We start from the raw sequence: 121,896 nt of genomic DNA on the forward strand, positions 1-121,896 counted from the left end.
AGGCACAGCTGGTTTCCAAACCAAGATGAGGTTCATCGCCACACGCTTATAAAATGTGTACTTGCTTGGACTAAAAAAGATGGGTTTGTGATTTGAAGAAGTGTAATGAAAAAAATTCAAGAACTCAGGACTTTTACCTGCTACTGCTGCATTGTCTTTGGAAGTCATTTCACTTGTTTATGCCTGTAAAACTGAAATACTTATACATTCCTGTGTATACATCACAGTGTTTTAACAGATCGGATATCTGGGTGATTACAGCATCAGTCAGAAAGAAAAGAAAAAAATCTTGGGATTAAATCTATTGGAGGGACAGGGGAAAGGGAAGAAGGGTCAAGTACTGGTATAATTCTCCAGAGTTGTGGCAGAAACAAGAACGGCACACTAGTGATGTTCAAAATCAATCCATTTTGAGCACCGCCAGGAAACAATGTGAGAAACTGAACAGGAAAGCAAAGAACAGAATTATCAGGGCATTTTTACATAGGAAGTTTTCCAAAGCCTTCATTTCAAGTATCAGATAAATATCATGTTTTGCTAAGTAGCAAAAAAATATTTAAATTCATGTAATGCCTCTACAGTAGCAAATCAAAACTCTTCATCATACACCCTTGTTTTACAAGGCCACTAAAATGAAGCCACCTCCAGGATGAAGTGCAGCACTCGTAACGCTGCTCATACTAACACTCTATTGAAGGGCAGCAGCAGAAGACACTAATTTATTTAATTTTTTACAAGCCAAAGCCATGTACAACCCCTGGTTATCAACCAGTGCTCTGCAGAGCAGGCAGAGCAGCCTGATCAGAGCGTGCCTTTCCCTTCCATGGGCCAGCAGAGATTCCTACCTTTGCAAGGACATAAAAATTTCTACTTACTTACTGCGTGACGCATAGGAGAACGGTGCAAAGCTCTTTAATTTGAAAGGAAAAGGGCAGGAAAGCCCTGCAGATTATCTTCTCCTTTGGGAGTGCTAGGATCCATCAGGCCTTGAAGAGCAGAGAGGGGGTCCTTGAGGAGTAGCCCAAGGGGCGATGGGTGGGTTCACTGGCTGTAGAAAGCAGAAAGACATATCCAGAGGGGTAAGCACTCGTCACCTCCTATGTCTCTCTGGGTGACAGAGCTTTCCCACCCCTTGATGCAATCCACAACTCTGCGGTCAGATGTGCTGAATACAGCTGTTGGAGAGTCACTGGGCATTTGGTGCTTTAATAATTGCTGACTCACTCTAACTCCTTGCTTTCTGCCACATCCTTTCCTCTTTTTATCACAAAGAAAGAAGAATGGCATTCAAATACACCCAAAGTTGAGAAAACACAAAGCACAAAATCAAAGTCCTTTTTGACACCTTTGGAAAAACACCTTGGTGTAATTTAGGGTAACACTGATGACTCCAAACAGGTTATTTGATATTTACTGACATCCTGAGCTCTGGGGAAGACTTATTGTGGCATTTTAATATGTAAAGAAGGCTTATAAGAAAGATGAACAGACTTTTTGCCAAGTACTGTAATGACGGTATAAGGGACAATGATGGAGGGAAAGTTTGGATTGTACACAAGGAAGACATTTTTTATGATGAAGGTGGCGAGACACTGGAAGAGATTGCCCAGAGAAGTTGTGGATGTCCCATCCTTGGGAGGGTTGAAGGTCAGGCTGGATGAGATATTGAACAACCTGTTCTAGTGAAAGATGTCTCTGTCCATGCCAGAGGGGTTGGACGAGATGATCTTCAAAGGACCTTTCTAACCTAAACAATACTATGATTCTATGATACTAGGACATGGAAAAGCCATCATTTGTGACAGCTGGATCACACTGTTACATAAAATCATGATGGTCACTCATGATGGCCATTGTCTTCACCCAGATATGTTACAGACTGAGCTATTAAGTTTCTCTCATCCTTTTGTAGACAGAACCCAACAGTGTATTTAGTACTAATGTGACAGTGAAATGTAGTTGTCATCCAGGTACTCAAACATCCCACTACTCAAGTAATACACATTTCAATGCCTTTGGTAGAGTTAATTAATGATTCACAGACCCTAGCACAGGTTCCCACCTCAGCTTCATAGGTCAGTGTGAAAAGGTCATTCACACAGCTGTTACACAGACAAATACTCATCAAAAGTGTAAAACACAATGCCATGGTGTGGCTCCCTGAAGATACTTTCACGTAAAACCTTCCTCACTAGTGCTCATGATTCAGGGGTCATTTGGGTCCACCATCATTTCATTTTCTATATGCAAGGAGAAAAGGGCTAGTAGCTAGGCATCCCTAACTCTCTCCACCTTCTGTTTTGAATTGCTGTCATCTTGTGGTTAAAGAACAGCAGCTTCCGATCTTTCCATCCAGCCTCTTAGCTCTCTGTCATTTCTTATTCAGTGTTTGGACAGTCTGGGTCAGCTGAAGGACAGGGAGTGCTGTCTAAGGAATGGCAAGCAATGCTCAGAAAATAGAGGGATCAGGCTGTACCTGGCCCAGATGTGGCCAGTGTGTACCTCAGCTGTGTTCAAAATGGGGAGAAACACTGCCTTTCGCAGTTATCAGATTTAAGCATGGTTCAAGATCCTCATGACTAGATATGATGAAGTGTAACACACTTTTTTCCTAAATTCAAAATCTTTTCCCTTAACAGCCAGCTAGGCATGATAGCAATTAAAAAGCAAGCAGATGGGTCACTAGTTCTTTCCAGAGCCCACCCAGCTCTGTAATACATAGACTCATCACAGTCTACAGATTTACACCCCATTACCTACAGCACCAATAAGCATTTTTCAAACCCAAGCAGATGAAGTTTGATCACATCAGTTAAAACCGTCAGCAAAACCGGCATCAAGAAGTAACAAAAAGCTCTTCACTGTGGATAACAGTGATGAGAAAGCTTTTGATTTGATCTTATACCAGCTTTACCCTTTCCCAAAGTACAACACATAACACACAGTTTTTTGGAGGCAGCATGCAGATTCCCTACGTCTACCATCAAAACATTTATTAACATTCTATAATTCTGTGAAGTAATAGTAAGGATACTGTGTGCTATCAACATCTATTAGGCATTAGCCTGGCAGTACAGGGCAATGCAGAGCTCATGCTATCAAGCTGGAGAGCTCGAGACGGTGGGACCCTGGAAAGGCGCTTTGCTTTCCATCTCCCTGCCTGGAGCAGGTCGGCTGCTCTACTCTCCTGGGGCAGCACAAGTACAGGACAGTCCCAAAGTGCTGGAAGTCTCCTGAAGGGAAAGGTGGCTCCTCCACCTTCTCACACAGGGCAGATGCAATGGCGACAAGAGCTTAGAGCTACACCCTCTGCAGCTGCCTCAGTCTGGTCAGATGCATTAAATGGCTGTTTTTCTTAATCAGTCATTACAGAGATAAATAATTACTCAAGTGAGGTGTAAAAATCTGAAACAGAAGCTGCAACATTGCAGCTATGAGTGTGCTGAGATACAATCATATGGTCAAATAAATTAAATTTTTAATGTTCTAAGGCAGCTAGTTACAGGTATTACCTCAGGTATGTGGTGGTGATCTCAACCTTGGACATATCCCTCAGCCTGAGCAGAGACTCACCTGGTACCTGATAAGCCAGGTGCACCTCCCCAAGCCTGGCTGTTCCTGCACATCAGTTTCCCAAGCTCTGCCTTGCTAACTCACATGGTGCTGGGTGCCTGTGTCTGGCCCTCCTTCACCCTCCAGACATGGAGTGCACACAGAGACCCACGGCAGCACTTTCAGGTCTCATCAGCTCTGGCTCTGCATGGGGCACACACAGCTCACCTGCTTCCCAGACTGGCTCAGGTCAGCAAACACCATCTCCAAGCACACACAGCGCTGCTCCTAACATTAATGAGCTCTGTCAGGCCTGTGTCTCTGGTCTGGTTAACCACAACACACCATGAATGATGGAGAGGGAATGGTGTTGCACTCCCTGAGCTAGCCCGTCTGCCTCAGCGCTTTGGATGCCAAAGATGCTTCCCTACCAGGCAGGCAGATAGACCTCTTGTAATTAAGTAATGAGCCTCAGCACCTCTCATTACCTCACACTCACATATTTTATGCTGACTCTCCTTACCCTTAACTTTCATGTGAGAACTGCTCAGATGCTTAATTCTGAAAATGATGGATGATCTACAAACGGGCAAATAATCTTGATTTCCTCACTTGCAATTAGTATTATCTGGCCTAGGCAGACCTGTGCTGCATATCTGAGAGCTTTACACGCAAAGTTCTCCTTTCCTACAGCCCACTGAAATTCAAAAGCCATCTCAACATGTCCAAAACCTAAAAGACACAATTGAGCATTTTTTCACAATGTTTTATGGTTTTTATGGCATCCAAAGCAAATATTTTAATAAAGGAATTGGTGTGATTTGCAATTATTTGTGTCAGGCAAACTCTGAACTCACAGCTGTTGCTAGGTTATCTGCATGTCTGCATGGCCATGTCCACCCATTTCTATAGAGTATGCATAAGAATTTGCATTATTAGGACGGTGGAATGCTTGCACTCTCACAAATAGTCCAGTGAAATATTATTTCGTTTTGCACAAAAAGAATTGAGTTTCATCTGCTGAAAAAAAGGAAAGTCTTTGGCCCTCCATCCAATTTACAGACAAAAACATTTGGGCCTTTAGTTATCATGAACCAAACAGAAATAATTATTTGGCTTTTACACTGTTGTGTTTGTTTGGTTTTTTCAATACAAACAGGAATTTTCCACATCAGTTTCTATTTTAACAATGAAGTTGTTTATTTTCAAGCAGTATTTCCAAAGGAATATTCCAACTGGCTTTAGCTGCTCACATTTTTGTGCAATAAAGAAAGGGAAAATGTCAGTGCAAGAGACAAAAGCTGCGGAGTCAAACAAGGATTGCATTTTACTTGGCTATTTCCAAAAATCTGTTCCTCAGTAAGTAATAATTCTGAGTTCTTGTTCATCTACAGATCTCAAATAACATTTTCTAAGAGATGTCTTTATTCTTAAAAATTCACTTCTTTCACGTGCTTTTCAGAAAAGGGATGTACATACATTTCACATGCAAAATTGTTTCTAGCCACCCACACTAACTTCAGTAACCACATATTCCAATTTCCATAACCCATTTTCTTCCCCACACTTTCTCCTCACTGAACTGTCAAATCCTTCCTTGCACTGTAATCTCCTTTTCCATACAATTACCTTTCAAGAACCTCATTTATTTTCAGGTGCTATCAGATAAATAATCATTTCCAAAATTGATCATCAAAGCTAAAATCTGGGTTTATTGCTGCTGTCATTCTACATGTAGTTCACAGTCACATATACACCAGAGCACAAACATGAAGAAGAGAAATGTGGCAAGAAGATAAGAAACTCATGGGATTTAAGGATCTAGAGTCTTGGATTTTATACACTCCTAAGGCTATTTTAGTGCTTGAAGCAGTAGGTATTCACTATATTTCACAAAAAGAAGCAGCCAAGATGTATGCTTCCATTTCACAGTTTCAGCCTACCCAAAACACCACATTTGGCAGAGTCCTGACGATGTTCATCCAGGTGACTTAAATCCCCATTTTTCTGTCTCCCAGGCTCATCCCGGGTCCTGACATGCAGATTGAGGTGGATGGTACTAAACTCCGTGTAAGAAGTTATACAGACCAAGCATCATGCAACATCATAATAGACACAGCACACTCCACTAGAAGCTGAATTATCCATTTCCTTATTTAACTTTCCTATCTCCATCCTTCAATATAAATGAAGTCGCTATAGAATCCCTATTCCACTGCAGCCATATAAATTGGTCTATAGAATCACAGAATCATTTCAGTTGGAAGAGACCCTCAGGATTATTAAGTTAAACCATAACCTAACTTACTGTAACACTAAACCATGTCCCTAAGAACCTCATCTAAACACCTTTTAAACACCTCCAGGGATGGTGACTCAACCACTCCCCTGGGCAGCCTGTTCCAGTGCCTGACAACCCTTTCCTTGAAATAATTTTTCCTAATATCCAATCTAAACCTCCCCTGGAACAACTTGAGGTCATTTCCGCTCATCCTATCACTTGTTACCTGGGAGAAGAGCCTAACACCCTCCATGCTACAACCTCCTTTCAGGTAGTTGTAGACAGCGATAAGGTCTCCCCTCAGCCTCCTTTTCTCCAGGCTGAACAGCCCCAGTTCCCTCAGCTGCTCCTCATCACACTTGTGCTCCAGGCCCCTCACCAGCTTTGTTGCCCTTCTCTGAACTCTCTCTTGTGAGAACAGCAGTTCCAGCTAAAGGGCCTTGGACAGATTATATAGAAGTATGGTTTTTATGAGTGTAAGAAGAGATAGCCCAGGCCAGTGAGAATGATATCTCACGTCGGAAAACCGTTCCCGTATGTATGATGTGTGAATGTCCTTGGGCCTGGTCTGTGAATGAGTGGGAACGTAACTGAAACAAAGATAACACCAGTGTGGTGTGTTTTTAATAACAATTATTGGAAAACATCTGATGTAACATCTTAGTCCAGGTCCATATCTGTAAATCCTATAAATTGTCACTGGCTAATAAAGAAGGCCTCAGCCTAGCTTAGCTCTCTGCTCTGCTTGGCTCGGCACTCCTTCCTGAACCAGATCTCTGTGCGTGCACTGTGCGTGCACCTCTGTCTGCGTCCCAGTGTGCGTCGTTTCTAATCACCACACTCTCTAGTACTTCAGTGTCCTTATGATGAGGGCTCCAGTAAGTTACAAGAGGGAATTTGAGGATAACAATTTCCAAAAGCAAAAATAGAAAAAGAGGATCCGACCTTCACAGCAGATGAATCCCCTTTAAAACACTGGGGTTTTTCCAAGGTATCCTGATCTGATGTAACTCTGCTAGGCACCGAACTCTTCTCTTTAGTGACGACCGACAGAACCCGAGGGAATGTCAGGAAGATGAGCCAGGGAGGTTCAGGTTGGACATTAGAAAAGGTTCTTCACCCAGAGGGTGCTGGACACTGGAACAGGCTCCCCAGGGAGGTATCACGGCGCCAAGCCTGACAGTGTTCAAGAAGAGAATGGACAACACCCTCAGACACATGGTGTGAACTGTGGCGTTGTCCTGTGCAGGGACAGGAGTTGGACTCGATGATCCTTGTGTGTCCTTTCCAACTCAGGACATTTTGTGATTCTACTGTTCGCTTGCTTTGGCTCCAGGATTAGACTCTCCAGGTGCATTTGACAAGCTCATTCCAGAAGATCTGCCTGGATGTTCAGTCCAAGGGTGCAGTTACAATTGCAGCTGGTTGGCAAGATTTTGAAGTATTTGGGAGCCCAAAACGAGATTTTTTGTTCATAATTTATGCATTTTAAAAGATCTGTTCATTCTCATAGCATTTGCCCTATAAAGAAATTGAACGACACATTGTAAAGTTCATGTATCTTACGTTGTCCTTTTGGAATGGCAGTTTTGATTTTCTTTCTCCTGAAATGGACTTCCAAAACAAAATTCAGTTACAAAAGTTACAAAATATTGAAATTAAGACCAAACATTTTTTTTGCATTTATCTGCTTTCCTGGAATTTCACTTACTTGGAAAGGGTAGTTTTTCCTTTCCAGTTGAGAATGGAAAATCAGAGTTTCCTAGAAACAGAAGATCTAGTCTCCACCCATACTATTTGCCATCAAATGCTTAAATGCTAGGAAAGGATCTTCAAATAATCAAAACCATATCTAAATTGCTCAAAATTTCATATTTCGTATTATAAAGAGAAAATAGCACTGTGGTCAGTGTGATCAGGCCAAGTCCCACAGTGGAGCATGTGGATCCAAATGGTAGGTTTTCCCCAGTGCCTTGCTCCACTAGAAGACCCCCCAAATCAACCACCATGCCAGAATGTAAGACACTGCTTTCACAGAGTTAGGCACCAAAAGATCGATCACATCCAACAGTGGCAGAAGGAGACAGCAACTTATACCAATAGTTAGTCGTGAGCTTTAACAAAGGTTTGAACCAGAACCCTAAAGAATCTCTCAAAGCAGAATGACTGGATTGTCCCTGCATCAGGAAACACTGGTCCGATTTGCCTTTTGTGTGATGAAACTCTGGCTTGTCTCAGAAGTACACACTTCCAAATTGTACTTTTACCAGAATCCTGAAAGTGTCATTACTAGAGATATCACTTCTAAAACCAGATATGATAGAAGGTTGGACGCATTACACTAATAAGTCAATGAGCTCATGGACAATGAGACTTCAGACCACACAGTGCCAAAGCTCTGTGGTTTCAATCTTCCCTTTACTCAGTTAGTAAGGGGTTGTCCTGCTAGGTGACGTATCTGGAATTTTTTGTTTCCATACCCAAATAATTACAAGGAAGATGGAAATTATCCACTGGGAGAAGATAAATGAGTGTGTAAGCACACAGGGAATAGAGAGGGTTGTTACCACACCCGGAACAAATGAATCATGGGACAACACTTTGAAGAACGTCATGTTATAGGAAATATTATTCCTGCATTATTCTAGAGTGTTTTAGGACAAGAAAAAAAAAATACTTGTGTCATCACCAGGACTGTTAGGTACTTCCAATCTAGGCTTGTGCTGCCAAGTATTCCCAGAGCGGTGATTTAATTTTGGCTGTGTCACTACTGCTATGTCAGCTGTACTGCTGCGAATGCAGCTCTTGTGTCATTCCAGCTAGGCTGTTGCTGTCTTTCAAAATCCTTGTCATGTGTGACACTACAAATGGACAAGTCACCAAGGCAGTAGTTGCAATAATAAATTCTAATTGTGCATATGGTTAAGATTGATAATGCGTTACTACAGGTAAGGTTTGTTGCGGGGCCAAGTCTGGGACTAACGAAACTAAACAGCAGACCAAATAAAATGAGCTTTTAGGAGATTCGTGCTAACTAGGTGTGTAAATGTTTGACTGTTCCCAGTCTCGGTGGAGTGGCTGGATGAGGAAAGGCTCTTAGTGGGTACTTTGCCTGGGAGAATGGGACTTCTGTCCTGGCATGGATCCTCCACTTCAGCAGTTAAAAAACAGACCAAACAGGACCTCTTGTCATGTGTTGTACATGGAAATGCTAAAGTTTTCCAGCTCTTCATTTAAGATGGAGGGCACTAGTTGTCCCTTGCTAGTTCCAGTAGATGGAGCAGCTCCTATCCTGCTGCAGATGTCTCCCTTGTTCTGGACTTCTCCAGAGCTTCACAGGCACACTGTGACAGCCCCTCAGGCCTTCAACTGCATTTTGGAAGAAAAATTAGGAACAAACAGGTAGCATTCATCCTGAAGACAAATATATATTGAGTCAGGCATAAAATTACAAATAGAGAAGTAGAACCAGCTCTGGAGAGAAAGTAGTCTGCCAATGAAACCAAAGAGAAGCAATGTGGATGGATGCACAACCATCCCTTTCATCTACTTAATAGCTCTTTCCCTGCAGGGATATGTGAACACTTAACCACTGGCCATGCAGTAAGCTGACACCCATTTTTTAGCTCACACAAATCATCTGACACCATTCCACACCCTGGCGGGTGAAATGGAGCTGGGGTGCAAATCCCACAGAGACAGGACCCCAAGACCCCATCCTAGTAGCTCACATTGCAGCCTGTCATTGATACAGGGGCCTGGGCCAGCCAGACCAGCACTAAGGCAGGACCTGCTGCCCCACCTCCATGCCACGGTGCAGTCATGGTCCCCTGCGGACAAACCCCCACCTTCCCCAGGCTCCAGAATATGGACCGTTTAATGACAGATTGCACGTTGCCATGCCCAGGTGAGCAGATCAAAGTGCCTGTGTGCACAACCCACAGATAGTGCTGTACACGGTTCAAGTTTGCTTTGCTTTCATTAATCTTTTCCAGCAGCAGGTGGACTCCTAAGCAGCATAAAACTGCTGTATCAAACACAGGTCTCTTCCGGTTTCTCACTGTATCAGGGAAATTGGTGTCCAGAAAGAAGATACCAGAGCCAGCAGCCTCCAGCGCGTTCCTTCTCTCCAGTTCATGGAAACAGAAGGCAGCACAAGGCAGAAGCCACCACTTGATAAGTCAAGAGCAAGAAAATCAGTCATGCTGTCTTCATGAGGAAAAGGTGGAAGATTTCACTAAGAGCAAAAATATCAAATTCATACCCACCAAAGCACACTGAGAATCAATCCTCCGCTTATACATTGACCTCACACAAGTAAAGTCAAGAAGTATTTCTCCATTGACTAAAATGTCAATATGAACTCTTTCCAGCCTAAAGTGACCCACTTAAGTGGCAGTAGTAGAGACAAATCTAAGACTGTTAATGTATCTATTAACAAAATGCAAAGACAGGAAAGTTACGCTCTGGCTATCTTCTGATGACTATGGGGCACAAATGTCATATATTGGCCCATTTTGGGTGACATACACAACACAGAACTGGGAAAGCTCTGAAAAGCAGGCAAGAAGATAAACCAGTTGAATAAATTGTGATAGACCCATAATAAAGTACAGGTAACCACAAGATGATAGTGAAAACCATCCAATGTACATACATATAAATATATGTATTTACATATATAGCGGTCAGACCACTATATAGCATGTTTTATTGACAAGATGGCTTGTTACTGACTGTGTTTCCTAAAAATTTGAACTAGAAAGGCAAATCCAGCTGAGGCTAGAGACAAAGACAACAAAGTGAGGCAGTGTGCCCTGGTTATGGGTGACAATGACTGTCAAATGATCAATATTAACAGAGAAAGAATAAGTCCTGGCATAGTCAAAAGCTTATTACTATCACTGACTGTTGGATCTCTCTTCTGCAGCCAGTGATTTCTCTGATTAGACTGGAGGGACACTGGTTTTCTCTCTGGGCAATTTCAAGAATATTTTCCCTGTCCTAGAATTTTTGTAAATTAAAATTCATGTACTTGGAGACACATCCAGAAAGTTTCGGAGCTACATGATGGCAAATTCCCTCACTACTACAGCCTGCTTCTGACTGACGCTGGGTGATGGGACTTTCCTCTTGCTCTTTGCGAGTGCCCAAAGAATCTCACAGTCAGAAATCAGGACAACTCACCAATTTCAGTTCTTGAGGAGAGTAAGCTGGATCACCATTTTTAATCAGTCGAAGATTTTAGGGCAAATAAAGTAGTTTCAAATGATTCAGAGCAAAATCCATCATCCTCTCAGAACTGTGCATATTTCTCTCTACTCTGTAATTTCACCCTTGGAAATTCCAGCAATGTCAATCAGAGCAAACTGATTCCAAATGAATAATGAAGCAAACCAATAAAATCAGTGTTAGATCCACCACAACTTAGGAACGATTTAAGAACTAAAGTGGAACTTCTACAAAACCCTGAGCCCTGAGGAAGTTTTACATTTTGTAGCATCAGCAAAGCTGCAGTAACAATCCTTCCCTCCACAGAAATTCACAAAGAGCTATAAACACCTACAGTAAGTCTAAGACTTATGACCACTTCTTAAATTGAATGTGTTGGAGGGTTTTTGTTGCAAATCCCAAGGTACTCTTAGTATTGTTATGTTTTATTATACTACTTAAATAAGCTTTAAAATTTATATACTAAACTAGGTACATTAACTACCATAGTAGCTGTAATCTAGTAAAGAGTTTACAAAAGAGCAAACCTTTGTAATTTTTTTATATGCTGTTTTATATTTCAATATAAAAGCCAATATTTATTCTTTAAGCCTTGGTATTACATGTTAGACTTGAAAGTCTGTGAAAACAATTCCCTGAATTTCTAGGAATTGTAAGAAAAAAGCTAGGCTCTTTTATGTGAATGGGTAGCTGGAACAATAGGCAGCTCCAGCCTAAACATGGCACATCATCACCCAAAGGAGAAGCATGTGCAAAAGGCAAAAGGGTTTTACTTGTTATTCTTCTGTGAACTTACATATTTTAAGCAGATAAACAGGGAGATCAAAGGAAACAGAAATGCAAAGGATACAACTTGAAAAAAACATCACCAGCATGACAAGGTAGAAGGCAAAGCAGAAGTGCCAGGGAAAGGGCTTGCAGAGAAAAGTCATGGCCTCTTGTCACCCAGGTCTTTCAAGGTTCAGAAAAAATTGATTTTGTATGTTGCTTAAAAGCACCCTTGCCTGAGAAGGGGACTAGATTCTTTCCTCAGTTTCTCCTCTTCACAAGAGCCCACTGCTGCTGCCCAGCACGTGCCTGGAGATTCCCACATCCAGGCAGGTCCCAGTGAAGTCACTGTGTCCCCAGAGGCAGAAGAATCCACAAGCAAAGCTCAGACCATGAGGTCAAAGTGCTTGCAGGCTCAGCACGCAATTCCTGCCAGCTCCCACTGTGCTTAATGTTAAACAGTCCGGATGAAATCAATGGGTCTGCTCACATTTGCACACTTACTCACGGCTCCCCTACATGTTGCATGCTAAGTTCCTAATTGTAAAAGCCAAAAACAATATCATCAATGTGGGGTTTTGATTATGGAAGTGTAACGTGAAGGAGAAAGTGGTGTAAGAAGAGAGAATTAGAGGAGTATACTGAAATGTTAGTACAAGGAGCTATTGAAAAAAGAAAACAGCGTGTTGCTGTAAAACTTCAAGGCCAATGGCAGTAAGATAAAATAAATTTTAAAGTTTAAGTCAATTATCATTCATTAAACATTGAGCCTGCGATAGGACTTAGAAACCTGTGTTGGCTTTCACTGGGTTATCAGTCTGGGGGCTCCACCACCACAGAATAACCCAATTCAAAGAAACACCACAGTTCAGAAACTGTTTTGCAGTCTACACAGAGTAGCTCTCTCAGAGAGGCTTTGGGAACCCAGGGGACACAATGCTGAAGCAGAAGCAATCCTGCCTGAGAAGCCTCCCAGCTCATCTTTCTCTGACCTATTTGTGAAAATTCCCCACTGAAGGAAGCTCCACAAGCTGTTTCCTTGTCCTTACAGGAGTGACCCATCCAAACCAATTAACACCGCAGGTTTCCCAGCATCCCACATCAGCTGTAGTGTGCCATGACTTTGTTAAAGATGGATTCTGTCTGGTGTATGAGGCTTTATTTTTAATGTTTTAAAAGTTAGTATGAAAATTTATGAGGGGAAACTCAGTAAATATGCTGATTACATTAGTTTTATTCTCCACTCCCTTTTATTGAAGAAGTCATTGTTTATTGGCATATTAATGACAGCATCTGTTAATTTAGAAGGTTTGTCTGGAGAGTAAGAGTTAATTCACTAACTTGTTCTGTTATTTCCATCTCTAGTGTCTGGAGTCACTGGAGTCACCATGGTGCCTCTCCTTTAACCCACACCTTGCTTTGAGGGGTCATCCAGAACCATGCAAACTGATGTGAATTAAATGTAGAGGGTCTTTTCAAACTGCCCTGTGTCAACCAAATTGACAAACAGACTACAGAGCCACATTTTTGTATTATGTTGTAATTGTGATATACAATGAAGTTGAGTGGACTGGTCAAAATCTGCTGTCTTGAATCAGAGCTGTGATCCATCTAGTTCACCATCCTGTTTTTTTTAGCAGAGCAAGTCCCATGTACTTCAGAATAAACCTTTTAAAATATCACACAATAGTCAGATACAGATTGAACTAAGCTCTGCATTAAATCTCAGCGTTAAATCTAATTTTTTAACACTGGATTATCCCAAAAGAGCAAGATTTAGTAATAAACTGCTAAAATCTCAGAGAGAAAAAAAAAATAAAGTAAAAATAGCTTTAATGTAGAAACTAATTTAGTAGCAATGGATAAAGACAGTATTAGCAGGAGATAGGTATGCTCCAGCTGTCATCCTTTCTGATCTCAGACCCAGATCCAAAGTAGCATTTGCATTACTAACTGCTCTGTAGATACAGAACTCTCAGCAGAATCAGCAGGATTTCTGTACCCAAATGAAAGCCAGGCTTGGCCTTGCTTCTTCTACCTCAGTTTGTGGCAGCCTTGTGTTCCACTTCAGCCAGGCTTAGGTGCATCCTGATTTGGAAAAAATTCTTGCAGGTACCTAGTTCATACAGGTACCTAACCCCAGCTGTAGAGACCCCACAGAGTCCAATTCTGTATAACCATAGGATCCCAGAGATCCCAGAATCACAGCATGGCTCAGGCTGAAAGGGACCTCTGGGCATCATCTGTCCAATCTTCCTGCTCTCAAGAGGGACTACCTGGACTACAGTCCACTGTCTTCAGCAAGACCATTCCCAAGGGATGAAACTAACTACTCATGTGTACCTTTGCACGTAAGAACCTCCAGCAGATCCTAAGGGAAGATTTCTGTTCTTACTGCAAGACGTTTAATTCCAAATCTTCACATTAGAACAGACAAATAATCTCAACTGTGGCAATTCAGAGTTTCTCAATGAGTCACCACCCAATAATGACTGTAGGCATGTCTCCTGCGGAAAGGGCATGTCAGCAACACTATGTTGAACTACTAGCAAAGAGACACTTTCTGAAACCAGATCAATGAGAAGATCTCATTCATACCTGTCCCTAAATTTAAGGTATTTAAAAGACATATAGGTGAGGTTCTTCAGGACATGGTTTAGTGCCAAAGTTAGGTTAGTGAATGGCCTTGATGACCTTAAGGGTCTCTTCCAACAAAAATGATTCTATGATTCTATGATAAATATTAACCAGCTGTGTCAAAGATTGCAAATCAGAGGTACTTAATATCTGGGATAGAATTCAGATCCATGTGCAGAAACTTGGCTGTCCACACATGCACTAGTAGTGTAAATTCACATTGAGGTCAATGAGGTCAGGACTTGACTTTGTTGAACAAATATAACTGTCTGTTGTTGTTTGATATGCTCCAGGGGACTGAGGAGATCTACACAGAGCTGAATGACATGGTGCTGGATTCATGAGATGTCCAGTTCCTCGCTGAGCAGCATAAGAGATCAAGCATGATCTCCTAAGCTGATACCCCAGAACAACTTGGACCATTTTTATGCAGGCTGTCCTGATTCTGCCACTTAACACAGGCACCTAGTGCCACCTGAGATGCTTGCCTCCAGCTACACTTCCAGAAGGGGACAGATCTTTAGGTCTTATACAGTATCTTCCAGGCCCATGCAGGCGTGTCAAACACACTACAGCATCTCGAATGGCATGTGATGCACATTTGTGGACAAACAGTATCCCTTTACGGTTGTTGGAGAGAAAATAGCAGTTCACACCAACAACTTTAGAAAGCTTCTTTACGATGACATGAATCACATAAAGGACATGTCTATTGCTATTTATTGAGTATAAAGAGGTTCTATGTGACGAGCTCAGGTACAGACATTAATGCTGTGTACATCTTCATCTGATCAGATGAGAAGTGCTTCGAAGAACACAATTCACCGTCTTACAGGGTTTTTCCTGGGAAATTTTATTTTTCCCATATAAAACAAATAAAGAAACAAACAAACAACAACAACAACAACAAAAGGTAATTTTTGCACAGCTGGCTTAAACTTTAATATTCTTTATCATAAAAAACTTGTGAATACCTTTCATTTGGCAGAATGCTTTCTTAACAGTAGAAAACAGAGCAGCCCATTTCAGGAGTGCAAGTCTTCAAATTTTTCACAAAATATAGCATGAGATTTTTCTAAATTAAGTTACAATCAAGGGTGAAAAAGAGTTGGAATTATTACATCCCTTAAACCATACAAATAGATTAAAGGATGAACATAAATAGAATTACATGCTGCTTCGCAGTCTCTGCCAATGAATATTCTATCCAATCAAAGTGAATACATGCCTGATAGGATCAACCAAAAATGTTATGAGTGTGGTGGCTAATTATTGAATGAAAGGTTGGCAGTGGAACAAATAATGACATCTCATCACTAGCTCATCAAAATAAGCATTTGAATGTTGAACTAAAATCTGTAAATAAATAATTTAAGACACTTTAACAAATTCTATATTCCAGGAAGTGAATCCAACTTAAGTATGTAACACTTACTGCAAGACCCACTTTTTATGTTTGTGTGAGTGGGAGGTGTTTTAAGAGGAACAGTCCTTCAGTCATTAAGAGTATCACAAAAGCAGCTCACACTACACTTTTCTTCATTTACTTCTCTAAGTTTGGCATGAGCCTTTATATGTTACAAACGTTGTGTGTGTTTCTGTACTCCTAAGGGATGAGAAATAATTACTGAGGAGAACGGCAAGTTAACCATTGTTTAAATGTAATGAATAGCATTAACTTTACTGAGCAGAACAACAAAGAAATAGAGAGAGGTTTGGGTTTTTTAATTTCAAAATGAGGATCATGCAGACTTATCACACCAAATTAAGCCAAACACAATTCCATAAAAAGTTGGAATCAAATAGCACTTTTGCTTCCAGTTTTCATACGAGATCATAATCCACAAATTTGGCTCCTATCTAATGTATGGGAGTAAAAAAGGTTTCTCACTACATAGAAACTTATTGGTTTTAGCCATGGCTATTTGGCCAACAGCATCCTGGCTTGTATGAGAAACAGTGTGGCCAGCAGGACCAAGGCAATGATTGTCCCCTTGTACTCAGCACTGGTCAGAAGCACTGCACCTCAAATCCTGTGTTCAGTTTTGGGCCCCTCATCATAAGAAAGACATTGAGGTGCTGGAGAGAGTCCAGAGAAGGCAACGAAGCTGGTGAGGGGTCTGGGGCACAAGTCTGATGAGGAGCAGCTGAGGGAACTGGGGCTGTTCAGCCTGGAGAAAAGGAGGTTGAGGGGAGACCTTATCGCTGTCTACAACAACCTGAAAGGAGGTTGTAACATGGAGGGTGTCGGGCTCTTCTCCCAGGTAACAAGTGATAGGACAAGAGGAAATGGCCTCAAGTTGTTCCAGGTGAGGTTTAGATTAAATATTAGGAAAAATTCTTTCACAGAAAGGGTTGTCAGGCACTGGAACAGGCTGCCCAGGGAAGTGGTTGAGTCACCATCCCTGGAGGTGTTTAAAAGATGTGTAGATGTGGTGCTTGGGGACACGGCTTAGTGGTGGACCTGGCAGTGCCAGCCTAATGATTGTACTCATTGATCTTAAAGGTCTTTTCTGACCTAAACTATTCCATGATTCTATGTTCCTGTAGAAAAAGGGGAATTAATTTCGTCCTTCCTGGAGCCTGAAGAGAGCAGACATCCCATCACAGGAATCTAGAAAGTTCATGGTGTCTGGTTTATTTCTTTGGCTTTCAGGTGGGCTTTATCCTTCCTGCAAAGAAACCCCAAAATGCATTAAATACAATGACTCTACCTTTGATTTCTGTTAAAACTCTGGACCAGCTTAGACACAGACAGATGGAAACATCTTAGACCACTGCAGCAGGTTTTACAGAACCACAGAAAGCTTTGAGTTGTAAGAGACCTAGAAAGATCATCCCATCCAACCCTCCTGCCATGGGGGTTTCCCTCAGAGTCCCAGCAGCACGCACACAACTGATTGCCACAGTTTAACTAAAAGATAGGCAATTTCCAGTTTCCATGTTGTGACCAATTCCATCATCAACTGGGCAGTGATGGGACCCTGCTGAAAAGAACCTGAGGGTTACGGTGGACACCATCCGACTATGAAACAGTGATGTATTCGCATAGGGAAAAATGGTAAACTGCAATTTGAGTTATATTTGGAGCTGCAGGGCTCCAAATCAAGGGAAGTAATTACCCTTCTCTACTTGGTATTGGATTGCTGGTTCTGGTTTTTGGTTTCCCTCTGTACTGGGAAAGATGGTAACAACTTTCTTCGCATTGACAGCTTCTCTAACTAGCACACACAGAAATGAAAGCAATACCACCCTTCATAAGTCATTTGTCTCATTGGTTGCAAGTAATAGGAGCTTGTAATGTTTGTGTTTATTTTTTTCAGAAAGAAAAGGCAGGGGAAGGACTGGCAATCAGAGAAACAGCTGTTCTGGCATCCGTGGGAAGGCACCATATAGCTTCAGTCTTTTCAGTAAATTGGCTTTCCTAGGAAAGTGTACCTAGTGACAGCTTGAAGTTAGGTCTTTGAAAGGGAAAAGTAACTTTAAGTATGTAACATGAGGACAAGAACAATTAAACACTGTTCTTGCCTCATTCACACCTGCAAAGTGCTCACAGAAACGCACTTTGCTCTTTCCCTTTCCTCATGTGAAATGTCTCCTGATGCATATTAAAGCACAGCGTTCTCATGTTCCTGCTGCCAGGACTCGAAGCAGAGAGCAAAGACAGTTTTCAGTGCTCAGAAAACCTCACACTTTGGGTTTTTGGCCCTTCTGACTCAGTGCCCCCTTCACCGATGCTCAAAAGTCAATAGAAATTGAAAAGAGAGGTACATATTACACGCAGAGCACCATCCAAAACTGTTCAGGGTTCACTCTGGTTATTTTGTTGGTGCACAGATTTCAGACTTGAGGTGATGACAAAAATCATCCAATCTGTCTTGCAGCACTGCAGAAAATCAGGAATCTCCTTGTCATTCCTGCAACACATCTGCTAATCCATGGTGCAGCTCTATGATAGCCTCTGCTTTCTTTTTACTATAGAAAGAGAAGGGACCAGCAATGCACAATTGCTGGAGAGTAGTAAGTGCTCTGTTCTTAATGTCCCCCACATGTATGAGAAAGTAAATGAAAGCCGAGTAAAGAAAATGGGACACAGAGGACCATATTTTCAAAGTGCAGCTCTTAAGCTGTCACCCATTACAAGCCCCATGCACATTAGACCCATTTATGTCACATTTGCACTTGCAGATTGAAGGCCTCTGGTGCAATAACTCTTCATTTTACACCAGCAGAGCATTGACGCCTGAGGCCAACGTGGCCCTGCGAGGAGTAGAGGCAGCTCTGCAAAAGCCGGGTTTGCTTTCATACGAATTAAACCAGGCCCCGTTGTTTATCAGACAGGTTCTCCTTGTTGTGTGTGAGATGTTTGTCCCTGCATAGGAAAAACAGTCCCTGCAGCTCTGTTGGGTCAGGTCTCTGCTGGGTCATCAGGCTTTTCCCCTCCTGAGCTCTGGCACATGAAGTGCAAGAGGTGGGGAAGAAGCAGGACCACCTCTCCTGGTGGCAAACCACGGTCCAACATGAAACTCCAGCAGCTGCTTCACAAGATTTTGAGAATTAATTGCCAACATTTGCAACACAGGGTATTACAGTAAAATGGCTTCAATTTCAGGATTTTTTAGTACATCAGGCTGTAATTCATGGCAGTTCAGCTGCTGCTGCATGGATGCCTGAGTCGTCTCTGCAAAAAGTAGTGGGAGTCATTCCAACTGTATGAATAAAAACCTGGACACCAGAAAGACCAACTCTGGCTTATCCCAGAAAGTCATGGTGAAATATCTTCCTGCACAAATTCACATTGCAGACCACAGAAAGTGACTGGGGAAAAAAATCAGAGGTTTATATTGACGTAAACAAAGGAAAATAAGTAACAACCACAATCAGACTTACCAGGTCTGCACAAGTCCCAGATGGCAGAAGGCACAGCCTATCTGTGTTACGGGAAAAAGTGCTTGGAGTACAGATATTTTTAGTTGAAAATGTAGACTATGGAAAGAATAGTCTTGGCCATATTTTGCCCATTAAGCTCAGTGAAGTGCTTTGGGATAAGGAAATGAGTGAGAGAATCCCTGGCCAGATTCCACTTTGGCTTCTATCTACCGCAACCAACTTCGCAGCTAATCCTTGCACACCCCTCGCTCCATCAGAGCATTTACTAAATAACTTTAAGTACATAATTATCCCCCTCACATTTAGGCATTAAACAAACACTCAAGTTTTGCTGGAGCAGGGCCCCCAGTGAGTAAGGATAATCATGGATATAGCAGTAGCCAACAAAATCAATACCTAATTTCTTGCAGCAGGGCCCCTCGCATGAAGGACTTTTGTTCAGAATGAGACCAGGAGTAGAATTTGCTCAGACCTCACCAAGATCTCAGGCACAATTGTGGGATTCAGTTCACCTAATGGCAGATATTTCCTATACAGATGTTGATATCTGCTCATAACCTTCAACTCCTTTTATAGAAAGTGGAGAGAAATAATGTGCTCTTGAACTGCTCTTCATCTGATCTCTGTAGAGTTCTGTCTAGGGAATTCATGATACAACCCTTTTAGTAGTATCCAGTCGACTATATAGGGGCCAGCTGAGTGTGGACACATCATTTTTAGAGGGTGAATCCTTCCACCTATCTGCAAAAGGCAGAGACTCTCTGTCCCCGCCTGCCCTTACAGAGGAGCTGAGACCAAACCCATCTGTGAGGGTCAATGAGGAACCCTGGCCTGGCCCAGGAAAACTGGGGCTGTCACATTACTTTCTAGGCAGTAACCTGAGCAAAAATCCCTGCCTTTCAATAAAAGCCAGTCTGAAGCTCAAGAGAAGCCAGTGAGCCTTGTCCCAAACGGGAAGTAATCCCGTCCCTGGATGTGCAAGATAACTGCTCCGCAAGAAGGCTTCCAGACAACAGCAGAGCCTGGGAGACACCTCTGCCCCTTGTAATGCCCACCCAGCACTGAGATGGACCTTGGCCTTGTGGCAGTCACAGGAGCCGCCTCCCCAAGTCCCATCTCACAAAGAAACAATAAGCGATATCACCATGTGTCACAGCTCTTCATTTTGGTGTCCACATCTTGAGAACACGCTGAGCTGGCCTTGTATAACTAACTTCCCATGGAGGAGACAGGGAAAAGACATCCTTAGAGCACTGAGTCAGTGAGGCAAAAGTAGTGACTTACTCCAGAGGATGTCCATACCTCAAACTAGCCCCACCAGACACGTTCATTAGTGGGGATGCAGCGCCCAGTGCAATTTCAGTGTCCCAAGAGATGATGCAAAAAAATAGGTAAGAAAATAAAAAATTATCCATGGTTTTCCTACAGCACATGGATTGCCTCTGTGATTGCCAGGGCTCCTGGCTGGAGACAAATGAGCCGGACATGCATATCTACAGCTTCAGTGGCAGTTTCACTGAAGCAGATATCCCAACAGGATTTGCTTGATAACCCTAAAAAGATATATATTTAACATTGGCGATGCTGTCGTTTTAGTCCATCAAAAGCTTGCTGAGTTCCTGCTTTCAGGTGAGTTTACTCTTTCTAACTCTTGTATTTATCTTTCTCTACTGAAGTCGTTTTATTAAAACCTGGCTTAATTCACTTGCAGCTTCCATCTCCAGAGTAAGACTTAGATCTCCTTGGGTATGGTAACACGCCTACTGTAAAAGTCAAAGTGCAATTAGCTAAGGCAGATGGCACTATTCCTCTCTTATTGCTGGAGAGCTGAAGTCCAAAGAGACCAGGTAGACAGTGTCACACATGAAATGTTTGGCAGCAGATAAACCCATTCCTCCAGAGCTTTATCCTCACATCCTAACTAGAGCAAGGGCTGCCACCCACTTGGTTTCTACCTGGCTTGCAAGGTTTTGTGGTTGCTGCTGAAAGAGCTGAACCTCCTGCTGGGAGCTGCGATGACAGTTTGGGCTGTGTTGCAGTTATGGAGCTTTAATCAGATGTGGACATGTCTATGCTGTGTCCACTAAAAACTCTCCCTGCCCAGTTGCAAGGTTCTTCGTCAAGCCACACTGAACACCCTCAGTGCAGATTATTTAATAGTTGCTGGTGTTAGATGTAATCTATCTCAGAAGCTGCAGAGATGCTGTGCAAGAAGTTCACAAAGCTCATGGGAAGAAGCAGATACTGACTTTTCCTCAGGTCAGTGCAGAATTCACTCCATGTCCCAAGCAGCTGCAAACAGAGGTGGTGAAAGACTTCTGGAGAGCAAGCACTCTGCTGATGACTTCCAGGTATCTCCCCAGAAAGCAAGGAGGCCCATATCAAGCATCAAGAGCACATGTGAACAGCTGCCATGGGAGGAAACCGCTCAAGTTATGAGGTTTGTTTTCGGTTCTTTCCCCAAACTCAGCTCCATATGTTGCTACATTTTTCCAGCCTGCAAAGTGATTTATGTGGCATGTTGCCTAACATTGCAGTAAGTGTGCCCATACGAGGCCTCGCAAGTGCACACAAAGAGCTCTGCACTGAGGCAGGTCCCACCTCTGCAAGGGCAGGCAGGACCAACATCACTGCCTGGAATGCTCCTGCCCTTCTCCAGCTAAGTACAGAAACCCCTAGGAGCCCATGCATTTCCCAGCCCGCAGTGCCTCAGGGAAACCCTGTTTGAAGTTCCCGTCCCTGCTGCAGCTCTGGTCGTGCTGTTGCATCCAGTTGAGGGAAGACACTGTAACTCTGGCAGCAAACTCTGTCCTCTTGGCCATAAACATCCTGCAAATAACCCTCTGGTGTCTTTGGCGCAGCACCGTGCCTGATGCTCCCACATAGATTTCTTTGTCCAAGATTAACAGAGCAACATGATGCAAACAGCATCTTCTATCTAGCAATGTAATTGCGAGCTCTCAATTGATTTTGTGCCAAAAAAGATATACCATAAAGCTCAAGCGGGCTATTAATGAGAAAGACGTTAGCAATAAAAACCCATATAAGTTTGCCCATAAACATGAGCAAGCATTATGAGACTGGGAAACAGACGTGCAAACCCGGCATGTTGTTTACTTGGGGTGATTTTGCTAACATTTGGAGCTCTGGTGTAATAACCCTTCACATAAATGCTGCAAGACTCCACTACATAATTATTCCATCTTGAATGTCATCATCTGTACTTTCTCCCAGAATACAAGTGGTTTGGATAGTTGGAGGGAATATTTGTGACTCGATCACTCAGTACCAGGTTCAATTGCTTTTGCAGCAGCATGAGCACATGTTGAAGGTATGTCAGCTCCAGGGGAGGCAAAGAGACTGGACGAATTTGATCCCCACTAACACCACATCCTGGAGGGTGGAGGGAGTGCAGTGCAAAGTTGGCTGAACTTGCATCCAAGTTAAACCATGCCTGAGCTTGTACAAATCTGCTTTCCTTGACATGATGACTGGCACCCTGGGCAAGGAGAGGGCAGTGGATGTTATAGGCCTTAACTTTTGCAAGGCTTTGCGTGCAGTCTGCCATAGTGTCCTTATCATCAGATTTGTGCAATGTGGGCTGGATAAGAGGACAATAAGTTGGGTGGAAAATTGGCCGTGCCACCAGGCTGAAGGAGGTGTGACCAGCAGTGCAAAATCCAGCTGGCAGCCAGGAACTGGCGTTGTCCCTCAGACCAGCCCTGGGACCAGTACTGCTTCTTCTTTCCTCTAATGGACTGAGGGATGTTTCTGCAGACACCAAACCAGGGAGTGGGATATACTGGAGGGCAGACTGCTGTTCAAAGGGACCTGGAGAGGCTGGAAATTGGGCTGAGCAGCTGTGGGACTCATAGATGAGGAGCCCTTCACCAAACTGAAGGTTTCTACATGATCTGCAAAGATCCTGCCAAGCGCTTAAATTCCCCTCATCCAAAGTTTTAACTGCAAAAGCCCTTCCTTCCCAAACACAATATCACTGATAAGGTGTCATCCTTCATCTTGGGCCTTGGGAGTCTAAATGACTTAGAGGGTGTCAAGTTGAGATCCTTGGCCTGAGGCCGTTTAGCTTTAGCTGGAAGGTTCAAGAAGAAAAGAACCCACTAAAGACCATGCATTAAGAATAATGAAGTCTGAAAAGAGAATTTTCCCAAAACTGCAATTCAGTCCAAATGGGGTTGCTTTGCTTCAGCTTTACATTCACCTTTCATCAAACCTGCCTGGCAACCTGCAGAAAAGCACAGAAGGGCAACCATGCAGATGTGTTTGCTTTGTCTGGAATGCAGGAACTCTTGAACGGGCTCCCTGGTGCATACTGAAGTCAGTACAGCTCTCCATGGGGCAGCTGGAAGGGTCAAGCCCCCACTGAACAGTCACAGAAAAAAAAAAGATGAGTGAGATGAACAGCAGAAAGAGGGAAATCAAGACGCTGTTCTGCATCTGCAAGCAACCCCAACCCTGGCTAGTTTCTTGCTCACCTTGAGAAGTAAGTTTGGTTATAAATTTGTAGGAAACAAGAGCTTTTCACCTATGCCTTTTAGCAGCAATGTCTAACATTCAGGCACTCCTAGCACCTGTTCATCCTTTGCCTCAGCTGAAGCACTCAGACCCTAAATAGACCCAGAATGGGGATGTAACTCTAGAGGAGACTTCCAGACCAGAAGTTTTTTGCATTTACAAGGGGCGTTTTGGCAGGAAACGAAACGCCATGTGCAGGCAGGAGGAGGTCAAGGAGCCATCCAGCTCCAGCAGCAGAATCAAGGCAACCCCGAGTCTGCCCTGCAGCCTCACTGGTCAGTGTCTACCTTGGGGATGGGATTGGGGCAGACAAGAAGAAACAAGGACCAGAGTCTTCATGCATCAGAGGAGCATCCTGCACATGCCAGGAGAAAGGGCTGGGCCCTTCCCCAGTCATGGTTAGGGGCTGCTGAAAGAAAGATGCTCTCCACAAGAGCACGATTCAAGAGTCAACACCTTAGCCTTTCCCACCACCTGGGCAAGAAGTCTGCGAATCCCGGCCTTGGGCTCCCACACCCACCGTGAATTCCCAAATGGGAGGTGCGAGCTCACAGAACAGCAGGTCACCTAAAAACAAGGCTCACAGGTACACAGTGATGCAGCATTTGATTTGTGGTGTTGAGCCTGAGGATTTCTGCCAATGCCTTCATCTGCAAAGGGGAACTATGGTATTCACTCCTCTCCTTAAAGCTCCTGAGAGAACATGGGGCTTGAGGTCAGGGAAATCTGCTCACATCATCCTCACACATAAGACAGCAGGTCCTGCTAAGGGAATGGGGGAGTTTTAAGTGCTGAATCAATATTAGGTGGAAGAAAGTAAGGTCTCCCCCTCTGTCCTCTCCAAAATAAAACATTTATTTTGTTTTTTTCAGGGGTGAATTCTCAAAGAAACTACTCATTTAATGCAAAAAGCTGAGGCATTTAATCACAGCAATGCCATTCATAACATGACAGTTAAGCATCTGTTGGTTTTTACATTATAATCTTGGGTAAATTTGGGTAAAGATCCCTGACCCCAGAGCCCAGGAACAGCAAATCCCTCTCTCCAGCAACTCAGATTTATCCTCCCTTCATCACATGCAATTTGCATGATTATCTGCAGCTTTGCAAGTGATGTAGGCTAAGTCAAACACAAAGGAAGCCCTCATGACATATCCCTGTTCTCATATCTGGTGATTTAGGCCATATCCTAGTGACAGCCTAATCCAACCTTTTCCAAACGTTCTCTACTACTTGACATTCAAGTTGCTTCACTTAACCCCACCCATTGCGTACTCTGCCACTGGCTTTTTCATCTCGACTTTTCTCAGGCTTTCAATGGAAAATGGCTTAAAGTTATGTGGTTCTGCAGATTAGCTGGATCCCTTCCAATGGTCTTACAGAAGGATCCAGGCAAAGTTTAGGAACATTAAATGGATACTGAGAACAAATTGTATGGACAACCACAATTCTCAAATGTTCCCTCATTTCCACTGTGCTTTCCTATCCCTGTTAAATACCTTCAGAAAGAAACTCTGGGATGATAACAGTTGCAAGAGACACCCAGTGTCTTGCACTATGAGACTGCATTGATAATGTTTTAATGAAGTGTCAAAACCTGGAGAAATCAGCTGCTTCACTGTGCATGCAAAACAAGTTGCAAACTATGCAGAGAGCTAGCAGACCCCTCCATCGAGTGTCCTCAGCAGACCACACAGATACCCAGTTCTGGCCACCAGCTATCGAGCTCTGCCTTAGAAGCTGCCTGGGAAATGCTCACAGCCCCTCACTCCTGCAGACTGGTGGGACCTGGGCAATTGCAGGCTCCAGGGCAGGGTGGCACAGCACTCCCAGAGGCACCAGTGACAGCCCAGGATGGCAACCCCTTGTCTGCAGTCACTTTACAGACAAGAATTCAGGTAGCAAGAGACTATGAGTGATTTTCTCCCCCAAAAAATATGCGGTATGGTTATTTTCTGAGCCCAGTTCTTATGCCAATGCCTTATTTTCACTGTTAAGCTGCAAAGGAAGCTACAAAGCCACTAACCTAAAGCAGCTCTACCCCTGCACCACCACCACTCTGACATACCTCTAAAGAGAGTATTTGTCCTTTAATAACCTTTTTTTTCCTTACCCAATTAAAAATACCTATTTGTGAGATGCATCTTCAAAACCAGGTATTTTTACATGCTTCCTGGAGGGATGTGTTCAAGCTATAGTGTGAAAATTTATAGAGGTATAAGTAAAAAAGTATATAAGGTCCACTCCTTAAAATCAAGCAGCAAAAAGCAACTGGGTTGGCCACTATTCCCTGGGACTGTGCATGGCTCACAGGGGCCACAATTTCACCCTCAGCAGCAGAACAGCTTAGTGAACACATACTCTGGGAAACATGCACTGAAAAGGCCAAGTCAAAGTTCAGCTATTTTGGAATTGTTAATGTGAAAAATAATACTTTGTTATAGGAAAAAAAAATCCTAGGAGATTTCCTCAGACACATTCACCACTCTGAGCAACTATAAGGAGCTTATTCAAACTTTCCATCCTCATATTAATTGTAGCAGCACCTTGGAGTCCCAGAAAGAAGGAAAACCAGACTGTTGCAGGCTTTTTGCAGGCATACAATAAAGGAGACAGTGTGTTCTTTGGGAGTTTACAATGAAGCAGATAACAGAAATAAATAGATCAGTTTTGGAAGAGCAAGAAGTGTGGAAAGCATCAGGCAAAATTGTAAGTCTTTGAATAAGCTGTGAATGCATGGAAATTGCTTTCTAATTGACATTTTTCTGAAACCCGAACTATATCACTTGCCTTCAAGTGGACAGAGCAGTATCACAAAAACCTTCAGTACATTCAGCACAAGCTTGACAGTCACCAATGAAACCAACTGTTTCCTGAACAGTTCAGGGGAAAAAAAGGGGCCAGAGCATCATGATACTCAATATTACTGTGCTGATTAAAGTCTCTCCGTAAATTATGGATGGGTCACCTGTAACAGGCTTCTTGCCTCTTGTTTAAAGTTTCTTTGCTGTTTTCCAGTTCAAAGAGAAAAACCTTCTGATTGTGTTAGAATTTAAAAAAAGAAATCATCCTCCTTCAGTAACACAGAGGAGGCTCTCCAGTTCACAAGTAACAGCAAAACAAAGCGGGTTTGGAGAACAGAAGCCTGCTTTTATGTCATTTGCTCTACTGAGATGAGGCTTGTATTCATCCTCTGAGGTCAACAAGAGCTCTCTGATGGGTCTCACTGTACAAGGCTTTATAAAACAATCACATCCTCAGTCTTAGGTTTGAAAAATCTGTGTTGCTGAGTCCGGATTCACTTTGTCGCACTGATTTCTAGATCCATGTGCAAAGCCTTGCATGCAAGTTCTCCAGTTCATGAACAGCAGTATTGAAGATCTGGTAGCAGACTGCACTTGCATTTTCAACAGGAGAAGGTATCATAAGAAAGAAGAAGAAAGAAGAGAAGATGGGGGAGGAATTCACATTATTTTATTATGCAGAACTACAGGAAACAGAGGAAGAGAACCAAATTGAAAGGAAAAAGATCAATTTCAGAAGAAGGGGGTGTTTCTCAGAGGAAATCCAAAGGTACTCGGAACAGCAGAAGGGAGTAAGAAGCAGACATGCAGCATAGAGGACCTGGGTACATCTCCTCAATCAAATGCCCATTCCACAACAGGTCTGCAAGGTAGCACATGGGAGCACATGCTCCCAGGTGTTCCCCGTGGGCACCAGTTGGGTCTCCTGAGAATGAGTCCCAGCAGTAGAGTCCAGACCCAACACATTTCTTCTCAACACTCACTCTTTTCTACTTTGTGAATATATCCAGACATGCCAGAAAAAAGGTCAGAGCCTCTCAACCACTTCAAGTTCCACAAAATGAACGTAACACACCCCAGGACTGCTCAGCAAGATGGTGAATGCAACACTGCCAGCTTGATTCATTGGGAGAAAACCATAAAACACCGGAGAGGCAAGTGGTGTTGGGAGCTTATGGATTACCATCCATGACTTTATTTCTAGAAATACTACACGTTTACCACCAGCACCAGATTTCAAAGTGAACCGACAGCTCTGAGTGCTTTCTAAAAAACACAATATAGGATTGTAATATGTTTTTCCTGATTCAGGCAAATGTGAGTATCTTTCATCATTACATGGATGGGGAAGAGATTGCTGGTCTTCTAACATTTTGGCAGAAAAACATAACTCTAGATTAAAATATATATAAATCAAGACTTTGTTAGAAAATAAATTCTTCAGTAAAAAAACCCTGAAACTGTATCATTTCAGAGAAGCTGTTCGGTAGGAAAGGGCATCGTTTTCTTTCTTTCTTTCTAATACGCACATTAAAAATGGATTAAAATGAGCACACAACCCTCCAGCAGCTCCCAGCCTGCCCACCCTCTGGGGTTCAGTTGGAAAACTGTGCTTGGAAAACATCTACAAAAATGTTGGCAACTCTCTATCAGCTTTTCCCCAAAAGACCTAATCAGCTTTTATTATCCAAACAGATCAGATGGCTCGGAAAATCCACATCTGTACTGAGCTGCCGAATGGGAAATGAGATCAAAATGTGAAACTAAGAACTTCCGATAGTTTCTTCTTAAGTGACATTAAAATCAGACGGAGAAGGAGGTTTGGCTTCTCCATTCCCCCGCTTTCCCCCAGCTCCTGAAGCCCCAGCAGAAGAAGACTTAGTGATGGAGAAATATCCCAGCGGGACCAGTGAGCCCCTTCCCAGACGATTACATGGGGGAGGAACAAAGAGCTTTGGTTTTGAGGGGCCAGCCCTTGTAATGGTCTCAGCTACCAGCATCGTGCTCAAACAGACAAATCAATCCTTGCAGCCCAGAGATCTGCAAGAACAAGAGCACTTTCCACTGGTGTTTTTTAAAGCAGAGACAATACTTTTAATATAAGGCCTGTTTTCACCAATTTAGAGATTCCTTTTTAAATGCAACATCAGGGCTTATTAGAAGAAACATTAATCTTAAACTCAGCACACAAGTTTCTCTGCTCATAGTCTTTCCTCCTCTGGAAAATACCAAAAAGATTGCACACCTTTTTTTGCTTTGGCAGTGACTGCTGTTGTTATTATTTTCCTCTCTCTCTGCTGATGCTGCCAGCTGAGCATGGAAAGACTCCTGAATGGAGAAAATTGACAGGAGAAAAGGCTCTTGGAGTGAAGGTCACCTTACATCACTTAAACTTGGTAGGATTAGGTCATTGGAACTCATATGGAGCTAGGAGATGTGGTGTTTGGAGGTAGACTCAGCTTTTTCTTCAGTGTTCTGCTTCATTCACCATAAAAACATTTCCACTAGGATGAATTTGAGTTTAGCTTTAGTCTTCCTAGTTTCTGTGGTTGTGTTATAGTATAGAGGGCTCTCTGCAAACCAGTTCATTCCCTCCACACTAAAGAAAGAAGATCATAACTCATGCTGAATGCCCCAAAATATAACCAGAGAAACCATCTCTGGGACACAAAAATGAATCAGACACATGCAGCCCAAGGCAATGAAAATAATGTGAAGTGGGAGGAGTTTTTCTGTGCGAACAACTGACTGTTCAGATGGAAAAGCCTCATTAAAGGAATATAAAACTTATGACTAAGCACATCCACATAACTATTCAGACCTGCAAAAGCCAAGATAGTCCTGAGATAAGCTTTCTGTAGAGTTCTCCTCTGATGAGTGGCTGTGATAAAGCACTTAGACCGAATCATTGCTTTATTCCCAGAGCCAGATAGCAGGACATGCCATTGCACAAATATTTATTTTCACCCAGCTATCAGCAACAGAACCAATAAACACTTGATGCATTCCTCATCCCTGTCTCCTGGAGTCTGGCTTTTGTAGGGAATATTAGTAGCAACGGGCAGGCTTGTAGCCCAGCTATAGAAACAGCACAAATGTCACGTTTGTACCTCATCCCAATGCCATGGAGTATTTTGGCATAAAAAGGAAAAACTTGTAGTTGTAACACCTGTCTACCAAAGTCCAGACAGACACATCCAAATCACATTGTGGAGATAACAGACAACATTTAATCAGGCCAGACTTGAACTTGTATCTGGACTGAGCTACACAAGGCTCCCCAGCCTTATCCATTCCCTTAGTGATCTAAAGTAAAGTTGCATCAGCCTACAAATTGTCCTGTGCTTTCTACAGAAAATCTGGATTTCCCACAACCTCGGTATTATATTTATGTGACTTTTGGGTGTGTAGAGTATAGACAGTGCACAGGGCTAGTATGTCATTCTATCTGAGAATTAGGTCCCACTGGAGCCAATGATACATCTGCCATTTTACTTCACTGGGACCAGGATTCCAGGCAAAGTGCTGATGAAAAGTAGGCAGTAGGTTGGAAGAAAGGGAAAAAAGTGTCATCTGGACAGCCCAGGGCCTACCTGTTTACTCACAATAAAGGAGAGCTGTAGCTGTCATGTTACAAACATAGTTGAAACTACTAAGCTCTGTGGCTAGAAACTGTGCTGTCCTCCACCTCATGAAACCTGAAGGTTTCCCCCTTCCTCCTGTGCCCTATGGAGGTGCTGCAGGTTTCACATGGTGACTGCTACACTTTGCTGACACAGTCACCAGATGGACCACACTTGCAGTGATCCTCAGATGCAAACATCGCTCGAATTTCCGGTGGGATTCAGGTCACCTGTAGCTGTAGTGGTGACACCCACTACATGTGACACCCATCTACATGTGTTTCCAGCACCAGGCACAATCAGATCCACTTTCCCCAAATCTCCAAGGTGAGCACCTACTAGTGGTGAGCAAGTCAGGACGGGGCAGGAGCACTGCCAGGGGCCCTCCTCAAACTTCTCACAGACATCCATGCCCAGAAAACGTATCTTCTAACATTGGCACACACTGCTAGCTAAACCAACAGGAAATTACCTCTTAACTGTCCCATTGTTTCTTATCTTCAGTATTTGCTCCATCATCTTCTCCAGCTAACTTCTCTCCAGCAATTAATTAATGAAAATCCACTGTGACATCAGCTTTGGTGTTTTAATTGTCCAAAATTTAGAAGAAATTCAGGAGCACCTTCTCAGCCTGCAAGGTCCACTGCTGCACTCTCAGCATTTTCCCTGTTCCTATTGCATCAGATGAAGAAACCCAAGAGCCTCACTATCACTTGTATTTCTTACCAGCTGGTTCATTGGGTTTTTTTTCTGTAGTCTGAGTTTCTCATCATGGTTTGTTACCTCAAGTGCAGCCTGACACTGATGTGGCTGCACATTTTTCAAATGACGGTGAATGACACCAGTTTGGTGCCCAGGTAGAGGGAGCTGGTAGACACCCACAAGCTGCTGAGTCAGCATTGTTGCATCCTAAAGAAGCCTCTCACTGAACTCAGCTCTGATTTCAGCTGGGGCTTCTGAGCCCTTTCATAGGACAAACATTTCTCCATGTAAGATCTGCAGGGACCACAGATGAAGGTGGACTGGCTGCATTAGGCATCTGTTTTCCATTGCAATCAAGCCCTTTCAAAATCACTTGTCTTTATTGCTGAAGCGTTAATGTTTTACCACCAGCTTCAATGGGAATAGCTATGCCAGAGAAGCAGATGAGGCAGTCCAGCACCCTGCCCTCTTTTCCTTTATTTTTTTTTTAATTTTACAGTACACACAAATATTAACATATCATTCTGATAAAGCTTTGTTTACTGGCGCAACTCCAGCCCCTCTGCAGTGCCTCCTGCTCGGCAGCCTAATCTCTTGAAGTCTGAGGGATGCAGTCCAAATCTCTTAGCAACATTAAATCTCATTCAATTAACTTTGTTGGGGGACAAAGTTAGTTTATTACCACCGTTTGCCAGTCTGCCTTTATAATATGCCATCCAGCAGCTAGGCCATTCAGCCTTTAGATATGGCCAGGAGACACAGCACACTCCAGCACGGGACTCTGTGTAGGAAAGTACAGCAAAGACATGGACCTGTTGGAGAGAGTCCAGAGGAGGCCACAAAAATGATCAGAGGGCTGGAACAGCTCTGCTGTGAGGACAGGCTGAGAGAGTTGGGCTTGTTCAGCCTGGAGAAGAGAAGGCTCCAGGGAGACCTTTTTGTGGCCTTTCAGTACTTAAAAGGAGCCTGTGAGAAAGATGGGGACAGACTTTTTGGTAGGACCTGTAGCGATAGGACAATGGGTAATGGTTTTAAACTAAAAGAAGGAAAATTCCTGCTAGACATGAGGAAGAGATTTATTACAATGAGGATGGTGAAACACTGGCCCAGGTTGCCTAGAGAGGTGGTTGATACCCCATCCTTGGAGACATTCAGGGCCAGGCTGAATGGGGCTCTGAGCAACATGATCTAGTTGAAGATGTTCCTGCTCATTGCAAGGGGTTGGACTAGGTGAGCTTTGAAGGCCCCTTCCAACACAAACTGTTCAATGATTCCACCTAGAGTGGGCATCCTGAGCCACAAAATAATCCATTAGCCAAAAACCCCAAAAAGTCCTCAGAAAGGTCCATAATGGCAAGAGGTCCAAGCCACTGCCTGGATTTTAGTGCCTTCTGTTGATGCCTCTTGTGGTCTGCACCCAGCAGAGACACCTGCTCCAAGGCATAACCGCTCCCTCTTTGGGTTCATATGAACTCCTCAGCTTGAGAGCCACTGGTACAGCAACCACCAAACAGCTTAACCAACACAGCATGGTCCTGAATCCGGGCAGGCCAAATGCCCTGCCCACTCATGTGAACATACATCTCTGTCTGGCACTGCTCTATAAATAAAAGGTCATTATTGCCTCCAAGGGAATCTCTTTTGTACCTGTAACAAAGCAGGAAATCATATGGGAGTATCTTCCAGATGAAGAAAAGGAAACTAGTACTGAACTCCACTAGAAGATGTTGGGTGCTGTACCCTCTGGGAAGCAGTGGGTTAACGTTGTAGACCTCTCCTGTGTGTGATTTTACCCAGTATTTATGCTTGGTTGCAACATATAAATCTTTAATTACACTTATAAGATATTAAGGGGAAATCAGTTTAGTCCAAATTAATTTTTTTAATAGAACTAGTCAAAAACAATGAAAGAAGCAGTAATTTGTTTTTACCACACAGCAGGTGGCATTACATCCTTCATTAAATTGTGCAGATATGATTAATATTAATCTGCATTTGTATCACTATCCATCAAATTCAGTATACATCACACCATGCTTAGCATAGCATTTATTTTTAAATGTATTTCACTAAAGTGTTAAGACATAAGTAAAAGAGGTGAATAGGGCCTGGACATGGAGCAACCCTTTCCCCACCTCCCCCTGACAGAGTAGATCCCAGCACCTCTCTGAAAGATCTGCACTGACATTATGGCTTTAAGGAAATCAAAACCTGTTGCAAATAAATTCAAGAGGTTAGAGGAAGAAGGATCCCTTATCTTCATATGTTTTAGTATTAAGAAGTGTAGTTCAGAAACCAGTTTGCTCTATACAGTTCATAGCCAGCAAAATGTACGTCCACATCTTTATAAAGGTATATGCCTTTATCAGCTACTCTCTTGGTCTGTCCCCTCCACGTCTTTTCCAAGCTTTCTCCTGTATTGCCACTCATATATTGCAACTTCCAGCTCCCATCCTGCCAGCTCAGTCCTGAATGAAACACAATTTTTGGCAGCATGATGTTAAATTTAATTTGTGTCTAGTAATGTAAATGCACCCTGGGGTTGAAGCAACAGGCACCTATTTTTTATAAATCAAATTTTACATACAGTATCATTTTTTTTTCCCCAGACACTCTCAGAGTGCAAGTAAATCAGTATTTTACAGTCAGCACTTGAGTTGAATTTAACCATCTCTGTGGAAAAATGTCACCATAAATTTGTCACTGAACCAAGGTGACATTTAAGGTGGCTACCCTGACAAAATATTTTACACCAGCAGAGCTGCCTTTCTGGGTTTTTCAGGATTGGAAAAAACATTTTCCTTTAGTTGTAGTAAATACACATAGCCTAACCTGTAATTTAGCATGTTCTCCAGCAGCCAGCTTTGCAAATCCAGCTTTCCGAGAGTTACAGGAGGTATTAGTAGCATGGCCTTGCAGCAAAGCAAAATCCCGGAGCTACCCCAGCATGCACAGAAAACCGATGTGCTGAGGACCTAAGGGCAGAACTCTTACTAAGAAGATGATATGAACTCTTGGCTGAGCCCTGGTGGGATAAAGACTCAAATTTGTTCCTGTGAGCGCTGTGACACCATTTTTTGTATTCTGATAGTGATACAGGTACACTTTTCTTCATAAGCAGGAAAATTCCTACTGCCACTGCTGAGATCCAGGCCAGTTTCTAAATATTTACCACAACGTGTAGTGAGCCAAACTGAGCATTCCTGCTGGTGTCAGCAATGGGAATGAACGATGGGTGGCACAGCTGAGCCAACAGGTTTAGATTCAGGGGATCCGGCTGTGCCACAAGTTCCTTGTGTGGAGTTGGCAAAAGTAGCAAGGTTCCCAGTGCTGGTATTAAATTTTATGAATTCTTGGTTGCAGCCAAAGCCACTGGAGAACTTGATCTCCAGTTTCCCCAAGTCCCAGTTTCCCACTGATAAACTGGGGTAACCATAGGGGCCAATAATATGAGCATGCTGTAAAGCTTATGAACTTAATCTTCTAAGCATCTTGAGACTCCAGTATGGATGGAGCTACAGAAGTATTGTTATTTTTGAGTACGTACAGCCAAAGGCCAGTAAACTGATGACATTCACCTTCAGAAAGGAGAAGATTTTAATCTTCTCACATTAAACCTGCCCAGGGTAAACATGCTTCTATCCTCCTGCTGTCAAAATATGTTGCTGTAAGTGTTCAGTGTAACATTTGACCTGTTTCTTTGGAATCTTCCTAGATTACGGCCAAATCATTTGCACTTCAATAGTTCGGGGGCTGTGCTCCATTTTCTAGGATTGGAAAGTAGCTCAGCTGTAAAAACTTGCTGGAGGCTGTAAAATGGCATAAAGAGGCTGTGCCAAAGAGTATCTTTAAAGACAGTTTTGGAGGGAGAAAATCATTGTAGCTGATTTCTATTTTCTCCTCTTTTGGGTTATGAGCCTAAAAAATCATGGAGTTCTTCAAGGTTGTCTCTCCAAAATGGCTTAAAAACAAAGCTGCAGCAACTATTTGACAGATTTCTCACTTGACAGGTAAAGCAGAGACTCATCAGTGCAAAATGAAGTGGCCTGATTAGTAATACAATGGGACTATATTGCTTATGTATATTTGAAAACAGACAGGGAAGGAATAGATGTGTGAGGACTGTAAGCCTCATGCACCAACTCCACCATAAGGCACAGAGGAACCTGTAGCAGCTGGGGGCTGTGTGCTCTTCTGTCACCATACAGACCTTGGCACAGCAGAGCCACTGTGATCCCCTAGACCTTACCATCATATAGAAGTTGCCACAAAGTCTTAATACTTGCAAGTCTAATACTATGAAAGTCTAATACTTCTCCACTGCACAGTGTGCCACTTGAGGAACTGCACCATTTTTCATTAAATCATAGAATCACTTTGGTTGGAAGAGACCCTCAAGATCATCGAGTCCAACCATTAACCTAACTTTGGCACTAAACCATGTCCCTAAGAGCCTTATCTTTAAAACCCCTCTAGGGATGGTGACTTCACCAATTCCCTTGGCAGCCTGTTCCAGTGCTTGACAACCCTTTCCATGATTAAATCTTTGCTGATACCCAACCTGAACCTTCCCTGGTGCAACTTGAGGCCATTTCCTCTTGTCCTATCACTTTCTACTTGGGAGAAGAGACCAACACCCTCCACGCTACAACCTCTTTTCACGTAGTTTCAGGTAGTTACAGAGAGCTCTACAGATTCTCTCCTCCCCTTCCCAAAACGCTTTGCAGTTTTGTTACCAAATATTATTTAAAAGGTACATACTATTTAACTCCTCATAAACAGCATCATTTCTATTCAGCAACAAATAAAATAGTCAAACTAGACTGCCTGTTACCTTTCCAGCTCCCCAGAGGTGGCAAATTTTAACACCAGTCCTTCTAGAACTGCCAAATATCCCCATCAGTTCTGTTTGCACCGCCAGTATAAAGCTGCTATATTCTAATCTAAGGGACAGATAAAGACACGTTCTGAAATACATGCTAAAGTACAGATAAATATACAAGCTGTCTCAGTGAATTAGTTACATGTGCAAATAGCTTCCTGGAAGAGCAGGCTCAGTGTGATGGTTAAAATCAGATCCAAAATCCACAGGAATCACAGAAAAAAAAAAAAAAAATCCCCTACTTTGAACTAGGAGCTCTGAGCCAGGTCTTCAGGCAACTGGAAATGGATAACACTGCCTATGACACCTGCTGGGCGGTCTTTGGTCACTAATCCATGCCAGTTGTCCACAAAGGCTTGCGACAGTTGTCACCCTTCACGCCAGGCTCAGCAGGGAGGTGAGAGATGAATGCCTCAGAAAGCCAAACCACTCACCCCAGCCCTGTTATCTTCTGGATGGGGTGGGGGCAAAGCCCCGGGGGAGCATAGGTGAAGTATGCATCACCACCGGCCATGCAGTACCTGCCTCCAAACACGAAAAAGAGAGTTTAGTCTTCAGTGCTTGCAATCTCTGGATACACAGCGGCACAAAATGGGGAAAAAAAAAAAAAAATCTTAAAAATTCCAAGGAATTCTCTTGAAGAAGTACCATAAATTGTTCCAAAAGACTTCTCAAGGAAATCAACTTTCTCTGAGAAATACACGATTTCTCAAGCAGGTGCTGCCCCAGCCCTAGCAATGGACTCCTCTAAAAAGCTCCAGGGAGGGATTTTGCCCGTCTGCTCCAGGACAAATCCCATCAGCTTGTAGCAGACATCCCACTTTTATTAGCAACAGAAGCTGCTTTTTATTCCTCCTGCCAAAGCAGCCTGGCCTCCCCGGTCCTGCAGTGAGGTCATAACTCAGGGTTGATCACATCACAGCACGTTGCCATGGTGATGCTTGAACTGTCACAAAGGATGTGTGCTATGATTTCACAGCAGATGGGCTGTGAGGGAGGAAGCCCTCATTTAAATTTTAAAAATTGCTTTAGTAATTAGCAAGAGCAATAGAAAAAGGCATTAAAAAGAAAAGAAAAATCCCCAAACCATCTCTTTCAGCAAAGGTTGTGGGATTCACGTGGGATCTGCAGGTCATCCACAGGGAGGGTGGATGAGCTTCTGCTCTGAGTTCACCTGGCTCTTGGGGTTGCTGATGGGTCCAAAAAAGTCTGGAACCTGCCAGGCTGCAGGAGGCCCGGAGCAGCAGTGGGTGAGCGAAGCCTCCCTGAGCATCAGAGCATTTCAAAGCAGATCACGCTTTGGGCCTGACAAGAATGGCAGAGGGCAGGCGGAGGGTACCATAGGCTTTATTAAAACACAAACGGCCTGATGGAACAGGAGCTGTAGTGCCCTGGCTTTAGCAAGGAGCTGGCTTAGGTACTTCTGTGGCCCTTTTTAATATAGCACGAGGGGCCCAGTCAACATAGCTGTGCTTGTGCTTGCATCCTTTCAGGGACATGGTGAAGTGTTACCCCTCAAAGGTAACAGCAAAACCCCCATGGCGCCCAAATTCTCTCAGCCTAGCAGCACAGACCCACACAACAGCCTACGGTGGCCTTGCCCTGCATCCTCAGCATTGCTCTTGCAGCTCCATAACCAAGTCCCACCTATTGCCCCTGCACTGGGGAACTGATATCAACAGCAAATGACAGTGTCAAGCAGACAGCGTCAAGCTTTCCAGATAGCCATGGTGCAGCCCTGCTCCCGCCTCGGGCTTCTCCGTCCCCAGCAGAGGTGACCTTGCAGAAGCAGAGCCTCAGGTCCCCATCCCTATGGCCACCATGGCTCCTTGCAGATATGCTGGTGTCCTCCAGCTTGCCACAGCAGCTTTCTCCCCCATCGCAGCAGCTCAGCAACCTCAAGGCAGAATTAAATCTCTCTCCCCTCCACCTGCAGCAGGCAACACATGTGATGTTTCAGGGACCTTGGGCTGAATCCTCATATTTAATGGGGAGAGCAGACTTCAATGCAGCATGTTCCTCGTTCGTTCAGTGACTAACTGTTGATCTCTCTAAGAATAAGCCAGATGGTTCCCGTGATAAGTGATCAGCTCTCCTGGAGTTTTTGAAACAGAAAAAGACAGATGCCTGTGTGCCTCTTGCCAGGACCCATCTTAAGCTCAGGCGATGAGTGCAAATGCTTAGGGAGGTTGTGTTCAGGGGATTCTCTCCATCCGGGCTTAGCAACCAATCTTCCCCACCAGCCCCGCATCCCGAAGGGGAAGCTTCTTGCCTTCTGACAGCTTCCCCCAGCTTAAGGGCACTATAAATCATAAGGTCAACTCTTATAATTGGATCAGACTTTGATATTGCTTTGCTCTTCTGTGCACTTACATTAACATCTCACTTTATATACAGCGCATCTGATCGGTGCTCACTAACTCAGTTTGCATTTGCACACCCCTGTGATTGAGAACACTGGTAAGATCAACAAAGAGTTTTAGCAAAGGAGAAATCTTGATATGGAGATTTGTTTTGCTGAGGTGGAAAAAAAACAAACCAAACCAAACCAAAATAACCACCCATGTTGGGGAGTGAGTGGCAAACACACGAGGCTAAAGAGCTTTATTTCTTGGTCACTGGTCTGCATAAGATGCACTGACCACCAGCCAAGCACCGCTTCTCGCCATCAGCACAGAGATCAAGATCTTCATGAGAGAGGAAAAAAAGAAGTGACAGCATTTATCTGCTGACTTCTAATTTGTTTGACCTTAATTTCTACTGCTGACTGCATAGAAAGCCTAACTCCACTATTGAGCTGTCATTAAAAACACCAAGTGGGAGCAGGGGAATTGCTGTACCCGTGTGGGGTAAGAAGAATGGGGCGGAAGTTGTAAAATTAGCAATTGAAGCTGAGCGTGGTTACTCCCAAAACGAGCTCTAAGGCAGCAGCTTGGCCCACCAGGCTAGGGCTGGTTCACCTTCCCTGGCTTCACCTCACACATAGAATCATAGAATCATAAAGTGTCCTGAGTTAGAAGGGACCCACAAGGATGATTGAGTCCAAATCCTGTCCCTGTATATGACAACCCCACAGTTCACACCATGTGTCTGAGAATGTTGTCCAGTCTCTTCTTGAACTCTGTCAGGCTTGGGGCTGTGACACCTCCCTGGGGAGCCTGTTTCAGTGTCCAGCACCCTCTGGGTGAAGAAACTTTTCTAATGTCCAACCTAAACCTCCCCTGGCACATCAGCCCACCCATTTTCTGCTGCATCCTGTGGACAAAACTCCAATTGATCTTACAATTTTAGGCCAGGATAAAAATGAGCAACACATAGCCGTGCACTCAACAGAAAATGACTGTCCAGGTCTTTTATTTATGTGCCTCTGTTTTGGCTCTTAGAGGATGCACATTCATTTTGAGGACATTTACAGTCTCTTCAGAGCGAAATTCAGAGCTGCACCTGCAAGAGAGGGAATTAGATCTGTATTGCTGACTCAGCCTGCAATTTCACAGGGATTAAACAGTCAGAAAAAACGTTAGGCTGAAAAAGACTGAAACATATGTGAAAATACACACGTGAGACACTCATGTCCTCACCATAAAAAATACATATATACATATCAGTACACATTTTATTATCTCTGACCAAGGTATTATTTCACAGACAAGTTTGCAAGTTCATCTGGAGGCTTTATGGAGCAGATGTCACTTTAACTCTAGAGAAAGTGCACAGAGGAAACGGAGAGGGCACTAGATTTAAAGTAAGCAAGAGCTCTGCCCTCACTTTCCTGGGAAATTTTGCATGCATGTTGACTGTGCTTTGTAATCAGTGTGGTTTCCGTTGTGTCATTAATTGAAAAGAGAGGCCTTATGCAAAAATAGTTCAAAATTGCAAATTTCCTTTTTGCATCTTCTGTAAAAGTAATTTCCATTTTGTTATGTGCATTGTTTTAATGTTAAGTTTCTATAAACGTTATGTACCTAGAGTAAGCAAGTCTTGATGTTGCACTCATCACTCATACTTTGGGGAGGGGCATGATTTCCCAAGGAATCAAAGTTTTGTAATTATACACTCTAATCATAAGCACTGTTCTCCTCTCCCTCAGTAAACTTTTGATCCTTTCAGTTAACTTCAATTAAACTTGACAGTCAGAGCTAACTGACTAAGCTAAAAGCGGGCATCTGGATAGAGATGCTGCACAGCCTGTTGTTCCCACTAATCAAGATTCAAACAAAGAAGGAATTTGATGACCAACATGATGACCAATGAACAACATGTGCAGAACAGATAGCCCTGCACTGGATATTTGCGCTTTGATGTGCAAAAATGCAAAGTAACACACAAGAAAATGCAAAGTAACAAGTATCCTTCGACTTACCTACGGAGTCTGAGCAGCTTCTCTAGCAGCAACACCGAATACACGGTGCTCAAAGAGTTGTCCTTAGGCTGTTTATTTGGGACGGCAAGAGCAACTGCTACATTTTTAGACCCACATCTTCCTCACCTTAAATACAGTCAGTTATGCTCCATTTTAAACGACTTTCCAGCTCCTAATTTGTGTGGCATCACACAGGGTTTTGAGGAAGGCAGATGAGCCTCACTGGGGGCCTTACTTGGTGCAGGGATCGCTTTGACCTCAGGTTAGAACTGTCTTTGTTACAACCCGGGCTTAAAAATCTGAAGCGCCGGACCCGGCTGCCATTGACTGCCCTTTTTTGCACTTGAAAGACAGCATTAGCCGCCGTATCACCCAATCAATCAAAGAGCCTTTTGCATTTGGCAATGCAAAAAAAAAAAGTTAAAGAGGCCTTAAAGTAAGTGTTAATTAGGACAAGAGCAAGCAGATGATTTTTCACCTCTTTTTCCATTGATATGGCCCTTCAAGAATATATTAGATTCATAAGCATAGTACTTTGGATATTATTGTTTTCTTTAATTTTTTGTCCAAATTATAGAAAAGGAATTTGAGACAGTGAGGGGGGGAAAAAAAGTCCATCCTGGGGGAAAATATTTTTGCCCCTAAAACAGCTCTTTTTTATTGTTGTTTTACAAAATTCAGAAATATCTCCAGGGCTGAACAGCTATTGAAGAGTTAAACAAAATATATTCCGTGGTATTTACAAGAAAGAGGAATTTCCATTAAAAAAAAAAAAAAAAATCAAACCTCTGGGGAGGAAAACCAGAATTCAATGAGCATCAGTAAACTCTAATGGTCATTTTCCGTGCCCCCAGCAAGTGCCGAGAGGAAGCCCACGCTTGTCCTTTCCTAACAGCTGCAAACTAGAAAGAAGAGGAAAAGTTAGCACAAATCTCGGAGCTGGTGGCAGAGAGGAAAGAATCTATCCTGTTATCAAACACTTGCAGAGACTGTACTCAGTCAGGCAGTCAAAAACACGCCTACTCAGATAAGGGTATCCCTGCAAAGAAATCTCTTGACACTGCTTTGACATATTTACGTTCTTCCCGCGATTATGCAGTTGCAATAATTTCGAGCTCCTCTTCTGACACTCGAACACAAGCCGGTTCCCAGCCCTCCACGGGAAAGGGAAAGAAAATGTTGCCCAAGGAAGTTTTCCAGCGGAGTTAGGGGCTGCAGCAGCCGGGCTCTGCCCTGCGCGTCACAGCGCTGGGGACACGGGGCAGGGCGGGAGCCCGAGCAAGTAGAGTTTCAAAGCCTTTGGAGTTTTAAGTATATAATTAATTTAATGCGATCTGATCAAAGATACTGCACCGTAGATCGCACACCCCTGAAGTTACAGTGAGATTATAACTACTCCTAAATCCTATTAGCCTGGGCTTGTTGGAAGATATTCTATCTAGAAACAAGATACAATCGGTAAATTATTTCTTCTAATTAATTCATTGAAGTAAACAGAAAATAGCCTGAGTCCTATCTGTCTACATCTCTTTGGAAGAAAGGCAAGGAGGCAAAAGAGTTCAACGAGTTTTAAATGGGGGAAAGGATCCCTGCGATGCAGCAGAGGAGCAGAGATTGCAGCATCCCTTGGAAATACACCCCACCTTCTGCAAAGCAGTCAACAACCATCGCTTGAAGCCCACCCAAAATCGGGTGGCTTGGATAACCTCTATCACAAGCCGAGGATGAGGAAATGCCTCCCACCTCCCCAGGTAACCTGCCCTGCTTCGGAGGTGCAGCCTCATGGCAGCGGCACAGCCTCATCCAGCCCCTCACCAAGCCATCCATCACCGTCCCTATAGCGGAGGTCCAGCCCCCGCCGCCCTTGTAACGAGGGTCTAACCCTGCGGTTCCTATAACGGGGGTCAAGCCCCCACCACCTTTGCAACGGGGGTCTAACCCCGCTGTCCCTATAACGGGGGTCCCAGCCCCCGCCGCGCCTATAGCACGGGGTCCACCCCCGCGGTGCCAACAAGCGGGTCCCGTCCCCACGTCCTATAACGAGCGTCCAGCCTCTGCCAACCCGCAGGGGCACTTCAAGCCCACGCGGACTCGGACCAAAGGTCTTCACCCTCCCGCCCCCATACCGAGGGGCTGTTCCCCTCGGAGCCGCCACCGCTCGCACTGCCCGGGGCCGGAGGGGCCGCCCCCGCTGCGATCCCCGACTCCTCCCGGAGCATCGCGGGGGTCCGAGTGGTTCCGCCCGTGGAGAGGGATGGGGGGCGCGGCGGGGACGGGCGGAGCGCCCGGCGGTGCCACTGCCCGAGCCGGACATGGGCCGGCGGTGTCACCGCATGGGCGGCGGAGCGCCCGGCGGAGCCCACGCGCGAGCCGCTCGGGGCGGGGGGCGTGCGTGGAAAATTCGTGGGGCTGAGCCGGAGGAGGAGCGGCCGGAGCCGGGCAGGGGGATGACAAGGGGGGTGGGCACGGCCCCGCTCGCAACTTTCCGCCGCGCCGAGGGACCCCGGCGGCCGCGCCGGCGGTGGTATCGTATGCAAATACGCATGCTGACGTCAGAGATCATGTGGTTTTTGGCGTAGATCCCCACCGATCGAGGGCTCTTTTTTTTTTTTTCCTTTTTTTTTTTTTTTTCCTTTTTTTTCTCCCGTTTTTTATTTTCCGCGGCGGGGCCGGGCCGGCGCGTACGTGCGTGCGCGCGTGGCGGTGCGCGCGTGTTTCCCCGCGGGCCGGCGCGGCGCGGGCGGGGGGCGCGCGGGGTCCCGCGGCCGCGGGGCTGCCGCGGCGGCGCGCGGAGCCGGTGCCGCTCCGGCCGGGACAGTCGGTGCCGCCGCCCTGGGCGCAGGTAGGAAACTTCCCAGGCGGGTCCGTGTGTGTGTCCCCCCCTCCGCCGCCGGCGGCGCGGCGCTCCCCGGCCGCCCCCCCTCCCTGCACACATGCACTCGCCGGCGCTGCCGCCGCGGCCGCTCGCACCCAACTTTTCTTCCCGCAGAAACTGTTCGGTTCCCGGGACGCCGACGGGGGTGGGAGGGCGGGGGAGACGGGCGCGGGGAGTGGGAGCCGGGAGGGTTGTTCGGGGTGGGCTCTTCATTTCTTTACGTATGTTTTTAATTTTTGGCCATGCAACCTTCTTCCCCTCCGTCCTCCTCCCCGCTCTCCGCCGCCTCCCGATCGCAAGTTTGGGTGAAGGGAGGAAGGCAGGAGGAGGAAAGCGCGGGGGGGGAGGGGGGGGAGGAAAAAACATGTCTACGTTTGTCTATGTCGACATCAGCAACACAAAATATGGCGTCCGCTTTCGACAGGGCGTTACGTAGAGGCGAGCAAGGCGATTTTGTCAGTGCGGTGTTTAAAAAGGAGCCGCTGGCTCCCCGGGAGGGGAGGGGGGGCACGGCCGCTCCGAGGGTGCTGCAGGCGCAGGAGGGGCCCGGGCGCCGCCGCCACGCGTGGCTCCGCGGCCGGACTTGGCAGCAGTTTGTTCTGATTTCATTTTTTTCCTTCTGCTTCCCCCCCCGCCGTGTGCTCCCCCGTGACGCCGTGGCCGTGGCGCGGGGGCCGCTGCCGGTAACTGCGGAGAGCGGCGGGCGGCACCGAGCCGGGAGCGCGGCGGGCAGAGCCAGGCGCTCCGCTCCATCCTCCTGCAGCCTCTGCCAAAGCCTCTGATTTCCTGTAGCCTTTTATTTTCCCCAGGATAGGAATATTTGGAGAAACTGGGCCTTTGGCACATTGAACCCACTTTTTTCTTTTTTTTTTTTTTTCTTTTTTAGGAGGGGTGACTTTCCCCTTTTGTTTTAGCTGGTTTCCAAAGCCATCACACAACTGTCTTTTTTCTTTGTCTCTCTCCCTTTGGGATGAGGAAGTCAGCAAAAGACACATTTGTCTCACCTCTTTGCTAGGAATAAAACTTGGAAGTGGAGTTGGGATGCTCCTGTGTGACTTTGGGGCATCCCTCTGCCCAGCTCTTGCCTGAGCTCTTCCCTTTGCACCTGGGAATCCCTCCTGAGGGAGAGAGCCTGGCAGGGGGACGCAGCCCTGATATTTCCCTTGGGATCCCCAGGCACCTCTGATGAAGGCTCCCCATCCTCTCTGGGCAGGTGCTTCTTTTTTAAAAGAAGCTTGTGGGGCCCTGCCGTGCAGGGAAATTCGGCAAAAGTTTTGGGTCAGAAGGTGGAGAGCAGAAAGGGGGAATGCATCCAGAGGAGTGGGAATGGGAGGGAAGAGGAGGACTTTTACTGGGTGGGAAGGTGACCTGGTGATGAGGATTTGTGGGTGTCAGCACCTCTTGCCAGCGGGTCCCGAGGCAGCAGAGCGGGGAGCAGCAGGTGAAGGTGATGGAGTGTGCAGTGCCTGGTGACGCTGCACCTCTGGCAGCACCGGGGTTCCCCCGGAGCAGCGCCCTTGTGCTGTCACCTAGGCAAAACTGCGCTTTCCTATTGGATTTTTTTGTCCCACGGTCGTCAGGATCCTAGTCCAGGAAGGGATTTTAGCACATCCTTCAGTGGAGCAATGACAGTCATCCCAACAACAAAAAAACCCCTTTCCAAATCAGGGCTGAGAACTAAAATGCCTCAACCCAATTCTTTTACAGCAAATGGTGGCAAATCACTGCCACTCTCTGTTTCATCATCCAGATCACCTGCAAATGATGCACGCGTAGTCGGTCAATGAGTTGTCTTTTTTTTTCCTAAACTATAGATTAAACTTTGTGCAAGGTTTGTCCCTCCTGGCTGGGGTTGGGATAGTTGTGCAGGTGTAGGTGTGACTGGCCGGGGTCTGATGTCTGTGGCATGTATCCTTACCGCGGAAATGGCACGTGAAGTGACACAGCTGTGTGCTGCCGTGGTTTTAGTAGACCAGTGGAGGAGTAATTTTGTTGGTTTAAGAGGTATCTGTGACCGAAGTGTTCTGCCAGCGTAATATATTCCTGTCCCGGTAAACCCTTTCTAATGTAGATGTGGCTTCAGTCTGTTGTAGGAACTCAGCAGCTCTTTGAAACACTGAATTGCAAATTGCTCTCTAGGTCAAGGAAAGCAAGGTACTGGCCAGCAGCCGGGAGAATATAAATGCTAAAAAGCCCATGCATTTTTAAAGTCGTTGGCCAGTCCTTATTTCACTTCAGCGGCTGTGTGCATGTTTATCCCCTTCCAGACTTGTGCAGAGTATCTGCAGAAATGAATGGCCAAGAGCTCTCCCGTGTTCATCTTCTTTTCTTGTGCCTGTGATGAACTCAGTGCCAAAAAGTGCTTACAGATGTGCATAGCTCAGTTATCAGCCCAAAGCCTGTGTGATTGATTACTTACCATCATAAAATGACATTTTTTGTGCCTGCCCACCCTAAAAGTTCCCCTGTCAGAGTTTCATCCCACAGGACATTTCTGCTGCCCGGGTTTGAAAGGAGTGCACTCATGACCGCTTTCTCTCAAAGTAACACTTTTCTTTTTCCTTTTTACCCTAGTTACAATCAACAATTTCTAGACAGTGTCTGTAAAATCAATAATCCATTACATGAGACAGCACAAGTTGGCAGCATCACATTTTGAGTCTTGTTTTTTGGTGTTTTTTTTTTCGGCGGGGGAGTTCTGTTGTATTTTTATTAAAAGAAAGAAAAGCTAGCATTACATTCAGCAGAGTTGCTTGATTCTTCTTACAGTTTCAAACCAGTCGCAAACTGGTGCAGGCTGGAATGAGAACATAGCAGATTTTGCTCATCCTTGTACAAGATGAAGATTTTAATGCCAGGCATGACATCACTGTGTTTGCATGTGCAACATCTTCGAGTTTTATTCCTTTTAGCTTTGTTCTTCACTACGATGATCCTCAGAGATATCATTTGAAATCTTCTCTGGTTGGGGTGTTTTGACCCGTGTCTGAATTATTTTCCTGCATGTCCGCGTAACTCATCAGTTGAAAACATCCATTGAAAATTAATCAAAATAGTATTTTTATTAGAATGTGTTTAGAATTAATCAAAATAGTATTTTTATTAGAATGTGTTTAGATACGAACAGTGTCACAACTGAATTCCCTGAGATTTTAGCATGGCTGTCAGGTTGCAGTAAAGCTGCATTTGCCTTTTGTGTGGACAGAGTGTAATTGTAGTTTCGACTTTCTTTCAAGTGTGAGGACAATTCAGCAAGTGTGTTTTTTTCCCTAAAAGTTGATGCAAACTGAAGGTTGTAACATGCACACCTACATGATGGTATCTGTTTGTATAGAAAGTAGGTAACAAACAAAAGTAGGCATTAAAATAATCTATAAAGGCTTTAACTTAAAGCCATTAAAGTAATTGCTGGCCTTCTGTCAAGTTGTGTTTACATGTGTTCTGTCAGCTGAAACTAATATTTGTGTTGTTAGTTTATTTTATCAAACCGGCAAAAGTAAGTAGGTCTGAAATTTACTGGATGTTGATGCCACGATTCGGTTCAGTCCCAGGGTAGCAAGAAGTTTGGTTTTGTGTTTGTTTTTCTGTAAAAGCTAGAAGAGCTGCTGATTTCCAGAATGTCATGTACACTTTTCATACAGGGTAGTATTTCAGATTTTGGTTTGCAAAGGTGTCGCAATATGAGAACGAAGGGAATTTGGCCCTTGGAAGATGAAGGGAAAAGAGCTCAGTTCCATCCTTTCCATCCAGAGGCAGTTCCGAAATCACCAGCCTGGCCCTCCCTCCCCAAAGCCACCGTGCCTTCGCAATTCAGAAGTGTTGTTTGATTGTTTTGTTTTTAAAAAAATACACTTTGGGTTGTTGCAAGAAATGATTTGAGTTTGGATAAAAGGCAGTTCGCTTGGCAAGCTTTTCTCTTTAACCGTGAGACCTAAAACTTGTATCTAAAATGAAAAGTGAGTTTTCTGTAGAAGGAGTTTACATAAAATGGCAGTATTTTGAGTCTGCTGGTGCAACTAAGAGATCCAGTCAGATTGAGGGATGTAGTTTTTTTCAGGGAAACGTGTGAAATGATTTTGTGTATTTAGGACTGAGGAACCTTTAAAAGTCTGGCTTTTAATTAGTGAGCAGAGGGAGAATGGCACAGGCAAGCAGAGGAGGTTTTGACACTGGTAACTGAAAGGGGACATCTAAGAAGTGTCCTTGAGGGGGTTTGTTGTGGTAGCCGAGGACATGGGTTGTGGTGCTGCATCCCCTGGAGTTCGTGGAGCAGAGGGCAGGTGCCTGAGCTGCCCAAGCGGGGCTGGCAGGGGGCTCGTGCGGCACTTGGCACAGGGGGGCGTTTGCCATCTGGAGGGGCTGACAGAGAAGAGAGGAAGGGTCGGGAAGCAAACGGGGAAGGAGGTGATCTGTAACGCCTGCGTGCTTAGAAATCACACGTTGGGAGAGGAAGGGGGGGATTTCAGTGAGTTTTGACAACCTTTTGTGCGTCAGCCCGGTGCACGGGGTGCGTGCGGGTGGTGAAAGCAGGACGTGTGTGAGGAATTCAGTGTCACTCTGGCAAAGAGACTACCTCTACGGTTTATATCTTCTGTGACTTGTGGCTCCCAGGCAGACTTTCCAGCAGGGACCTGGTCTAGCAAAGAGAAGCCTGGTCACCACTTGCTTGCCTCTCAGATTAACTTTTGCAGACATTTTGGGAGGAACTTGCAGTTCCCTCACCACTCCCATAGACTACACATTAAGCAGGGCTGTGGTCCAGGCTTACCCTTGGGCTCCTTTGCCATCTACATCGTTTCCCAAGCTCTGAAGTGATGCAGGTCTTCTCCGTCTTGTGCTGCCCTTAGTCTTGCAGATGGGGAAGTGCGAGTCTGCCTACCTCAGGGCTGTGCCTTGAAGGGCAGCCCAGCATCCATAGGAACACAGAACCATAAAAGGGTTTGGGTTGAAAGAGACCTTTAAAGATCATCTCATCCAACACCCCCTGCAATGACCAGGGACATCTTGCACTAGACCAGGTTGCTCCAAGCCCCATCCAGCCAGGCCTTGGCCACCACCAATGATGGAGCATCTACAGCTGCTCTGGGCAGCCTGTTCCAGTGTCTCACCACCCTCATAATAAAAAAAATTCTTCCTTATGTCCAGTCCAGACATACCCTCTTTGAGTTTAAAACCTTTGCCCCTTGTCCCATCACTACAGGCCTTGGTAAAAAGTGAAGATGTATATATTTCAGACTACTTAATATCTCATTACACAGGGAGCCCACAGCCTAGAAGTGCATGAGCACTTTGGTTGGGTCAGCATCATGACCATGCCAAGAGCTTGCTCCTTAGGTGAATTTGCTGGTTGTGGGGTTATCCTCCCAAGCCTACGCTTTGAGCTTGATAAGCAGCATTAGCAAAAAAAACCTCTTTGGTGGTGTGACAACCTTTCTGCTCATGAGTTTTGCCAATGCAGCTACATCAGTGACATGTCCTGCCCTGGGCTGATACATCCGCATGGTGAATGTCAGTGGTACAGACCTGACACGAGATGTTCCCATGCAGAGATGTCTGCTGTCATGTGCTTGTTCAGCTCCTGGTGTCTGCACATCAACACTCCTCTATGGGAGCTAAACTTGAGTTAAGCCTAAGTTAAGCCCAGTTTTCCTTGCAGGAGCAGGCCTTGGAGGCTCTAGGGCACAGGAGCGGCTGTATCCTGGCCGAGACACAAGTTGCTCTGTGCATGTTGTGGAGTTTCATCCAGGCTGGTGTTTTCCAACCACGGCATAGAGTTCAGTTCACATGGGAGACTCTTCCGCAGCCTGAAATTCATCTTCCATCCTGGAAAAATGTGGCAAAGCTGAAAAATGAAGTTATTTACCTTGTGTTACTCCACTTACTGTCCTCTTAGCTTTGGGTTTGCATGGAAACAATCTTGGCAAGAAGCAAGCTTCTGCTTCACTCTCTCCTTTCTTAAGTAAGATATATATATATCTGTATTTTTTTTAGTGTTATTTTTTAAGTTGCATCTTTTCAGTGATGTGGTTTACAGTGGCACCAACAGAGGGGACGATTTACTTCATGCAAGCAGTGGGAGGGGTGGGACGGGAGCTTCCCCCTCGCACTGGTTTCTGTGCTCCATCATGGGCCTGAAATCTTAGTTTTCCTTCCTTTTTTTTTCCCTTGTTCTTCCTGTCCTGACCTTATTTCCCCTCTTAAATGCTAAATACTTTTTTAAACTTGCAACCTCAAATTACCTGTCAATTTTGGCTTTTCTTTTGTTGTTAATTGTCTGTTTTTCCCACAATTTTCTAGTAAGTGTTAAAAACTGCGTATTTCGTTGGCTGGAGCTTAAAACAAACAAACAGAAACAAATGGAAAGAGTTTTTCATGCTTGTTTTGAGTCAATTACAATAACTAAAGAAGCCTCAAGTTCAGAATTATTTAACCTTTTGTCATGTCTCATGAGTGGAGGAAGAAGCTCTGTGAGCAAAGCTGTACAGGGAAAAATGTGATTCCGTTCTTTTTATTAATAAACACAATCTTGTTGTTTGTGTTTTGGATTTTTTTTAAGTAACATCCCCAAAAAGCAGGTTCTGAGCTGCTGCTAAAGACACCCTCAGAGAGGTTTAATAAAATAGTATTTCTCAAGAACTCAGTGCTCCTTCCCTTGCCTCTGATATATGAGTTCCTTTTCCCCACTCTCCAAGTTTTTGACAATTTGTTTGTTTGTTTAGTATTTCCAAACCTAATTGCATGCTTGTGAGTTTCAGTGACTTTGTGTTGCATTTCACTCAGCAGAAGTGGGAAAATAATTGCTCTTTTCAAAAATCTTATGTTCAAGGAGAAAATCCCAGAGTGAACAGTTGGAAGTAGTAAGTTTTGTTGGATTTCAAAGGGTGCCGGGTGGTTTTCCGTCCTCTCATGCTGGGGGAAGCCGGTACAAAGCAGCCAGCGCCGGCATCTCCGAGCTCTGCTGCCGGGCTGGCAGAGCGCCGCTGATTCACTCTCGCACGAAATAAAGTCCTGATGGTTCTGGCCTGAAGTGTTTTTGAGGAGATGCCTTCCCCACCCGTCTTCTCACCTCCCACCTCTAAAGTAAATATGTTTTGTTGTGGTGTGGTGTTTTTTTTTTCCAGCATCCTCTTCAGCAAGGACTGTCAGGCACCACAGGGAGTTTTTCCTTGTCTTTTGTCTCTCCAGAAACTGATTTATTTAAATGATATGCTGGGAGCATGCTGCTGTTACAGGCTTCGGTGCTTGCCCTCTTGCAGGCTTTGGTGCAGTTTGCTTGAAAATCGTGGAAGGTGAGGTTATCCCAGAGGATTGAGCTCCCCCCTGCAGCTGGGCGAACACCCTGCGTTTTTCTAAAGAGGGTCCTCTTGCTGGACTTCTGAGAAGAGCGGCGTTGGGTCGGATCTGTTTCTTTCCACATGATTGAAAGGCGAGGAAGTTGTTTGAACTTCCACATGGCTATTGCTGTTTCCACCTCTGAGGAGAAAACTGCTGCACCAACACCTCCTTTTGGCCAGCCAAAGGTGGTTACAGAGCCCTTTGTCACTCATTTATTTGCTTGACACCATCCGGCATCACTGTGGCATTTCTTGCAGCCTGTTACATTTATGATGCCACTTTTTATTACCATCATGTGATGCTCGGTACCAGGAGGTGTTGTGACATTGCAGTTGCAGGTTTCTGAGATCTGTTCCTTGTCTCTCATGACTGAGCAGCCAGGTTTTTCTTCAGGCTTTGAGAGTCAGAAACCCTTTAACCTGGGCCTTAACGTGAGGCATGGGTCTCCCCAACTTGTGCTCAGGTACAAGCATCTTGCCAAGGAAGGCACCACCTCCACTCTACTGTCATTTCGAGGGTTAGATTTAATTTTCTTTGGGAAGTCAACAATGGTAAGATATTCAAAAAGCTTCACGTGGGGTTTTTGAAGCAGGGAAGGTCCCTGGAGATGCTGCATGGCAGAGTCCCCGTGACGGCTGTGCCAGGCTGCTGGCTGGTGGCCACTGAGGACCTGCAGGATTTTGCTCAGCAGCTGCAGGTGGGAAGTTTCCAGGTACAGATGTGGTGATGAGCAAATGTCAAGCACAGGCAGTTTTGGAGGAAACTGCTGCCTTAGGGAGCCTTTGGTTCCCTGTATCTGTCTGGGATCCTCTGTCATAAGGAAGGAATAGGCTCCATGTGTGTTTTAAAGCAGTTAAAGTGACCAGGAAGACTGATGTGCTTGGAGGGAACTGTTTTCTTAATTGACTTGGCATGTTCTCTTTCTTTAAACTTAGAGCATCTTGCAGTTCTGCTTTTGTTAAAAGTTTTTACAGGATGCCCCCCACACATATCTGATGGCATCTCAGCTGTGTGCCTTGCAGTTATGTCGGGGAGACAGAGGTGATTTGGGAAATCTTGCACAAGGCAAACACAAGTTTCAAAATCCACAGTTAATCAGATACAGGAAGAAGAATATTAGCTCTCTAAAATATTTTGCTTTCAAGCCTAAATATACGTGAAGCCTTAAATTCTGTTTGCTTGTCCTGTTATCCTAGATCTTAGCCTTTATCTATAAGTATCTCATGCTCATGTTTTACATTATTTTTATGTGTTTACCCTCTGTGCGATCGTTCTGGAAGGTGTGTGAACACTCAGTGTGTGTCTGAGCCAGGAGAGGAGTCTCCCAAGTTATTACTTATGGTAAAAAGAACTGCATAGTGACGATGTTAGCTCTGGCCCCATCTTTTCTCTGGTAGCAGGTGAGAGCATCGAGTTGGTGGATTTAAAGTTAATCTCGTGAAATCTGAACTCCTTTTTGTTTGCTCTGCTCTTGCTTCTGTGTGAGCAGCAGACGGTTTCCTTGCAAAGTGCTGGAGAGCGAGTGCTTTCAGCCTCGGGGTCTGCAGCTCTGGGGTGCGGGGGTGACTGGGCACCACCACACTCCTCACCAGCTGGCCCGGTTTCCTGCTGGGCCCTTCTTACCTCTCCCATAAAATGTCTAGGTGACTTAAATACTTCTTTTTTTGTTTGTTTGTTTGTTTGTTTGTTTTAAAGCCACAAACCCCCATTTGCACCCTGTCCCCAGTTTAGGAGGAAGTACCGTGTTGAGGCCACATTTTGCATTTTTACTTTCTCTGCAGTACCCTCTTTCTTCCCCTCTGCCCCCACCTGCCAGTTCTCACCCTGCCATCCCTTTGGAGGGTCTGTCTGTGTCCCCGCACAGCGCCTGCCCCAGCAGGATGCTCCCGGGGCAGGGAACGCTCCTTTCGATCCACAGAGAAAGGGCTTTTGTGGTGCTTGATGGAGCGCTTCAAAATGTGCTATGAAATGTGAAGCACCCCCTGGTGTGCAGGGTACATTGCGAGGAAGATATTGGATATTTAAAATTAGAACTGCTGCATCCCAGAATCGGTGTGATGTGGTGGACAGTATGTGGTACTGTACGGCAAAGGATTTGTGGCTGTTTGGGAGCTGCTTTACTTACAGAAGGCAGTGGGCAGTGAGTGGAGATGGGGATTGCCACCCCATTTTGCAAATGGTGTATTTGCACGGGAAATCGGTGTGTAGCAGACTGCCGAATTCATACATGAGCCTCCTCTCCATTAGTTTCTGCAGCCAAGGTTGATATTTGATCATATTTTTCTGCTAGCTGCCTTGGACTTGATGCATCCTTTCATATTTGCCTCTTGCTGGCACAAGCAGTACCCCATGGCAGATGCAGCTTTTGCAGGACCGCTCAGACGGGCTCAACTCATTTCATTGAATGTGCTTTTGTTATTTTATTTTTTAACCTGCCTGTATTTTGTTCATGCCTGTGTAGATGGGGGGTTTATTTGTTCATTCTCGCTCTCATCCTGACCATTTTACTGAATCTCAGGGTGCTACTGTGTGTCACACGATCACTGTCATGTTGGATTTGGTTTGTGCGTCTAGACACTGCCATGACATCCTCCAGAAGAGCTCCCATGCCAACCTTCTGGCACAGATCGGCCCGGAGACCCTTCTTCTCCTCAAATTCGTGATTGCTGGTCTGCACAGCAGCACAGGAAGACTGTGATTTGCCACCCTTTATTATCAGTCTTTTACAACCTACATCTTCAAACACTCTTCACCTTTCGCCGTGGCCACTTGGCCTGGTTGGGGTTCCAGCTTGATTAACTTTTGGCAAGTGCGTGGATGGCTCTTGTCCCTTTTCTGTGTTTTAAAATCAGTAAAAAGTACTCAAAAAGTTAGAAACAACAAGCTTAACACACACTTAATACCGAAACTTTGACAATGTAGCTAGAGGAGGAGGAAAAAATATCAAGAATCTTGTTGTTTTTACTGTTTTGTTTGTTTTGCTTTGTTTTGAATGAAACAGACAAGTAATAGGAAGCTCATTATGAAACATTTGAATTTGGGTAGATTTTCTTTGCTCATTAAACTTTTTATTTACTTGTCTGCGGTTTTTAAATATCCGTTCTTGAATTATGTAAAATAGATGGTGTGAGGGTGAGGAACAGCCCAATGCACATCTGGGTTTGGCAAGGTTGTTCATACGTGGAGTTTCATCCTTAATGTGATTTAAATAGTTCAAGATACTAAAGTCTTTAAATCAAGGTTTATAACAACTTTAAGATAATCCCCACTTAAAGCATGAAGGAGTGTTACATGCTATGGGTTTTAAAAGGAAGCAATATACATTAATTGCTAATTATGTATTTTATTATTAAGTTCAAGTAGGTGTTGTGTTGTTTTTTTTTCCCAGGCCATGTTTGGCAAATGATAGTTTTAAATCTAATTACAGAATAAAATAATTACTTGAAATTTAACATAATCAACTTATTTTCTAGGTCTTAATGCAATGAGGATTTTTTAAGGTCACCTTTGATCTGCATTGAAAGTTGGCAGGCAGAGTCTTGTTTGAAGGCAAGCAAAGCCAAGGGCCAGTTTTGTTATACACTAGAAGATGATCACCCCAGGAGGTGCTTGTTGGAAGCCCCTATTTAGGTGGGAGTCAGGTGTTAATGGAGAAGTTTTTTGTCTCTTCAGTGAGTACTTGTAGATAGATTAGGTGAATCGAAGTTAATTATTTAACAAAGGGCCCAATGCTGCAGTTGCCTCTGACTCCTGCACTGCTTTACATCCTCTGCTTTGGAGGGTGGAATTAAGACTGTAAACTTGGAACTAAGCTTTTCTTTTCCTTTTATTCTTCCCGGTGAATGCAAGGCCCTCGACTACCAGCTTTGAGCATTACAGCCCAAACAGATGAAGTGCAAAACTTTTGCACTCCATGCTAAGGACACTTACATAAAAGGGTGGTGCCCAGATTGCATCCAAATCCCACTCAGTTCATGAGCTTCTCGAAGAACATGAGTTTGCACTGTCTCTGTCCACCTGGGGATCTTCAGGGAGTCTCTCTGCTACAAATCCAGGCTTTTTTTTGCAGACCCCTATCAGTTGTTGAGCAGAAAAAGCTTCATCTGTCACAATCCAGATGTGATATGAGCTGGAATCCAGGAGACCGATCATTCCTGGGGCCATAGGGGCCAACCCAGACCACTTTCCAGTGCATTTGACTTGTGAGATTGAATTCCTGCCTGCACTGGTAGAGGGGTACAGACTAACCCCTTCATGGCATCAGTGATGGGGATCTTTCCTCCACACCCTGTTTTTATGAGACCAGTAGGAAGCTGATGTCTTGCCTGACAACCCCTTCTGTGAAGAATTTTTTCCAAATATCCAAACTAAACCTCCCCTGGTGCAACTGGAGGCCATTTCCTCTTGTCCTATCACTTGTTACTCAGGAGAAGAGACCAACCCCCTCCATGCTACAACCTCCTTTCAGGTAGTTGTAGACAGGGATAAGGTGTCCCCTCAGCCTCCTTTGCTCCAGGCTAAACAGTAGCTGCCAAGTGCCCTTTAGCAAAGCTCCTGGCAAGTGGGGTTACAAACAGTGATGGCCAAGGGACACTTCCTGCCCCCTGGCTGCAGGGGTGCAGGCAAGACAATGTCAACTCAGAGTTATGAAATAATAAGCACAGCAAAAATACCTTTTCACCATTGTCCTCGCAGCATGCAAGACTGAAATCACAGGAGCTGTTCTTTGAAGTCAGCTGCAGCTGCCTAATCGTCTCGTGAATTTGGCTTTGAACAAGCAGCTGAGACCTTTAAAAGACCCAAACCCCCATTCTTTTTATTGGCATTTTTACATATGTATGACTGCAGGGTGCACACACGCACCTGCACATCTGCACTGCATGGTCCTACCTGGGTAAGTGTTTGGGGCATTGCACCTGTGTTTAAGTGAGGTGCAGCACTGAGGCCTTTGCACTCCTGCAGATGTGTCTGGACCATCAGGACAGTGAGTTCAGACCTTTTGCAGTGGTCTCCATCCCTGCTGGTTGACAGCAGTGGGGCAAGAGGGTCAGGTGTGGGGTCTGCTGCGGGTCCTGTGATCAGCTCCTGGATCTTGCCGCCATGGGGAGGATTTGATAAAAGGATCAAGCTGTTCCTTTGCATTATCACATTGTAATGATTGGGCAAACACTGCAGTTCTTGTCTTGCCTTTACGTCTGAGATCAGCAGCAGCTGCTTCATTAACTATTAATGGCCTGCTCATTAATGCTGTAAAAGGCCAGGACCAATCTTGCAGATTTTCTGGACTCTTCCCCTGAAATATTTATGACTTGCTCACTGTGCAAAAGGGCAAGAGCAACAGCAGAGAACATGCCTCCAAGTTTTGTTGAGCATTATTAAAGAGCTCATGAATATTATGAAGAAGCTGGCATCTTCTCTCTTTTTTTTTTTTTGGCTTTCCAAACTTGAACTACACATCTGGCTGTAGGGGTTGAATGAGCTGCTGGTTTGGTGAAGCACTGGTGGCTCTGTTGGTCCCTTGGCAGCTGTTACTCCAGGCAACCCCCTGTAACACAGCAGACTCATAACCAGACTGACCTAGTCTAGTGTCTGGTCTTCTACCTTCTTAGTAGAGTCTTGACTGATTTGCTTATGATCTGTAGTTGCTGTAGTGCTTTGCATCGTGCTCTACAAGCACAAAGGTGTAAATGGTACCTGTGGGGAAGGTTTTGTTACTCTCGTTTAACAGATGAGGAAACTGAGGCACAAAAGTTGAATGGTGTTCCTGGAGTCAGACAATAGGAAGCCAGTAGAGGTTTTGCCCAAATCTGCAATGCTACTTTTGATTTAAGTGTGGTTAGTGTAAAAGAGGGGAACACTAACCAAGCTTCCTCTGAAGTCATTACTACAAGTCATTCCTGTCCCATCCCAGACAGAGCTCGTAGGTGCTTGCTGAGAGGAGCATGGACTAGTGCTTTCCTTGGGGAAGTGGCAGTTGTTTTAGTACCAAGAAGCATCAGGGAAGCTATTTTTTCCCCTCCATCCAGATTTTGGAGATAAAATTGTATTCTTCCCGACTCTTACCAGCAACAGAGAGTCTGTCCACTAAATCCCAAATGCAGCTTGGCTGGTGGTGTGCCAGGCAGATTAAAATCTATATTTCTTTCCCACAGCCATCTGCAGAGCAAACATTAGTGTAAATACATGTGGGAGGCTTTTTTTTTTTTTTTGTAAAGTAGGGAGATATGCTTTAAGGCGAACAGGTATGACTTCAGAAATGAGGACCGGTCTACAGAGTTAAACATCTTTTTCATGTGCAGCTGCCCTTCAGAATAAAAAGGCTCCTGTGTGTTTGGAAGATGCAGGGTGTGTCAGAAATGACCAGCCTTTAATGCTGTTCAGGCTTCTGGACTTGCAGATAGCATCAGAGTGGAGCCAGGTGGCCAAATAGGTCCTTATCAGGAGCATTCTCTGGTACAACTTTCTCATTATTATTTCTTACAGGGTGTGAATATTTTATCCCACATCATATCAAATTACAAGGGGGTCCTTGCTTTCTCTCTTGGAGCCATTCCTTTTAGTTGATGGGATGAAGTTATTATGGATCCAGGGCAAAATTTCAAAGTCTTGTCCTTCACCAACATAGTGTTTAAGGGTTTGTCTTAACACCTTAATTTTATACTGCTACAAGGTGAAAAGCCTACTGAGGTATCTTGGTGGTAGCCATAACGCATTGATAGAACATGGCCATATTGTGTCTTGTATGACTGCAGCAGGCCCTGGTGGGACTCCATTGTCACATTGGTCTCCAGGAATATCCCAGCAACATGCTTGAATGACATTTGAGTTTCCCCTCAAAACTAGCGTAAGTGTCTCTGGGGAAGAATTCGGGGACTCTGCGGCTTCAAGAATGGCATCCAGATCTTGAGCGATGCTTGTCACTCTTTACTGAAGCTATTTCTCCAAAAGCTGGAAAATGGGTACATGAAGGATTTGAGTCTCTCTCTCTTGGCTGGTGCAGCTCTTCCAGAGACAGCTGTAGCAGAGGCTGCAGTGCAGATCTGCCTTATATTTTAGTTACCAGTGGTGCTATTACGTCTCTGTCTGTAGAGCTGCTCTTTTCCTGTGGAAGATCTGTGCCCTCGTCCCAGTAACAGCATGAAGCTCCACATAAGTTTTGGGAGCCCTTTCCTTGCTTCTTTCTTGGTAATTAGGAGGAGTCTGCCCAAAACAGACCCTGTTACTTCTCTCTGAGTTTGGGATTGAATCACAAGGGAGGGATGTTGCAAAATCTGTGTTCCTGAGCAGAGGGAACAGCAGTGTAACTCCAGATGTTGGGGACTGTGTCTTATCTCTGCCAAAGACATCAATTATCAAGTATCAATGATGTGAGAAAATACAGCGATAATTAACATTTTCAGTAAGTAGAAACTTACTGTATCGCATGAAGTGACTGGAAGAGGGAGGGCTTTCCTGTAGAAACATCAGCTTTCAGTTCTTCGTGTCATAATGTGAACTGAAAGACCTTCTGGCAGCAGAGGAATTCCAGATGTGTCTTCTGCATGGCACTGAGCTGTGGGTTACGTTTCCAAGGAAAAAACATGTCTGTTCGCACTCTTGGGCAGATTCCCCACTTCAGTGCTTTCAGACTGAGGACTGGACTCCACTTCAGAGGATGCTGCAACTCATTATTAATTTTCTTTTTCTGGTGGCGTAAAGTCCAGCCTTTAAAGTGACATCTTGGCATCTAAGTGATCACTAATTCACTGTGGCTTGAGGATCTCCAGCATTTTTGGTAGAAATCAGGCTATATGCCTGTTTGCCTTGTATATTTGGAGTGTTACCCAGGTATGGAAGTGTTAGCTTAAATTTTCATGTGTGTTTAGATCAGTGGGTACTCCAGCCAGCAGCCGCTCTGATTCACAGTAAATTCTTACTCTGAAAATTGTTATTGAAGCCTAAAATAAAGAGGAAGAAAGGGCAAAAGCAGCCTTGTAGTTCGTGGATAGAAATGGGTGAGCAGGTCAGCCAGCCAAATAAAATGGCTTCTGTTTGAGTCTGGCATGAAGCTGTCCTGCAAGGCCTGCTAAACTTGGCCTTTTCAGAAGGGTTTAATCGTCCTTTGAGATGTATTAGCTTCTCATTTTTGCCACTGATGCTGTTCAAGTATTGTGCTTGCTTTGGCTTAAGCAGTGCAAAGTCACCTGGCGACTGCCGTGCTCACATAGTTGGGTTCTTCTGCACTAACGTGACATGACGGGGCCCAAACCAGTGCTCATCTAGAGTTTGCATATCAATGAAAACTGTCCTGTTGGGCTTTGTATAAAACCATTTATTTCATGGCATTAGCATCCTGACTCTTACTTGACAGCATCCGATGGTCCCTGCCTCCAGTGGCTTGAGGAGCTCTGTACGGAAAGGCAAAAAGGCTGAATTTTGTATTGCAGCAAAGCTGTTCATGTATGCTGGGAAGTTAGATCACATCTTGTCTTCTTCTGAAGATACCTTGGGGTTAAGCTGTGCTATGCTGTCCTGGCCAAAAAGCATGGAGAGGTGTGAGACCCCAGTGACATGGCCATGTTGGCACATCCGCTGGGAAAACCACCTGTTCTCCAGCCTGTGAGGGACTTCAGCTGGGCTCTTGTAGACCAGGGCTTTGCTGCGACAGCCCTATCTGCCATGTAGTGTTTTGACAAGCTTAGGCAGGTATTTGTCTGCTGCTGGAGCACTTCTGGGGTCTTCTTTCCTGTAAATTTTTAAAGGGTGTTTTCAGAACCTCCTCAGTAAAACAGAGGAGAAAGGCACATTTTAACGTTGCAGATCTTCTCTCATTGTACTCCTTTGTGGGGTGGTTCTGGTGTTCCCCCTGTGCTCCGGAGCAAGGCATGACAGCTGTTACTCTAGCTATGTACCATCTAATGCTGGATAATGTTGCAAGATCCAAAAATAAAAAGTGGGAAAATATGCAGACAGAAGAAACAAAGCACAATTTTACCTCTTGAGCAGAGCAACCCCCTTCCCTCTTCAAGCACAGCTTCACCCCCAGAGCCTGGAAAGATGGTAACTCGGTTGGGTTTTTACCACCTGCTCTGTCTTCCCACACTGAGTTTTAATCTTTGGCTCCCTTCAAGAACTTATGTTGTTACACTGCTACTACAGGTCCTGTGGTGAAATACTGCTCCCCTCTCCCTCCTCAGCCTTTTAGAGTTATGCATTTCTTTGCTCAAGAAAAACACCTTGAGGTCATCCCCAGACTCATTGGAGAAGCAGGGAAGAGAACAGTTTATAGGAGTTTATTTAATGCCGTCTCTCTTAAAATACAAGCACCTGCTATGTGCTTGCTTATTTTCCGTCCCAGTATTTGTGATACAGGAAAGTTTTGTTACAAGTATTAAGTGTAGAAGCACTGAAGAACAAAAATGGTTTGTACGATGTCTGGTAAGGAATTAAAACCTCCTCTCCCATAGCCTGGCTGGGACCATACCCTCTCACCTCTCCTTTCCTTTGGTGCACCCATGTCCCTGGCTTATGAGTTGCTACCTGAATAGCTTGGCTTCTTGGCACAGTATAGGACACAATGATTTCCAAACAAGTCCCCAAGGATGTGCCAGCTGAGTGCCACAAATGGCAAAGGCCACATCAGACCTGCGAGTCTCTTATTTGTTTACTTGTATGTTTAAGGTTAATTTATTGCCTTGGGCAAAACTAGAGTAGTCATTCAGTTTATTGGAATTGCCCAAGTAAGTCTTGGATCAGATAAAAGTCTGTTGAGATGCGATTATCAACAAGAAAGCGTCGCCATCTTGGCCTCCATGAGGAATGTGGGTTCTGACTTGAAACAAATGCATGGCAAGGTTGTGATTTCGGCTTGGTTTTCTCCCAAAAAAAAGAATGGGAAGTACCTCATCTTTCATAACAGTCTTTACCCACCACACCCCCCAGTGAAACTCAGCATTTTTTCATCCTGCAAAGGGGACACAGAAAATTACTTTGCTAGAGCATGCTACAGTCAATACGCAAACATGCTATGGAGGAGCTGAGCCTGAAATTTTGCTGCTCTCCAGCAAATTTCCTATATACATGTGCCAATTCTCGTCATAGCCATGGAGAGCAGGGATGCCCGGCTTCCCAGGGCCTGAAGCTCTCATGTTTAGCCTGTTCCAACAGATCACAGGGCCTCAGTTTAATGTTCTTAATCACATCTCATTTCCCTGTTCCCTTTCTTCTACGCTCTCCCTGCAGCCAGGAGCTCACCATTACTGTAGGAATTCACGCCAACATCCCAGCATTCAAAAGCAACACTTGCTATTTTTACCTGTTTATTGGCGTTTTTTTTGGAAGCAAAATGCTCAAGACAAAACAAACAAGTCAATAAGAAAAGCATTTAAATGAATGTGCAGTCATTATAAGTGATATCAGGGTGGAGGAACGCAAACAGGCCAATCCGTGGCTTGATGCTTTTAGCTCTCATCCCTCTGGTTTGTTTTTAATTTTGAGTGCAAGAAGGGGCAAGTATTTGACCATATGCTTGCAAAATGCTGGTTACACATGTCTCCCAAACTGTGTTGTCATAGTAATGGTATGTCATGTGTGTATCATGTTTTGCCGTGCTGTGAATGTGCCCGTGTGACTCGAGACCTTACTGCGTTTCCATCTCGTGTTCTTCGTCACCAGTAACAACCATTGTTTCCAGTCAGTTTCTGCATCCATTCTGAATAAATTGGAAGTGTGATTTCATTTCAGTCAGTGCCAGTCGGAAGTTCATACCCTGGGAAATTAGGAAGGGTATTGCAGGAAAAACGTTAAGCATGTGCTTAAATATCATTGATGTTGATCTAGTTAAGGGTGTTCTTAAGTCTTAGGAGCTATTGCCAAGTGTTGGTCTTAATGGAGGGTTCTGAAAGAAGGGGAATTGATCTCCACTTGCAAGGGCCCTAAGATGGAAGTGCACCTTGAGGGGAACAATAATCAGCAGAAGTTGTTGCTGATATTGCTGTGCACATTACCTTGGTTATACCTTTTCATTTTCCAAAGATAAGGTCCTTTTAGTGTGATCTGAAGATTCCTTCAATATTCAAAAGTGTTTTTTTTTATCCCATTGTGATTTGTTTTCCCTTATTTTTCTTGTCGTGTAGTCGCCTTTGCAGTTTTAACAAGGTTTTGAAGTTAACACTACTTTGAGGTAGTGATATCTGGGCCAAAGAGGTTCACACCTCTTTGGTGTGAGCAAGTTCTTGTGATTTTGGAGGAGGAAGGTCTTGTGATGAGGATGTGGAGGAGCACAGAATCAGGGCTCCTAGGTCCAGATTCGATCTCTGTGGCTTTCCCTCCTGCGAGCCTTTGGCAAATGAGAGATTAATGCAGACTCCATATAACCATCTTTAAAATAGATATCCCTTGGGAGTATATGGATTAATTAACATTTCAGAGGCGCTTTTGAGTTCCTTTGATAGGTGCTGCAGAAATGCAAAAGGGTTATTTTTCTTGCTAGACATAGTCTGTCTGAAGGATGTATTTTAATGATGTTGGTTTACCACCTAAGAGCTCTTTTTCAAATGGAATACTATTTAACTTCTTATGTGTGTACTAATATGGTGTTTTACTGCCAGTTTTAGCCAAATAAAATATACAGTGTCTGGACCAAGACTGGATTTGGTACCTTCATGTCATGAAAGCTCGTGCTGATAATTTGCCAGTAGCCTCAGGGCTCTGATAGTAATTTGCCAGATGCTATACAGAACCTAATTTGCATCTGTATTTACATAAATGCTTTAATTAAAATTATATGCACCAACCTGAGATAGATGAGCAGCACTGCCTGCTATTTGTTAAAATTCCTTGAAAATAGAACTCTGCCTTGGCTGCTTCTTGCCAATCATACGACTTGACAAGGCTATTTGAGATACCGACTAGAAACTTGAGAGACTTCTAGTTAGGCTCTGCTGCAGACTAAGAAGCGACCTTCAGCTTCTAGGACCAAATTCTGCCTTTAGCAAGAGAGGAGATTTCAGCATCTTGATTCTAGGGGTGAGATTTGGTCTGTGGAGGCTCTAGATTTAGGGTCATTTTGTGCTTCTTGCGGACCATGTCTGCTTTGTCACACATGCAAGATGTGAAATCCCACTGGGGACAGTAGAAAAACATTTTAAATACAACTTCCATGAAGAATAGACTTTTTGAGCACTGTTCATCTGAACAGAGTGTTACAAAGCTGCTTGTAGGGCAGAGCTCTCTGAAAGGGATTTCTGGGCCCAAGCAGAGTCCTCTTTTTGAAAGTGGGACATGTGAGAGCTCATGGCCGGGTTTGAACGAAGGTAGTAGAGTCTCTGGCTGAGGTTTATACTTAGAACACACATTTAATCTGGAAAATGCAAGTACATAAATACAAATAAATCAAAGCCCAAATTCAGCCTAAGTTTTGCAATTTGCCTTTGGACTGCAGAGGATGTTCTGGTTGATGTCGCTGTGCTGCTTCCCAGTTATTCAGATGTAGTAAAGTCTTGCAAAGGGAACAAATTTAGTGCCAAAGTTATGACTGATTTCACAGACAGCTTTGAAGATACACGAAGGACAAGCTAAAGAGGGCCATAACAACCCTGCCTGGATTTGGAGGGTTGCTGAGCTTTATTTAAAGGTTTTTACTTACCTTGCTCTATACAAGATACTTAAAAGATGGTGTTTCCCTCGCTGAGAGGTTGATTGTAAGTCTGAGCATCACTGCTTGCTTTCTCCAGTGACCTCTGACTGTATTTTCTTGGCCAGTTTGAGAGAGGCCAGTACAGAAAGGGCAGGTACTGGTCATTGTAGGGGTGATGTGGTGCTGGGGCTACCGTCCGTTCAGCACTGGGGCTCTGCCGGGGGGACATAGCCAGGCAGTGCTTTGCACTGCTGGGACATGATGGTCTCAATCAAGCAATGGGTACAACAAAGACAGATTAGCAATCTTGCAAACTGCAGCCTTAATTTAAACTGAAAAACGACAAATAAATCTGAACTATCAGTCTCACTTTACCTCATCCATAATGAGAGGTTGAAAACATTTCCCGTGTTAAGTTCATTATGGCAAGAGGGTACTCTTGAGAAGGTGGGGAAGGCAGCTGAAGGAAAGCAGCTTTTCTGTCCCCCGGTGTGAAGGAGAGGAGGGAATGGGACTGAGTGGTCACACGATCCTGCTTTTTACAGTCACAGAGTGGAGTGAGGAGGGAGGGCAGCGCAGAGCTCAGCTCCTCGCCGCTAACCGAGTTTTTCCACGTGGGGGGACCAGATGAAGGTGAGGGTCTGGGATGTGGTGCACAGGGAAAATAAAACAAAACAAAACAAAACATCCCTCCAGGGAAAGTGTCCTGTTAGGGTGGGGTATGTGTGTGTGTTAAAATCTCCTCTGCAGTTGCCTCGCGGGCAGGGAGGTCTATCAGCTGGTTGTCCCCGCTCAGCCCAGAATGTTGGAGTTTGCAACCCTGTTTCAGCACTAAAACAGCCACTGGTTTCAATTTGGACCAACATCCAAGGTGTTGGTATTTCTGTTGCTACCAAGTTTGGTGCCTCTGTCTTTCCCAAGGTGACCTCTCGGTGTGTTTTGAGGTGGGAGATCAAGCCAGGGAGGGGTTTCTTTGAAAAATCATTGTGTCTGTCTGATTTAAAAATTCACCACTAATGCCTTAATTGTACCAAGCGCTGTAAGTCAGCCTTTAATCAGCCTCTGCGTATTTTAAGAATCATGCCAACCATTACTGCCTCAGAGATACCTGGAGATTTGGTCCAGAGAAGCCTGGCCTAGTTTTTTTGGGGTTGCTAGCAACACATTTTCATTTCCCTATTTAACGTCAGCTTCCCCAGTCTCGTTTTTTGAGGTGTTTTCTTCAAAAGATCACAAAGCTCCGAGCAACCAGTTAGTGCATGGGGGAAGAGAGAAGTCAGGGTGTAATATAGCAGTAATTTTTGCAATTATAAGTATACTAAGTATATTAAATATATTGTCAGCCATGGATGGAGTATGGTGTGGTGGGTGCTGGAAGGAGGGTCACCCTTGGGCGAGGGGACCTCCGGCCCTGCCATGGTCAGGACAGCTCGCTTGTCTGCAGCTCTTTGGTTATAGATGTGCAACGCTGGAGGCAGCATCCAGCAGCCTAGTATAGGGCTGTCACTGTTTCCCTAATGAAGACAAGGCTTAATTGGATAAAATTGCAGAGAGAAAATGTTGGGGTTTAATAATTTGCGTATCAGAAATCATTAAGCTGTTAGGCTGGGGGTTTTGTTTGCGTTACACAGCTGGTGTAGTGGAAATGATTACTCATCTTGCTATCCCAGCTCTTCAGACTGGGAAAACAGAACATAAAGAGGCTGAGGGATCCATCCTGATGATCCTCTGGATCTTGAGCATGCCAGACGGGCATCACAGAGCCAGGAAAGAAAAGCTTGGCTTACTCAGACCCCTCTGGAGCTCTGACTCAGAAGCACATGTACAAATGGCCCCACTCACCGTGTCCCCAGGTCCCTGCAGAACAAGGTCTTGCCAAGCGGGTGCCCAGCTTCCCACAGCACACTTGCTACTCAGGTGCCTGGGCAATGTGTTGTTATTCCAAACGTAACACCACGACCAAAATGTGCAAAAAGCCTCTCTCAGAAGCAAAAGGACTCCATCCTGGCAAATCACTTGAGAGCTCTTTGTTTTCGCCAAAAGTTTATTAGACTTACCAACCACTTTATCTTTTTTTTCTGCTGACATTTGGAGTTGCAAGCGAATTTTCTGAGTCGCTCCTGGTACAGCCACCTGTTGGTAGGCATCCTCCTGGAAGTGTCCGTTCTCCATTTCCCACCTGTGTGTACAAATGAAGTTGATTTGAGACCTTCAAGATGTCTGCAACAAGTCTCCTCCTCCTAAAAGAGGATCCAGCCCTTTGTTACACGAGGCCAGTTTTTATTTATTATTTCTGTTTCAGAGCACCTCAAGACACAAATTGGAGTTGATGAAATGACATAAAACAAAACTGGAGGCTGTGACAAATAGTTCATTTTCATGGAGGAGAACTTGGCAGAGGAGCAGAGAAGGGGAGGGATGAATTAATGGTAAAATGTGTGTGTGAGTGTTTTTGTCTCAGGTTAGCTTTCCTAGATGTTGTCAGCTGTCTAAGTTTTGCATGCCTAACAGCAAAGGAGTTAAATAATATTTAATAAAAATAGAAGCAAAATGTGAAGAGGGCATTTACTGAATTTTGAAATCAATCCAGATGTTCTTTCACTGTTAGTTAGACTTTATTATTAAAAAAAAAAATCTACCTTTTTGATTTGGAGTCACCCAACAAAACTAATCCTTGGCTCAGATTGATGTTTGACTTAAATTCTGATGCTCTCTTTTTCTTCTTTTTAAACTAAAAAAACCTTAGCTTTAAAAAAATGATATGGTATTTGCAGAATCAGTAGAAAAGCTGACCCAGATAAAAGTGCGCAAAAATTGGTTTCATGCCCTAGAACTTTTCCTATATGCTTTTTGATGCAATGTATCTGATCCTTCAAAAGGGAGGTAACATACAATGATCTCAGCAGCTTTGAAGAATTGTTCTGGAAGAATAACAAGGAGCACTGGAGAAACGAGTGTGCACGTGTACCTTTTTTTTCCTCCTCGTTAAATATATCGTGAGACAGAAGAAATTAAAGTCATGTTGCTGGTTATGTGGAAGGATAGGATAAATTTTGTGTGAAATCTGGTTTTGTCTGATTTTTAAAGCGTGAAAGTGCGTTGCTCCTCTTCACAGTAGGGTGAATTGCACTTTATCTTCCTTGGTTAAAGCCTGCTCCTACTGGAGTGAGTGGCAAAGGTGTATTCAAATAGTAGCAGGATCCACTCTCCAAAATGTAATTGTGCCTTGGATCCTGAATTGGATAGAAAGCTGTAAAAAGCATCTGCTGCTACAGATGTATTCCAATATAAATAGGATCCAACTCTTAATTTGATTCAAGTGCAGCGCTTAGATATGAGGGAATCAGACATTCAGTGTCTGAACCTGTATTGCTTTGGCTTCTGAAAACATCCCAGGCAGTGGACACAGAGGTGTAACAAATTGGTGTTCAATATGGGCATCGCCACAGTGAAGATGATAAATTGATAGGACAAATTTGTGAGGCCACGAGCCTGGCAGGCTCTAAGGAGAAAGTTTCATTCCATTCCTTTGTATTCTCTGCCTTAAAAATAAAAAAAAATTTAGCCAGAGGGGAAGGATGGGCCCAAAGTTACTGGTTCTTAACAGAATAAGCAGACACAGTGCCCAGGCTGTGCTGGCTATCCCAAGGATAGGGAGAAAAGGCCACAAAAGCAACTGCTTCATGGGGATTTCCACAAGCTCTTCCAGTCCTGGGGGGTCAGACACTGTTTTTCGGTGCTCGGTGTTTGCAGACTTTCCCGTTTCGCTGCGTTTGCTGGAGCCAGCAGGGACGGATGTGCTGGGGCTGGGACTGTGCAGCCAGGGAGCGAGTGGAGCAGCAGGAGCGTGTCCCGGGAGATGCCCACCTCAAACGGGATGCTCTGGAGATTGCAGCGAGGAGAGCAGGTGGAGCTCAGCACCGAGCAGGACCATATAGCAACGTGTAGGGGACTCCGTGCAGCCTTACTTACGTTCTCTTTGTGGCTCCTGGATTACTTGTAGCTGAAAGTAGGTCACCTGGCACCAATGTAGGGGCTGCTGACCCAGGTTCATCTCACTTCACTTCCCGGATGTAGACACTCTTATTGAAAATAAGAGATTCAATAACATTTAACGGCACTGGTCTTCAAGAGCCAATGGAGCTCAAATACCGTTATTTGAATGGAGTGAAGTGACTTGTTGCTTTATGTTTACACCCTGTACTCATTTAATTTCTTGTTCCACTTTTGCACCAATGCTGCTCTGTTTGGCAGAAATTTGCAGACACATCAGTGCTTGCAGCCAAAAGTAGGAAAGGTCTGAACAGCCGGAAAAGGGAAACCCCTTCCTCTTGTATTTATTTTTATAACAGCAAAATGTAGTCACTGGCTGGCCTTATCAGTCTTTTTTTTTCTTTTCCCTTTTAAGTTTTTAGGGGTTTGGTTTTGGTTTTCTCTTTGTTTTTTGTTGTGTTTGGGGTTTTTTTGTTTTTTGGGTTTTTTTTCATTTCAGCTGGGGGCTGAGGGAGACAAAAGAGGGAATGAATTAAGAGCAGAAGAAAAGAGTGTCTGCTGTTGGGCTGTGTCATGTGGTGAGGAAATCAGGCTGAAACTGGAGAGACCGGGCCAAACCTAACAGCAGTGTTGGGAGGCTTTAAATTGTGTCGCCCTGACAGCGGATCTAAGCAGTGAAAATAGCTAGTGATCTTTCTGGCTGCAGTCTAGGTTAAACAGCTTTATGTACACCTGAAGTGATGCTGATTGAATGCTGCTCACATTCTTTGCCCTACCTGCCTGCATGATGCCTCTTTCAGGTGGTCTGGAATGATGACCCCATGCTTTCCAAATTGGCACATGCACTTAGGCCATGCAGACCGATGCGGGTTAGCATGTTTTTGTATCCTGTTCGCTTCAGTTCTCTCTGTTGGTCTTTTCCTTTCTAGCACTGCTGTTGTTAGGAGCTTGGGTATTTGGGGGCGGGAGGAAGAAGCATGCGACTCTTGGCTGTGTTCTGTGTACAACATACACCACGTCCCTTCAGCAAACTCATACACTGACACCTGGATGGATCTATACACAGGGACTGGACGTCCCATGGTGTTGAAAATTAATTAGCAGATGAACAGTTTGCAGCTTGGTTGTTTAAAAAATAAAATAAAAGCTATTGCTGTACGTATGTTGGGCAGCAAAAGCGCCCTGCAACAGTGCAACTGTAGCAACTGCTGTGTTGGAAAACAGTTATCAATCATAGTTCTGTCAGAGGAGGGTCTGACAACTGTTTTCCAACACATTCATTACTATGGGCAAGTAGGTGACTAACCAAAGGGTGACAGTCTGAAGTACAAGGTTTAAGATGAGTAATGTGAAATAGTATAACTCTACTAAAAGCCAAATAAATTAATTATGAACTTTCTGTTGGCCAGAACCATACAGGACATTGCTCCCTCTGGTTGAATTTTCTTACACAATCAAACATTCTTCTCCTTGCTTTGAAGCCCTTGCTGCCAATTTAAAATAGTACATGAGACTGAGATTTCTCACCCTTCAAGAAAACACTTCAATTTGTTGAAGGAAACTAGGAAGAGTTAAGGAGATAAAAAATAAAGTAATATACCTTTCTCTGTGCTGATATCTGCAGCTGAGGGATGTGTTGAACAGTAAATATAATCTGCTTTGAGCAATGCTGTCCCATTCTCTTTCATTTTAGTTAGGTGCTCTGGTTCCCAATGAACGAGGCTTAACAAGAGAAAGTGAGGTACGGGAAGCCTGTATGACCTGAGCAGAGACATGGGGGCCATCGCCCTACGCTGGGGCCATGCGGGTTAATATTGTTGTTTGTTTGCATATTTTTTAAGAAAGTGTTGAGGTGAGAAACCGCAGATAGTCACAGTCTGTCTGTCCAGTGCCAGGGGAGCCAGGCCAGGCCAGAGTGAGGCCTGGAGCACAAGTCTTATGAGAAGTGGATGGGGAAACTGGGGCTGTTCAGCCTGGAGGAAAGGAGACTGAGGGGAGACCTTATCACTGTCTACAACTACCTGAAAGGAGGTTGTAGCATGGAGGAGGTTGGTCTCTTCTCCCAAGTAGCAAGAGATAGGACAAGAGGAAATGGACTCAAGTTGCACCTGAGGTGGTTCAGATTTGATATTAGGAAAAATTTCTTCCCGGAAAGGGTTGTCAGGCATTGGAACAGGCTGCCCAGGGAAATGGTGGAGTCACCATCCCTGGAGGTGTTTAAAGGACATGCAGATGAGGTTCTTAGGGACATGTTTTAGTGCTAGGTTTAGGTTGCTGGTTGGACTCAATGATCTTCATGGTCTCTTCCAACCAAAATGATTCTATGACCCTCACCAGCCCCTGCCTCACCTTGCAGCCATGGCTGCTGCCAGCAGCCAAATCCCATCTTCTTACCAGCTTCAGATATGAGTATGGACAGGCAGGTCTCAGCTCCGGCGGCCAGGGGCTTGGAGCGGAGCTCAGCAGCAAAGGCGGCCATGGTGGCTGCTGGGCTGCTGTCTCCATTTCGGCTTTGTTCAATAGGCTGGAAAGAGGTGGCTGAGCATTGAGTGGGGTAGCGGTAAGGCTGCTGGGGATCATAGAATCATAAATACAGAGAGTCATAGAATAGTTTGGGTTGGAAGGGACGTTCAGAGCTCATCTAGTCCAACCCCCGTGCAATGAGCAGGAACATCTTCAGATCAGGTTCCTCAAAACCCCGTCCAGCATGGCCTTGAATGTCTCCAGGAATGGGGCATCTACCACCTCTCTGGGCAACCTGGACCAGTGTTTCACCACTCCTGTTGTAAAAAATTTCTTCCTTATGTATAGCCTCTTTAAAACTGTCACCCCTTGTGCTGTCACAACAGGCCCTGCTAAAAAGTCTGTCCTCATCTTTCTCACAGGCCCCTTCTAAGTACTAAAAGGCTGCAGTAAGGTCTCCCTGGAGCCTTCTCTTCTCCAGGCTGGACAACCCCAACTCTCTCAGAGGTGCAAGGATATCTCCAGGCCTCCCCAGACATCACCATCTATACAGGGTGTATATGCTGACACGGAGACCTCAGGGCACTTTTGTGTTTTTAATGGCTTTTTCACAGTGTGTTCGGGTATTTAAGGAAAATCTGGATTGCGTTTTATGTGTTTTTCTTAGGGATGGGTGCAGGATGGGTTAATTTTATAAGCTTCGTGAAAAGGTGTTGAAGTGAATGATGCTCATGAGCATGTTACTCGTGCAGAAATCTACCAGGTTTGGTGAATGTTTAGCCAGACTGGCAACGCGGAGCTGTTGGGGCACTTGTGATCCGTTGAGATAACTGAGATTTCCAGCGTGTGGATACAGACGACTTTCAGGAACACTTGTATCTGCTAATCATGCTGTAATAACAGTCTGCAATCTACAGGCTGCAAACCCCCCATTTCCCACACAGCTGTGCATATTTAATTTGGTTGAAGGCATTTCTAGTCTAGTGTTATGAGTAATTCAGGTTGCTAAGGTGGTAATTTTCATCATGGTAGTTTTTAGGGAAATCGAGGTATAAGCTAGACTGAGAAGTTAATAAATGCTTAGTACAATAGAAACTCTGGGGACATGGCAGGCGGTTGCCAGTGCCCCAGCCTGCACGCCAGCCTCACCAAATTCCTGCCTCGCTGAGCCAGGAGCTGAGGAAAACAGCATCCCAGGGCTCGTTAAGCTTTATGAAGAAAGTTTTCCCCAACCTATTGCCTGTCCCACCAAATTTTGGATGTTGACACAGGCAGGAGGTGGGGATGGGCACCCACGGTGCTGGGGCGAAGCACTAAAACCTCATGTGTCTGCAGAGGGTGAGCACGACCTGCTCTGCAGCGATGCTTTCAGCTGACCTGCAGCAGGGGTTAAGCCACCAAGTGGGCATCTTTTGCGAAAAGAGGTCAGGAGGAGTTTGGGTTTTATTTTTCTTGGTCTCAGGCACAGTTAGGGAAGTGCTTTCAGGGCTCCCAACCCTGTAAAATGTTCTTTTGCAAAATTGATCATTTCCGTAGGCTGAGAGAGTCTCAAAGGAACTTTTCTGTAAAGCGGCTAAGAAATACTGTAATTTCTCTTCCATACCCTAACAGCAGCTCCAGATTTACATTTTAGCTCACTAAAGATATCTTGACAATATGTATTTTGGGAGAGATTTAATGGCGAACAAAGCAAAATAATCCCGTTTTCGGGTGGTTAGTACTGTAGCATTCTGATTGCAGAAACCATGTGGAGTGCTGATGTTTATCAAGTTACAGGTATTTTAAAAATATTGTTGTTGATTTTGTTTTCATTTTGCCATGAGATACTACTTTTTTTTGGAAAGCATCCAGAATAAGGAAGTAGCTGGTGGCTGAATCTCCTGCTCAGTGTGCAGAGAATGAAGGATGGTTGGGGCGGCTGGAGTTACCCTCTGTGTGCTGTGGGAAGTGTACACACACACACACAGGCAATTCCTGAAAACCAGGCAGTGTGTGGTAACTCATAAATCACTGTCACCTGTTTTGTATGTGTACTCACCAGGACACCATGCAAGAGCGAGCAGATACAAATCTCCCCAGCTCCTGCCTGTGACTGTGCAGGCATTTACCTGGCACGGCTCATGCGGGTGAGGACATGACACCTGCATGAATACTCTCCTGTGGAGTGGAAGAGGTCTGCTCTGAATTTTCGTGATGCCGGAGCTGTGATGCATTTCGGGGCAGTGATGCTTTCGTGCCAGGCAGAGCTGCATCCCCTGCCTTGAGCTGGCTTGGAATAAGCATGGCCCTACAGGAGGCTGCTTAGGACAAACTCAGGCAGGACTCATTTTCTTTTCACTAGTAATTACCTACCTCTTGCAAAAAAAAACCCAAAAACATGGCATTTCTGTATAAAACATGTTTGTGACTCTTTCATTTCACTGTTGCCTAACTCCACACTTTCAAAAGCAGTAGCAGATCTCCCAGAATGATGAAATTGTTTTAAAGATCTGAAATATGTATGTGTGTATGTATTACCAACTTCTTCCCGAGCGTTATGCTAAGCTCAAGTCAGATTCTCATAACCGCAAGGGGTAGAAACTTTTTGCATACTTTCTGAAGAGGATTGTGCAGCACGATCACAACAGCGAGGGACTGGATTTAATGACCCTGGAGATTTCTTCCTGTTTTAAGTTTCCTGAAGTGGGAATCCTCAGAGAGATTTCACCAGCTGGATCTTTAGGAAAAGCACCAAAAATTGTGTTGCGCATTATACAGTCCTGAGAAGTGGTGGCACCATAGATACCTATTTATTTTAATTATCTTTCTAAGCAGAGGTTAGAGATGGAGGGAAAGACAGGGCTGTGTTGCACTATATGCAGTTTTGTTGTTCTTTAAAAGCATTTTATTCGTAGAGTGGTTTCCGTCCTTGGCAAGATACAGGGTTACCTTTACACATTGGACACAGCACTAAAAAAAACCAAGATTTCAGATACTGGGTTCAGTGTAAGATAAGTGGACAAACCCATTAAATACAGAAACCACTCAGCCCTGGGCTTGCAGCCTACGATGGAAGAATGGGGAATTTGCCCGCAAAGAGGAGGAAGGGCCAAAGAAAGCATCCTGCAGAGTCCAGTAAGAGGTGGAGGTGTAAACAGCACAAAATCTGCAGCTATTCTGTATGTTTATTTCTCTTCTACAGTTTAGTGAAACTAGCATTTTTTTGCCTTACTCTGAGATGGAGCAAAGCGAGAAGCAGCTTCCCTGTTATCTATGAATAAACATGCAGCTTTTTCTATTCTAAGCTTTTAAAAAATGGTTTTGGTTGTGTAACAGCTCCTGGACTCCCAGCTCCTCCAGTAGCCATAATACTCTTTCAGGAAACCAAGTCTTACCTTCCCTTGAAAAGAAGCAAAAAAATACCTCCCTAACCTGCTGGGAAGTACCAAAAGACTCTGTGATTTCTTTGGGGTTTGCCAGCTGACCTTCCTCTGGCCAGATAACAACAGTGTGAAGTTTCAAACTCAAATACTTCAGCTGGAGCTGAAAATGCAGGTTGTGCTCTTGCTGAAGCAATCCATAAGCTTCTGCCTTTTTTCTTGAGGGACTAGCAGAGTGTTCTGCTGCATGTATTTGTTTTAGTCAGGGTGGCTCCATGTCCATTTATGTTCTCTTTTCCTATTCTTTGCAGGTGTGGCGATTCTCAGGTGTGTGCATACACACAGCTACACAGCCACTGCAAAACGGAGGAATTGTTTGTATTGGTTCTGCTCTTGCAGCTGCTGAAATTGAACCTTCCTCTCCTATTTCTTTTGGGGGAAAAAATAAAAAACAAAAGGCAAACATGAGGAAATCAAACTTTAGCTTTGGGACACAGCAAGTGTGTCCCTTTAAGGAAAAGGGAAATTTTGATGGCATTTTGTTGAAGTTCCCAGGAGCCAAATAGAGCTTGTTCTGGTACGTGTCTGCTGCAGTAGCTGTTTTATGGGTATTTCCAGTCTGAGCTTGAGCAGAACTATCTTTGGATGCTGGTGTGAGTGCTCTCCACTGTCTGCTTCGCCTAAGAAATGTGGATATTTTTTTTCCCCTCAAGAGGCCCCCAACATTCATCGTGTTACTGTAGCAGGGCTGGAGCACCAGATCTCTCAAATTCTGTGTTTGTCAGTGGAAAAGGGAATTACTGCAGTTCCTGTCAGTCGGCATTCCTGGGTGCTGGCTTAAAAACAGAATTGTCACTCAGAGAGTGGAAGAGGTGGCTGCTATTTTCTCCTTTTTTTTTTCCTTTTTTTGCTGACTTACATAGCTTTTCTCTTTTGTGTAGGTAACAGAAGTTCTGCTCACCTTCAGAGAAGTATAAGTACTGAGATTCCCAGGATGTAAGAAATGCAGTGCTGTGAGTATTTTTTTTTCTGTTTTCCTTTAAATGGGAAACCCAAGCATGCCCAAACACCAGAAAGATTATTTAGGTATTTTTTGTTTTGGTGTGATTTTTTTAAAGACACTAAGAAATGTTTACAGCAAGCAAATCCAGTCTTTTGGAACCACTTGTGTGCCTTTGGCACTTCTTTGCAATCCACAAAATAAAGTCAGCATTGTGTTACCACATAGGCTGAATAATTATCTCACTGCAGATACGAACCACATGAATGCATTTAACTGAGAATATGGGCAGCAGAATGGACCGTTAGCACCATCTGAAGCCTGTTTGTTGTTTTCAAGCTCTACCAACCATTGAAAGACAAAACCTTGCTGGAGATTTGAGGTGTTGCTCATGAAGAACACCTGCATCTTTCAGAAACAAAGAACATAGATTTGCCATGAGGTTGGTTTTTTTGTGTGTGCACAGCACCCCAGCCCTGTCTTCAAAACAGAAAACCATCCAATATTGAGCTCTTCCCTGACCTGATAAAATAACTTTGGAGGAACTTTTACACCATGGGAGGCACCTACATGCAGGGCTCCCTCCTTTGCTCCAGAGCAGCTCAACCAGGAGCTTTTTAAAAATATATATATAAATATATTTATATAAAAGTATATATTTAAGGAGCAGCTGCACTATGGCCTTTGCCAATGCATTGCTAAAGGGTCTGGGCTGTGTTTTGCCGGCAGCTGTGGCTGATTTGCAGCTCTCCAGCTGGACCGGCCTGGGCTGCACTAAACCAACCTGCGCAAGCCTGACCTAGAGTCTATGTCTGTGTGTCTGACACAGTGTGGGCTCCTGGAACAACCTCTCTGGAACGGTGCAAGGCTGGGCAACAGGGCTAAATTTTGGATTGGAGGTTTGGATGCTGTTGCTTTGAGCTTCGCTGCTTTTTTGTAAGTACATTTCCTTTGTAGAGGGGTTGAATAAGGTGTTTCTTTGAGGTTTTTAAAATCAGCCCTGCTGTCCCATTTTTACCTTGTTCTGTGATGATGGAAATCTATGGTTACTTGGAAATCAGCGGAGTTTTGTTTCCATTTTTGTTTCGGTGGCTTACAGGCTGTTTTCTGTTACAGCAACACAGATCTATTCAGGCTAGAGCAGAATAAAAACCCAAATTGAAATCAGCCAGAAAAAAAGAAAGGGCTATGTTTCATTAACAGGAGAGAAACCAAGTCCATCAGTGATTGGTAAAGATGTAAAAGTTCCTTAATAAATACTTAACAAGCGTTCAGAAACTGGTAGTCAAAAAAAATGAATAGGGAATCCTACTTCTAGCCTTTTGTGGAGGATACTGTCAATGAGTGTAGTTACTGAGAGAAAAAGGATATAAGATTATGATGATGTTTGGTATTGATCTGCCCTCAATAAGTTCAATAGCTTATATTCTCCCTTTGAACCGAAAACATTTTCTCCGAACTCCTTGCTGTTTAAACTGTCGCACAAGGCCTGATAATCGAGCTGTGGGGTTTCTTTTTCATCAGTTACTTAGAAAACATTGCACAGGATGGGCTCTGGCCTCTTCTTTTATGTCTGTGTTGGCTCTGGAGTAATGGGAAGAATAGACACAGATTTAGGTGAAGAAAATTCAGCAGGAAGATGCCGTGTGTACGTAGTGTGTGTCTCAAAGTATATCCATACACTAAAAATGCTCGTTGCTCATCTCAAAAGTGAAGTTTGCTTGTTTGGGGTTTTTTGACATTTGAGTTTTGTTTTCTGTTAAGTAGGCAGTGTTGAAATTTGGCAGGTGTTCCTGAGGTCTGAATGAATCTGTGTCCTAATGCACCCTCGTGGTGGTTCCTTCCACAAAAGGAATAAACAAAGGGACCTGCTCCTGCTCTTCCAAGGTGGACCACTAGTCCCAGGTAGATGTTGTCTGTGTTGTGAAGTCAAAGCCAAGCAGTAGTGCTGAGGGTGACATGCAGTCCCTGGGTGCCTCTGATTAATCATGGCTGCATTAAGAGAGTGGGAGAGAAAACAAGAGCAGGCTGCTTGGGAGCTGCCCAGGTAACTCGCGGGTGGTCTCAGACAGCTCTGAAATTATTGCAGTGAGATGTAGTTGTTGTTCAGCAGTGAAAGGAGACTGTAAATTCCCATTTATCTGTCTCCAGCCTCACTGGCTGCGTGGCAGAAGGCCAAATGAGGAACTGAGGAGCATGAGAAGGCTGTAGCGGGGTGATGCTGACTGAGAAACTATATCCTGCTCAGAAGCTGGGTGAGAGACCAGAACTGGAAGACCTCTCTATACTTGCATGTCCCTGCTCTGCCTCCCCTTGTATTGTCCTGCAGATGTTTCAGGACCAGGTGTTCAATGAGAGATTTGATGGAAAGAGGGGAAGGAAGGCTTCTTTGCCATTTCCATCTTTCTGTTTGCCTCCCCAGCACCCAGAGGGTGAAACCTGCCCAAGGCTGCTCCCAGAGGTGCTGTCCCCTGCATGGGGTGGCAGTCTGGCTTGCAGCAGTGGTTCAGGGTGGCTCCAGCTGATGTCCACACAGAGGGAACCTAAACCAAGTGCTGATGTGCTGATCTGGGGAGCTCCTGCCACTTCTGCTGGGAACACTGACAAGCAAAAAGAGGCAGGGAGATGCTGTTGCTTCACCTGTTAGGCTTTAATGCACCTCCCCTTTGTAAGGCAGCATCTCTGTTCTGCTATTTAAAAGCAATACCAACATTTTTATGGACAGGATTCCCCCGATGGGGATTTTGTTCTCTGGGCAGTGAAAGGCAGAGTCATCTTTTCATGAGGGACCAAGCTCTGGGAGGATGCAGGAGGAGGGTTTCCTTCAGGTTGTATGTGCCTGAGGAGAAGCATCTTCAGCTGTACCGCTGTGGTGTGGCTGCTCTCCCACCCCGGGACACTGTGTGAGGACAGGGTGGTGGGTTGGCTGCAGTTCAGGTGGGCCCTTGGGGTGCCCAGGGCAGGATGCAGGGTTGGGCTTCGGGGGCACAGCAGGTCCAGCAGCAGAGCATGGAGGGCAGGGATGCACTTTTCATGTGTTTGAACAACTTGGGGCAAATAAACTTGGAAAAATTAACTGGTTTACGTCAAGGCTTCTGGGTGTGTAACTATAAAGATGATATTCGTTGCAGTGGGCTGTTCTCTACCAGATAAGATTTAGATGGGTTTGGAGGCTTCAGGGTTTTGTGGTTTGGTTTACTTTGCTTTGCATTTTTAGGGGGGTATTGTTGTTACTTGGAGCTTGAGCAATGAATCTACAGACATTTTCTGTCAAACCAAAGAAAGGGTCTGACAGTGGTGTGTCCAATGAGTGCCAGCACTACACCTGGGGACGGCTTTGTGAAACACGGCCGTGGTGCTGCCTTCTTGCTCTTACATGGGGTGAGAGGTTGGGCTTCAGCTGGGCAGCCCTCAAAGCCTGAAACCATCATTTGTCACCAGAAAAGCCACCTCTCTAAATGGTGCACTCCTCACAAAATCAGTGCACATTTCTCCAGCATTTGGTCAGGCAACTGTAGGGAAATGTTGAACAGACTGTGTTTTATTTTTAAAATGGGGGACAAAATACTACTGTAACAGAACAAAGATGGAGAGGAGAAGTTGGTTGGAGAGCAGAAAACACTTAGTCAGGAGAGATGAGGCTTAGCCAAAAGCCTCCATTGTTCCCTTCGTCTTGAACCTGAAGGCCAGGCTTAGGCTTTGGATCGTGACGGTGGCTTTCACCTGGGAAGGGGTGAGATTTTTTTCTTGTGTGACTTCAGACTCACAGTTTGTGTTGTGGCCAAGGGGAGGGAAGAGGACAGGTTTCCCCAAGTGCTCAGTGCTGTCTGGGCTTTGGTAGGTACAGGTCTTCTGCTGCCCAGCTCTCCAGCAGCCCCAGTGTGGTGGTCCTTTGGGACCTTATTCCATAGACAGGAGTTGATGGCACTTGAAGAGGCAAAAGTGAGTTTTGTTACATTCTTATTTTTGGTAATGTCTCTTCTTCCTTTTCTTTTCCATTAAGCGTGATGTCACAGATGACATCAGTCCAATAACTGCTTGTGGTTGTCATAGTCACAGCCTGTGACACCCAAACAAAGCAGCAGGAAACCAAAGCTGGCATGCAAATGCTGTAATATTCATCACGTTCCTTTCAGTTAATAACTACGTGGTTAGGTATTTATTTTCCATTTGAAAAGAAGAAGGGGGGTATTAAAAGCACAAACTTGAGTTGTTGAGGGGTAGGAAGGTTGGCCGCAACTCCATCTGAGCAGCGCAGCTGCGCTTCTCCCTCCTGATCCTCTTCTCCAAGCCAATGTTGCTCTAGACCTCAACCTCTTGACTCTCTCCTGCAGCAGTTCCCATTGTTGCAGACCACGTGGTGATGCCTCAGCATGGACAAAGGCAACAGGAGAAGTCTCACCACCTCTAACCCAAGCTGTGTCCCAGGGAAAAGCCTCCCAAGGGCTGGCAGTGAGTGCCAGCAACAGCCGTGGGTCAGCCGTGGAAAAGGCCGGCTTTGGCTGCTGGGTGGCTGCGGTTGCTGTCCTTGGAGTGTGTGGATAGAGGGTGTGGAATGGTTTTTTTTCAGCTTGGTTGGGGATGAGGTGTGTTGGGGATGGGGAGTTGTTGTGTTTGGATGTTTTTATTTAATTTTTTAGATCTGTAGAGTAAGCTATTCAGGGTAAGTGGTAGAGCTGGGTTACCCTTGCAGGATTTAATCTCTGCTCCTTTGGAGTTTTGCACAGTTGGCCTGGTGGTAGGAAGGCACCTGCTGCAGGAAGTAATTCCAATAATTTTCAAAAAAATTTTTTACAGAAATAGATCTGGTGCAAGCACTGCGTTTGCGAGATGAGCACTGGAGGCGGGTGGTCGGCGCTCACTGGGAAGGAGACGCGTAATCCCCTCGGTGCCACGGGGACATGGGAAGCCACCATCCGTGCCCCTCACCAAAACTGCCCCTTGCCCAGCACTGTCCCCATTCGTGCCCCCATGGGGACACACTGACTCTGAGCACTCCAGCATGGCTTGCCCAGAATGTTTGGGCTCGTGACGGATGTGCTGAGCAGGGCGCTGGCAACGAGCGCGGAGCGGGCAGAGTGCAGCGGCAAGCGCTGCCTGTCTCGGGGGCTGCAGCTTCAGGCGTTCGGTGCCGCGGGCGCTTGCAGGGGGGTGTTCATTATCTAATAGCTGGTGGTTGATTAATATGCTCTGAGTCAGAAACACCAGGGTATTTTAGCTTTCTCTAGTTGCTATGGCAACATTATTTTAACAAATAGCTTTTTAATATTTAATTAAAACTCAGCATTTGGCAAGCTGGAGTAAGAACTATTACAATTGCTACTACAAAGGGTTGGCTGTGAAGTGTATTTCAGAGCCACGTTGTTTTTGTTGGTTTGGGTTTTTTTTGTTTGTTTTTGGTCTCCCCCCCGTCAGCTTCAAAAAAAAAAAAAATTAAAAGGTGGGGGGGGAAATCAGTAATTCATTAATTGTGAGAAACGTGTGCTTGTTCCCAAGACACAAAGCAAATGTAATGCAAATCTGCAGTTACTGTTCGCAGCTGAATGTTGTCACTTCTTTAACATATAGTGCCAAGCCAGCTCTGTAAGGATGGTGTGCTATGACAGCATTTATTAGTTGCTGTTTTGTTGCTGGCGTTCCTTGTTCTACCTTTGCTTGCTGGATGAGATCATTCCCTTTCTGTTTGCTTCATGTTCCGTCTGTGTCAGATTGGATGCTTTTCCCTCACCAGCTTGTAGAAGAGGCTGGTGCTGTGTCAGGATCAGGGTCTGGACTGATTCCTAGTCTTTTTTTAGGTGAACTCCTCTGCTCCTTGATAGAGAATGATTCTGCAACATAGACAAATGAACAGAGAACTCGGTCTCCAGAGGAAAATAAATATTTAACAGCTCTCTTTGTAAATACCCTTTATTTATAGAACAGTTGCACGTTGTATCATGCTTGGTAAATGGTGATGCTTTTTATGCAAGAATTCTGCCTTGAGGGACACGGTGGATACTTATTGTCATCTGTGATATAATAATGAAATAAATGTGTTGCTCTCATGGGATTCCTTCCCAGCCCCTGTTTTCTGTGATTAACTTCACTATCGCATGCGTAGTCTCTATTCATATTGCATCCCTTAATATTGTGCTGAAACATTATGTGAAAAGTAGCACCTTTATTTCCTGTGGGAATGGAAAGGCTCTTGAGTGTTGTGACTTGTGCCGATGTTGTGGTTTAACTGAGCTAACAGTACAACCGCGATAGCCGCTCACCCACACCCCAAATAGGGGAGAGAATCAAAAGGGAAGGGAGGAACTTGGATTGAAATAAACACAGTTTAATAAAATAGCAAAATACTAATACACTACTAGTAAATACATATCTAAAATGGAAATAGAATATAAAATAAAAGTTACTCAAGGCAATTCCTCATGAACTCCATCCACGTGGAGCCGGCAGTCCCAGGAAACAGCACCCGATCCCAACAGCTGATCCCAAAGAGAGAAAAAAGAGGAAAAAGGCAGAAAGGCCCAGAGGCCTCTGCAAAATGTCAGGATGACAAAAAGGCCGAACTAAACGTCCCAAACAGAACTCCCCCGAACAGGTCTCCGAGAGCAAAGAGAAAAGCCAGAGAGAGAGCACACAGGAGGATCCTGACTGTCCTTAAATTTGGAGCATGATGCTGGTGGGATGGAATGCTCTTATTGATCAGTCTGGATGCCAGTCAAGCTCTGCCCCATCCCTGCCCCACTTCCTCGATGCCTCACGCCTGTGGGCAGAGTGCTCAGAATGTCCTTGGCTTTCAGACCAGAGCAATTAAAAACATTAACCCTGTGCTGGGTGTTATTTCTTGTTCTCAAACTAAGTCCAAGTAGTGACTGAGCTAGCTATGAAAAAGAAAGGTTTCTAACTGCATGAAGAAAATTAACTCATTTTCATTCAAACCAGCACAACCGAGGAGTTTGAGGCTATACATAAGTCCATCACGTATCACTGTGGTAACTTGCCAGGTCCCTGGGATTGATGGATTTGGCGCCTCGATGGAATGGTGCTGTTATCCCACCTTATAAATGGAGAAGGGCAGACCTAGAGAGATGCACTAGGATGTGTCTTACCTCAGCTGCCTATAAGTCACACAGTTGTTCTATGGTAGCTGTCTAACCACTCCTGGGAGCAGTTGTGAGACTGCACCATTTACAGAGGTGTTTCACCCATCTTTGGGACAGATATTTGAGGCAGGTTGTAGGCGTTGGCCCTCAAAATTGCCTGTTTCTCCCCAGTTGCTCTGAGACATAAATGGGGAAAATTAGGACAGAGAAGTGCCATCCTGCACCAAAGATCTTTTATACCCATTTCTTTAGGGGTCCGTAATGGTGTCCTGGGCTGGACGATGTCCTCGGTTGTTACACTGCTCTGGTCACACAGCGTCGGATCCCCATTCCAAAGCAGCACAGATAATCTCTGCTGCACGTCGCTCACAGGTGGGCACCCAGGATTAAACAGCTCAGAGGGACGTGCAAACCCAGTCTCTAGGCATGTAAATTCAGGTGCAAGAGTTTGCCTAAATTCTTCTAGCAAGCCAGGAAGAGAACTAAGGCTTTCCTTCCTATTTATGCTCTAGGTGTACTGTTGCAACCAAAATTATAGTGATAATATTGCTGCAGCAATATTGCAAATAGTGTGGATGTGTGGTTCTTGAAAGCATCCTTCTTTGCATCTCATACTTCTTAGTGTGCTAAGTGTTTTGGACTCTGTGTAAACCCCTCTGCTAGCTGATTGCAACTTTGAGGAGTCCAAAGGTGATCCTGGGATGTGATGGGAGCTGTCATGGGAGCAGGATCTCTGGGTGGACAATGACAAGCACAGAGTAGATCATGCTCTCAACCGCCTGGGTCAGCTCCTTGTTCCCGAGAGGTCTGGGAAGGAATCCTTTCTGTTTCCCACCAGCAAGGAACTGAAACGTACTGCAAAAATAAAATTTGACTGTTTTCGTAACAAATGTGGGTCTCTGTGAGGCTTTGCAGAGGGATGGTGGGAGGTCCTGCCATGCCAGAGGGGCAGTGTGGGGAAAGCTGACAGGCAGATGGGTGAAGCTGGCATTGCCAGTGGAGCAGAGGAGATGAGTGCTGCTCCATTAATGAACACAACCAGGCAACTGCAGAGGGGCAGAGAGGACTGAGAGGTTTGAACCAAATGCCCTGACCAAGGGGGGCCTGTGGAGCCGCTCTCTGGGAAGAGGAGGGACAGGTTTGTTGATGGTAACTGGCATGGGTGGGGGTCTGAGCAGTGGTGCTTTTGACTATTAGAAGGTGGAGGGTTAAGTAGTTCAAATGGGAATTGTGGTGAGAAGGCAGAGAAATAACATTTATACTTGAAATTTTAATTCTGTGGCAAAATCTTGAGAAGGATGCAGAGAAAGATGCTGCAGAATAGCGATCCTGCTCGGGCTACGAGCTGGAATGTAGAAGTGCCCCCAGGTTACAGGTGAGAGAGATGTGGCTAATAGCCAAAATACAGGCAGTAGAGCAGATGGGAGAACAGGGACAGTCAGGAGCACGGCTGTCCCAGAGCAGACGTGGTGCGGGGGCGAGCAGCGGGCTGTGGGCAGGGATGGCTGTGCCTGGAGTCTGCGTGGTGGAGCAGACCTGGCTGTGAGCAGTTTGGGGAATCCCTGCTGCGTATTGCTCTTAAGTGTTGTGATGGTCTAGATGTTGTGATGGCAGGACTAGATGGTCAGATCTGCCTGGAAAATGGATCCTGAGGGAAATCAGTTTAGTCAGGAGGAGAAAAAAAGTAGGAGATAAAAGCCCATATTTTTGTTTGGGTAGATGTGCAATGGAATCATACTGGAAAAACTGAAATGTGATTTGCAAGGGGAAAAGCTCTGCTGCAAACACAGACTGGTGTCAGAGAGTTTACCTGCCAGGTCCCCAGCTCAGCCTCAACTACTCAGCCTTTCCGTATGTGCTATGTAGGTTTTCGATTTACAGTAATTAGGGAGTGGCACATCATCTGGAGAGGTGTGATGTGCGCTCTGGCAGGTCTGACTTTGCCACCTCTGAGGATAAGCGTGGATCTAAGCTGGCAAAAAGCCCTGAGTAGGAGTAAATGGAGTAAAGGTTACATCTCTCCTGAGTATGTCTCTCCTCTCAGAGATAACAAGGTAACAAGGACTCCCCAAAATGAAGCCCGTGGGCCTTTATTTTTGATTTTCAATGGTGGTTTAGGATCCATGCACACACCTTGTATTGCAAGCCAGTGATCTGTCAAAATCCTCCTGTGACCAAGCAGGGGAACTCTTGCTTTCAGCTACTCACTCACTCCCAGTACTTAAAGCTAGCCCAGACTTCGCTAGATTTCCTCCTCACTGATCCCAGTTGATTTAAAACGCATGCTTGCTAGGCAGACATGGAAGTAGCAGCAAGAACATCAAGAGATGGAATAGAGAGTCAGGTGAATTGAAAAGAGATGGGAAGCAACAAAAATTGTAATGAATTTGCCCAGAGCTTCCCCTTGCTACCTGTACCAGACCTTTCCTTTCTCTTTTGCTGGTAGTTTTTGGTAGTCGGTAGTTGGTAGTTTTTGGTGGTGTTGTCTTCTTAGTGGCTGCTTGCTTGTTAAAGGTCTGCTGGAAATCAGGGAGGGTTGATATCCTGAAAGCAGGAGCGCTTGAGCCTGTGAGTCTACTTGTGTGTTGGAGAAGACACTCTGGTCTCCTAACCCAGCAGATGCAATGAGGGTGAATATCCCCTGCTTTGCATCACAAATAGTTTCACACAACGCAGCTGTGATATTTCCACGGGTAATGTGTGCTTAGTCCCACTTTTGCTGTTGGTGGAGTTAGGGTAGAGCATCACGTATGCACTGAGCACAGCAGCGGTCTCTGAATTGTCTTCGTTTTCACTGTCAACATTAGTCATGACTCAGGTATAAACAATCTGGCACGTTTCCTGTCTGCACATCTCCAAGCAGGGTCTTCTGCTTGCATGGCTCAGAGCAGACTGTAACTGTGTTTGCCACACTCTGAAATCCAGCCAGGCTTGATACAGATGAATCAAACCCCGCAGCGCTCGGGGTGGCCGGGTTTTGGGTGCTGCTGGGAGAGTGTGTAGAAAGGGTGAGGAGCGAGTGTGGCACTTGGGATCTACTACAGGAGACTTAAGCTCCAGCAGGATGGGGAATGGTCTTGTGTTTGCTGTTACTAATATGATATATAAATATCTTTTATTTATATATAATATATGCTTATTTAATGATCATATATTAATATATATTATATAAATACAAAGAGGAACTGCGTTTGTTTTCAGCTTTATTGTAATCTGTTGGATCCCCATCTTGATGTGACCTTGCTCTCCGATGGTTTATCTCTTCAGTAAAAGAGCCCACTGAGTGGCTGTGGACAGGACATCCCTCTTGTACTGGAGGAGTGCAGAGAAGGAGCAGCTTGCTTCTTTGATCTTGCTTCTGCCAAGATCAACAGCAAAATTTCAGACGACTTCAATAAGCCAGATTCAGCTCCAGTAGAAATAACTCCCAAGGCGCTTGGAGACAGTACTTGTGGGTAGGTGAGGAGCAGCCCCTGTGTGCTTGCAAGGGGGACAGGAGCGCAGCCTGAGTAGGGATTGCTTCACTATGAACATGTTCCTTCTTGTGCGCATTGTCAAAAGGAAAGAAACTTCTGCAGCGGTAGCTTCATGTGTGGTGCTTTCTGTTGCAGCAATAAGTTTTGCTCTGTTACTGTAGAAGTTGTGCCACTTTTCGTAAGAGAAGATCCAAAAGCACCTTACTTTGCTGTCTGTGAAAAACTGAAGGATGTGTTTTGTGCATGTCATGAGGATCTCTGAGCATCTCTTTCCATCTGGGTAATTAGAATCATTTTGTTTGGAAGAGACCCTCAAGATCATCAAGTCCAACTGTAACTGAACACTGGCACTAAACCATGTCCCTGAGAACCTCATCCACACATCTTTAAACACCTCCAGGGATGGTGACTCAACCACTTCCCTGGGCAGCCTGTTCCAATGCCTGACAACCCTTTCCGTGTAGAAATTTTTCCTAATATCTAATCTCAACCTCCCCTGGCACAACTTGAGGCTGTTTCCTCTCATCCTATCACTTGTTACTCAGGAGAAGAGACCAACCCCCTCCATGCTACAACCTCCTTTCAGGTAGTTGTAGACAGCAATAAGATCTCCCCTCAGCCTCCTTTTCTCCAGGCTGAGCAGCCCCAGTTCCCTCAACCACTTCTCATAAGACTTGTGCTCCAAACTCTTCACTGGCTTTGTTGCCCTTCTCTGAACTTTCTCCAGCAACTTGTGTCATTTGAATGAAATCCTGACAATGTATGTCAGCCTTGCACTAGCTCTGACCACCAGAGGTGACAGTGAAATTGGAGGTACACCCTGTATGTTAAAAGTGGCTGTGGCAGGCTCTGGCAGCTTTACACATGCATCACCTTCGGAGATCCCAGAGAGGGTTTTTGAGCATAGAAAGCAGGCAGGGCAGGCTGGGGGTCAGGTTTGTGTCCCCTGGCGTGTAGTGCGTGCCCACAGTGATGGTACAGGTAGGCACAAGGGGATGGTGCTGCACATCTACATTCCCAGTGGAGAATGACTCTAATGTATCCTTAAGCCTGAGGCAGACCAGGTGAAAAAGCAATCCTGTGCTCAGCTACCAAGCTGGCCCCAGCACTGCTCTGCAGTCGTGGTGTGTCTGCTCCATGCACAGCTGTGTGCTCAGGGACACGATAAATGGAGAGGAGGGAGATGGTGATCTCCAAACATTTGCTGTGGTGGCAGTAGGGAAGGAAACTGTGTTAGCTGCTCTTGGTTTTGGTAGGGGGTAGTTGGCTCAAAAAGAGCATTTAAATAGCAAAACAAGTAGCAAGGTATTTTGAGGGTTTCACAAGCTAGTTGCAGAAGGAATAAACATGAAAAAAAAGTCTTTTAAGGGCAGGGAGTTCCTGGGCTGCTGCATCCCCAGGTTGGGGGCACTGTGTAGCGCAGCCCTTGCAGGTGGTGGAGCCCAAGGTTGTTCCAATGTGTTGGTTTGCTTCAGGCTCATGGAAGCTCAGCTCCACACCTGCCCAGTGCTTCTCTCTGCTTGTCCGTCTGTGCTCTCCTTGCCCAGAAGCTCTGCGTCTGCAGGAGGGGGCTTACTGTGTCACTGGCAGTGGCACTTAGCAAGTATATTAAAAAAAAATATATATATATATATATAGTTTTAGTTCATGAATTACCTCTGTAAGTCACAGTCCCTGCTTCTGACACCTGGATTCTGCAACATGTTGCTTTTCTCCCAGCAATTAGATAGACATGTCATTGGGTCTCTGGCCAGTCAGAGAGATGGACTGAAACTCTTACTTTTCCTCCTGAAAACCTCTATCTATATGCTGTGCCCTGGCATGTGTCAGTGAGATGGAGCACTGTGCTCAGGTGTCACGTCCTTTTTCGTGGCTACCTGAAACATATGTCTGTAAATTTAGCAGAGGTAACGTCAACGTAATGAGCTCTGAGCAAGGCACGGTAGCAATAGTGTGACGGCTGCTGGAAAACTGCAGTCCCTTTCCAAGACCCCTTCCCAACACCCTGAGCACCGAGGTGACACCATACCAGCCGCCCACTGGCTATCAAAAGCCTCCTTTAAATGTGCTGCTTTTACCCTGCCTTCAAAGCCCAAAATTTTGCAACAAATGATGCCTTCAAAATACATCAGTTCTTGTCCCCTGCAGTGCTTGTCTGTGGCCTCCTCTGGGCCTGGTGTAGCATCCGCAGAGGCTCCTGGGGCTCATTGAGCGTTACAGTGTGTTCAGCTGTTGATCTGGGAAAGCCTTCTTGCTATTAAACTCCTGCCTAATAATCATACAGATAAACCACTTTACATTAATAGCTCAAAAAGGCTGGAGAATGTATTGGGATTGGGACTTTCCTAGTGCAAACAGTTAAACTGAATCCTGTCTTTCTCAAATTTATGAAAAACAGTTTTATCTGTCTTGAGAGGTTTTCTTTTGTTGTTTAAAGTTCTGTAAATCTACATGGGAGATCCTAAAATTGGATGAAGACTGTGTGACTGAGGCATTTCTGTGTTAAATTGTAACTTGAAGCATAAGAAAATAAAGGTCCTCTTGGCTTGTTGCATTAGTAGGATATATTTGAACCAGTGTGTTGCATGTCATTAAACATATGGTGAATCACATCTGACATACATGCCAAAAAGAGTCTGAGATAATGGGACCAAAATGTCATGCAGTAACAACATTCACATAACAGAGTAATTTCCTGGAATATAATCCTCAGGGAAGGCGAAATTAAATTTGAAAATGTATCCCCGTTTCTATCTTGCCCCTTGTAAAGTAAAACCACTGGAAATTATGAACCCCTTGGTTGTTCCTACAACAAGTTGTGAATGTTAAGCTTCTCATTGGGTCTTGAGCGCCTTTTCCTACCCCACCTTCACGTGCCCAAGGGCAGAGTGAATCCAAGCACCATCTGTAGCATCACCACCCCTGTGCTGCCTGTGGTGGAGGTTCCCCATAGACAGGGACATCTTCTGCTTTGTTCTTCATGCCTGCCAGCTGTTCTTCAGGCCTCCTGAAACAATGACCATTTGGGGAACACTGCTGCTGTGTGTATTGTAGTGGACAGAAGATTCTCTGGACTCGGTTGAGATTTATAGGATATTTTCAACTAAAAGGCATTGTCTGCAGTTATGTGCATTGTGAATTGATGCTGGCAAAAACCGTGTTGTTCTTCAAGGATCTTTTGCATCTTAAGAGAAAGTATAATCTAGTCTAATTATGTTAGCCTATCCTAAAACTGCCATAATTAAATTTAAGAGATTGCCAAGGTTGTAGGGTAGGGTTTTCTGAAAGCCAGCTTCCAATTCCGTTCAGTCTGTCCCTAGTCTGTGTTTTAAATGTTGACTTCAGTGTCTAGCCAGCCTTCTTTGACTTCCACTGTGTTAGTCAAACGGCTCATTCACTGGGACCTCTTGTAGACTGTTTTCACAGTCCTTATTGAATTAGATTGGAAAAGCACTGTGGAATTTTGAAGAAAAGCAGAATGTGGATTTGTGATCTTTCCTTTTTTTGTAGCCTTTTTGAAGGAGGAAGCCTGGGGCGTCTTCATCTACGTGTAGATACAAATTGCTAGTAAAAATACAGCAACAAACGTGTTTTATTACTGCTGCCTTGGCCAACATGTGCAGCCATCAGAGTTGAGATGGGCATGACTGTGGGCTGGGCTAAAAATTGGGCAGGAACGAGGGTACGTTACAGCTTCAGTGTGGAGAGGAAAGCCTGGAGCCCCTGCCCAGGGCTCCGCTGGCAGAGGGAAGGTGCCCTGCAGGGAGGGATTTGGCAGCAGCGAGGCTGGTCTTTGGCCATTTGAGTTGAATTCAGGGCTATAAGAGGCTGAGGGCAAAGCTGTTTCTTACTTATTCTCCCCTTCTCTCCAGACCTTTCTAGCCCTTTGCCTATTATTTTCTCTCCCCTTTCCCTTGTCAGCAGCCCAAAACCCAGTTGAGGTGTGACCCAACACTTGCTGTTTTCATCAAAAACACCCTTGCCCTCTGGAGAGCCCTGTGCTGTCATCCATGAACTCTCACATATACACACAAAAACCAAACTTTCAGCATTTATCTTGGTGGGGCTGTATTAAAATCACACGTGTAACATCATCAAAGCTCTGGTTTAAGCAGGGCAGATGGAAAATGCCCTGCTGACCTAATGCCCATTAAAAAAATATATATCTATAGCTGGTGTCAATGGGCTGCTTTCTTCTTCTTTCTTGCCTTTTCTTGTCACTTCTGTACTTTCTCTTCATAAGAACTTCAGTGCTGCATTAAAGAGATTACAGGTGCTTTTCATCTTTAGCTTTTTTTTCCAGCCCCCAATTTTACTTCTTCCTAGCAAGCTTCAGGTTGTGGCATCGGCCTTTTTTATTATTTTAAAGTGATTGATTTATAGCTCTCCTACCTGCTGAGAAAGATTGACCTGCTACTGAGCATCTTCAGACAGCCCTTCTTTTGAGTCACTTGGGACTGGAAGCGAACAGAGGACTGAGTTCAAAAATGTTTTTTTCCTGGTGATATTTACATCCTAAGGAAAGAGCAATTGTGTGTGCTGGTTTTATATGGCTTGATACGTGTTGTGTGCATATGCTCCTGCATGTTGACATGGGACTGTCCAAGGAGGAAAGACTTCTTTTTAACCAACACCATCTTGATGTCTTGCTTCAGATCTGGATGAAGTCTCATTGCACTTTTTTTCCTCACGCTTCAAGTATGCTTTTGATGGGTTGTTGCTGTGTGGTTTTTAGGGATGGTGATGGTGTTTTTGTTTATGCAAGCCTCAGGCAGTGCCTTGGTTCCTCTGAAATACAAGGCGTGGATCCCATCTGAAGCCCCTTTTGGTGGGTTAATGAATTTGTGATTCTTCCCCCACTTTGCTTCCCTGGTCTCTCTCTGCACATCTGGGGCAGGAGACATGGGGGGAGCAGCGATGCTGAGCCTCCATGCCAAGAAATGAATGGGAGAGGATGCCTTTCGCATCAGTTGGGTTCACTGCAAGCTCGATGGACTGTGGGGGCTATCCCGTTGTTTGGTATTTGAAGCCCTGAAAAAATATCTTGGGGCAGTCTGCAAAGGGTTTCTTCTTCAGTTCCTGCTGTCTGATACCAACGCTAAATTGTTTTGCTTTCAAAGGAACAAATTTGAAGTGCCAGGATGGTTGTTCTTCATACTTTCTAAAGGATGAATCAGCCAACGCTGAATCTCCTCACCCGGATCTTCTGCTTTTATGTATTGGTCTGAAAAAACTGACCTCAGCAGTTAGGCTGATATATTCCACAAAAGGGGTAAAATCTGTCTATTCTTATTTGAATTCAGTTTTAAAAGAATAAGGTATAGAATTAAAAACAACTGATGACAGGAAAACAGAGGGGCCTTTTTAAACTTGCTTTCCTAGACCTGACATTAAGGCTCCTTTTCTCACTCACGCAACAGCTAAAATGTCCCACGGACATCGCCCTTAAACTCTTTTATTCAGTGCCACCTTTCATCTTTAGGAAACTGCTAGAGATGCTGTATTTGAACCTTGGCAAGTGACAAAAGAGACCAGTGAAGATTTAGACACCAGTGCTGCTCTGAAGATGAATCAAACATGGGATGACCCGTCCTGTCTAGTCTCTCCCATCCTTTCTTGCCTGGGGGTGGTTTGGATGCAGTTAACTGATGTGAACCGCCAGTATTTGGAGAGGAGGGGTTTGGGAGCTGATTTCAGCAGCCAGATCCAATTTCTCAGCAGTGTTGGGTGCAACTGGGCTGTGTTTCATCATATTCGCTTTATTTTAGTAAGTGTTATGAGAGGACTGCTCAGTGACTGAGGATTTTCCATTACAGGCTCCGCAGCCTTTCCACGCTCCCTGGATGTCGTTCCTCCTCCTGCAGTACCATGCAGGGATAACTTTGCTTTAGAAATTGTTTTTTTCAAAAGGAGAGCACAGGCCCATGGCCTGCATGAGTGGGGTTGCATTTTAAGGGTTTCCTGTTTGTTCCCTCTCTCTCCCTTCTGATTGTTACCCTTAATTTACTGTTGTGAGGCCACAGGAGGTACCGGGGGAATTGAATGCACCAGGTCATATTGGGCCCGACTCCTCCCCAAGGCAAAGCAGCCCTCTTCCTCAGGGACTGCCTCTCAGGAGCGTTTCCAGAGGCCACACAAATCAGGAGCAGTTTTTGTGGTTTCTTCTGCCTGATCTTCCCTCATCCCTTGGACATTTTTGTGGGGGTAGAGAAGGCAAAAGGCTTTGGATGAAAAGTAGGTAACGTCCACGAGACAACTCATGAGGAAAACAACTTCGGGGAGAAAAGACAGAAGTAGTTCAAGAATTCATGTTGTCTTCTTGGGTTTGTCTTTCAGGTGTGGAGCATGCAGTGAGTCTTGATCTAGTTTTCTAAATATCACAAAAGTCTTGAGACAGGAGTTCCTTCAGGAGATGTTCATGAGCAAGCATTTCCCCATCTGAAAGCTGCTGATCTGCTTGAACTGGAGCTCCTCACATAAATGTGTGTTTTGCCACGGCTTTTGTCAGGAGAGGTGTCTGAGTCCCAGGCTGCATTTGAGAGAGGTGATGACTGATTAACGCTCCTGAGATGTGGTTTCACATCTCTGCCATCCCCAGCATTAATCTATGGAACTACTGTCTCTCCCCACCTTCGTATTTGAGTTTTGGGGTCAGATGACTTCGAATAATAGAATCACTTCTTGCTGTGGGAAGTGGATTTTCCTAAACCTCTGAAACTGTTGTGCGAAGAGCTGGGGAGGGAGGATGTTTTAGACAAAAACTTGTGGTTGCAGAGACAAGCATGAGAGCATAGAATGTTCCATTGGTGCTGCAGCAGCAGCAGGTTGGTGGTAGCGGAACATCAGGTGCAACCTGTGGCGTTGCTTGTTGGAAGCAGCTACTGAGCACCTCTTGTGCGGAGAATGTTTTTGCAACTACAAAAATAATTTTCTGCCCCGCTTGGGAAACAAAATATGTTGGCTGTGCTTTTACAAAGTAACCAAACCAACCAGCCTACAAATGACCCAGCAGCTGGTTACCAGTTGGAGCTAAGACGCATTTCAGCAGCAAGCCTGTAGAAGTGCTGCCTTTCCCCAGGGTGTTTGGTTCCCTGGGGCAGTAGGATTGCCTGGCTGGAGTCGTCAGGCTCTTTCCCTGCCCTCCTTTGTTGCACAGCAGAAAAGCAGGCGATGGTGGGTTGCCATGGAAAGAGCTGCCACATCTCACGGAGTTCATAGTGGGGTGTTTGGCTCTTTCTTTTTGAGAGAGAAATTTTCACAAACGTTATAAAACCAGGAGGTGAATTATAGTAATGCAAACTGGTCACAAGATATATGGCTCTTGAAATTATATCATTAAGGTTTTTTTTCCCTTCACTTGGAAGGAGCACATGTGTTTTGGCAAACAAATACTGGATATTATGTCACACTGTGTTTTGATGACTGGTTGGTTGGATGCTGTTTTGCAGAGCAGAGAGGGGGAAGGAGGAGGGTTTGCTGGAGGGGGGGAGCGAGTGTAGGTCCTGGGCACACTGCTGCAGCCTGGTCCTGGCCCGCTTCTCTGCCTCTCCTGTTCCATGGCCCTGGCACGCAGTCTTATGGGTCACTATCATACTGTGTTGAAGGAGATGGGCCTTCAAACTTCCTGTAAAACTTGACTCTGAGAGCACACTGACTGAGTGGAGGTGATTTCTGAGTCCACACCGTACAGTTGATCCCAAATTTGGTGGTTCTCCTGGCTCTATCATTTCATGAGCTGTTCCTGAACGCTTTCTGTGGTGGTTACACTCAGGGCTTTGCAGGATTTCCAGCTCCGTTTGGCTGGAGAGGCAGCGCAGGCTGCCCAAATGACGTGATTTTTTTCGGAAACAGTGAGACTTAACACTTCTGTAACACCTTCCCTCTGCAGACCTCGCCGGGCTGTGCCGGCAGACAGGCAGGGCTGGAGCCAGCACAGGTCACAGGTACGGGTAGAAAGAGGTTAACACTTTCCTTCCACCTTCCCTTTGGCCTTTTTGGAAAAAAATAGCAAGATGATGATCCATGAGACCAGCAGAGCTCTGGAGTTCACAGCAAGAGGGGGAGGTGGGTTGGGAAGGGAACATGAATCATGTGAAATAAGAGGAACACTGAACTAACGAGGCTTATGGAATGTTACAAACTTAAGCTCGAGTCTTGCTTTTCTTCTGTTGACCGAGGTAGCGGCGAGTGACCACGTTCTGTGTTGACTCCTGTTTCCATGCTCCTGCCTTGCTATGGCTTCCTGCCAGTGTTGTGTTTTATTCATTCCAATGTGATCTTTTTGGGGAGTAGCTATTGATTTTTTTTCTTTTTTCTAATTTGGGGGGGAATCAATTATGTATACAAAATTCTTCAAAAATAATTTCTCCAGATACTTTTTAATGGAGCAAAATTGCCCAGCAATTTCTAACATACCAAAAAGGCAATGTGAAATAATCAATGGACCTCACGAGAAGCAACAAAGACGCGTTTCCCTAGGGAGATGTTTTCCATGTGTATGAACCAGCCTTTGCTTTTTCAAGCGGGACCCTCCCACTCACCAGAAACAGGAGGAGAAGAAACACCGTTTCAAAATGGAGAAAAAAAAAAAAATTAGACAAATATCCTGTTTTAAGGAGCAGCTCTCCTCCTTTTCTGCATTTCTCAACTATTGCTCAAGCATCATTGTTACAGTTTGTTCATCTGGACACGCTATGAAGTAGCCCCAGGGGAATCCAGGCACCAGGGAGACAAAGCGGCCGATGCCCCATGCTGGTAATAGCGAGTTCACCCCTATTTAAACACATGGGACAAGGTGACCTCCAAGTGTACTTTTTCACGCTTTAAGGTGTTCTGATGGCAAATGCTTCCGCTGCTAAGAAATAAATGAATGGAAGATTTTGCCAATTCTTTCTGGTTTTGTTTTCCTTGGCAGTTTTTTCTTCAGCATAGCAATAATCTGTCTGGGTGAAACATGGTCCCTTTGTGGTGTGGGAACATAAGGGGCATTCCAGGTGGATGCCAGTGTGTCCAAGCTTTGGACGGTTGAGATCAAACTCAGTTTTGGAAGTAGGAACTGGTTTGTTCTACATCCCTTGATGTTTAAAATTAGAAGAAACAAAATGTGTCCTTGTTTGTGGCGTACTTGATGGCAAAGGTCTGCAAAGGCATGAATTCTGCTAATGTGATTGTTTTTACAAGTGTGTCCATTATGATTATTTTTAATACATTATCAGATCTTACGACACTTAATTTACTTGCAAAGATCCTTTCCACTTTCTTCCATTGTGTATTTCCAAAAGAAGCATTGCTTGTTTTGAACTGGGATGTTCAATTGTGAATGATCCAGTAACCATCATCTCTTCGTATTTCCTGGGTGAAATGAAAATACAGAGGCAGTTCAGCGTCCTGCTGAATCCCACTCCTTTCCAGCAGCATCGTGTCAGGGTGTGCTCACCCTCTGTCCCCCACCCCCATACTGGTGTCCTTTCCTGTCCTTTCCTGGGTTCTGGCAGCTGCTCTCCTGGCCCAGGGACCCTTGTTGCAAGGGCCAGTTGAGGGAAAGGTGGGACAGGCTGGATTCAGAGCAATGGCCCAGAGCTGCTGCAATGAAATAAATATATAAAGACACGCATGCAGGCTGACAGATTAAGCGTAAATGGGAAAATATGGCACAAAGGAATTGCATATTGGTAGATCAGATCTATCTGCCATCTTTCTGGCCTCTTGAGGACAAAAATATACTTGGAAATTGGAGAGCCTTATATTCAGGCTGCTATCGTAGTATCCAGGTAGCAAAAGTCGTGCAAAGAGGCTGATGGCAGAACTCCCGCGGTTCCTCAGACCTGTCTTTACTGCAGTTCAGGTTAGAGTTTGCATGAATTAATGCCCCAAAAAGCAGCACCCGCTCCCCTGTCTCCTCTGTCCTGCAGCACTTGATGTGGGAAGAAGAATCTCGTGTTGGGGAGGGGACAATATTTGGGTTTGTAGGTTGCAGTCATTGCGGAATTTCTAACCTGGCTGTGGAAACCCAGCTCTGTGTGACAAGGGGGAAGGATTGCATTGTGCACCCAGCTTCTGGCACGAACAAAGGTCCTTTGTGGCCATGCCAAATTCTCCCAACAGCAAAACTGTGACTGTGCACAGAGGGCAGTGGCTCTGCCCTGTGACAAATCGCAGCGGCAACGGGTGCTGCGGGGAGGAAGGGGAAGCTCGTTCGGTCCCATGATCCCCAGGGCAAAATGTATTTGTTTGCCATCTTGCTTGTAGGGACGCTTAATAAACTGTACACACCCTCCTAAAATCTCTGTGCCTCATGGCAAGGCAAGCCTTTTCCCCATAAGCAGACACAGTTTTGAAAGGCTTTCTGACTCTATTCCTTGCATTTTTTTTATTTAAAAATTGTATGTATAATCTGCAATTATTCAGAGCAAGATAAATATTTGATTAGGAGCATATTTGTTGGATGACAAGAAATTAGAACAGTGGTACAGGGTAGGAAGGTGTTACTGGGTGAATAACTTAAGCTCCAAACATGGTGCAGACATCTGGAACATCAGTGATGCTTCCACTGGCTCCTGGTGTCCAACGATGGACAATTATTGGTGGATTTTGGTCTTGTTTTAAATGCCAAGTAAAGCTGGTGAAAGTGTTTTGTGACCTGCAGCGAAGGAAAAGCATGCAGGTGTTTCAAAGGATCTTGTTGGCCTTGCTGTTTGTTGTCTCTTTGCCTCTTCTCCTGAACACAGGTCCTCTGTCACGCACTCTATAGGATTATACTAAAGTGAAGTGTGTTGCATGGGTATGAGGTCTGGCTGCTTACTAAGAAAAGGAGAGATAATTAAATACACTTTGAAAACAGAGTGAGATAGAATTTGAAGCCGGTAAGGGGAAAATTATGTGTAGAGGTGATCTAAGTGGGAATTGCAGGAGATGAAGTACAGCAGATGTAATAACGCAACTTCTGCAGACACAGCATGTGATTAGGATGATGGAAAACAGAGTAGCTGAGCATCGTCCAGAGGGTCGCTTTTTCAGTATTTGACCTCAGAGATGACCGAAGAACTGATGAAGGGGTAATGTGATGGATGCTAGGAACAATCAGTTTGTATTACCGACAGCAGGAAAAATATGCCTTTGCCTGAGAGGTGTGAATCAGGTTGTCCAGTGCCTTCAGAGCAAGAAAGAGAGAAGAGTACAAGTATATTGATGGTGCTTACAAACTTTAGATGAGATGGGATTGTCATGAGGAGGTCTTCATCACATGAAAGTGTTCCTTATGAGACTAGATTTTTTCCATCATTCAGGAAAAAAAATTAAAAAAAAGGAAACGAGAGAGTTCTTGAACTGTACCATTGAAGCAAAGGAAGACCAGGAGGAATTGGTGTGAATTTGCTAGCGATGTGTTTTGCTGCAGAGGAAGGTAACTTTTAGCTTGTGCAAGGACAGAGGGAGGTTTGGCATTGTCAGAAGCAGACGAGCTTCTCTGCTGTGTACATGCACCTGGCCTGATGACTGATTTCGGAGGGAAGGGAAATAGTTCAGACCTTTGATCTTCAGATTTTTGCTTCCTCCCATAAGCCTGCTGGCAAGAGTTGTGGTGGTTTTGTGACTTTGGTGCTTGTTTGCTGGGACCTAATCTAAGTACCAGCTCCTCTTGCAGGGGCTGTTAAATATTTTTCAACTTGCAAGCCAGGAGAATAACCTGGATTTACTGGAAGATGAAGCAGTGGCCTGTAGCACAGAAAACCTGGATGCATTTTCCCACCCTGCTTGGGGACCTTGGGTGAGGCATGATTTTTGCACCATCGCTACCCCATCCCTTTTGGTGGCAGCAAGCTGTAAATTCACCTGGCCATTTAATGAAGCCTCAGCCACACTCTCTCCATGCCTTAATTGCCCATCTGAGCAATGGGGATAATAGCAGTGCCTTAATTCACAGGTCTGCTGTGAAGATAAGTGTCTTAACAGCTGTAAAGCCTCCAAATACTGGGCCGGAGGGATCCTCTGATCACCACAGGTCATTAACTATCTAAGGCAGACCCCTATATGAGGAGAAAGGAGATACACATTTTACATAGTCAGTGGACATGTCATTGCTTTTAGGGAAGAATAGCCTCCGAATGTGGAACTACGTTTTTTCATGGTCTGATACAAGGCCACTTTTGAAACAGAGTTTCATTTGAGCACAACAAAATTTAGTGTAAAATGCAATAAGATGAGAGTGAATGTTATTTACACCAAGATACTTGCAAAACCCCTCAGCAGAACTAGATCTGCTGGTCAGCAGGGCCAGAGGGAGCTGAGGAGGTCAGACAGACGAAAGCGCTGCAGAGGCAAGTACTCTTCTGAGCACCTCATTCCTCCTAACCAGCAGCAGCCACCGTTCCTGCGTGGTGGGACAGCAGAGGTGTGGCCTCCTGACCTTATACACCTGCTTTTTGTCTCCGTCTTGGTTGGGACAGTGGCACCAGCTACGGCTGGGAAGAAGTTGTCTCAGGTTCGAGGGTGGAGATGTATTTTCCTAGCAATGCAGGGGTTTATCTGTATCACAAGAGTCGCCTAAATAAAGATGCAGGCTGGGAAGCACATATGTGTCATCTGCCAGCAATTTAAGGTCATTCATCTGAATTTGGCTAGGGAGCAAGAGACCTGACCTGGCTCTGGACACAGGCAGCACAGGTGTCTGCAGTGTGCTCCCCTGCGCCAGCAGTGGGACATGCATGGGGGTCTGTTTGCACCCCCAGAGAGAAACATGCCATTTTGACGTGGGATGCCTGAGGTTTCCCTCCTCGGTTCATCAGGGTATTGAACCGTGTGAGTTAGGCCAACGGCTGGCTGTTCATGTGCTTAAAATTGGAGCTGCCCTGAAGCGCCATGGACATCAAATTTGTTTGCTACCCTCTGGTTGAGTTTGGAGGACACTGAGTACTCAGGTCCTGTGAAAATCCTCCTTGTGCTTTACAGGGGTGATTTGGTTTTGAAGGAGGTGTGTTTGAATTCCTGCTTTTGGAAACGTGAAGGTGAATGTTTCTACTGCATGGCTGAGCAAGTATTCAATGTGGTAGACTCCAAAATGCTGCTTTGTACCCCAGACCCTCCTTTTAGGCTTCCTTCAGTGGTGTCTGGCACTGTAGCTCCAGGCTTTCCATTCAGGAAGCAAATATTTTTAGGTATTACAGTTATAAGCCAGACCCAATGTTTTAAAAGGGGGAAATTATTGTGTACTGAAGCTTTTCCCAGCCATGCAAAGGTTCAGATTGCATAAGCAGTGTCAAACTGGATGACTTGCAGCGATAGCCGTGGAGTTCACTGGAGCGTAGATGAGTGGAGAGGGAAATGGGGGCAGCAGAGAAGAATAGCAGTGTTTTGGGGGCTCAGGTAAAACTGTCCTGTGGGAGGGAGACCTTACACTAGTCTAATTGTAGTGCTTTATTATCCTCTCATTGGGGAACATGAAGATACACAGAGAAGCCCTTGGGAGGGGGGAAGGAAGAAGGTACAGTGACTCATCAGCTTCATAAATCACAAACCATCTGCATTTTTCTAACACATCGTGAATGAGTCAAAGCGGGAGGTGTACAGCTATAGACACATGCAGGTTGCTAATGTTTTGTGTTAATTATTGAGTTTCTTCCTCTCTTCTGGGAGCTCTGTAGACTCTTTCAGTGCTGCCTGTTGTGTTTGGTGAGGCTGATGCAGATGCAGATGCTGCTCCTCATATTGGACAAATAGGTTTGGCCAGGCATCCCACAAGTCTGCCTGTATTGCCTGCCATGTTCAGGTGGGACATCCTGGTGATACAGATTTATTCTTCTTTCTTTTCCTCTTAAATCTAAGCTCTTCTAAGAAGTGGTGACCAAATAATCTCCTGGCCTCAGCCTTCGCTCCTTCCCCTCCATCAGGTTTCTGGGCACTTTACTCTGTGTTTTGTGCTGCGCCAGGTGCTGCCTGAGCCAAGAGGTGCAGGGCTTGAGGGGCTACTTCTTGAGAAGTTAAAGGGTGATTGTTGTGGTTTTTTTTCTCTTTCAGAAGGTTAGAGCTTGTATCTAGTCTATAGCCATGCAAGAGAGACACCCAACATATGCATGTAACATTTATTTTGTTTTCCCCCTTTGTACTTCTCCTGCAAGAATCTTTGTAAATGTCTTGATGTCACTTAAAAAATTGATGCTTTAGTATCAAAAAATTGACACTGTGGTTTCCAGAGCAGAAAAAATTGTGTGAAGAGAAACAAGCAGTGTGAGAAGTACTAAAGCAGGAAGACTTCTGTACTGTTCCTTATGTTTTGTAAGCACGTGGAATAAAGAAATTGAATGTCTTGATTCCGTGAAAACCCATCTTCTTCTTGCTTTGGAGGCATTTAACTGATAGTGTCCCTATAATAACAATAAATCTGAAGAGAGATAATATGTAATAATATGTAAAATACATGGTAATGTAGAAAATGTATACATCTGTACCCTATCTGGGTGGTAGCAGCATCATAGAATGATGACATGAAGGAGAAAGGGGACCAGACGTTGCTGTTAAGATGTTTGATCTTAACAAATGGGAAATTATGATTACTGAGTTGCTTGAGGAAAGAGTGCTTTTTTTCACACACCCCACTTCCAAAAGAATTGGCTCTTTAAAAGCATACCTGAAAAGACACGAATAGTGAAACAGAGTAAACTGTTTTTTCCTGTGTAAAATCAAAGGTGGATCTGTCCAGGTTTTAGCCGTGTAGCTGAAGAAGTGTCTACATATAACTTTTGTTATGTGTCTGTGAGTCTCTTGTCTTCCCACCACATGGTGCTGGATAAAATCTCAATGTGAAGAATTACTTAAATCAGTGACTTTATTCCAGTCCAACGATGAGGATTTAGTGAGCTGTACAGACAAGTAATTAAACTAATTAGAATGAATGTTTTTATAGTGTTTCTATTTCTCTCTTAAGAAATCTGTTGGTCTTTATTTCTCTCTGATGATCGTGCAAGTACCCACCCTAGGAGTAAACATACCACTGATTAAAGGAGATAATTTTGACATGGTACGTGACACATCTTTGGAGCTCGCTGCCCTGGGAAGCTGTTGATGGGAGGGTGTTGGACAGAGGTTCAAGTCCCCTGAAGGTGCTGAGAACATCTGCTGAGGGTGCTAAGAACATCTGCTTATGTACCCAGCTGCATCTTGCATGAGTGGTTCATACATCTTCTTGCCTAGAAGAGGTCAGTTTATATTTTTGTTCCCAAAGGAGAGAGCAACACCCCAGGCATGTACCCACTAACACCTCTGGGGTTTGAGTGGGCACAGTCATAGGTACCACTGGGACTTTGTGTCCCTTTCTGCCCATGCGCATCTGCAGCTCTGGCAGAGGTCACCAGCTACGCTGTGTATTGAGCAGAACACCAATGCAGGTGCCTCTGACAGAAGCCCAGACTACAAGGAAATAATGCTTTTTCCAAACTGTGCCAACTGCAGAAACTGGTGTGAGCTGCAGCCCTCACATGCCCAGTGCAGTGGCCAGGAAGCAAGGAAACCTGGATTTTTGTCCCTGTCTCATTTTGTCCCTCTTGCTCGTTCCTTGCCCATCTATTCAAGTGCGTGCCCTCCTGGAGAGGGACTGTCTTGGTGGACCTGAGATTAAGGCCACTGTCTTGGGTGGGACAAGTGACTCTTGCTACAATATAAATACTGGTTCGAGACATAAACTAGTCTATGAGGTGATGTTTTTCATCCTAGGTAGATTATTCTGTTATTTTCCAAAGAGGGGAAAAAAGGTAAAATCAGGCCTAATCTGGATTTTAGCAACCAAATTTAAGCATGCATTTAAAGAAGTGTGGCGGGGGAGGGGGGCGGGCAGGAAACTGCAAGCCAGCAATTGCAGATGAGTATTTGAAACAGAAAATTCAGAGCACTCAATGTTCAACCTCCCCTGTTCTGGGAAGGGTTGACCACTTGGGTTTGTACAGCATGCAGCACAGAAAAACCACCAGTTCTCCCTTATCTTTGGCTTTGCAGCAGCACGAATGAGAACGTTTCAGTTCGAAAGAATAGTCTGTGAATGGTGTTTTCTGAAATACGCCTGCTGCATGGTACTGCCTGACACAACCTGTTCTGGTAAAGAAGGGTGTTTGGTTTTTTTTTCCAGAATACCTGTGTTTTCCAGAATAAGTTTCTTTATCTCTACACAGTGGTGACATCACAGCTGAGCTGTTAATGTACAGAGGCAGCTTGCACGTGGGTGGGCTTGGGCATGCAGTTCTCCAGGGTTTTCTACTACCACTGGTGCCTTTTGAAACCCCATTTCATCCTACCCTCAGCCCATCTCCACCAACAACCCTAATTTCACCTGCTCTGGTGAACCTGCTTTAGCAGGTGGGTTGAACTAGGTGATCTCCAGAGGTCCATTCCAACCTCAACCATTCTGTGTTTCTGTGATTTTTGTTTTATCGGTGTATTTTTACAGTCTCCCAGTGATTGCGCTGTAGGGGTGCAAGGCAGAGGTGGGATCTGCTTCTGCCCCAGTTCACACGTGTTGACATCCAGTTTCACAAGATGTGTTGCTGGTGGAGTTGGGAGTCCTGGAGGCAGTTTGGTTTGCTGATCACCTTTGAAAGGTGTGAGCCCTCTGGTCCTTAAAAGAAATAAAAATTAGCAATTTCTGCTTCTCAGTAGACAAAACTTGGCCATGGCACCCTGCCACAAACATCTATGTGGGTTGTTTTTCCTTTCTAATTAAAAATGTCTACAGCGACATATGCAAATTGAAAATGTATAGCACTTTCAAATTTATTTTTTCATGTGTCTGCAAAAAAATATTGTTCTAATGATCTGTATACCTCCTCATTAATTGTTTTTTATTCAGCTTACCAAGAACTTCAGAAGTGTCGGAGCTCTAGGCTGCACTGAATTAAATGCTGTTATAAAAGCTCTGCTCTGCAGTTCACAAAACCTGCCTGCCTTTCTGTCGTTTTCTTTTGTAAATCATTACAGTCCTGATCCATCATGCAGGAAGTATTTGCCCTGGTTTGCTTCTGCTTAGTCTCCTGCATATAATTAAGCAATGTTTTTAAGTGTTTTATCACAGTGGAGAGCAACAGCATTTCTTTTTTGCTGTGCTAGCTGATGCGCTTTTTGATATTACTGTAGCAGCTGCATGCTAAAAACAGTTGTAAGGAAGGAAAAACATCACCCTAGGCATGTTCCTTTGTTGCACTGTGAAATGTGCGTTTCACCTCTCATCCTTGGATTTGTAGGAGCATAATATTACTGGAACATTAATGAGTGTGAGCTGAGCCCCTGCTATGGAGCAGGATGGTAGCTCTGCCCCATGCTGCGTGTTTGTGTCGCTGCAGCCTTTGTGGGTGAAGAGTAGATGATTGGGAGGGGTATGATGCTGTCAAGTAGTATCAGTTATATGTTAGAATCGTAGAATCATTTCAGTTGGAAGAGACCCTTGGGATCATCAAGTCCAACCCTAACCTAACTCTGGCACCAAACCATGCCCATAGGAAACTGCCTTTTAAACCCCTCCAGGGATGGTGACTCCACCACTTCCCTGGGCAGCCTGTTCCAATGCCTGACAACCCTTTTCTGCTCCAAACTCTATGGGCACAACTTCTGGGCAACGACATAAGTTGGAGTCAAGTGTTGAAAGCAGAGGTGCTCCCAGGGACATGCGTTTTTGAGTCCTGGGGGAGCCAAGGACCCACAAGCTTGGAAGCTTACAAGAAGGAGAGGACCATTGCTGAACGTAGCCACAAATTAATGGACCTGCTGACGTGCAGGAGAGATGCAGCATTGTGGTGAGGTTGGTGATATGTCCTGGTAGGGGTGGTAAATTCGTCAGCCAAAGGAAAACGTGGATACAGGTGGTGTTTCTGCTTCAGAAGCAGCCTATGGTGTTTACAAGGCAGTGAGCAGCGGGGCCTGGCTGGCATCTGAGGGCAGAGCGTGACATCTGCATTGGGGTTTGAGATCCACTTGTTGCGTGATGAAGTGGGATAGTATCCCCCCCAAAAATGGGACTGAAAGACTCAACTGACAAGTCCTTTCAAGTGAGATGGAGCTGGTGCTGTGTTGTGTGCCTCTGTTACTTCTGTGTCCCCCAGCTGGGGAAGGGACTTGGGAAAGCTCTGAGGAGGAATTTGTGCCTTTGTGGTACTAAACTTCATGTTCAGACACAGAGGAGGGTTTTTGGGAGGTTAGGGTGGTTGGTATATTTGTTTTTAAATTACCACGGTATCATTTGCTGTTGCTTGTCCTGTGTAGCAGAGAGGATGGTGTTCATGGAGACTGAGCTCCTGAGCAGCAAAGCAACAAAATGTGTCTACCCTCTTTAAACATCAGCGGGCCCTTGCAAATGAAACTCACTCTATTTCTGCACTGATTTGCAGCTATCCTTGTGGTGGTGGTTTCCCCGCTGTTCATTTTTGGAGGAAGCCAGGTGCTGGGAACTCTCTGCTAGCATGGGGCAGAGCAAGTGAAGCAACGAGACAAAAAATAAGAAAGATTTTATTGGCAAACGACATGAGTGTCACTAAAGTGGTTTTCTTACTGCTTTTTGTTTGGTTTGTTTTTTAAAAAGGCAAGGTATATTTGTGGAAAGTAAAGACGCATTTGCACTGGGTTCAGCCTCTTTCAGCCTCTATATTACTTTCTTCCTGCCCTGAGCTGGAAGCAAGATGCAGCACAGCATCGTGATACTTCTGGTGCACTTTTCCCTTGCTGCCAAAGTTAATGTTTTCCCTGCTTTTTAATTTGTTGTCCCTTCAAGTTTGGTTGTCTTTGGACAGCCTTTGTCAGATTTTCTCATGTTTTGGGGTATGAGAGAAGACAGACAGCATCTTGCTATGTCTCTCCGCTGCCTTACCACTTCCCAGCCACGTCTTGCAGGGTTTTGGCTGATCCTTTGTATGACCAGGCTGTGTCCCAGCTGCCATGGAAAATTCACGCTCTGCCACCACCTCGGAGGAGCCCATGTGGGAACAGCACTGCAGAAAAGGAGTTCAGTCTCTACCCAAATCCTTGCCTTTTTTGGGGAGGGGATGTGTAAGGGGAGGTGGTATAAAACTAGCTATGTGCACATAGGAAAGATGGGGGAGAGTGAAAAGATTTCACTGTTCAGCAAGAGAAAGCTTTTTGATTTCTTTTTTCCCAGCCCTTTGCTTGAACTGTACAGTTATCTTTTTCTGCTGGAAGGTGGCATTGCTACACAGGCAAACATTTTCCAATGCCAGCCAGACCTAAAAGCATGGTTTATTTTCCCTGTGTGGTTCTCCACGGTTTCCCCGGTCTGGGGACAGGTGACCAGGTAGGAAATGTGATGTTTCCTCAGTCATGCACAGAGCTGGCAAATTAGGTCCCACTTTATTCTCACGTCAGATGCTCTGGAGCCATTTTAACAGTGGTTTGAAAGATCAGATGACTGTGGCTGGATTATTTCATTAATTAAACAATTTTTGGAGATTAAACAAAACCAGACTAGGGCCTTGCTCGTAACTGCTGTGATGCACTTTTGGGGAGGTTGGTTTAAAGGAACATGTTGCTTCTGATTTCTGTGCTTCCATCCCAGATGTCTTTGCTGAAGCAAAGCAAATCGAAAGCTCTTGTTCCTGCACACTGGTTTGGTTTGGACTTTGTTTGTGACAGCAGCTGTCTGCTTGGAGCCAAGAGGTTTTGTTGCTTACCTGGTTGCCTTGTGCTGCTTTGTGTGTTTGCTCATTTAAAAAAATTGAACATTGGGTGGGTTTTTGTTTTGGGTTTGTTTTTTTGTTTGTTTTTAATGTCCTGCAGCATGGCAAAACAAGCAGGAGACATGGCAGGTGAGTGAGCTGGAAGGCCAAGAACTGCCTCCCATGTGTCCAAGGGCGGCTCATGGGGCAGCCACCAGCAGCAGCCCAGCACCTGTGGCCAGCCCACCGCAGCAGCAGCCCCAAAAGGAGGTCAGTTTTCTGTAGTCCCATCCGTAATGAAACACAGACACTGAACCAGGCCAGCTCTAGGGATAGAGGTTGTCCTGTCCCTGGTGCAGCCCTGTTCATTGAGCACCAGCTGTGAATTTTGCCCCTTGAAGGGATGCGTGTGCCATGGACAGGGCTCTGGTGATAAAGTATAGCTTGGGTTCCCATCATGGTGTACTGGTTGCTAAACCTTGGCTGTTTCTGAGGGGAAGCTTCTCTCCCTCCCACCAAATTTTGGGTGTCAGTACTAGCTGGAGGATCAGCCATCTGCAGGTGAAATCCAGAGGCTGGAAGGCCAGGCTTGTGTTTTCCTCTGCCTGCCGAACTCCAGCGCAGCAGTCACCAGGGAGAGGTGACTTGCTACTGAGTCAGAGGTGCTGAAGCGGCATCATTTAGCAGCTTTGTTAGGAGCCACACCATGTATTTAAAGCTCTCTGATGGGGCTTTGATGTTCCAGCAAGCAGGTTGTGTTTGAAAGCTGTGAGATGCTCTTTGTGCTTTCCCTGGCGTCCCCAGATGAGATGTGGCAAGTGTACATGGTGCAGCTCCTGGAGATGTGCCGTGGTGGGGGTGTCTGTCCTCTGTAGCAACCGTGTATTGATTTATCCCAAATGACATCCTTACCAAAGTCCTGGAGGGGCCGTGGCTTGGAAGTCCCAGTAAACTCTCCTCTCTCGTGCAAGCGCTGGGTCTGGTTTCCTCCCCTTCTTTCAGGGCGGGAGTCAAAGGGACAAAGTTGGTCTCTGGCTGGTCACAGTCTTCTGCTTCCCAAAACTGCACATCTTGGACTGAAACTCTGTTGTTGTTACTGACCTCCGAAAAGAAGTATTTGACTTGGGCTTGGTTTCTACAGTGGGTAATGATTCTTGTGTGACAGAAAAACTATTCAGAGTGCAGAGCTACCAAAGTAGTAGTTAGAAATACAGAAAAATGCTCTGTGGAATAGAACAGGGAAGAGAACGGAAGCAACAATCTGTACAATATTCTATTAAAACTGTAGCAGACCGAATTTTTCATACATCCACCCATTAATACCTGTTTTGGAGGGATCTTGATGTTTCCTCCATATCAGAGCATCCTTGCCCAGAGCTGATCCCCATGAGAGGCTCAGCACAACCACCCAATCTGGCACCTCACTGGATTATGGAGAGCGGGGAATTCAAAACATTTAGTCTGACTTTTAAGAAACCTTTGATTCAAAGTTGTAACCTAGCTGTTTTTCATTCTCCACTCTTTCTCTCCCGTTCCTTTAGCTTTTTGCTCTTAGCTCTTTTTTCCTGGGCAGGGGAAGGATATTCAGTGAAATATAAATAGGCCTTGCTCTGATGTCTTTTGATCTTTTTTTGTTTTGCTGATGTTGCCAGACGAATTTTACAGAAGGTCATACAGTAGAGAAGGAGCAGACCATCAGGGGCAGCTGTGTGGCATGGGAGGGAGAGCGAGCCCCTGAGGAGCATCCCTGGAGCCATAGATCTGTCCTCATCTTCTCACCCGTTCCCAGTGCCCTGCCTTGTGCCTCTCTTCCCTCGTCTGTGAAAATCAGTCACAAGCGCAGTGGAGTAGAGTGAGGTGACCTGATCACCTTCACAGCAGCCAGGCTTACACAGCCCGTTCTGCCCCCTTCTCGCACCTTTTGGCCCATTTCAGCCAAATTTGTTACAAGGAAAGAAGCTTCAAATGCAATTAATTCTCTGCAATAGTCATTAAAATGGGTGGTCAGGAAGGTGGGTGTTTGGACAGTGTTTGTCACTAACTTTTGATCTTGTCTGCAGTGGGACACAGCAAGCCATAGATCACAGCCAGAATACTCTGTGGGAAGACGATTGTGAGGGGAATATGTGAAGGAATATGTGGAAATAATAGAGAATATTCAGTGTAATCCAATTTAAAAGTCAGTCAGCACAAATCTGTAGAAAAACAGACGTCATTTGTTCCACTGTGTTTGTCTGCTTGCTTTATTATTAAAAGGGAGAAGGAAAAAGAAAACGGAAGAGGGGATGTTGGCTTAGAGGTGCTAATGCTTTGGGGAATGATGTCGGTGATCCCAGGTTAGAGAGAAATGGCACTGTGTCATCCTGACCAAGCCAGATGCTTGAGGCAGGGCCATAAGCCCACGGGCAGCCCCATCCTCATGCAATGGAGCTGCGCAAGGATGCCCCATTTCTCAGACAGATGCCTGGAGCTTAAATGCACCATTTAAAGTCAACCAGATGGTCCAGCGCTTCACCAAATTGGAGTGAGTATGTGGGAGCATCCCCAGTCTCCGTTGGGGCTGGGAGGTGCAGAGGTGGTGGTGAGTGAACACAGAGCACCGTGGCTGCTACATCTGCAGTACAACAAATAGCGTCTCTGCACGGTATCTCCTCCGTGCTGTGTGTTTAGTGTTTCACAGCTTGCATTCCACAAGAGCCTTATTCGTGAAGGTGTTTTGTGGAGAATTTGTGTATGGAAGTGTTTTGTTGGTGGAGAATTGTTTCATGCTGGGTTTCGAGTACATGGAGCTCAAAGCTGCTGTCACTCATCTTATCCCCAGATGGAGCCTCTTCCTCTGGCAGTTTATCATTTGGGGTTTCCATATGTACACGAGTGGTATGATCTGTGATGGGCAAAGTAGCAGAAATACGCTCCAGAGACTTGCAGAGTATTCATCAGCTGCAAACAGAACCAAGAAGTTTGCAGTTGCTTCTACAGTGACTATTTCTGGTTCTTGTGCCAATGCACAAGTGAGAGGAGCAGGTTCAAGGACAACACTGAGGTGGTTTTAAACTGTTGGTGTTGGATGTGTCCGGATGTAACTGCAGTGGGAATTTTACCTCTTTCAGCCTTTGTGTCTGCTGGGTGCTGGATAAAGCTTATTATTTACAAGTGTGTGTTTGGTTAGACATGAGACCATAGAATCACAGAATGGTTTGGGTTGGAAGGGACCTTTAAAGATCATCTAGTCCATCCCCCCTGCCATGGGCAGTGACATCTTCCATTAGATCTCTAGTTCAGATTCTCCATTTAATGCGCTTCTACAAAAATCAGTGCAGGTCTTGCCCACTCTGCAAATGTCCACTTTCCATCCTCCTGCAGTTTGTAAACCCTGGTGCCTTCCCCAGCCCCTCCCACGGACTCCTTGATTGTAGAAGATGAGTTTTACGTCAGGCCTGGAAGTATTACGAATCCAGAGCCCAGGATCAGGAAGAGGAGTAAATTGGAGTCAAGCCTTTATTAGAAAAGTTATCTTCTCAAATAGGTGATTGATATTGGTTTCCTTTTTATTGATGCCTGATATGAGAATTAAATTCCCCTCCTTCCACCCTGATGAATTTGGGTAGTTTGTAAGACAGCTGGTGTAGTTTTCCTTTGTGGTTGTGATGACTGATGTTGACCTTGGATCCTTTTAAAAATATGTATTTTACGAAATTCTTACATTTGGGAACTTCCAAAACCACTTCGATATATGAATCATGCTTCAAAGTAGATATTTCTTTTCAGTTCTCTAGAGAGTGAAGATCAGGGCTTGATGGGAATTCCAGCAGGGTCACCCTGTTTAAAAGGGATCTAAGGGCTTCTGTGACCTTTGCTAGCTACCTCTGTCAATACTGAGTAAAAAGTGGTGTTTTAAGGGAAACTTTTGTTCCAGAAAAGACTTGATAGGCCTTCATAGATCTGCTGCAGTTTCTTTTGAACCCACTTCTGATAAAGACACAGACCTTTGAAAATGTTTATTTGCTTTAACTCTTCTTTCTGCCTTTACTTTTATAACCAAGGCAGGCCCTATAGCTTAATTTAGAAATCACCCATCATTAGTAACGAGAATCATTTAGTAGACATATTTACAAGGTAAGTGACAGTGGGAAGTAATTAAGTTTAATATAAATCACACTTAATTTCAAATCTGCAGGCTTCAAAATAAGAATTAATAGAAACTGCAGCTTCTATAAAAAGATGAAGTATTTATAGCAGTATCTTCTTTCTTTTCCAGCTAAACACATTGAGTCTAGTGGAGATTAAAGTCCCCTGTCTGTTCATCTTATTTGTTTCAGAGCCATTTTCTACCTGTGGTGCACTTAATTGCCAATTGCCCACTGCTTTTATTCTTTGTGGGGAGATTTTTAACTCTTTTAAGTTGATGATGAGGGAAAGGAAGAGTTCAACATTATCTGAAATTGCCTTGTAAATGCACCTATGTTGAGCTGTGGCTTTCTGTTAAATCTGTGTTTTGTAGGTCAGTGCCTAACGACATGTTCTTCGTTTCATAGGTGTCATGCAGCTGACAGGTCTACTGGCAGATATGATGGTCACAACCGAGGCAGAAATTCTTCATTAAACAAAACAGAGAAAAATAATAAAGGAGGGTTGGAGCTGTTTGCAAGATCTGTTGAGCTGATTGCTCGCCCTGTCCAAAAAAAAGTCACCATTTGGGACTACAGCCCACTGCTAGCAGCTGCCATGGCCAGCAAAAGAAAGTCAACAACTCCCTGCATGGTGCGAACTTCTGAAGTCATGGAGCAGGAAGGCACCGAGGGTGCAGAGGCTCCTAAAGAGAAGGGGGCTGGCACACCACAGCAGGACTCTCAAAAGAATTGGCCTTCAGAAAGTTCAGTCAAAGACTGCGAAGTGGTTGAGGCAAAACCCCCAGCTGAAAATCAGTCTAAGAAACCCCAGGGTGGTTACGAGTGTAAATACTGCCCTTACTCAACACAGAACTTAAATGAATTTACAGAGCATGTTGACACGCAGCATCCAAATGTCATTCTCAACCCCCTGTATGTCTGTGCTGAATGCAACTTCACAACCAAAAAATACGATTCTTTATCTGACCACAACACAAAATACCACCCAGGAGAGACTAACTTTAAACTGAAATTAATTAAACGCAATAATCAGACTGTTTTAGAGCAGTCCATTGAGACCACCGCTAACGACGTCACTGTCACAAGCGGTGGGCTAGAAAATGCAGAGTGTGATGATTCACTTCATGGGGGAATTAGTGCAAGTAAAACGCCAATGATGAAACCAGGAAAACCTAAAGGGGAAACCAAGAAGGGTCCCAAAAAGCCAGAAGAGGGAGTTAAGGAAAACCACATGGATGGTACTGTCCCTCGCCTCATAACTGAAGCCACTGAAGCAATTGCTTGTATAAATGGAGACCTTCTCCATGATGTGTTAGCCCATGTTATGCCCTCTGTACAGCTGCCACCAAATATTAACCTTGTCCCCAAGGTCCCGGTACCACTGAACAGTACCAAATACAACTCTGCACTGGACACTAATGCAACCATGATCAACTCCTTTAACAAATTTCCTTACCCAACACAAGCAGAGTTGTCGTGGTTAACAGCAGCATCAAAACATCCGGAAGAACAAATCCGAATCTGGTTTGCTACGCAGCGTTTGAAGCATGGTATAAGTTGGTCTCCCGAAGAAGTGGAGGAGGCCAGAAAGAAGATGTTCAATGGGACTATCCAGGCAGTTCCCCAAACTATCACTGTCCTGCCAGCTCCTTTGACAACTGCAAAAATGCCCCAGCCCATCATCCAGACAGCTTTGCCTTGTCAGATACTGGGCCAGACTGGTCTGGTTTTGACTCCTGTGTCAAATGGTTCAACTGTTTCTTGTTCACCGATTACGCTTGCTGTTGCCCCAAACCAGGGGCAAAAGAGGACGATACAGACCTTATCGAGCGCCCCAGAGGCCAAGCGTCCTCATGTAGTCCAGGTGCCTGAGATTCCTGCCAAGTTGACTGCTGTTCCGCTGACACCAGCCACTGAGCGAAAAAAGACGAAGGAGCAGATAGCGGAGCTGAAGGCCAGTTTCATGGCAAGCCAGTTTCCCGATGACACAGAAGTCTACCGGCTGATAGAGGCAACAGGTCTCTCCAGGAGTGAGATCAAGAAGTGGTTCAGTGACCACAGGTACAGAAGTCAAAGGGGCATTGTGCACATTCCTGGAGAGGCTTTAGGGAAAGATCAAATAGCACCTTCAGCTGGTCGTCATGGCCGTTCGTTTCACCCATATACAGATTTTACTCCCCAGAGATTCAAAGAGAAAACTCAAGAGCAGCTCAGGGCCCTTGAGGAGAGTTTCTTAAGGTGTTCTTTTCCTACCCAAGGAGAATTGGACAGGCTTCGAGTGGAGACTAAGCTGAGTAGAAGGGAGATAGACTCATGGTTCTCTGAGCGGAGAAAGATAAGGGACAGCATGGAGCAAGCTGTCTTGGATTCAATGGGATCGTACAGAAAAATTAAAGAACAAGGAACTCCCAATGGTGCGATAAGCCAGGCAGAACTGCTGAGCAGCTCCCAGCTCCCTGGTGCTTTATCTGGGTCCTCCACCACATTTAAGAAAACCCAAGAGCAGATTCACCTACTGAAAAGCACATTTGCAAGGACCCAGTGGCCATCACCCCAGGAGTATGACCAGTTAGCATCTCAGACTGGACTCACGAGAACTGAAATAGTTCGCTGGTTCAAGGAAAACCGGTCTTCACTAAGAACAGGGTCACTTAAATGGATTGACCAGTATAGGCAGCAGCACATTGTTGATGGTCATAATGAGCAAAGCCAGAAAAAGGGATCAAAACACATTGAGAGTCCAAAGAACGGTAATGAGGTGTCTCGGCAGCATTACCAGGAGCATAAAAAACTGAATGAAGAGAATGGGGGCAAGCTAGTGGTGAGAGCAAAAAGAGACTGTGAACCACTGAAAAACTCTTTGTTGGGGAATCAAGCGGAGGGTACGGACAGGTTGGAGTGCAACAGCCACGACGGCCACGGCAGCGAGGAGAACGAGGAGCCAGCAGAGGTCAACTGGGTGGAGGTGACGGTGGGCGAGGATGATGCTGCGTCAGACTGTACGGACAGCTGGAGCCAAACGGCACCCGAAGGCCAGGCAGAGCTGGCGGACTTTGACTCTGAAAGTATATCTGGAGACAATTCCCACGTATAGACAGGTAAATGCAGATGGTGCCCTGTTTTCTCTGAGCCTGCCTCTGTCTGGGTGTGCTTCCAGCATCCCATAGCCCCTCTTCCATATAAATCCCCAGAGCCCATCTCTGCTGGATCTGTGTGCCTGCTGGATGTCTAAACACAAGGGAGACCCGTCCTGGTTGCAAATTAAAGCAACACTATGGTGGGGAGGGGTTAGTGCCGTTTGCCTCGTTTCTTGTTTCCTTGTGTGTCAAGTCTGGATAAGGGAGTTTGCTGGGGTGTGGGATTTTTTGGTTGTTGGTTTTTGGTTGTGTTTTTTGGTGTTGTGATTTTTATTTTTTTTAATAGCAATAAGTGATTAAACCTGAAACTTTCTGCCTTTAAACAACCTATTTAACCTCTGCAGAGCTTGATGTGAAACATACCAGTTGAGCCACGCGAACAAATAGTAGGTAACACTAGTTGCCAATATCCCTCTTGCTAACATCACTGATCTCCCATGAACAGAGGCTGGGCCTAGTTTTGCACCTCGGGTTCTTCCTTTGCAGCATCCTGCCCTGCTCAGAATAAAAGGTCACTGGGGGAAGGACCCAGGACAGAAATGCTTCTTTATGCAAAAGCAAGCAAAAAAAAAGAAAAAAAGAAGTTGTAGGTACTGAAATGGCTCATGCAAATGGGCTCTCTTCCTCTCACAGGTGCAAACTGTTTCCAGCTTTGCTTTGTTCTGCTTGCTCACCCTAGAGGCTTAGGAAGTGCCCCAGACTAAGCTGTGTGGGTGTTTTAGCAGCTCTTCTTCACAGGATCTTGAATTTAAAAGCAAGCTGCAGGGCCTTTCTTTAAGGGGGTTTTATACGATCTTTCACAGTGTGGAAGGATGTGTTATTTGGAGACCTGAAGCCTGTTTCTGATCACAGTTGCACAGGTATAAATCTGGAGGAAGCATCGTCAGCATTTCTTGACTTGCATGTTGAATTGAGTTCACTGGAGCCTGTAACATTTTGTGGTCAGTATAACCAAGTCTGTCTCTCCTAAACTGGAGTGTCCTTAACATAGAACTTACCCACGTAGAGCTCAGCACCCTACATTAACAACCACAGTGAGAGAACACCTATTTTAGAAAGCGTTAGTAGTTTTCTGGTGCCTAATAAGTGTACTATACTTCAGCATTTCTTTACAAGAAATATATACAAATCTGGAAAAAATAAAAATAATTTTTAAAGAGCCAGGACTTACAGAAGTCCCTCCACACTTGCTCTGAAGACTTTGACTATTGCAACTGGCAGTATTTGAACTATTATCTGTTGCGGTTTTTCTTACCAAGCCCTGCTCGTGAGCCTAGAGGCCTCCACTTTCTTCTTGTGCAATACTTGGCCAGAAGTCTCCTGGACATTTTCTCTTGAGTTGAAAAAGGAAACCCTGCAGTGGTTTTATTTTGAACTATGAATTTTGTTGGCTAATTTTCAGAAATATTATCACAGCATCTGTATCACAAAGTCTCTTAAAGCTCTGGAGTGCAATGCAAGGCACATTCCTGCTTAACACTTGCAGAAGTTGGTAATCAGGGATGTGAGGAGCGGATGGTGTTACCTGTGTGGCAAAGGCAGGGATGAGAGGAGGAAGGACATGGAACGTCAGCCAGAGGCACACTGGGCTGCCACGGTTGTGCAACCACGTGAGAAAGGAGAGCCAGGATCTGATCTGCCTTTTAAAATCAAATGCATGATGAATAAATGCATTGTAGGATATTTTTCAGTGTTGTTAATCCAGATCATTCCCCCTCTTCCAGCTGTGAATGTTTGTACTGAGGAGATGGAGCAGAGCGGGGTCTGGGAACGGGAATGGGGAGGAGGGCAGGAGAAGGAGGGCTTGCCTGAAACCACTATTCCGTACAAACCTCTTGTACCATGAAACCCAAGCTCTGCAACAACCCTCTTCCAGCAGCATAGGTTTGGTGCCTGCATTTTTGTGCTTGTGAGCGATGTAGGGTACGTTGGGGTCAACCTCCTGCTGTTGTGCCCTGGGGCAGATGCTGACTATAAAGCTCCAGGGCTGTGGAGGTGCTCAAGTGTTATCAGAGAGAAATTTTAATAAGAACCTTGATCACAATCAAACTCTTCTCTGTGTTATCCTTCTGATGACGAGCTTCCTGGTGGCTGGTTGTAAAATGCACTGAGTGGAGCTTCTGCTGCCAAGACCATGCAGTAAGATCAGAGGACCATTTTGTCCTCTGCTCTTCGCCTGTTTCTCAGCATGCTGATCTGGGGACTTGACAAAAGCCCAAAGTCTTTTTCATTTTCCCTTATTCTCCCTGTAAGTCTCAGCCCAGAAACACAGTGTCTGCTCTCCAGTGCCTGCATGGAAGCATTGTCACAGGCATCGTGACACAAAAGCTGGAAGCTTTGTACCATGCGTTGATGGGACCTGTGGAAAAATTGCAGCTGTTGGCTCCTTTTTCCTTCAGGATAAGCTTTCATTCTTATCTTACATAATTTTTAACTAGAACTTTGGTGTTAAATTAACAAGGTGTTAGCTTAGGTGACATCCAGGGTATGACTCAAAAGCGAAGACTGCATAAGACCTGACAGAGAACTTGTTTCTGCCTGTTGTCATAGGAAGGTCTGATTTTTTTCCCAACATCATACTCCTCAGTACCTCAAAGGGATTATGTCACTGTCCTGGCCACATGTAAGAGGTGGACTGAAAAGCCACAGTCATTATTATATCAGCAAGACTGTACACGTGCAGAAGCATGCTACTTTGATATTCGTGGTGTTGCTGTTTTCTCAGCTTGATGTACATAGTTTAAAGTGAACGTTTTTCAGTGATCCATCTCCATCCTGTTGATGGCTGAATTTGTGTGCAGCTTCTGTAAAAACTTGGGCGGTTCCAGACCGTCTCAGTCACACTCTACTCCAGTGTGTAGCTTTAGGAGTTTCTGAAACTATTAGGGAGTATTTGTGTTACAGCCTAAACAGACCTGATCCCTTAGAAATCTGAGTTTTTCAAAACTGATATGTGTTCAGCACATTCTGCTGTTGCTGCAGATAGTGGGAGTTTCATGAGTGCCTGGCCTCAATGAGAGCAGGATTTGCGCTAGGCTCTGAAATACCATCCCTGGCCTAAGAAAAGGCTCTGTTACTAAGTCCGTGTCTGAAGCTTTTGGCAAAATTGGGTTTATTTCACAGAGCAGGTCAGGTTTCCTGAACAGTGAGGCAGACAGACCTGTCCCCATAGGGTACCAGGGCCTTCAAGGTGCTGAGTGGCTCCTGTAGGGTGTACTAAAGCCATCACTGAAAGTGCTCCACATGCTTGCAACAAGGCCTACCTGCTCTATCAGGAGAGAGCTTTAGCTCCCTTTCCACCAACAGAGATATTCCTGTCTTCCAACAGCACAGGTCAAAACTAGGTCTCTTGTCCCCATTTGTGCGAGCCTGACAAACAGAAACTGGTCCTGAATTAAACAGAGCAAATTGCAGCTCAAACATGAGAGCGGGAGCTGAGTGTGCCAGAGTGGTTGGCAGCTACCGCTGGCTTTCTTCACAGCATTGTCTCCCCGTGGGGTTTTCCCAAGATCTGTCTTTCCTCAGCCCAGAGCTTTTGGTTTGTTTTGTTTTTTTCTCAGAAACATACTGTTCTTTCCCCACCACTACCTTCTCTGCTGCAAACTTTCTTCTTTAGAATTGTCTCATTACCTCCATTTTAAGCCCAAACCCTGCAAGATAAGACGTAGGCGCCAAGGTCTGTAGCTCACAGTGGGAGTGCAGTAGGTGGACACCCCAGAAGGTGTGTGCCCTGACTTGTGATGGCTGTGACACTGCTCTATGGAGATGTGCCAAAGAAAACCATGTCTGGGGAGATTGCACACTGCGGGGTGGGGGGAAAAGTCTGAAGGAAGTCCCCCCTTGCTTCTGCTGTGTGCATCATACCAGGCATCAGAGGTGGTCTGGGTCCTCTTGGCATCTCCAATCCCTTTTGCACCACAGTGAGACCTGAGATCGCTCTGTTCCAGGTGGGCCAGTGTGTTCCTTGGGGTCCAACACCGGTGAAAGTGAATAGCACAGGGCTTTCCCTCCCTTTCTGTCCAAGTTCTCAATTTTCTTGTGATTTAAGGTTTCATCCATAGAGCCAGCTATCATGCCTGTTAGTGGTATTGGGCTCCAGGGTGTTGTCCTGAAGTCAATGTGGGACCGACCAGTGGTTTTTGCAGAACTCGGGTCAGCCTAAAGCATTTCAAGGCGTGAGGCCAAAGTGTGAAGGACTTCCCATTTCCCCTGAAACCAGTAGCCGTGTCAGGGACCCAGGCTGTAATGCGATGAAGGGCTTCAGAGGGGGGAACAAAACCCGGTGCAGCAATTAAAATTTTCCAGCGAGTTAGGAGGAGCAGGAGGCTGTTTGAGGAAAGGACGGGGAGGACTTTCACCGTAGGTGTTGGTGCAAGCCCCTGCCCTTTTACTGAGCTCAGCTGCATTACTTTCTGCCTTGCAGATGCCAGAAAGAGCTCAGTGCTCTTGTGGGAAGTGACAGACCGGATAACAACATTGGTAAAAGGTGTGAAATAGCAGGTTAGCTCAGGTTTCGGTCAGCGCTGCTGCAGGACGAGGGAGGAGGAAGGTGCTGGAAAGCTGCTCCGTGTTGCTGCGTGCGGCAGCGGCCTGAGTGGGTGCTCACACTTCTTGCGTGTTTTCACCTCAACGGGGAAAAACACACTGAACATAATCCTTGTCACAGAGCCCTTGCTCTGTGCTGGCAACTGGGGATACGTGTAGGCGGGTATTTGAAGGTTGGGTTTTCTGGGGTTATTTTTTAATCTCTGGTCCGTGGTGCAGGAGTCATAGTGGAGCCAGGGAGCTGCTCTGCAGAGTGCAGGCACGTGCAGTTTTTTCCGCTGTCTTGCAGTTTGTATAATTATTTTCTAAAGTCACGCAAAGAAGAGTATTTAATGAGAGGATTTACTGGGGAAGAGAGACCTGAAGTCCTCTTGCCTTTAGCAGCATCCATCCCGCGGTGGCAAAGTAGTGGCCTCCAACCCGTGTGCACGTTGTCTTTGAGCCAGCGTGAAGATCTGCCCTAGATCTGCAGTAGTGAGGGATCAGCAGAGTCAAGGCTGGGCTATATGTCCCTGTTAGAAATCTATAGGGGGTTTTATGATAGCTGGGCGTTATATACAACAGCAATCTGGCACTGTGCTGCAGCATCAGGCTGTGACAGGGCAGGCTTCAGGGTACGGTTGATGCAAAATACAGCGCTGCTGTGCGTGCAGGGATGTAAACTGGACGCTGTGTTAGTTGACTGCTCAAATAGTTCTTAGTGCCCTAAAAAATAATATGTTGCTTTTATAATTTTTTGCAGGGGTACTCCTCCGCTGCTCTGTCCTGACGTTGAAGGGGAAACACTGTACGAAAATAGAAGAAAACTCTATTTTCCTGCCTGGGGTGAGATAGCATGTTCCGACTTCAAGTCTCAAACCGCGCTTGCGGAGGCACAGCGAGAAATACTCTCATGGAGCATCATCATGGGATCGTTTATAGTGCCAAAGTCCTACTACTGCGTTGAAAGAGAAAAGAAAGGAAGAGAAAAGGGTTCTTGTACATAGGTTTCTCCTTGGCTTCTCTCCCGCCCACTTTCCTACCCAGCCTCTTCCTCTACTGGAACAGATTTGTACAATGTGGAAATTTTTTTAACTTCTTAATAGGTGCAAGTTATTCTTGCATATAATGCCATTGCAAAAATTTGAGGGTGGGTTTGGGATGGGAAGTGTCTTTTGTGGGGGAGGGAGGGGAGCTTTTTTCTGAAGTATTTTAAGACAGATTTGCAGTCTTTTGGAGTCAACATCTGAGCCCAGATCCCCACCCTAGTTTACATTTCAGCCCACTTAAACATGCTACGGGGTTGGGGAGGGTCATTCTGGAGTGGTTGAGGTTGTGGGGTTTTTTTTTCTTGTTGTTTTAACTTTTTTGTTTTGTTTTATGGCCGCCTGCTACTGGTTGAAGTATTTAAGTCTCTGTTTTTCTGTGTTCCTGTAAGGCGAGTCTTCTCCAGCCCCTGTATTTCACCTTTCACAAGCCAGCCCCAGCTGTGGCTCTCTGAAGATTTGGATAGAACGCCGTTTTGGTTTTGTTTGTTTTGTTTTTTAGCACTTTTTGTTTAATTGTGCAGTACAACCCCTAGAGGGGCTGGAGTTGAGGAAATTAAAATGCTTTATAATCTGAACTTGTGTTTCTTCGGCTGGTACGATGGACACCATAACCAACAGTCTGCCCTCCGGCTTTAGATAGTGTAGCGCACAACAGAAGTTTCTGATTAAGCCATGCCACTAAATTTTTAGATCAATCCTAGGTTCCCGAGTGCTTTTTGGTTTTTCTTTTTGTTTTTTTTCCCCAAATCCTGCTAATTTGGATTTGTGTGGGGGTGTCTGTCCACGCGCGTGTGAGGAGGAGGGAGAGCCGGAGCGTGGGTGCGTTGGTGGGCGGGTGCGGGAGCCGTGCGCTTTGTTCCTCTGACGAGCTGGGTTCAGAAAACTTGCCCACCTTTCCATACGCTGCACAAACACGATGCTAGGGAGTTTGAATAAATCCAACTTTTCTAACTTGTTGCTCATTTGTTGTAACTCAATAAAACAAAGGCTAAACATTTTGGTAACCTTTTTCTTGTCTCTTCATTATTATTATTAATTACTATTATTTTATTCCATTTAAAACCCAAACTCAGCCCCCACCAGGTCTCCCTGGTGCACAAGGGCTCAGTGTCTTTAGAGCTGTGACTGTGGTTTTAACTGGTTTTCCAGTAATCAGCTTGGCAAACACTAGCCAGATTAAAATGAACTTGGTGAACGCCTGATATTTATTTTCGCGGTGTTATACGGCTGTTGCCTGCACCAGGGGGCTGGATAGAACCTGGGACTGGGGGTTTGGGGTATCTTTATTTTGGTTGCAGTCACAAGCTCAACGAATGAATGAATGAAACCATCCCCATGACTCACCCATATGGAATTATTTTCATTAATCATCAGCACAACATTTAAGTGTTGAGGGAGGTTTGCAGTGGGTGGGGGCGAGTGCTTGCTGACTTTACTTACAATAAATTCATCTAGTTTGTTTCCGAAGAGGAGCAACCGAACGCGGCTGCGTTTGCACAACACAGGCCAGCGGCAAGAGGTGGGGAAGCAGAGGCAGCTGGAGGGCGAGTGTGCACGTCCCGTCACACCCGGGGCTGCACATCGTGCTCTGTGTGCGTGGAGGCAGATGCCCAGGCAGGCACGTCCATACCCCCCGTGCAGGCTGTCAAATTGATGGATGACAGCATCAGGTGGTCAAAACAAAAATGCCTCTGAGTACGCTCCTCCAGGACTCCAGAGGTGTAACTGAAACTAATTGCCACTTCTGTCTCCTTTGCTTACATGAAAGGATGCTAATATTTTAATTGCCCTTGTGCACAGTTTTTAACAGCCACTTGGTGGCTTAATATTCCCGTTGGCATCTCCCCTGTCTGATGTGCGCATACGTCTGTGTGTCTGGAGCACTGACCTACTTTGCTTCACCAGCAGCTCTGCCAGGGAGCTCAGCAGGAGGTTTAGGAAGAACAAGACCCACCTGGGTTTTCTGTGTTTGTAGAGCCCCAGACACAGTGAGATGAGGGGCCGGGATGCTTTAAGATCTCTGCAATTCAAACAAAACAATAGCAGCGGCCCTGGAGTCTGTCATCACACAGATAATAAAGCTGAAGCTCTCCCACAGCAAACAAAAGGGTTTGCAAAAGGCTGGCACGGCCTTTGCCGGCGGCAGAACGGCAGCACCGGGTGGGTTTGCGCAGGTCGCGGTGCGATACCAACCCTTCAGACACCAGGTCTTAGCGGGGAAAGCCGATCCGCTGGCCCCTTTTTTTAGCTTAAAGCAACCCAGGTCTGCACAAAGATTGCTTCAGTGGGGCTGCCGGAACGGGTTCACAAACCGGGCACTGCCAGCAGCCTTTGTTTTTAATTAATACCGACGCAGTGACTGCGTTTCTAGGAGAGTCCAACCAGCGAGGCACAATCGGGGCATTGTTTGTCTGCGGCGGCCGTGAGGGACGGCCTTGGCCGTGGGGGTTCATTGCACTCAGATGAAAATAGGCTGCTGACTCCGAGTTTCCTCGCGAGCCTGGTGTTTGCACCACAGCGCAGCCCTGCAGCCGGGGGACAGCTGGGGACACCTTTCCTGGGCAGGGATCCCTGGAACCGGCAGGCCCCGGTGCTCAGGTTTTGATGGACATCTTTCACAATGTGTTTTAACCTAAGTCCCTTGAAATGTTCTAACCGGAAGAAATCTAGTTAACACAAAACCACAAAAAAAAAAATCAGATTTTTGCACTAATGCAATGCTTCTTTTTAATGTAGTGGCTTGTAGAAAAATCTGTAACTTGGAAGCCAGGAACAACTTCAGTTTAGGTGGCCTCTACTTCCATAATTTAGCCTTCTTGTATGCTGGCAGGAGGATCGTTTTTCATTATATACACATATATGTTACTTCTGCCTGGTCCGTAAGATGCAGAGCAGCATGCTGCTCAGTAAATTTGCTGCCATTAGCAACTTAGTGCTGTCAGAGATCTGGGGACTCTGAGCATGTAATAAGTACAATTTAGGACAGGTCAGACAGAAACCTTATGAAAAGTGATTGTGGTGACAGACCACCTGGATAGCATAGAATAACAGCTTCACAGAATGGTTTGGGTCAGAAGGAACCTTCCAAGATCATCTCATCCAATGCCACTGCCATGGGCAGAGACATCTTTCCCTACATCAAGCTGCTCAAAGTCCCATCCAACCTGACCTTGGGAAGTTTTGGGGCAGAACCTTCAGTTCATATGAACTTCTTTGCAGTCTATATGATTTGCTTTTCACAAATCCTTTTAAAAAAAAAAACAAAACAAAAATCTTTTCAACTACGTTGCTTCAGTGGCACCATTTCTAACCTCAAACATCCAGTGTTGACCTTTGGGAATTTTATTTAATGTATAAATTTCTGTGTCTGCAGGGTGAAGCCCAGCAGTTGCAGGCATCACCCAGAAGAGGTGTCCCAGCACCGTGTGGACCATCACAGGCTGGGAGGGGAAGCGCTGGGTTATGCAGGAAATCTGAGTGATTATAAACATAATGATAATTATGTGGTGATGATAACTTAAAACCTAGAGAAATGCAGAGGTGAAACAGCAACCACAATAACTAATATTTGTGCATTAGATTTGCCATTAGTACAATTTTAACCACTGAAACTTTCCCTCTCATCCTCTTGTAGCCCTCCTATATTGTTAGGTAGCAAAAAGAGACATCCTGAAATCTTACTAGTTAACAGGGGGAGGAAAAACAATTCATTACAAAGTCATGTAAGGCAACCTTGTAGGAAGGCTGTTTGGCAGCCTGATAGCAAGGAAAGAGCACACCAGTGATGGAAAGGAACTTTTTTTAATCATCTCCTGAAGAAAAAGAGAGACCCGAGACCATTTAGATGAGCGAAAGGGAGAACTTCTGTGCTTGTGTAATCAGGAGCTGATGGGAAGTGGTTATGAATGTTGTCTGTGGCTCTTGAATATAATTCTGAAAATGTTCATAGTACAGCAGGAAAAGGGAATGTATTGAGAGCAAGCGAATGTGAGAGACACAGCAAAGGAACCACAAAGCAGCAGAAAACCCAAGTCTTACACAGCTGAACCGTATCCCAATCAGATTATTGCAAGCTCTAGTGAGGCTGGAGGTAGGAGCTGGGTGACCGGGTAATTGTCAGACCTAATCACACATCTTGAGTGCAGTAAGCAAAACCAGGGGTTTTTCTTTCCCATTGTTTTCTTCTTTCCATCAGACCTGATGCTCTGAAATAGTAGTTCTAATTCTATTACAATTCTCATAATTTAAGTGTACTGAGAAAAACCACACAGCCAGCAGATTGACTTGGCCACAGTAAATGAAGCTGCTTCAGTACACGAACTCATCCTTTCCTTGCTCTTTTTGTCTTTCTTAAAAGTCTAGACCATCCCAGTGCAATAGATCATGTAAAATTTAGTGTACAACAATCTTAATCTAAAAAATAATTGGTTTTGCAACATATCCATGAGATAGTTAAAAGAATAATACCATTAACCTGGGTTTATGGCCAGAGAAACTGAGATGTTTGTGGTTATTCACAAGCCTGCAGAATAAATGTGCTAAAGGCAAGAGCTGGAGTCAGCTTGGCCTTGTCATGACTTCCCAGCAAGGAAACTTCGTTTTATATTTGTATCAAATCATTGCCGTTTCATCAGTGTTTCTTATTCTTTCACCCAAAGCCTTTCCAAGAGGCAAAGACACAGGGGTAGAAAGTGTTGGGCTGTGGCTCCTCAAACACCCACATCCTGCATGATCCCACCAGGAGACCTTCTTCCCCAGCACAGCTATCCGGAGAAAGCTGACACCTTCCAGCCTTCGTTCCCTCCACCTGCCTCCCTCCACCTTTAAATCTCTACCTTAACACAGAATCGTAGATCATAGAATCATAGAATACTTTTGGTTGGAAGGAGCCTTCACAGCTCATCTAGTCCAACCCTCTGCAATGAGCAGGGACATCTT

General features: G+C 45.0%; 1 protein-coding gene across 3 annotated transcripts; it reads left to right on the forward strand.

The window, feature by feature from the left end:
* Nucleotides 1-42,895: 42,895 nt before the first annotated feature.
* ZHX2 (zinc fingers and homeoboxes 2) lies at nt 42,896-117,962 on the forward strand. 3 transcript variants are annotated; one of them, XM_065054346.1, is made up of 4 exons: nt 42,896-43,112; nt 73,853-73,924; nt 108,654-111,346; nt 116,673-117,962. In XM_065054346.1, the coding sequence occupies exon 3, from the start codon at nt 108,844-108,846 to the stop codon at nt 111,340-111,342; it is 2,499 nt and encodes an 832-aa protein (XP_064910418.1). In that variant the 5' UTR covers nt 42,896-43,112; nt 73,853-73,924; nt 108,654-108,843; the 3' UTR covers nt 111,343-111,346; nt 116,673-117,962. The 3 variants fall into 3 exon arrangements, with proteins under 3 accessions (XP_064910418.1, XP_064910419.1, XP_021149910.2); XM_065054347.1 differs by lacking the exon at nt 73,853-73,924; XM_021294235.2 differs by lacking the exons at nt 42,896-43,112; nt 73,853-73,924 and adding an exon at nt 74,741-74,847.
* The last annotated feature ends 3,934 nt before the right edge of the window (nt 117,963-121,896 follow it).

This window comes from Columba livia, chromosome 2 (assembly GCF_036013475.1).
Source record: "Columba livia isolate bColLiv1 breed racing homer chromosome 2, bColLiv1.pat.W.v2, whole genome shotgun sequence".
In the NCBI taxonomy this organism is placed as follows: Eukaryota; Metazoa; Chordata; class Aves; order Columbiformes; family Columbidae; genus Columba; species Columba livia.

Coding starts and splice junctions, on each gene's coding strand:
- ZHX2 (XM_065054346.1), top strand. CDS start 108,844: ATGGCCAGCAAAAGAAAGTCAACAACTCCCTGCATGGTGCGAACTTCT.